At 41.0% G+C, this 140,824-nt stretch overlaps 4 protein-coding genes across 5 annotated transcripts; 1 reads left to right on the top strand and 3 right to left on the bottom strand.

The window, feature by feature from the left end:
- Positions 1-10,051: 10,051 nt before the first annotated feature.
- Positions 10,052-19,191, bottom strand: DNASE2B (deoxyribonuclease 2 beta; the record flags this gene model as incomplete). The annotated part of the gene is made up of 6 exons (XM_084266576.1): positions 10,052-11,057; positions 11,602-11,799; positions 13,287-13,448; positions 13,972-14,053; positions 15,258-15,435; positions 19,079-19,191. 6 exons carry the CDS (start codon positions 19,189-19,191, stop codon positions 10,702-10,704), a joined length of 1,089 nt encoding a protein of 362 aa, XP_084122702.1. The 3' UTR covers positions 10,052-10,701.
- A 238-nt stretch (positions 19,192-19,429) lies between these two features.
- LOC311193153 (uricase-like) lies at positions 19,430-27,745 on the top strand (the record flags this gene model as incomplete). Its single annotated transcript, XM_084265878.1, has 8 exons — positions 19,430-19,435; positions 20,912-21,130; positions 21,900-22,016; positions 22,142-22,220; positions 25,298-25,484; positions 25,954-26,077; positions 26,572-26,655; positions 27,608-27,745. The coding sequence occupies 8 exons, from the start codon at positions 19,430-19,432 to the stop codon at positions 27,743-27,745; spliced, it is 954 nt and encodes a 317-aa protein (XP_084122004.1).
- Positions 27,746-36,886: 9,141 nt separating this feature from the next.
- SAMD13 (sterile alpha motif domain containing 13) lies at positions 36,887-46,975 on the bottom strand. Its single transcript, XM_084266224.1, has 3 exons — positions 46,891-46,975; positions 42,768-42,879; positions 36,887-37,112 (listed from the first exon to the last, which is right to left on the bottom strand). Exons 1-3 carry the CDS (start codon positions 46,941-46,943, stop codon positions 36,969-36,971), a joined length of 309 nt encoding a protein of 102 aa, XP_084122350.1. The 5' UTR covers positions 46,944-46,975; the 3' UTR covers positions 36,887-36,968.
- Positions 46,976-60,980: 14,005 nt separating this feature from the next.
- Positions 60,981-132,124, bottom strand: PRKACB (protein kinase cAMP-activated catalytic subunit beta; the record flags this gene model as incomplete). Of its 2 annotated transcripts, none has more annotated exons than XM_084266364.1 (10): positions 60,981-63,292; positions 67,264-67,428; positions 69,500-69,622; positions 71,131-71,226; positions 73,389-73,515; positions 74,025-74,107; positions 75,011-75,109; positions 78,748-78,876; positions 79,859-79,920; positions 131,901-132,124. In XM_084266364.1, 10 exons carry the CDS (start codon positions 131,944-131,946, stop codon positions 63,167-63,169), a joined length of 1,056 nt encoding a protein of 351 aa, XP_084122490.1. In that variant the 3' UTR covers positions 60,981-63,166. The 2 variants fall into 2 exon arrangements, with proteins under 2 accessions (XP_084122490.1, XP_084122489.1); XM_084266363.1 differs by lacking the exon at positions 131,901-132,124 and adding an exon at positions 96,581-96,767.
- Positions 132,125-140,824: the final 8,700 nt, after the last annotated feature.

The raw sequence follows: 140,824 nt of genomic DNA, 5'->3' as shown, positions 1-140,824 counted from the left end.
CCTTTTTGTTGTCCCCCGTTTTGGTGCCAGTTAATCTCCTGTTAGCTTCCTGAGCCACCTGGTTTTTAAATACTTCTTACATTGCCAAGAATTTTTAACAGTCACTGCGGAAAAGTTCAGTGCTAGTGGGTGCTCCAGGGTATTCTCCAACCAAGCTTCACCCACTGGAGCTTGAAAAGACCTTACACATGTATAGTACTAGCAGAGGACTGTGTGGCAGAAACCAAATTATGTGCTTAGGGTGAAAAGCATTTCAGCAGGCTTTAAGGAAAGCTTAGTTAGTATGTAAAGGCTTAGCATGAAGCCAGGATGTATTTCTGACTAATAAGACTCTAAAGTCAGAAAAATTGTTTAGGAGCCAAACTTGCAATGGCAAACCTGAAGGGAACCCACAGAAGGAAGGCAGTGAATGGTTAGAGTCTGTTAATAGTAAATACTCTTTATCCCTCCACCATTGGCATACGTCTTATTTGTACCACTACTACATATCCTGGACAGAACCTGACAACCATAACACTTTGGGGGGTTCTTCCCTGATTAAATTAGGTTCTGGGACAGAGAAGGCTAATGAGCAATAAATAAGACCGGGAGACTATACACTTAATAAAAAGGATTATACAGTACTATACATTATACTATATACACCCAATAAAAAGGATTACAACCCAGCAAACCCTGTACCCATTACCTGAGAAAGCTGTAGATACGGTGCATGGAACAAAAGATGGGCCAGTTGTAAAGGATAGCCATACACAGGTCAAAACAAAGTTACACAGGGCACAAATTGGAGTTAGGGTGAAGTATCTGGGCATCTGATCCCTGCAATGGAGGGAAATTACTTCACTGCATAGAAATCTATCGGTCTCTGGGGCATCTGCAGTGACAACCTCCTCCTGGGAGTATTCAAAACAGAAAATTCAAAGCAGTAACAGATACACAGCTGTATCAGCTGTATCAGCAATGAAAGACATATCCTGTTGTTTCTTGGGGTGTTTGTTTCTTTAAGCTCAAAAACATGAGTTCTAACTGAGACTATTGGTGAAATGTGTCTTTGTGTGAAATATTTTACAGGCTTATGCCTTTGAGTGTATTAGATCCAGTTTCCAAGGCGGTTGAGAGTTAGCCAGTTGCATAATTTTCAGTTGTAATTATGAGAGATTACTGACAGAAAAGCTGACTTTCATTTCTGAAGCCAAATCCTGAGAAGATACTGGAAAATCAGGACTCACCCTCAGTATTTCTGATCATCCTTTAGCAGTTGCCTCTGATGGAGTAATACTGGTAACACCATAGCTTTGCTAGAGAGCTTTTGAAAACTGGTCTCTCAAGCTTAGAAAATCTGTGTGAAGAAAGTAATAGTTATCATTCAAACTCGACGCCAGGCTCTAATTAGTACTTCAAACACAACAAGAACACAGCATCAACAGATTTCATTTTTTTAAAATGTCTTTGGTACACTGTGGTAGCCACACCTACATCCTCTTAGAAAAAAAAGTTTCTCTTCTCCTGAACACTTTGCACAAGTATGTATTAATCTCTGCAGTGTATTTGTAGATTTGCCCAGAGTTTAACTCTTCTAGGTTCTGACTCAGTTGTTCTTATTGTCATGCTTCCTACAATGCTACCTTTAAATTACACTGGACTTACTTCAAGTGCTATTTAGCCCTTGAAATTTCCCTCACTTAGGGAAGATGCCGTGCTTATGGTGTACGTGGTAAGGGCCACGAAACTGCTCGGTTTCACTTTGCCTTTACCACGCTGGTTTAACTAATCTCATCAAACTGGTTGTGCTCAATGTGTTGTGTTTTAAGAGTGTCACTTGATCCCACAAAGTGCTGGGCTTGTCTACCCAGAGAAGACTGGGACTGTGGAATAAAGATTAGTTCCTTATCTGCAGCTGTGTTTCACTTTTATTGGGCTATCTGTCAGCTGACAGTCATTGCAGTTGGACATCCGAGCTGAGCCCACAACCTCACACAGCATTACTATACGATTTGTCAAAGCAGCCAAACCACAGGCTTCGTTCATTTCTTAGACAGATTGTGTACAGGCTGATTGTTAAAACTGAGGGCGCTGGAAACCAAAGGACTTTTTAGCTTCAAAGAAGTACTGCTTTTTCCTGAAAAAATACTGAACCCATACATTCTCTGCTCCTGCAGGAGCACTGTGCTCACTCTGAAAAAACCTAACCCCAAAAACCTCACCTGTTTACTTTGACACACAGCATCGGTCTGACTTGCAAAAAGCAGAGGTTTTGAAATTTCCCTATAGTTTTCCAGTAGTGGCACAGGCTTCCTTAAGAAATGTATAGAAAATATGTGTGAACTTGTATTTTGTAGTCATATTTGTGGCTTTCTTAAAGGGTGTCCATAGACCTCTCTACACCCAGGGACTGAAAATCGCTGCCGTGCAGTACACAGATGCACCCTATGAGCACATGGTAAATGCATTTCTTAAAGGGGCTTTTCTGAAAATGTTTGCCATTTTTTCCTGCTGTGACCTGGAATGTAGTGGTGCTGCAGATCCCATATGAAACATAATTTGAAATTCATGAGAGTACCTTAGTTAGGGTACCACATACCATGGACTGTTTTCCTGAAATACCTGCCATTATTTATTTGGAACCTGGTTTATCTGAAGAGGTTGTGTTGTTAGTCTTACTTTGGTGACCAATAGTGAAGGACAGGGAGGGATTTTTGCCTGAAGAACTAAAAGAGGACTATGTGGATCTGTGTGTTTGTAGGGCAGATTAATTCACCCATCCAGAATGGAACAACCTCTCTTGGTTGTACATTACACGTTTTCATGGGGTGACTTGATCCTGTGTCTTACTACACCGTCACAGGGATGGAAGAAGTTGTCCAAAGGAAAGAGGGGTAAATGAATTCTGCTTTTAGCAGAAGAAAGTACCTCTGTTCCTTTTCATTTCTACTTTGCCATGTGGTGCCAGTACCAAAACAAGACCTGCAGAGATGCTGAGGAAAGAGTTCCCTCCTCTTGGCTTCCCCACGTTGGTTTTTCACAGCATTTAGTGGGCAGAGTGCACCCAGGATGTGCCCTAAGTTCTTGAGGGAGGTCTTGAATCTCCCAGGAGAAGGAAAGATTCTTTTTAACTAAACCGCTCATCTTCCTTGGTTCTAGCAACACAAGGTAGGACTGAGGAGACAGGGATTTTACTGTCTTCATTCTGCCAGAGACAGGCTTTGGAAGAATACCATAACTTACTGAGATGTAAAAAAAAAATACCTCTGGAGGTGGGAATATCACTCCTTACTGGTTTGGGCACTGACAGTCGACCCAGGAACAACAAGAGAGAGAATGGTCACCACAAGGAGGTTCATCTCTGCCCAGTTCCTTCCTGGTCCTGCCTCAGAGAGGTCCTTCTGTCAAAGAAATTGCACACATAGGTGGACCCCCCAGCATCTGCCCTAAGAGCCACCCTGGCAGTGCTGGGGACAAGGCTGTGGTCAAGCCAAGGATGTGAAACTGCTGCTGGGACATTTCCACCGTGTCGGGACTACACTGCCATCTTCTAAACATGGGTTGTGTCATAGACCACAAAAGGTTCAGATTTTATCCTTCAGGTTTTATGGGTGATTCCTGTGTCTTTGAAGTTCCATTCCCACTGAAGTAGAAGGCAAATTCCCACTGATATTAATGGGGTTAGGATGTGTCCTCCTCTCTATTTTTGCTGTTGTTTCCTTTGTTGCAGTAGACCTATTCCTTTATTAAAGCTTTTGCCTGGGGGGGGAAAGAAAAGCCACATTACTAAATAAATTATGAAATATTTACATTTGTGAAGCCAACCCCTAATGCCTAGCTCCTCCTCTGATATTAAGATGACACTTTTTAATAGGGCTGCAGCTCCTACACTGCCATTATTCCTCTGTGGGATCCAAGACCAGGAGGTGACAAAACAGCAGGCCACCATGAGCCAAGTGACAGTAAGTACTATCTTGGCATGCTTGCTGATTTTCCCTCAGTGCAGCGAGAAGCAACTGGTTTAGACCAGGGTTTATTTGGTGCTGGGAAGTGGAGTATGATGAGATGAAACCAAAGGAAATATAAAATTGGGAAGATGTCTGAGCTATGTTTGGTTTTTATGTTGTAGATATATCTGTAATAATGATCCCAAGAGTGAAGTGTTAAAGGCACCAGTTTGCTAATCGCTGTCTAGGTTCTGTTTATGTTCTTTTGCATCTGTATTTATTTTGCCTGCAGATCTCTCAGTGAATGAATGAATGAAGGTAGCTTTAGTGTCACGATCCATAATGAGGCAATCTGCAGTTACTCTTGTGAACATTTTCATCTGTTGTTTCCTTGTATTTTTTTATTTGCCTTAAACCTTAATTGTAGCTTCCTTCTTAAAAAAAACCCCGATAGTTTAGCATGTTCAAATACGTGTGGTTCAAACTGTTTAGCTTAGTTTATGAATTTCTCCCTCCTACTTTTACATCTTTAATGCTTTGACTTCACCTTGCCCCACCTCTTGTAGGTTTGGTAACAGACAGGTAGCGACTTTCTCTCCAAGTGTTGGCTTGTTTGTTGGGTTTTTTTAATCCTTGGCTAAATCACTTCAGTTTATGCCTCCCATTTTTACCCCTCTGTGGCACAGCCTATGGAGCCTGTATCAGTAAAATGAGCAAATGAAACATCCTATTAACTGGGTTCCGCCCAGTTAACTCCTCATGGTTCTCTGCCACCAAAATCAGGGTCTCTGACCTCCCTGGTGTCACCCACCACAATGTTCCTTCTGCTCTTCCTTTGCTTTTTCTCTCTTGCTCACCTTCAGTTGTCTCGTTCTCCCTTTTGAGTTTTCTTCTCTGTTTCTCTTGAAAGGTCTTTGCCTCCATTTCTCAGGCTCTTCACATCTCTGTGCAGTACAGAGGAGGGCAGATTGGTGGATAGCTGGGAACACAACGGTAGTGGCTGTCCCTATTTGCAGTGCAGAATTTCTTCCAATATCCCATGCAAAGCTGTCTGTTCCCTCACTCTCACCTTAACTTTCATGAAAGAAATATTTTGAGCACTAAGAAAGCAAGAGAGGAAAAGATGCAGACTTACTTTGTACTGTACAAGGATTGGAGCAGCTTTCAGATGAGGGAAGGAACCGGTCTGAAATGTGTACTGAGGTGGGCATTTCTAATCCTGAACACAAGTAGTGTATAGAGCGTGTGCACACCAGTGCAAAACCACATCTGTGACACTGCACGGCAGCAGGAGAAATACTGACTGCTGGCTGTCAGAATCTTAGTCCAAAAAGGAAGCCTGAAAAAAGAGAGACACAAAAAAAGCCGCGGAGCTAAATGCTCTCACACCTTAGAAAGTCAGAAGTGAGGAACCAAAAGAAAACACTTGCTGATGGGGCTGTTAGTGAGCTTTTGGCAGTCTTTAGAGTGTCACGGGGAAACCGTGTCCTGCTGTAATGCGACACGCTGATTTGCAGGCATTAATGCCTGTGAAGACAGATTTTTGCATGGCTGGATTATGATGCACAGTGTGGGGCCAACTTGCATGCAGAACTTCTATGATTAAGAAATTAGGTAACACTAGTACAAGTGTACCACAGCGAACCACTGCAGCCACCGCCAGCGCTCCGGCAGGCTACGGTACATACCATGCTCTGCTCCTGTAAAGCTTGAGTATCAGCTTGCAGTTCCCAAACTGCAAACTGATCCATGGAGTGGAAGCGTGTTCCTGACTTTTGACCCTCTCACAAGAGAATCAGAATAGTCACCAGCTACCTCCTACAGCGATGTCCAACTCCTGCAACTGAAACAATAAAATCAAGAGGATTTGCTAAGATCGCTGGAGTAAAAGTGTAACACGGGTGTTGATAAAAAGCAAGATGCATTTTTTCAAGTCCTAGTGCTTTGTATTTAACAGCTCGAGTAAAGCAACATATCAAATACTCATGGAATAGCATACTCTTAATACTGGGATAAATCAGTTTAAAACCATAAAGCTAAGCATACAATGCACCTGCATTAAAAATTATATTTTGAGCTAATTCGTGTCCGAGGCCACAACCTGAAAGTGCTAGAACTGATTTCTGAGTCTGTATGCAGCTTCTTCTGCTGCATTCATGCCAACTTCATAAGGATTATGAGGAAATTCAGCAGATTAGGCCTTTAACCGCCTATCTCCAATCTAAATAGAAAAGCGCCAGATAAGGCTAAGCCACTCAGGGCACTAGGGTATGCAGGAAATGCTGATATTAATATCCAAGCCTGAAATTTCAGGTCAGGCTCTCTGCTCTGTACTCTGAAGAATTTGTTCCTTACTACAAGGGTTCTTTTTCCACTCGTTGCCTAATGAATTTCTACTCATCTCTCTTCTCATTTTTAAATTCATGTCTTTTTAAGAAATCCCTTGTGAAATGAGAGAGGCGCGTCATATTCTTGCATCACATTCTGAGCACTGTTAGGCTGTGGCTTACACCAAGCTTTCAGAAGGCACTGCCAGCACCACTTCATCTCCTGAACATTTTACCCAGGGCATAGGCAGCTTACACGTTCTGAAGCAATTACTATACTAAATACCCAGTGATGAATCTTTCCCAGAAACCGAAAATAAAGGTATAAAAGAGAGCCACACAATAATTCATGGGCGTTAACATATGGGTGGAAGTTTCTCTGAGGATAATTATGTGACTATGCTAATAACGCCAACGAGGCTTTGATACATTAAAATAAATGCTCACAATGATGTTCTTGAGAATTTCATTACTGTCAGGAGTGAGGAGTGTATATACCTAAACGGGAGAGAGGGATCCAAGAGGCCCATATGCCTTTCACAAAAATAGCCCTTCTGCCTTCCCACCGCAGGCAGGCTGAGGAATCCCTGTTTGGCACAGGCACCTGGCTGTATTTACTGGAAACTTTCCATTTGGAGAGCAGAAAACTACACCAAGTGTGCTGGGAGGGGACCAGCGCATGTGGTTTGCAAGGGCAGCTGAAGAATGGGCATTACTGGCAGTGAAATGGTCAAAACCTCCTGCGCTTCACAGGACTTCTGCACTTCAGAGAGTGCAGTGGGGCAGCTTTGAGGCAGACATTGTTGTGGTTCAGAAATGCACCCGGGAAGCTCTGCAACAAGTCCCAGTGCTGGGCTAAACTAGCTTGCCTTGGAGAAGGGAAGTTTCCCAGCTCAGTCAGGGAAATTTCTCCTACAGCTTCCCTTGACTTGCTGGCAGACAGCTGGCATGGAGCCCCAGGCATCCCTGAGAAATCCTCCGATACATTGCTTATCTCTCCCATCATGAGAGCTCGGTCAGTATATTTGCAGTTGTGGAGACACCTGAAACGATCCCACCATAAAGGCTGCCCTCTGATGTGGGCTGAGGCTGGGATGCCTGTGCCCATTTTTTAGTGTAAATGCCCAGCTGGAATTAAACTTCACGCTATTTAAGCCTTTTTTGCCTTCATACATTTATTTATTTATTTAGGCTTTTCTTCTAGTGATGTTAACGTCTAATCCTGTGACCTCTTGCATTAAGCCTGTGTAAAACTGCGTCCTTCCAGCACAGCGAACCACTACCCTAACGATCCACAATTACCAGTGTTACAGAAGAAGCGTCCTCGGGGATACAGAGGTTTAGGGAAAAATGGTCAGGGTTTGTTTTGGAGTAGTGACAGGGTGACAGAGTTCTGCCCTCGCTCTGGTTGGCAGGGGTGGGGGTGAGGGCACATCCGTCCTGCCGGGTGAGAGCGGCAGGCGTGTACATCGAGAGGCTGTATTTGCATTTCCTGCCCTCTGCGAGCTTGTCGGGCGTGCTGGGACCGAGTCCCTGCTTGTGGAAATGATTACAAGGCAGTTTATACCAAACAATGATCCCTACTGTTGTGTTTGTTACAAACTTGGCTGCAGTACACTAATGTTTAGTGGATTAATAATGTCTGCTTTTGGCCTCTCCTACTCCCTCGGCAAACAATTTTCATGTATAATAAATGTTCTCATTTAGTGTAACTAGAACAGAGCCCAAGGGTCAGAATAGCCATACCTGCACGCTGAGAAGAGACTCTGGGCTTCCAGAAGAGAGACTGGCTTTCTCCTCTTTCCATGCCAGGGTCCAAGACTTCTGCCCTTTAGCAGAACCAGCTTTGCTGGGGTCCTGCAATCGCAGAGGGAGCAGCGCCATGCGTCCCCTTCTGCGGGGAGGTCTGTCCAGTTGAGAGGGTCACGGTGAGAGCAAAGGCAGCACAGAGTCACCCAGGGAAGGCAGATATTTGTTGAGCATTTGGCATTTTGAAAAAGAACAGCACATTTTAAAATTAACAACTCTAGGACTATATACATAAAACATGCAAAAATAAATATTTTGCCCCAATGGTAACCTGAAGGTATGCTGTGAGGGCACACGAGGTCGAGTAAGAGGTCTTGCCTCTGTGCAGGAAGCTGAGAGTTACAAACCCTTTAAAAATCTGTATGGTTTTTCTTGTTGATCATCAGTCTCTTTCAGGAAACAAAGAGTCTGCCCACGTTTCATAATGCATGTAGTGGAAATACCAGGATATGCAAATATGGAAGTTACACAATGAAAGCAAATCTGAATTAAAACTGTTTACAGCCAAAAAATGAGAGAACCAGAACTGCAGCCTTTTTATTGCTACACCACCAACATGAGCGTGTGCGCAAGCTGGCTATTTAGGTGCTTGTGATGCTGTTCAGTACAACTGCTTCTCTCCATCTTCCCACTGCTCTTTATTCCTCCACAGCAACAGCTGAAATGGAGGGTAACAGTCTTGGGTATAACGAGAGGAATGCTGGCAGCAGTCTCGTGAAGCTTTGTGACAGCTATCGACTGATCAAATAATGAAGGGTAACAATCAGTGCTTAAAGTGATGGGCAGTTGACTTCTATCCTGGAGTAGGGCTGTGGCCATGCTGTTGTGACAGCCAGTGGATGGAGACTCTTCGCTATTGAACTCTGACCCAAATGCTGCGGTTGAGCACCTACCATAAGAAATGCAGGTTGTGCCATAGGTCCAGGTGTCCTCTGATGCACAGCAGCAAACCTCACCAGCAGCGTTTTCAGCGAAGGGTTTCTCACCATTCCTGCACACCGAGGTCATGTGTATGCAGGGCTGTAGGCAAGATACAAGAATTCAGGCAGGTTAGGTTAGTGGAGAGGTGGATAAGGGAAATGACTTTTATCTTGGCTTACCAGAGTGATGCCCTACCATCCCACTGCTTGGCGTTCTCTGTCACTGGCAATTTTCTCTGCCACAAATAGGTGTTGCTTGACCACAGCTAGTTAAACAATGAAGATATGTAAAACAATTTGACAAGCATCAGAGGAAAAAAAAATTATCAAGCAAATTATTTATCAAATGTTGTTTGGTCATATGCAAGGGGGCAAAAAAGTCCTGTTTTCCATAGAATGTCCAAACTGTTTACATTATTTCCACTGTTTGCCTCCAATCCAGATCAACTAAATATAAAATCTATTCCTGGACAATTCTCCTCTTTAAGTGGGTCAGGAACATTATTTCTTCAAGAAGAACACACAAACTTTTTCCAAAATTAAATGTTTTGTACTTTGTACGCTTTGTCGGCTGGTTGGGTTTTCAGGGTGAAAAGGGAAGGAAGCCAACACCTTCCTGTGGTTGTGGGGCATTTCTTTATATCTGGTGTGGAGAATCAGCAGTGTGGATGATGGGCACAGCAAACCAGAAATATTAGCAGGGCAGCCAACTCCTCAGATTGGGTGCAATGAAAGAAAAAAAAAAAGATCCAAGTGCTATTACAGATACACTTTCAAAATCCCACGAGCGCATCAGGATTTTGCAGTGTATTTGCTCTTTCTTTAGAGCAAGCCCATGCAAAGTTCAGGTCCTGAGCCTGAGAGTGTAGGTGTTAAATTTTAACAGCCACATTTGTTGTAGTGTAAAAGTGTAGGTGAAAATACATCTGCCTTCCAGTATTTTCTTCTCTAATTTTTTTTCCTAATTGTCTCCATTTTTCCTTTGGCAGCTGTAAAACACTGTATTCAAACACAGATAACTTTAAAGATGGAAGAGGGAGACTGTAAACAGACCATTTTTGATCTTAATTTATTTTGCTTATACATATTTTAGACACATTTAATTGTTTATGAGATTGCTGTACATGAATAAAAGCACAAGAAATACTCCCAAGCTATCTGTTACAAATGATTTAAAGCTCACTGCTTCTCTAAATATTCATCATGTAGAAACGAAGCCATCCTGTCCACAGATCTACTCATCTCCCTGTCTGCAGCCAATTACATACAGTTCCTTAAGAGATTCTCCCCAAGCTGAGCAGAAATGCTGTGACTGATCTCAATAGCACCTGGAACCTGGGGTGATGTGGAAGCATTGTGGGATATTTTTCTCTTGCTAACTGCCCAGCCCCTAGCTAAGAGAGGTTTTTGTTGTTCCTCCCATCCCATGTATCACTCACAAGTTCTGCAGGGATGCCCATGCATGGTCACTCACAGTGATGTTCTTTGATTCAGCCTCATGCAGCAGCTATTGGCTGAGCAGAGCCTGTGGGTCTGGCACCCAGAGGAACACAGCTGTAATTCCCCTGAGGACCACCAGCTTTACAGCTAACAAGGTGAAGGTGCAGCACATCGGGCAACTCTCAGGACCATTTTTCAGTGCAAAATAGGTTACCAGAGACGTTTCCTATGCTTTCTATGGATGGATGGGCTGTGCTGCTTGGGAGGAATCATTTCTTACACCCTTGTGGAAGCATCAGCGCAGCTTTCGTAGTGGGTTATCAAACGCCTGAAGGCGTTGTAGATGTGTTCGTTCTGTGTGCAGATGAACCCACCACTTCTCCAGGCTTGCTCAGCAGCACGGTTTAAGTCTCCAATGCAGGCCCACTGATCTTTGTATTCCCTTGAAACAGCCCATTTGGAATGATCGTTAATGGAATGAAAGGTGGAATTCAATGGTGTCCCTATCAGGTCTATGTTGTAGACATGGTAGTCGAGAGAGCAGTTTGAGGGAAGTTTTTGGCCAGAGTGCTGCCAGGATTCAGCCAACAAATCAGTCTTCAGTTCCTGAGCCATCCAGGCCACATAGATATCTGTGGAATAACACAGGGTGTGGGAAATTAGGCTTTCATTTCCTTCATTTAAGAAGGAACTGAAAAGCATCACCTAAACTGGGCTCTTTTTGCTCCAGTGCATAAAGTAAGGCAACAGGGATTTTGTCCCTCCCCTTATTTTGCCTTTGGTTTCAGAATTCATTTCCACATTTCCTCCTTCTCCTGGAAAGCCTATTACAAACATTCAGCAGGAGAAAAAGGAAATAAAAAAGATTTTCAAGCTACCTTCTTAACAAAAAAGCCAGATAATTCAACCCCCATTTTTGTCTTTGTTGCTACTGTTGAGTAACAGGAAATGCACTTTCTGACAATCCCAGGGCCAAATGCCTTAAGGCATTTGAAGACCCAGACAGATTTCACTTTGTAGGGCCCAGAAAATACTGGGATGGGATGGCATTCCTGGCCCTGTTACATTTATTTCTGAAGCTGAACTTTTGTCCCCTTGACTAATTGTCAAGGAATACAGTAACTACTTATTTCTTCTCTGAGAAGGTGTGACAGGTAGTGCAACAGTTTCTCTTACCATCTATGAACAAGTGTGACTTTGCAAAGTGCAGAAAGGCTTCCCCGTGAGCTGACTGGAGCTTGGAGAGGTGGTACAAGGGGGCCGAGGGCAGCCGGGACTTTGCACAGAGCTTCTGCAGGTTTGGGAGGTCTGCTTGGAAGATGTTAGGAATGGAGCAGCTGTAGATTCCTGGATTAGAACTCAGCATCTGTTGGTCTGGGAAAAACCCAAAGAAACAAACACATGCAGAATTAAAATGAGATAAAGCAAAGGAATCGAGAGAGCAAAGTTCTGTCTTGGAAAGGAAACCTAAATCCTCCCTAATCTTCACAGCCTGTCTTCTGGAGGAGTTCAGTGTCAAAGTACCTTATTTTAGCAGCCAAAACCACGTTTAATTGCTTTGTTTTCTGACTGGCCTGCAGCAGGTAAACTGTCTGGGACAGTCCGCTCAGGTTTTTCCACTCACACCTCACTATTCTTAGCAGAGCTGTTAACCGGTGGTCCTGGCCCACTGCGGCTTCCACCCATGCTCATCTTCAAGCCTCCAAGCAGTCACATCGTGCTCACACAGCATGTGTGTAAGTCCAAGCCTGTCCATATTTACAGGACTAGTTTCCAGTTACATTTGCCAAGCCAAATGCAAACAGAAGGGCTGCCAAAGGGTCTGCTTGGGGTTTAGGGAGAACAGAGCTTGACTTTCAGCATCTGGATTGAATTTGCAAAAGAAATTTACTTCTCTGTACAGTGTGCAGCTTAGCTCTGTAAGTCCTCACCATGGATATCATAAAGAGCCCGGGAACAAACAGGCTCATTAGATGAGTTCATGGAAGACCAGTTCATCAGGAACTTTCCAGTCTTTCCAGCTCAGGAAATCCCTGAACCACAGATCACCAGAAGCTGGGAGGATGGAGCAGGAAAAGCATTATGAGTGCATCTCATTTTCTTGTCCTCTTTCACCAAACATATGCATCAATGTGCTTCCACAAACAGGAACCGGGTTGGATAACTCTGGGGTGCAGCCAGCCTGGCCATTTGCACAGCATATCTCTTTCATTATTGTCACTTGAGGTTTGTAATTGAGAAAAAAATGAAAAACAGTGCGAAAAGTGCTAAGGAACTTGCCAAGTGTGACTTCTTGTAATGTCTTTTGATCACTGTCACATTGTTCTGAAGCTTACAGGTAGAGATTTTGGGGGGGATTTTTTTTTGTATTGGTGTTTTATGTGGCAAAAAGTACCGGCGGAAATTCTGGGTGCTAATTATTCCATCATTCCTATTTCTGACAAGTCAAGACTACTATTCCAGCTCAAGCAGTGAAAATTTCTAAAATTGAAATTCTTTCAATTTTAGAACTGCAGAGGAATGAGCTATTACTGTTAAAAATTATTAATCATCCTAATTTATTTTTCCAAAGCATTTTGTGTGCGTGGACTGATTTCACCCTCAATATGCACTTGTGACTATTCTTATCCCAATAGTCCCCATGGGGGGATGGACATAGAGTGGAGAAGTGAATTTCCCACATTCGCACAGGAAATCATTGGATAAACATCACTGAAGCCAACAATGCTGTTTCCAGGCCCCACTTGGTTTCCTCTCTGACAGTGAAGGACAAGAAAAGCAATTTTTGAGGCAAAGCCTCAAGGAAAGCAGTCAGAGAGGTGTGGTGGGCAAAAGCTTTCATAGGGAGTAGCTTTTCATACCTATTTCTGTAAACTGGTCATATTTGAAGGTTATACAGATGGCTGTCTGTCCGTAGGACTCCCCAGTAGCTGGATACCCATAACCATCCTCAGGGATGGGAGGGAACAGGGGCACGCTGTGAATCACCCAGAAACCTTGTGATTTGTCCAAGAGCAGAAATCCTGGGGGGAACAAAAAAGAAGAGTTATTGCAATCAAATTAGGCATGAAAAAAACATGAGATGATAGAGCTGTGTCCTGCTTTGGATTTGCTGCCGCAGACATCACACCTCAGTGTTAATGGCTATAGTAAACTGGCTCTAGAGTAGATTAATGGATTATAAGAGACACTGATACTGCAATGGAATTGCATTAATTCTCTTCTGCATAACTCAACTCAAACTGTCCCCATGTTTCTTTTGAAAAAAGCTCAGGACCACATGGCCCGCAAGGAGCTGTATGAGTTTCAACTGTTGGAACAAAATGTCCATAAGCCCTTCAACACAGCACAGCACAGCTATTGCAAAGCCAAAACAGAACCTGCAATATATATAACTACACAGCACAGCAAACTATGCATCATGCAAATCATTCCCTAGCTCTGCATTAGGCAGGTATTTCAGATATGCAGATAGACAAACAGACAAGTTGATGCTATCCACAAGTTTAGAAGGGAGAAAATAATAGCTTGGGACTTTCCCTGTACCTTTGGTATGTCCTCTTTTCCACCCATCGGAGTATGATTCAGGGACCTCATCATTGTATAGCACATATGCAACGTTGTTCTTCTGCAGGAAAACACACATTTCTGAAACATAACATTCAGTGAAAGGAAGGCATTTAAGCACACATCTTCTGCTGGGAAAGAAGAAGGAATTCAGGACTTCTCTGTGTGAACAGCAGAAGCCTAATCCTTCTCCCAGTTACGCTGACTCCGCAGAAGTTACAGTAAAACAAACCTGAAGACTCAGCATTAGGCTCCTGGCTAACATGAAGTGGAAGTTCTCTCGGTGACTGCAGAGGCCCTTCCACAAGAGGCCAAATACACTTGCTAGGACAATAAACTGAGTTAACCTCCTGTTTTTGTGCCTCTGTCTGATTTGGCAACCAGATCTGGTGAAAATGTTTGCTGAGGAAAAATAGCCATGACAAGTGTTCTTATGAAGGACAAGCAGTTAATGCTTTTTTTTTTTCCAAATATTTGCATGTGGCCACACCTTATTATCCTGAATAGAAAACTTCAAAAGAGTATGAGACACTTTTGAGTTTGTAAGCAATTACAGAGACCTGAAATAGGACAATTGACCAGATTGCCAATAATTGACTGACTTCTGGGAATCTCTTCTACATATAAATTAATGACACACTACCACTAACCCACAGCAGAAATGCAAAGACACGCCCAGACTCCCAAGAATATTATGTAGATGGTAAAAGAACATAGGCAGATCTTGTGGTATTTTATAATTGCTTCACACAAATATAAATGAGATGTCTGACTGTGGAGGGGAAAAAAACCCTAACAAGCAGCATATTACTGCTGAAGCAGCTACAGTGATTTCAGGGAGGAAAGCAGAGCCTAGATCTGATCTGAGACAAAGCATGAAACACATTTACATGTGAGGGCATAGGACAAGCATCCATAATAGTCACCACTGGCAGAGTTGTTCACAGCTTCAGATGTTGCTAAACATGACTTGCAGAGGAGAAGCCAAAGGGACTGTGTACCAATGCTCATTTTTCTGATGGGTAATACTGTGTGTGAAGGGCCTGACTAGAAATTAGAAGTTCAAGGATAATTTCTGATTGTGACCAAACCCACAAATAATCTGCCCAGCTGTCAAGACACTCCCTTTTCCTTTTGACATGTTTTAGTAGATCTAGTCAGTCAGGTCCACCATACCTCTACATGCTTATTTTGCCTGTTTTCATTTCATTTGCATGAAATATCAAGTAAGTGTACTAACAAAATGATAATTAAATGTCACTTGCCTCAGATTTGTATGTCTCATATAGCTGCTCCAGTGTCTGTCCCAGAGCTCCCTGTGTCATGTTGATGAGGTATTCGCTGAGCTTCCACTGCGGGGCCAGGGCATCCATGTACATGTATTCCAGCCCCAGCATGGGAATCTCTCCTTTGGCATGTTTTGGCAACTTGTAGAGAGCAAACCTGCAACAGTGAAGAGCAGTTGTTTTTTTTACAACCATCCTGTTTGAACATGTAAATCAGTATCTGCTTCCCACCAGAGGATTGAGGAGAAGGGTGACTTGCTTAGCAAGCAAGGGAGGCTGATTTGGCACCAGACACGATGCTGTGGCCAGACTGCTGTTGGTACCCTGGAAGAACTGGAAGTAGTGCTGGTGTGGAGTCCTATTCATCCACCAAATCCCTATTGCTCCCAGTTCTGGTAGAGAACCTTTGGTCCCAAACTTAGGCTGACATTCTCATGGCTAGCCTTGACTTCTCTTACCAGGGCATTTTTATAGCATGTAAACATAAGTTTATACGAAATAGATTAAAATGTGTATTAAAATTAGAAAAATGTATAGTGTTATATTTATACCACAAAATAAGCATAAAGCCATGTGATAATGTTCCAGTCCTACTTTTCCTAACAGAGTCGCTCTCTGCTGAACAGTTGCAGACCAGATATTTGCAAACCATTAGCCAGAAACACAAATCTCCTCTAGATCACACAATACTCCATCTTGTCAGTAAATGGTTCCATTCATATTAATGTCCCTGATGAAGCAAACAGGTTTTCCCAGTGCACAAGTCCATGGGATTAATTGCAATACAATTAATCGAGCCACTTTCTTTGAGTGCTGCACTTGAGTAACTTGTTCTTTACATCAGCAGTAAGAACTGATTGACATTATTTTCAATCCTGTATTAACAAAAATGCAGCCTGACTGCTTAACCCTCCTGGTATATCAGTGGGAGCAAACCTTGCCCAGCTGATTGACTGACTCAAGTTGGTCAAAAAAAGCATCTCTGAAAGCAGGCCAGAAGTGGCAGGGCAACATTTAATCCATGGGAAATGTACAGACAGAAGAGAAACACACACCAACGGTGATCCTGGTAATCCACCTGCGCTGGCACTGAGTGAGTGATGTTCCTTAAATATCTCAGGAAAGCTTGTTGCTGATGACAGATCAGAGAGAAGAGAAGGAAGTGATTGACACAGCAAGGCTGGGGAGAGCTGTTCATGCACAAGGAGGCACATTTTTACTTGATCACACCTTTACTTGAAATGAAGGCTCGGAAAAGGGAGGAGTAGCAGTAGTTACAGTAGCATGAGTTGATCCAAGAATTAGCATACAAAGCCTTTCCACACTACATTGGAAAGTTTATGCTCTCGGCATGTTCACAGTCTGACAAGCAGGCGTTAGCAGGGACACTTACAGAACTGCTAATAGTTGAGCTGTCAGTAGATCACTTTGATCCCCAGTGGATATGTGCTTTGGCCCTTTCAGAAAGCCAGCTGAGCATATTAGCAACTAAAGCTGTATAAAAGTCTTCACTGCTGTTTGTGCACAGGAAGTTTCCCAAGAGTTTTGGCATTTGTGGGAGCAGTGACTTTTTTTCCTGAGAACCAAGGAAAAGCAAATCTGCTTATACCCAATTAGCATTGTCACATTGTTTGCTTGTGACTGTACACAAAGGTACTGCAAATAATTACATCTTTGCTTCTTAATGACATCTTTACTTCTCCCCCCTCCAAAAAAAAAAAAACCCAAACCAACCAACCAACCAAAAAAAACCCAAACAATGTGCACCCACAGCTTCAGCCCTAGACTCAACACTGCTCAGAAAGCAGAGTTTGGGTTTTGATTTGCATGAAACCCTTCCTAGAGAACACAGTGATCTTGGATGAATAAAGAAACAACTCTGCCCTCCTCAAAGAGCCAGTCCAATGGCTGCTTGCCCTGGCAGCCCCTGTGTGAGGTGCTGAGAGGATGGCAGGGCGAGCTTCCGAGTGGAATGAAACATGGGGGAGATTGTTGCCAGCCCAGATGCTGCATAGGGATAAGACCTGCAGGCACAGACAGACTGCACACATAGGATCAGCTCAGATACAGCAAGTGATCCCTCTGGTTTAGTGGCAAAGGAAAGGGTGTGTTAATACTGAGTACTTACAGAATGTTGTGGGATGCAATCACTGGGCAGTAGGAACTCACACAGAGCTCGTGCTAACTGAATATAAAACCTGCAGTGCTGTGTTTATTTGAAAGGACATTGACATCTTTTGGTTAAGAGTAAGATTTTCTCAGCAGTTTCAGTTCTGCTTCTCCCATCAGTGTTGCAGAAAACAAATCCAGATCAGGCAAAAGTTGGCTACTTCTTGTCAACAAACTGTCATGACCACCACAGAAAGGCAAGTTTGTCATTCATTTGACTGTGGCACATTGGAAAGGAACCCCCTTGAGTCCTCCCTGCTAAACTTGGCAGAAGAGAACATGGTTTTACCGGTGCAGACCCCCGCATTCCCATCTGGAATGAATCCAATTACTTCTAACCATTGCTTTCACAGAATTTCTCAGAGAATTGGGATACAAAAATTGTGTTAATTTAAGAAATGGATGGAAAATGTTTTTTTGTTTTGGTTTTTTGTTTGTTTGGGTTTTGGGCCACACACACCTTTTTTTATTTTCAGCATAGAGAGGCTCATTTTGCAAGGAATAATTGCAGCTTGCAAAGAAATGAAATTTCTTGTACCTTTATGGTGTTGAGTGGCTGCATCAACTAAGAGTCTGATTCCTGAAGAAAATCACATTATCCAGAAGGGCTTTGGCAACGGCGACAAATTAGAGGGAAGGACCAGACCCTCATATGCTTGATACAATGGCAATACAAGCAAAGTCGGCTTTATGCCCCTGCTTAAGCAGCCTGCCTTTGGTGTGAGGAACTCCTGCTTTCCCTGTAGTTAGCTCCATGTGCAAGGGACGGGGTGTGTGAGAACAGCATCTGCTTCTTTGTCTTCTAACCAAACTAGTTGTTGTGCTGTGAGAAAGATGCTTTACTTTTTAAAAATCAGTTGCTATTTGTCTCTGAGAGGCTTCCATACTCTTTACAAAGAGCACTCATTTCACTTTTTAAACCTGGGTTGGATATTATGTCATTATATTTCACGCCTTTCATCTTCAAAGCACATTAATCCAATTAATCACTTAATACCCAAACTCAGGCTCACTGCTGGCAGTGGGATGGTGCCAGCTGTAAGGTGCTGGCAGCTCCAGCAGTGGGGAATGACCTCTGCTCCACAGTCCCAAGGTGCTGACGGTGCTTCCCCATGCTGCCACCCCTGTCCCGTGCTTCCCTGCATCCCTCCTGGGGGCGGCTCAGCCTGCGTTCCCCCTGGGTGACAGCAGCAAGGGGACATGTCCCACCACAAGCAGCGGGAGCACAAGGCTAAGGGCAAGGTACAGATGTTTCCCCCACTCAGGTCCGCACCCTCTGCCAGCTGAGCCCCGTGCTGGAGCCCTGGCCGGGTGCCCCAGTGAGCACAGCCTTGGCACCCGAACACAGGTTACACTCCCTTTGATGATGAGACACAAACGCTCTGTAAAACGGTGATTATTTTGCAGTTAGTCATCATGCAGTAGGGCGGTTGGTTCAGCGAAATGCAATCGTGTTTCAATAACCTATCCCAGGCTCTCCAACGGCAAAATTCAGCTACTACTCACAGGCAAACAGGATTAAAACAGTGGCTGCCATGCATCACGTCTCAGCGATCCACCTACTCCTCGTGGTTTAATCTCAGGCATTATTTACTTACCCAGCGTTTCTGCCCTGCGTGGTATTGACTTACCAATCGACTGCCTTCCCGTCTTCATTCCTGCAGGAGATCTCAGCTGCCCACAGCGGCGCAGAGGAGAGAAGCAGTAGCAAAGCAGGCTGACACCATGCAGATCCCACGGGCATTTTGGCTTCTCGGCTGCACAGGGCGAGCACTGATTAGGCTCTGAAAGGAGAAGTTGTGTTGCATTAGCTGTCAGCTGCTGCTGTATGATGCAGTGAGTGCAGCCCAGGCAGCTGCCCGGGACAGCAGAGCCAGCAAGAAGTCGGGCTTCACAGCAGGGACAGCCACAGGCAGCAGGGCCAAGGCTCCCGGGAGCTGCTGGAAACCACACGCGATTTCTTCAGGCAATGAAATAGCAAAATGGCGGTTGTAAAGTTATGGGTCTGAGAAAACTTACCTCTGTATTTTAGGAGGCAGCATTTTGAATATTCAGAATATACAAGGAGTTCTGCTTTTTTTTTTTTAAAAAAAAAAGAAGCTGCAGATACCGGAACCCCTTTTGTTTTCTTCTTAGTGCTGCATGACTAAGTATGAAATTTTTACAAGTCTCTGAATAAAACTCTGTGTTCAGACAAGCCAAACAAAATAATTTCCAACTCACTACTTCTCCATCCAGCCCTCGACACGAGCACAGGCTGTGCAGTGCTCCTGCAAAGGGGGTTTCTGGCAAAGCACTGAGCTCTGGCAGCGGGGGCTTTCTTTGTCCGTGGGGGTCAGGCTCGCAGGGACTCACAGCCTGAGAAAATGCTCTGGGGTCTCTAAGCCACAGGAATTTATTTACAATTACTTCTTAAATCAGCTTTTAAATGCATCTGCATTTCTTTCAGGAACAAACATATCTGATTTAAGCAATTTTACATGTGCTAATGTTTGCAGCAATGCATGCATAAAGAGCTTCCATTTACATTTTGGTGTGGAAAATATTCTTTCTCCTCCCCGCTATGCTCACAGTAAAAGGTGCTGATTTCCATTAAAAGGTGTTGATACCAACTACGGGATATTTCAGGCTCAGGGAAAGCCCAGTGTGATAAGCTCTGGATATGTTAGCACACCAGAAATCCTCACAGCCTTCACAGCATTTTGCCTCCCTCCCCAGCATGGTAATAGGTGTGTCATTGGGGTGCGTTTTGCAGAAGCAGGATAGATCTGAATCGGGCTTAGCCCAAGCAAACCAAACCATTCCAGAGAGCCAGGATTTTGCAGATGTGGATCGAGACTTGAATTTTGCTCCACAGAGGTGCTTCTGATCCCTTTCTGTGGGAGATCAGCGCTGTGGCACGGTTATGACAAAATGTCAGCTCAGCGCATCACACGTGGAACCTGACAGCGGTTGCGAGAGCTGGGGCTGGAGGAGGACGTGCCAGTCTGTCCCCGGTGCCAGGCACAATCTGGAGCTGCATCTTGAGAGGCACAGTCCGGCCTTGGCAGAGCCAGGGACTGCAGAGGGCACAGGCATGAGTACCACCTGTCCTCTGCGTGGCTGCGTCTCTGGTGACTGAACGCATTGCCATGCACTGTGTTCAGAAGGAGATGGTGGAGGGAAGACGCGGTGAAGGTCTGAATAGTCAGGACTACTGGAAAAACAATGAACGAGAGAGACTACCTGTCACTCATGTTACACCATCTGCCCCCCATAAAACCATAAAATTCTGTCACAGCTGCTACAGATGTAATGATAGCCTCCAAAAGCTATCAGGAGTTCAAGATTTATAATGGAAATGCTTTCATTATCACAGGTAGCTGCAGAAATAAAGGCCATAAACGCTGTCTGGGTTTCATGGCCTGAGCATAGCTCACGCTTCTGCTGAGACCCTTTATAACTGTCATGTCTTTTCTCTGCAGATTAAAGATGTAGAAGTCCTCAACTGCGAATATGGCAAGAACACAATCAAGTTCCTTCGCCTTCATAGAGAAGGGAAGAAGCACTTTGTTAAAGAAGTGGAAGTGTGCACGCACCTCCGGCTGACTTCTGCTCACGAGTACCTGGATGGAAACAACTCTTTTGTGATACCTACAGACACCATAAAGAATATCGTCCTTGTCCTGGCCAAAAAAAATGGGGTATTTTAAAAATTTTTAACTAGCCTTGCTGTTTCTAATGACTTCATTTGGAAGTGTTTGTTATGCTAACTTTTCACTTTCAAAATGCATGTGAAGATTCTCTCCCCACACTGGCATGTCGGATCGATAGCAAAGTCCCCTTCACTGATTTAGGAGATAATTTTTCATCCTCCTGTGCTTATCCTGGGGACTCTTCCTTGGTTTTCCAAAGGTGCTTGTTTCTCACAGAGCCAGCAGTACTTTTTGTAGATTTCTCATATAAGATCTATGTTTTAAAAAAAAATAAATTAACATCACATTATACTGCATTATTCCTATACAGCACTTTTAAACAGAATATCTCAAAGTAAATGAGACCTCTTAATTCTGTTAACTGTGTTCTTACCTCCCTCAGCTGCATCTGTTGCAATGACAATCTGTAGCGCACATTCTCTGTCTCAGTAACGAAATCCCATCTTTAGCCTGCAAAGCTTCATTCAACAGGCTATCTCTACGGCTATTTCAGCAATATACCCTCAAAGCATAAGGCTTCTGTGGCAGCTTCTCTCAGTCCAAGGACTGCAGAATGGGAGATTTTAGATGTGACCCTGCTATTTGCAGTGCATGCTGTAAGTTGATCAACAAATAGGCACAGCGTGCAAAACCAGAAATGAGAGAAATTTGTATTTTTAACAACACTGATCCTTCCCAAATATTTATAACAATCAGAACAATCTACTTCTGTACACAAGGTAATTGCTTCTTTCTAACAATACTGTTTGTGCCTTAGATCCCCACTTTAGAACAATTTGCTATAGATATCTGCAAACACTTCATGACAACATTTTGCCAAGTGGCGTACGTCAAAACCTACGTTCAAGAAGTACCATGGCAACGTCTACACGAGGTATCTAAAATACTAGTACATTCAGTTTGTTTGTGCTGGAGCCATTTGGCATTCTCTTAGTTCCCGTCTGCAAGTGAACGGAGCATTTACTGCACTTTGACTCACGTGTCTGCTCTGAATTGCAGAATGGCGTTCCCCACATCCACTCCTTCATATGCGTTCCCGATGGGATCCGCTTTTGTGAAGCCGAGCAGTGCCGAAATGGTGAGCAAGGAATCTGCAACTTCTCCTGCTTCTCTGTAAACATTTCTGCTGATGAGAGATGACCATGGATTTAGAGACAGCTCAAGGTGTTCCAGGGCTTACAGCACCGCCCAACCACTCCAGGGGTCTAAGCCAAAGAATACTTCTGTAGTCTTGTTTTGCAGCACTTGACCTCAGAGGCATGGCTGAAGAACTGATGTAGCTCACCTTTCTATGTCCCAGACACCTAGCAGTTACAAAAGCACATCCAGCAGAACTGCTAAATATTGTAAAGAGATTTAATAGCCTCCTGGGAATGGCCTGCTGACTTTTTTTTTACATTATACTATATTCTGCAGCATTATCATTACCTTATAGAGAATGGGTCATGAAGCCCCACTGCCGTAGGCCAATTCCCTCATTTGCAGCTATTTTCAAAGCTCTGTCAACGTGCCTTGGTTTTATTGCTAAGAAAGATGCAGTCTCACCGTGACAAGCCAGGCTGGACTGAACGTCCTGAGCACCCAGGTCTATGTGCAATTTTCACATGACAATACTTCAAAGTGCACTTACTATTTTTACACACCGTGTGTAAGCACCATTTGGCTTCACTAAGAGTTTTGTGATACATGAAAGACACAAACTTTCAAGCTCCAATGTCTGTCCATAACTTGGCATTCCAAAAGGAGTGTGAAAATTATCTCTTCTGGCTATGACTTACAACAGGGGTGCAAGTTCAATCAGACTGTGTTGACATTTTATTTAACCCATCTCTCAGACTACTGGGAACTGAACTGAGACCACTACATCATGTCACATGGTGGGTTGAGCAGTTTCACCTACAGGCAGGACATGAGTCCGAAAAGGTGTGTTTGAGCTTTGCCCTGTGTTCTTGCTGAAAGAGAAGATAGAGCTCATGTAAGTGTCCAATGCCTCTTGGCCTAATAATTTTTAATGCTCCCAGTAACATTAACTACTGCTGCATTTGAGCAGCCTCAATAGTATTGGCTTTGGTTTCTAGAAAATGTTAAGAAACAAACTTGAATTTAAAAAAAAAAAAAGAAAAAAATGAAGGGACAAGAGTTTTTTTAAAAGTCGCTGCTCTTAATGTCCAGACCGAATTCAGTTTTCCATCACCTCAAAAATTCAGCGTGAAATTCTGCAATTTCAGGTTCTACATAAGCAAAAAGCCTTTGAGGGTTACTGAAGAAACTGCCTTTCCTTCTTAGTCTTCCTTTCATGTAGCCTTTTAGCTGTTTCTTTAGGATTCCCTGCCTAGGTGAACAATAACCAAAGTGAAGAGCTTCAAATTCCTTTTATTTTTCTTGTAAGAGAGCCTTCTCTATCTTTAGCATCCTCCTATGCACCTATCAGCCAGACACAGAAATTTATTTCTCAGTTAATCCTATCTTTTAACACTTTTCTCGTCGTTAAAAGAAACCTAGTGTGGCTTAATAGAATTATAGGCTTATTTTTTTTCCATTATATCAGCTGATAAATTGGCTCAGAGCTTTTTTGGAGCCTGAAATCATCATAAGTAACTTAACAGAGTCAACATTTGACAACTGAAAAGGCAGCACGAGCACAAGACGTACCAACAGCACAGCACAGGCTGTTCACCTCCAAAACCTTGCGTAGGCATTATGTGCTCCAGTGCGAGTTTCAGGTCGATTGCCAGCCAGGCTCTCAGTAAATCATTCAGTGCAGGAGCTCCTGCAAACAAAACTAGGTATTTGAATATGAGATAAGTTTATCTCCAGGTTCACTGATAGTATCTGTGCTACATTAATACCTAGGTATTACAATCTTGCACCCAAGCAGTGAACTCATCAAGATCTGAACAAACCCCAGAACAGCCTGTTTAAGGGCAGCATCTTCTTTAAGTTGCTGTAAAACTTCAGTAAGTAACAGGGGGATTTAGCCAAAACTGTATATACCTCCTTGGAGCCATTCAAAACCAGTAATGAACTTAAAGAAAAGAAGAAATAGGTAAGATATAGTTTTGATTATTTCCAGTGACAGCGTAGTTCAAAAACACAAACCACTGAACAATTATGTCATTTGGGAACACTCATGATGTCATTTAGGAATGTTCATTTCAGGTACAATTCTTTCCAGTACAAATTCCTGCAAAGACAGGGTTCAAAGATAAAGTCTGTCAGCATTCCCAGCCCAAGGCAGGTTTACTACGTGCCAGATGTATTCCAGGATTAATTTTGAACTGAGCACCAAAACCAGGATTAATTTTGTGAGCACCAAAAGCAGCACAGAAACAGCAGCTAGGGCTGCTGAATCTGCTGTTTTGGCAGCTCTGGTCAGTGAATTTTTTGGTTAAGGGTTTGGTGTGCTCTGAATGACTGACTGGAATTTTTTAGCTGCCCTCTAAAAAGTTTGCCAGAAGAAAAAGTTCAGGACACAACTGTTTGGTCTTTACAAGGTGAGAACCCACCCATGCAGCAATGATCTACAACAGCACCTTTTATAAACAGTGGCTAAGAGCAGAGCTGCTGTCAGTTTGAACCCGTGGGTGGCATCTGTATGGGTGCCAGTTCCTGCTACTTACCCGAACTGCAGGGATTTGCATTGGCTCCCTGCCCTCTCGCTCTTACAGATGCAAAACTCACAACGGGATGGGTACGGCAAGCGACTCTCTGACTGAGCACAGTCTGTTGTTAAAAAAGACTCACCACACCTCTCCGTAGGCTGCGGCACTAGCAGCCTATTTCGTTTCCCTTTAGAGCAATTAGCAGTCCCTGAACTGACATCAGTGGGAGACAACCCAATGCACATCCCAGCTCTGGGGAGGTGAGATAAAGGGTGTCCTTAGCAATCCTTGACTGTAGGTCACTTGATGGGATTCTTGGCTTTCTAGATTGAGCTCCGATTTCAGGATTTTCTACCTTGTTTCTTACCATTCAGCTAACATTGGTGTGCCAAAAGTCATCTTCAGAAGTAGCTAGGCATGCTAGAGGAAGCGATGAGCGTGTGCTGGAGAGCCTGCCTCGAGGCTCTGGAGCTGTCACCGCAAGTACGTACCCAGAGGTTTCTGTCTCTCGGCACAGAAGGAGCTCATATTGTCTGGTGTTTTTGGATCACAGGTCCTCTGGTTGTTTTTGCCGGAATTAAAGATCTGAAACTTATGAAGACAACACAGTCTGGATTTGAAGGCTTCTATAAGAATGAACACACCACGCTTCCTGAAAGGAACGACAGGATTTTATGTGGAGAGCTCTTCTGCAAATGGTCATACGGCGAATGCAAGGATTTTGACTTTGACTGCATATGGTATATGCCAAATCAAATAATATTTGTTACCCCCTCCATGACCCCAGAGTCCCTCTACACGATAAAGCAGACGTAAGGGCCAGATCTGCAGCTGCTGTGCACCAGCCACTCCCACAGACACATGGCAGCAGCAGTGCTGAGCACTTGTGCGGGTTAGCCCTTGGGTGAGGGGCAGGAGGGTGTGCAGACAGGTCAGTGTCCAGCACAGAGCACTTCAGGAGAACATACTGATTTGTTAAATACTTTTAGTAAAACACCTGTTTGTGAATGATAGAGCTGGGGAGGGGTGGACTGTGGAATTTGGAGGGTGATGAGACAAAGAAATTGTTTTTCCATAAAAGCCCACGTGCTTTGTATTTGTCAGAAAAAATGGAAAAAATAATGTAAAAATAAAATCCACAGTAAAACATTATGGATCTAGCTAGAGACAGCTGATTCAAGGCCATTTAAGAACCTCTGTTTCCTCTAGGAACAAAACCCGTGAATGCATCCTTGAAGCCTTTTCTGGGCCACCCGACTGTGGGGAATATTCACCATCTTACCAGAAAACTGTCAACAGTATCCAGATGCTCGTCCTTTCCAGAGTATCACAGGTATCGTCTTTCCTCCTGCTGATGTCTTTCTTAAACAGTAGTGAATGTTAATCAGACCACTGAGAAGACAAAAATGAGCCTACTATTTCCTCTGGCAGTTCTAAGTAAGACTGGAAACTCTTTGGTGGTGCAGCTGGATGGTCTGAAAAAATACAAACACACTGAGGAGTTCATATGCTGCTCCACAGCTGTGAACACAATGGGGGAAAATATCATTTGGTGCGTGGCAGGACAGGAGTAAAAAGTGAAAGGGGTGCTGCAACATTGCCTACATGTTGTGATCTTGCTCTGGCAGGGGCGTTGAACTAGATGATCTTTTGAGGTCCCTTCCAACCCCTGACATTATGTGGTTCTGTGAATAGATTTGATCGACAGTACGTAGGGCAGAGGCAGGAGGGCTACATTGATTTTCTTTACAGTGGGTGAAAAGGCTGCCAGGCTGCTGGCTGAAAAGGCACCCTAATTCATTGTCTCATCTGGGTTTGTGGTTTCAGGTACAAGTTATTGAAGTCATCTTGAACAACACTTTTTATAATGTCTTAGACATGAAGAATCTAGGATTGACCAATGACAAAGAAGTAAGTAAATGCTCCAAGCACAACTTGCCTGGACTTTTTTCTTCTAAAAACACTCAGCCTTAAAGCATAGCAGCAGTTCTGTAAGTTCTCCACCTTACCTCTAAGAGATATTTGCACTGATTACAGGAGAGTTGCCACCCTGTGTTGTTGTTAAAAACTGAAGGACCAATGAAATGCTTTGGAGATCAAAGGGATCTGTTACAGAAACTACCTCTGAAAAATCATTCCTGCTTTTTCTGATTAATTTAGCCTTTAGTTATAATGTCAACCTGTGCAGCTTTAACCCAGCAGAACACATCATGGCATCCTTTCACAGAGCCAGGCAGGGTGAAAACCTAGCCAGCTGTGGCTCTTCTCTCTGCTCCGTTGGCAGCACCACTGAGGCCAGGACTATCCTTGGTGCAGTGGGGTTACAAGTAGGTCAGCTACTCCACAGGCTGGCTCTAGGGGACAGAAGACCAGCACCCTAAGGGAACCATGAAGGGATGTTTCAGTAGCCATTTGGAGCCAAAGCAAACTGGTCCAACAGTGGACAAGGCATAAGCCTTGGCTCAGGCAGAGGGTGAGAGATGTAGACAATATTTGTTCCTCCCTGTACAGTTGCTCTAACTGACAGCAGGCTGCAGCTGAAACTGTTCTGCTACCCTCACACAAGAGAGAAACAGGGGTTTTCCATTTTGCATCGATGGTCTATGGTCTGTTTATACTCTAGAGTCCCTCCCTAAGCTCTGTGACTGCTGCCATCCGATCCCACCCTTGCCATCTTTCAGGTGGGCAGATCCACTTTCACCTGAGGTAGCAGCAACATCTGCCACTGATACTTGTAAGAGAAGGAAAAGGCTTGGGCATGATTTTTTGAGGAGGTCAATCAATAGCTACAGTTTCTGCTGTGATGGTGCTGGCACATCCCCATCTCAGAAATGACCTCTGTGTTTGTGCTCATCCCCCTCAGGTTCTGATCCCAGTGGAAACTCCCTACGGCTCCTGCGCCTGCACGCTTGGCAGGAAGAAGTTCCTAGAAGCACAAAGCCAAGCACTAAAAGACGAGAGGCAAAGTCAGTTTGGACTGGCAGCTGCCCAGGGAAACTAAACCTCTTGGCTGCACTCACACCTTCCTGATAAACTTAACAGTATGGCTTTCCTATCAACATATACTCCTTATTGGCCTCCGACTGCTGACTGCTTTTCCCTCTATAAACTCCTGAGGTTGGATTTCTGAAGGACCCTCAGGAATTCACAAATCAAAGTCTGTCCCTGAATCTCAGTGTGATTTGGAGATTGAAATCCCCTACACTCTTTTGAAAATCCCAGCTGGAAACATTATAGTCAATTAATTTTTAAACCAGCTATTCCCAGACCTCATAACAAAACAATTAATTCAATAATCTGTCACATGTTTTTGACATGTAAAATGAGCAACTCTGTGTATTCTATTTATTAACGTTCCTTCAGTAAAATGAATATACAGGCTCATAACCAGATGTTTCATTGATGTCACCTGTCATGACCCCTTGATGCCACACTGATCTACACTGCACTGAGGTTCTGACCCAGTAACTGACTGGGAATCAGCCAGACACTGAATTGTGAAGGAAATTAAAAAAGGGAAAAAACCCAGTATCTCTCATATCTCCTTTGCGGTGTGAGTAGTTACAGTTGTCAACTAGTATCTCTGCATGTACTCTGACTGCATGGCTGCTGCTACCCATCAGACTAAACAGTTACTATATAATTACTTTTATATTAATCGCTGGGGTGTTTGAGGTTTTGGGTTATCTCTATAAGTTTAATTAAATAGTTCTCTTTAGTCTAATAATCTCACCATGACTCCTGAGGCAGGAGTCAGCCTAAATAACCCTATTACTTTTGGGAGTGGTGAGAAGCAAGCTAGACAGACCAACAATGCATATCTACCTTTGGTTACCCCTGGTGTTAGCTTGGAACAGAGGAATAAAACTATACAGCCACCAATCCTCATCTCACAAAATGCAGCTACCACGTTTGCAACAGAAATTCAGTGCAGCTGCTGACAGCTCCCAGCTGCTGCTCTCATTTCTCTGAGGGCCGTTTTCACAGGCTCCATGCGACTGAGTGCAAATCCAATGGGAAGTGCCCAAAGTTACTGCTGACAATCGCAATGCAGTTGCCCTTCTGCCTTCTCAGTTTGGCAGACCTGCAGCACTTCTCTGGGGACAATCACTAAAAATTCATAGGCACAGAAAATGAGGAGTGTGTCTGGCACCGGGTGACATTTTGAGGTGAGCGGGACACAACAGATGCGAAGGGAAGACACCGTGCACAGGCCTGATACCTCTTGGAAAACAACAGGACAAGTGGCACCACAGAGAAGCTGCCCCAGATATGTTGTTCTTTGGCCACTGGCCAATTCCCAAAGTTTTACTGACACCATTTTTGGCTTTTGCCAGGGTTCATTCTTACCTTATTAGATTCTATTGTACTCCTGGGCTTACGTCTTGCTATTTCTGCTATTTCTTGGTGCTTGTAATTTATTAATGTATCTTTTAAGGGCAAATAAAGAGCAACATCAAAAAAACAAACTAGTATTTGAATATTTCCCAAATAAGTAATGAAACCATTTGCTACATAATAAATGCAAACACTGTAAGTAAAAGAAGTATGTTTTAGTTAGGCCAATTTTACTGCAAAAAGTGACCAATCTTGTTCCAAATGCCAGTTCACCAACAATAGATGGAAAAAAATAGATCAAAAAAAGAATCTTACTGAACACTTCATCATTTACCTGTTCCCAAACAAAGCAGATCTTCACTACCCACTTCCTTTCTACCTTAAGAGAAATTCATTGCATTAGGCAGAAGGTTTTATTTGTGCTTCACTTGTGGGCTTGTAAGGTACTAGTGGAGTAACCTACATGGCAGAATGAGGACACAAAGCAGCAAGCAGTTGTTTATTTAGACTCTCCTGTGGCAACAAGCACACATGTACAGTCCTGCAATGTGGTTTCTATAAACCTCCACAGACATGCAGACATTCAGCAAGTCTTTAAAGGCATCTTGGCACAGCTCCATCCAGCACTGCAAACCTGAGTCACTTACGTGGGCAGACTGCTTCTAAAGAAAGTGCTTTGGCAATCGGAAGTAGCCCACCCAAACTTTCCATAAGCCAATTAGATTCAGAGAGCAATGGCATAAACTGTTCTTGACAACAGGACTTAGCCAGACTTACTTGCACGTGAAAGCTGACCAAATTCCCATTGGCTTCATGAGATTCAGGCTCCACAATGGACTTGCATGCTTTTAATTGACAGACTTTTTTTTTTCAGTTCCCATCCTGAGGAGCTATTCAAGTTGCTTACTGTGTTTTACAGAGAGGCAGCTGTGATGATCTGCTGATGAAATCACACTTGATGAAAATGAGAAGCAGCTAGCAGATCGTAAAATTACCATTTAAAATACATCTTTTTGCTGATAACATGAACCTTGCTGGTGCTGAGCTATATCCCAGGAGTTTATAGGGCCCAGAGCCTCCTGCCAAGAAAGAGGGTATTTCAAGTGCACAGACATCTTGCTATCATTTTAACATCCGATTCTTTCACATCCCGTTTGTGTTCAATTCTGCCCGCACAGTCCAACCATAAACCTCCTCAGCTGCTGATCATGCTCCATGCACAGCCAACTTCACATAGATAAAATGCACCAGCTAAACTCACCATCAGGGTCAGTACAAGTGATCTGTCTTCACTGGCTGTATTATTCCACATATATTCAAGGCTACCTGCTTTCCAACACACACTCAAAACTGTCAGCTTTTATTAACTATTACTCTTTTTTTTTCCTTTAAAGTTGTCATCTTTTTTTCCCAATCTTGCTTTTATAAGGAGTACAGAATCCTGATTCTCAGTTGAACTGTGCTGACTTACAGTGACCTAAAAAAACCCTTCCTGGCTGGAAGTCACAATATAAATATTTCTGAAGTCAGAATCCTGCTATTTGAGTACAAAACACAGCCAGCCATCTTCTTGCTGGGAAGTGCACAGCTGTATCTAAAAAGGAAACCTATTAAATGTCTCCAGTTAAAGGATCAAAAATGTCAACTCACACCTCAGCTATAATTAGGATATAAATGGCTTTTCTGATTCTGGGATTGAACCTTACTGTTCATAGCAGGCTGAGAAGGAAAAGACAGGCACATGCACACACACTTGGCCCCATAAGTAGATATATATTTATAAAAAATTGATGTATAAATGACACTTACAAGATCAGCTGGCATGTGATCTCTCTGGCAATCAGATAAGAAACAGCACAAGCTGAGGTTAGTTGTTACCTGGTTTTACTATAGACTCACAAACTCTCAGCTGCATTGAGTCGAAGCCTGTCATGTTCCCTTCTAGATCCATCCCAAATTACACACCAGCACCACAGTTGACCTCTGCCAGACTCACAGAACAACAGCTGTGGAGAGAAGCAGGAAAGGGATGCACACACCCCACTGCTGCCTGCCAGGGAGAGCTGGAGGAGTCCTTCACAGACTTGGAGCAGAGCAAATGAAATCATTCATTCCTGTGAGCTGCCTATAGCAGGTCAGGTACTGCCACAGGTAAATGCTGCCTGTGGGGACAGGCATTTGATGGATGGCCCTGACAGATGGAGGTGCACAGGGGAGCCAGTCTGGAATGGCAGCATAAGGCAGCAGAGGCAAGACAGACTAAAGATAAGCAAGAAAGATTTGGGGGAGGGAAGCGTAGGGAGAAATAAGCCATAGTAAAAAATACCAGACAGATCAAAGAAGGGAGAGAAAATAAAATAATTAAAAAAAAAACAAACCAGTGAGGATAATCTCTCCTATCTGGCTATTTCAGAGCTGAAACTAAAAAAAAAACCCAAACAATAATGGTGGTATTCAAAATTAGAAAAATATAGGGCTTAAGAAACCTTTGGTGCAGAGAGAAATGTAACAGCAGAACCCAGAGTGCCTGAGCACTGAGGGGAGCTCTGTCACCTCTCAGGAGTAGCAGTAAGCATTCCCACATTTGCACGTACATCCAACTGGAAAAGCTCAAGCTTTAATGGCCTGGTGCTCCTGCCATGTTTCCAAATCTTCTAGATCACCCATATTTCCTGGCAGAGAAGCCCAGGCAAACTGGCATGTGGTATTTATAAAGGAGGAGGGAGTAGAAGAGGAGTATCCTTGCAAAACAGGGTTGCTACACCCAAGCACACACCAGTTGCCACACTTCTCCCTGTGGTCTGGCTACTGGCTGGGAAACAAATTCAGCTACAAGTTCCTTATTCTTTACCTTTTTCCTCCTGCTGCGATCTATCCATGCAAGACAAACCAATGTTACTCTTGAATCACAGATCGGTGCAGATGATGAGCCTTCCCTCCCTTTTTTTGATATGATTTAGCTGGTCCAAACTCAGAGGCATCTTCAACATAGCAAGTACTGCAGAATGTTTATGGAGGGGCAGCTGGATTACAGCAATCATCTGAAAAGGAGAACATCCTGAGATGAGTGCAAGCCTGCCTAAGCCAAGACATTTGATGTTGCCTTATCAGCAGATCAGCTGATGATACAGCCCTGATAACTGCTGACTGCTCCTTTAACGAAGATGCTCATGAGTGCAGCATATAAATACAACTGTGGTCTCCAGTACTCACCAGCAGCAATGAAACTGTCACGTGGAGACCAACAGCCACTTAGAGATTTCATGGTGCTCCCCTTCGGCTCTCCAGGTGTGTGAGGTGGCAGTTGCACTCTCCAAATTTACAGTATCTATCAGCTAATGTTATTCTGGAAGTAAGTTGAATGCACATCTGCGATCCAAAGAACATCACTAAATCAAAGAATTCCCTAATTATAGGGGCTAAGCAAAAAATAATTTAATAAGCTTCTTACTTACTATATTAAAAATAACACAGCCTTTCCCAACAGGAATGAAAGCTACTTATTAAATTAGCCTGTCTATTATTCCAATGGAGACTGGCCTTGCAGTTAATGGTTAATGACTGCCACTGTCCTCTGCACCTTTCCCTGGGAAAAATACTGTCAAATCTTAGCAACACAGAGGTGAAGATGTACAGAGCTCTTTGGTGTGACAGAACAGGACATGGATGGGCTCTCCTAGGTGACATCTCAACCACCGTGTCCCCTCATTCTGTTAAATGAAGAAGCCAATCCATTGCCAGCACAAATTGTCCCCGAGGTGAAGGTGACAGGGTAGAGCACACTTCTGTATACTACTTCATTCATCCTGCCACCTGCTGAGCCAGTGCCAGTTACACTGTTCGCATGCACATCTATTGCCAATTAATTTCCCACATCACATTTGGGCCAAAGCCCATTCCTGGAAGGGAAGGAAGTCCTGTTCTGACTTGGAAGTAAAGAATCAGATGAAAGTGAGATAATATTTTCCTGGTCCTGGTCCTGTTCAGACTCAGCTTTCAATTTTTAGAAAATATTGCCATTAAAAAAAACCCCACCAAACCTTCCCCCAAACTCACAGTAAGGGCCCCTACTTTCCAAATAACTGTGATTGTAATGTGTGACAGGTGACAGTGGGAAGAGGTGTGTTGAAGGTAACAGACCTGTTAAATGCTTGTTTTTGAAAAGAGGAAGAGGTAAAGGACTTGGTAGAAATTGAACATGTTCGAAAAAAGCATGGAAAAAAAGTTTATTTAGCAAGAGATCACTGACAGCAAGGGCCTAATGTGACATTTTGCACAGGCCATTTCTAACAAGGAGTGATGCATGGGTGGCTACTCCTTTTGCTACAGCTCCAGAGGCTTGTCTTACAATTGTGAGAGCAAAGAATTGATGATATGCAGCACATTAGAGCAAACTGCTTTAAAGGGAACAGTAACACCCGGGGACTGGAGATACCAGCAAGCAGATAGAACAATTTTCTCTGGGCTGAGACAGCGGCCTTGTTGGACAGGCACAGTCACAGCCTCCAGTCTGTGTCAAGCTGCCTTATACATGCTTTATGTGTGGTTTTTGGCACTACATTTGGATGCAAAGAAAACACACTACACACTGTGAACATCAGAGCTGATTAACAATACAAACACGTATTTCACAACCATCATACAAAAAACGCTTTCTAATGCTTTCAAATAATTTTTCAAAGTGCTATGAAAGGTTCGGAGGGATGTGCACTCACGGTATTTTGAAAAGGGAAAGAGGAGGGACAGGGAAGAAGATGATCTTGGCTGTAGAACATCTCTGTTCTTGTGCTGGCTGGCAGCAGGGCAGGGGAGCCGACTGTGGCTTTGCTCCTTAAAGCTGCCTGTAGGAGAAGGAGGCGACTCTAAATTGCTGCTTCGGTGTGAAAGCGAGGAGACCTGCAGCACTGAGACCCTCACAGCCAGCACCAGCTGTGCAGCTGGACACCCAGCAGCCTCACCACCACCCACAGCACAGGGACGCTCCTAGCTGCTGGCTCCTTGAGGGCATGCTACAAACTGTACTCCTGCATAGCTCTGCGACACTCAGAACTGCAGCAGTGACATGGTATCCAGTAATGCCCATCAGTCACTTCCTCATCTCAACAGCAGCTGTGTTTTCTGCAAGAGGAATGGTAGCTAAAAATAATCTGGCTTTGACTTCCTCTTTCAAACCCTCCGCTCTCTTTTGAAAAGATCTTTTTGTTCTCCCAGAAACAGCAAGGGGAAGGTAACAGACAAAAAACAGAATGGTCACCTGCACAGAGAGATCAGCAGCATTAGAAAGCTCAGAGACCAGCAGGAAACTACAGGAAAGATCAGGGATGTCAGAAAGACATTGTTACAGTTCTGAGTAACATCCTCCCTTTCACACTTGCAGCAAGCTTTCTGTTCAGCCTTTTCTTGTATACGAGCTAGTTAGCAGTGCTGATCAAAAGGGGAGTACAACCTGGTTGTTTTTGAATGCAATTAATTTGCTTACTAAACCACATTAAAAGAAAGCACAGTGCTCAGAAATCATGAAATGAGCTCTCAAGACTGTATGATGGAGATTTTACTCCCTGATGGAATAAAGGTTTCAATTCTGCGTCATCCATAGATCTACTAAACATGTCAATCCCACACCATAGAGAAAAAAGGAATATTCAATTCATCCCTGAGTAGCAAGGCATGATGTATTCTACTCCAACAATAATTCTACAAGTACAGGGCTGGTAGGCATCTCCAGGCTGCTACATGCAGCTGCTTCACATGATCTTTTCAATGAACACACCTACTTCTATATCAAAATATCAAAAAGTTGCATGTATGAGTTTTCAAATTCCAGCCTGCAATTAACCCAATACAGGCCATACCTGAAAACTCCCCAGGGCAGGGACAATGCTCGCTATTTGAATCCAGTCTTCCAGACAACCCCTGCTCCAAGTAGGTATCTCTGGATGCTACCAAACTACAAATAAATGCACATGCAGAACTCCGACTGACTGACAAACCTGCTGCTAACAGGCTCATACCTGATGCGAGCACGGCACAAGGGACTGGGAGAGACATGGTGAATACATCCCTGTCTCATATCATGCATCTCACATTCCTGATGAGTAAGTTGTACAAAAGGTTAGAATGTACACAAGGAAGGATACTGCTGTGTAGTTTATGTACTATAGTATATACCATGACCTTTGCCTACAGCACCGCTATCAATATCTCAAATCTCAACACCAGAAATGATACGCAACTCTCCGAGCACTGTGGCATCAACAGCCACCTTGCAGTTGGCCAAATCAGAAGTGAAGGCAGAGCCCCCACCTAGGCAGGAGATTACAGGAGCTTCTCCTACCTTTCCCTGACTCCTGTTCCCACTTAGTAGAAAGCACCAGTCTCCTACCTTCTCCCTTCCCAGCTGCACCCGCCCCACCACTTCCTCCCACACAATTTCCACTTTCACTACACTTTCCTGTTTATTTCCTACTTCCCAACTCCTTTGCTCAGCCTCACTGATGCAACCCCACAACCCAACTTCACAGGTCACCACAAAGCTCTCTGGGACAGAGAGGATGGTGAGCCCAGAGAGTACCCAGCACCCACTGTACCAGGGCCAGCACAAACACCTCTAGAAAGGGATAAGAGAAGCACAGATGAACTGCAATGATGAACTGTGACCAGAGCTTCTCCTTCAGCAGTACATAACACTAGATAAGAAAAAGGAGAAATAACAAAATCTTTAAATACCCTGACAAGTGGCAACAAAAGTAACAACAACATAGAATAGTAAGTCAGTTTTGGTAACTTTAATGGGAAAATGGAGAAAAATAGGAGCTCAAATATACCACAACCAATAAACAAAGTAAAGTAGATCTGTAAAGTAAATCTCTAAAGTAAATCAAATCCAAACATAAGCAATGCTTTATTGGGATATAGCAAGCAACTTATCAAATATGGAACCGGTACAAACAGATTGAACAAGACTCTCTTTTAACAGAGATGTATGGTGATGAGACAGCTTCTTTCAGTTTTTAAAACAAGTATTCAAACTGCTAAGTAAAGCATTTAAAAAAATAATCAACCATTAACACCACCAATGACAATATTAAAAATGTGTAGAATTTTACTCTTTTTACAAATTTCTGCATAATGTTAGAAACAAGTTATCATAAATTAAGAGGGAATAAAATGAAGCTTTTTTCATTTTGCAAAGCAACACAAACTTTTAAAAAACAACTATACATAGAACTACTATTAAAAATAGGTGAAAACAAGCTGCAAATTTAAAGGACAGCAAAAAATACACAACCCAGTTTCACCTGTCAGCAACACCTTCTGCTATCGAAGGGGTTATGTTAGTTGTACTTACAGCTTTAAACATTGCAGCATACCACGAGTAAACCTTAATAAGGTTAAAATAGGACCCTCTGCAAAAAAGGGTGAGTTGGCAAGTCCCATCCTAAAATTATAAGTAGTAATAATTTTAGTAGGTCTTTAGTGTAAACCAAAACCTACTCTCTCTCCCAAAGATGCATGTAATATACTTTATTTGGGTTCTGGGTGGGGTTTTTTGGTATTTAAATTTATGAAATCAAGAACATGTCTGGCTTGAAAATGAGAATGACATACCTCTCTTTTGTTCTGGACACAGTGATATAGCTATCTCAACATGCTCACTGACACTTCCTAAAAGAGAAAATCATTATGTACTATGTAAAAAATACAAACCACCTCTCTCAGTTCAGACTCAGTATATAGTATATTGCCAACTCTATCCAATAGGATATATATTGTAATTTGGTTTAAATTCTTAAAAGATATATTCTCTCTTTACAAAGTTCCATCACACGAAACCAAATTGCTTATTTATTGTTTGAGGCACAACACGACCCCAATCAGACAATTCGCTATAAAGAGTTGTTCTTTAGATGTTGTGTCTGTAGAGGTTTGACGTGATACTCATAGATTTTCAGCGCAGGCCCCAGTTTTAATGAAAGTCCAGTCAGGACATCATTTCTTGTCATCAAGAGCAATGATTTGCCATCAATTTCCTATAAGAAGAATTAAAGAGTTGATAAAGACATATGTACAAACAGATGAGAACAGTCATGAAGCAAACAGAAGACTACTACAGAGGATCAATGAGAAAAGAAATAGTAACCTTTATTGTCTTGAAACTATGTTTCTAGCTGCTAAATTCTGCTGTCTGCTTTTCAAGTGGTCACCTGTGCTGACTAAGGCATAAATACCATTTAGTATGAGCTTCATTTCAAAATTCCCTCCTTGTAAATCTGTTTCAAATTAATAGGTACATGTGCAGATTGCCTAATTATCAGTCGTTAAGGGAAGGATACTCTTAAGAAGGCAGCTTATGAAGCGCATTTCAGAAGAATTCCCATTGACAGCGACATACAAGCTTGGACTAGTCGGTATCTGCTAGGAACTTCAGATGCCTTCACTAAAGGGCTACTACCTACCCATACCTCTGAGGGGAAAGGGGAGAAAGGCATGTGGAATCAGGAACTGGGGAAGAACCTAACTCTGGAGCTCAACACACTTCCTTCACTTACAGTGGAAGAGAGTAAAAGCAGCAGCTTCCCAGAACAGATGTTGACAACCCCTATGTATGCCTGCTTAAAATCCCTATTTTCAAATAACAGGTGTCTGGAGGGTTCCTTTCAAACCTTAGTTTTGGTTTGGGTTTTGTTTTGGTTTTTTTTAAAGATTAGGAATCCTGGAGGCTTTGGGTTTTTTTCTATCTCAAAACCTTGTGTCCTGGTTTTGGTCAGGATAAAGTTAAATTCATTTGTAACAGCGGATGGAATGCTGTGTTCGGGAGTTAAAATGGGAGTAGTGCTGATAACACCCTGATGTTGTTAATTGCTGTCAGACAGTCAAGGACTTTCTCAGCTCTTCATGAGAAAGGAGGGGCAAAGCCAGGACAGGTGACTCAACTGATCAAAGAGAGTATTCCATGCCAATTTCGTCCTGCCCAGGATATCGGGGGGGCTGACGGGAGGAAGGCCTGGGGTGGCTCCGGGACACGCGGTTCTTGGGGGACAGTCGGGTTCCGGGACGGCTCTGGGTGGCACGGCCTGAGTTGTGTGGTTTGGTGAGAAACTGCATTGTGTATCAACAGCTTCATATATTTTTGCTCTAGAGTCCTGTTAGCATTGTTATATTGTATCTTTCTGTTATCTTAGTAAACTAGCCTTATCCCAACCCATGGGCCTCTTAGTTTCTTGGTTTTGGGGTTATTTGCCCCTTCCTTTTCCCTTCCCTTACTTCTCACACACACACATACACACACACACCCCTTCTCCTTAAAGGAAAAAGAGCAGGGAAAAGAGCAGGCAGCTGTGTGGATCTCGGCTCTCAGCCGGGGTGAAACCACGACACCTTGTATGTTTGAAAACTACCCATAAACAATTTTTTAAAGGTTGAAATAGAAAAGAATCCACATCTTCTCACGTCCCATCACAATTTTAGACACAGCATCATCCTTTTCTCCACACACTCCTGCAGTTCAATCTTACCACACTATCCAAGAAGCAGAAGCTACAGCTACACACACCACCGATGCACTGACCGGTGTCTCACAACACTGCCAGACCTCCCAGGGCCTGTCATACCCTGGAGAATTATACAGCCTTACACTGGACTTCATACTGTTGTTGCACTCTTTTTTTCTTTCTTTCTTTTTTTTTTTTTTTTTTAAATAAAAGAACCCCACTATTAAATGTTGAAAATGTTATCAACAGCCAACAAACAGTTCAAACGCTTTCATACATTGTTGTTGTCCATGATAATATATTCCAAACATTCTGTATATTTGTAAATATTATAAACATCACACATCAATTTGTCCCACTGTAGCATCTTCCTTAGAAATATTAAATGCTGTCTTGGAAACAGCAGAGATCCTGTCCTTTATTACAACCACCATTAAAAAAGGAAGACTTATATTAGAGTTCAGCATGAATTTGTCCAAACTGATCTCTCTTATGATTTGATAAAGTTTATAAATCAAAGATACACGAACAAACCATAACATAGTCAAAGATCAGATAACAGTGGGATTTCTTTAAAATCTCCTTAAGAAATATAACTGCTAATCCCTTAGAGGGGCACGATGTAAAAATATTTTTCTAAAAGAAAAAAGTATCTTTTTACCCAATTGCAGCAGGTGCCTCTTCCCAATTTCTGTTAAAAGTGTTAATAATTTAAATCAATTTCTATCCTCTCTTTTCCATTCATCAAAATTCTTTCTGTTGGAATTTTGACACCAATAAGTATTTTACTCATTGGTATGACTTCTTCCGTAGGGTTCCCCATGGATTCTAGAAATGTTAGTAACTAAGGCTTCCATTGAACAGAAAACTGACCCTCTAAACAGATCTCAGTAGAAATGAGTGATTATGTATTCACAATTCCAAGCTTTTTATACCTTTGTTTATATTGTAAGCTTTACCTCTTCCACTTCTTTCCAGTTTTCTACTTAAACCTGCTTCTGCAGATTTGCCATAGTCATTCCATTTTTTGGTACCAGGTAGGATTCTGTGTGCTTTGGTGACTTCTCTGAATTTCTTCTCTGCTACTTCTCCATTTTCTGGACTTTTTTCAGGACACAACTTCAATGCCAGCTTTCCAACTACCTTTATGTCATCTGCAGAGGCACCCCTCTGCACAACTATAGCTAGTAATAATTCTTCACTGCACCAGGACAACCTCAGATGGACCAGTTAAGTTTCAAGGCCTCCCAGCACGCTCTCCACACTTTCTCCAAGCGACTCAGAACAGCAAGGCTTTACAGTACAGCTCACATGAAAGCATGGCAGCCAGCATGCTCACACGCAGCTCAGCTAGAAAGCAGCAGTGGACAAAATCTACCACTGAAGCCCAGTTTCCCTTCTGATAAGGCACTACAGTGTGGCAATGGTTACCATTGTGTTACCTGGGCTGTCACAGTGCTAAGGGTTAGGAAGCCACACAGGCAACAATGAAGGTCAGGCATAGTGCTAGCATGTCTCAAGACATGGCAAACAGCTTCAGTCTTTGAGTGAGCCATAGCCCCCTGTGCTCCCAGGGCTTAGAGAAAGCTCAGCCATGTATGGGCAGGCAGCAGTTCTTTAAAGCCATTCACACCCCCATCCTGCATCTGGTCTCTGCCACTCTCTTCAGTTATCCTGTGCCCCCAAACTTCTTGGCTTGTCTGTTTTACTGTCTGATGTTATGGGATTTTTTGTTATTGAGCAACATCCTTCAGTTGAATCTGTTTTCATCAAGTGAGTTCTTTTGACTTGTTGACATCAGTGGAACTCCAAGAGGAATAACATATAATCATCACCTCTTACCAGCACTGAAAATACAGTGTTAATGAAACATCCTGCAGTCCTTGAAATGTCTTCTAATTTTCCTTAAAATGTGGTAAGAAAAATTCAGTTCTTAAACATTCTTTGAGTCACTTGCTTTGGGCAAGTCCAGATGTATTCAGATTCATCAAAAGAAACTGTAAAAGTCGAATGTAGTAACAGATCTTATTATTTCATTCTGGGTTGCGGATGCTGTAAGGAAACCAGTGAACCCCTACTGAAGCAGTTCAGTGGAAAACACTTTCCCAGTGTTGTAAGTGAAACAAAGAGTTCACCATTTACAACCTCATTCCCCTGCCAGTACATATTCAGGGCAATAGCAGATCAAATGAATTTTGGTTTCTGGGGCCTGGGGAACCAGCAGTACAAATGGCAGATTACAACAGATACGGCCAGAGCTTCAGCTGCACACCTGGTGACCCTACAAACAGAGAGAGGATGGCTAGGGGTTCCAAGTGACACTGACTGCACTGCCATACCTGGAAGGCCTGGGAGATCCTGATAACACACACCGTAAGTACACAGCGTTAAAGTTAGTGGCTAGTGTAGAAGAAACAGAACACCACCACTACTAAAGGAGTAGGGAGAGAGCCACTCCTGGTGCAGAGAGGGAATGGGCTGGCATGGAGAACTAGACGCTTATTGCTCATCGTGTTGCTAAGGGGATGAAGAGGGAAGGAAGTGGCAATGAGTTCTGCTGAACATCTCCAGCACATCTCCTGGAAGTATCCTGGTGGCAGCTGCCAGACCCTCTCTCCAAGGCTTTGGCACAAAACAAAGCTGGCAGTGGAATCACAGCTACATTTCTGCCCATGAGTATCCTAGCAGAGTCCTGGCAACACATTGCTAAAATGCAGCTTACTTCAGCTATCCTCCTGAAGCCACTTGCCCTCACTGCAGAATGCTAATAAAACCTTTACACTCTACTTCTATGCTGCTTTCCATCAGGCTGTTGCAAATTGCTTCGCCAAAACTCTTGAGCTAGCCTCACTCTGCTGCTGCAAGATCAGTAGTAATCACTGCATTATTATTGACAAGCCAGCTGAGGTGCAGAGAGGTTAAGATATTTGATGAAAGTCAGAGGTATCTGCCAGTATAAGGAAAAAACCCAGAGGCCGCAATTACTTTGCCTGTGTGTTTTTTTAAGCTCTGTTTCTAGGGCTGATAAGGAGACAGATGCTGGTACAAAGGAATGGATATACTTAAACATTTTTTTAATTCATTTTTGCCAATTTCCAAATTCTGAAAAATTAGTAGCAGCTGCAGAAAGAGCCTCTCCCCACCCTACCAGAGAATTAACCAACAGCGGGTTTTTCACCCCCAAGAACAAAGAGCAAAATTTAGATACGCTATTATACTCATCAATTACAATCAGAAGAGATTTTGCCATCTTCTGCATTTGCTGGAGGTCAGCAAGATTAACCTGCCCACAGATGCACAGCTTCCCTGCAAAGCTGCCAATAACCTGCACTAGCTCTGTGCCTTGGAAGGTCAAGCCATCTATTTTGATAACTAAATGTAAGTCTTCGTAACTAATTTCCTGTTAGTCACACACGAACCTATAGGTGTATCAGGGAGAGACGTAAATTCCTTCTCTATGGACCAGGTGGGCTATAGGCCAAGTAAGCCAACTTTCCCATTCTGCCCCACTAATACACCTTTCTGGTGTGCTGAGAGGTGAGCTACCAGGGCCATGTGACTGTTAAGCTCTTTTCTGATCAAATGTACCAAAAGCAGCCATCCATTAGCATCAGCAGTTATAAGGCCCAGAAATGAAGACACAACCTCTTTCTCAAACTGAGTCCTACAAACACGCTGCTCCTGTGCCTAAAACAATTATTCCCATTTACTGCAAACTTCTCCTTTCCCTGTTCACTTGCACTGCTAAATTCAATGCAACACAGCAGCCCCTTTTTCACCTCAGGTCTTCAAGAGCAACTACCTTCTCAGAAGCCTCATATTTTATAAATCCTCATGAGTGTATTTGCACAATACACTCCAGAGGAAGAGAATTACCATTCACATTTTAAGTAACAAGATAGTGAAACTGAGTGGGTTGTATAAGGAGACTGAGTCCAAGCCAGAAAATTTGTTTAGATTCCTCACTTTTCAGATGACTGTTTTAAACAAACTCCAACCCATTACACACACCCTGTAGAACAATGTTGTTTCTGAAAGATCACAGTCCCATGGATTGTCACCCAATAACACACTCAAATCCCCCCGTTAATGTAGGATTTTCACTCCCATGTAACAGTATATAGCCAGGTCCATGACAAAAACATGCAGTGTGAGAAACTGTTGGTGGTCAAAAGGTCTTCCTAACAGATTTACCTGCTCTTGGAAAGCATTGGCTTGTTCTTCAAATCCAGCTGTTCTGAAGTAATTCACGACATCAATAACGGCCCAGTCAGCAGGATCTGGAGGTCTCCCATTCTCTACTGAACTGCAAAGTGCAAACCCAGACAAGTAATCACTAAACGTGTGCAGAGTATCTGCTGCTTCTTTGTGCACAACCTAGTACATCCCCTCCTCCCTTGTTCCTCAAAAAAATGATCCTTTGACAGACCTCCCTCCACCCTGATACAGAACAGCCATTCTTGCTCTGTTCCATTTCAAAGACATGATGCTGGGCACAACAGAGGTACCTCTCCCCTCAGAAAAGAAGAAAGTACATGAATCTTCCCATCAGCCACAAGTAATCAGGATCTTTTCCCACAAGTGTGCTGCCTTTGCAGTTGGAGAACAAAGATTACCATGACTGAGGTACCAAATCCCTGTCTTTCAAGACTGCAGCTTGTTTTCAGTTACCAAGCACTCAAAGAACTGCAGTATGTGGTTTATTCTTTTCCCAGGTGAGACTGTGTTTCTTTGTATCATGGGTGGAAACTGCTGGAAACCATCTTTACCTTGTAAAACTAAACAAAACAAAAACAAATAAACAAAACAATCCCCCCCCCCCAAAAAAAAAAAAAGCAGCAATGATCACATTCTCAAAGAAAATTTCTCCAGACTCTTTTTGGACTCATCTTTGGGCAAATCAATGGACTTATAAAACAGCTACAAATATGAGAAAACATCTGTTAACCACAATCAAGAATGAATCTTTTCTGTGATTGATATCCAGCAACTGCTTTCCACCGTAGAAAAACATCCAGTCTACCTCTTATTATCCTTATCCTGCATTTCTTTTCTTAACCTGCCATTACCCAATCTCAGCTAACCTTTGTGTACCTGCAAACACTGGGTAAAGAGACACACAACGAGCTCAATTGCCTCTCCTGTAGCAATTTAGGGGGATGAAAAGCAAAACAGCAAAAGAACGATCTTCTCAAACTAGGTGCCAAAAATCTTCCACTGTTCTGCATGCTTAACTATAATGCTAATGAAGAAATATGGAAAATGTACAGATCTGGGCAGATGTCAGTATCCTGTCCATTTCCAGTCCTGAAACTAGACTCAGAACTTCTGTTTTTTTCAACAGCACTAGCCAGAAAAAAACCCAGAGATTATATTCTCCCTACAGCATGTTTGTTCTGTCCTTCAAATTTTTCTTCTCCAGCTGCCACCACCTCCGTCTTGCCTAGACTTGTATGTTTTTCAGCAAAACAACTGAGTGAATCAAGGGTCAACCATTTTTCCAAACAGCCATGAAGAGAAGTGAACAGAATCATGTCTAGTGCCTCCCTTCACTGTTTCTACATCATCCCAATTTCTACAACTAGCTGAGCCCTGAGAAGGAAGACTCATGAACATGGTGAGTTTTGCTTCTCCCCTAACTCTTGGAAAGTACCTATCAGCATACAAATTCTGGCTGCAAGGACTCATGCTGCAACCTCAATATCTCACTGTACGCTGCTCTCAGTCTTCTAAAAGCATCTTCTTTCCCTTATCCCATGGAATCTATCTATGCAATGAGCAAAGGGACAGAGTTTCTTACTTTTGCTCATCAAGTAATGACTCCATGAATCGCTTCACTGATTGTGATTACACAGAAAGACAACACTCAGCAAAATTGAAAAGGAGACTATTTGGCCTTATCAGAGCTGCACTTCCATTTTTTTAAATCAAAGAATATTTTTCAATTAAGACTGTTGGTGTTGTGCACATTCTGAGGCTTAAGAAGTAAAATGTGAAAAGCACCATAAAAAAATCTACACATATAAAAGCATTATTTGAAGAATCATATTTAAATCCTTGCATTTTTCCCTAAGCCACAGACTATCACTTTAAATGAATCATCTTCTAAACAACCAATCCCAAACGATTCACTATTTTAAAAAAATGCACCATAATAAATCCTAAAAGGTATTTAATTGTTTCTAAACAGCAAATCAAAGATTCAATCTGTAAAATTACCTCCTTACTGTATTTTGCTTACTTCCCCAAACACTTCAGTTTCAAGCTAAATATGGTCCCAAACCCTCCCTCCCACAACTCTGTATTTCAGCTCAGGTGTGTTAGTTCTTCATGTAACTCTCCTTTTACTGCTAGGGAGTGAGAGCTTGGTCCAGCCCCATCCCAGGCTCAACTGCAACGACTCCAGGGACTCTACCTTAGTCACTAACTAATCACAGGAAATAAGCAGAAGCTGGTACCTCAAGGAATAGCGTCATGCTGGACCTCAAGTGTAGCAGATTTCCACAGCTACAGCTGCAGAAGACTCAAAGACATGTGGCAGACTGCTGGAGGCTGGATGCATTTTAACCCATCTACCCGCACAGATGCTCATTTGGCTTCTAGACTTTAATAGTCTCCTCCTTGTCCTGCTGTTGCACATGGCTCAAGTCTTTAGACAAGAAAAAGGAATATCAAACAGCCATAGCTTAACTATACAGCAGTTTATGTCAGACACCCTGGATGCTGTAAAATCTTAAGAGGGCTGGCATTTTAGGCGTTGTAACAAGATACTAGAAGCACTGCTAATGAATAAAGATGAGGTTCATCTGCTTTTCACCACTGTCCCTGTGCCTTTATTGCCATCATGTGGCAGAAACAGCAAGGCCTGAAAGGGTATAGCTGTGAACAAACAGATTTTATTCAAGCTATTTATAACCACTTCAACGAAGTGCCAAATACTTCCTTTGTAGATATGCACACGGGCACGTTGTATACACTCGTTTAGAAACCACAGCTCCTGATCATTTTAATTGCAATCGCCATCCGTTTTAAAAAGACACCTTTGCAATTAGTAGTTGAGCCTTTATCACCTAAGCCTCAGGGGGAAATGATTAAATGTAAACTGTCCTTGCTTTGACTGCCTTCCTTCTCCTACTGGAAAAGCAAGACCGTCAACTGAAGGTGGCTTCTGAGGGACACACACGATACAATCTATTCATGGTCACTGAATACGGAAATGCATTTAGTGTTGGTGAGGTGTAACCAATGTCTCAAGTGAAGGGGGAGCATGCTGATTTCAATGGCTGCCTTCAGGTCTTCTGATGCTGTGTCATAACCAGGTGCTTTATCAGCATCCTGAAGTGACCATTATTCTTATTACTACTACTATTATTTATTCTAGTGCCTGAGAGCCTAAGCGTTATCTGGTTTCCTTGGAAGGCTGATGGAACAAGAAGAATGAGGTGCAGCTTTGCAGAAGTGTTGCAGCTTAAAAGGACAGACTAAGATCTCTCTCTAGTACTTTTTTTTTAACTGTATCTATATATGTACATATATATCTCAGCACAGCTTCTATAACCTTAAAGCTGCAAGGCTATTTTTGTCCACATAGTACTCCACTTCTCAGATCATAACTTCATTCAGAAATGTTAGCTCTAATCTAAGAATTGCTGACCTCCAAAACAGTTCCTACCCTTAGCCTACAGTCTGCCACTCTAAAGAAAACTGTAAAGCACTGCACGCCATGTCTCTGCCTTATTCCCACCCTAGGTCTGAAGTAAAAACCTGGCAATTCAGGGCTTCTCCTGCAAACAATTTAAAATATCTAGTCCAGAAGAGAACTGTTGCCAAAGACACATGGTGCCGCTACTATTTCACAGCTCTAGATGGCTGGACAGTCAGCAGAGAAGGACATATGTCTCCCTAAAAGGAAGGAGACATCCACACAGGACACTTCCGGCCACAAGGCAGCAGTTCTGCAAAAGCCACCAGCAGACAGGTGAGCAGAGGTAGAGTATTGGCTACAGTGCTACCACTTGCTTCAGTCTCTGGTTGAGAGGAGAAAACAGTGGAGAAAGGTGTCCCCCTAACTTAAGTGACTAGCTTCTACACCCTTCCATTGCTATACGGTCTTCTCACATACCATTTGTAACCAATCCAGTGCCTGAGACTCTTCTATTTCAAAGATAAAATACAATAAAGCTAACAGAGAACAGGAAGGGTTTGAGATGAGCAGAGATGGGGGTGCCCACCATTGCCAACTGCATTAAGTCAAAGGAAAACTACAATCATAATCCACGTGCTGTTTACATAAACTGAACACTACAGACTCACTTACTTTTTCACATCCAGAGAGCCATTTTCCTTGTTTTCCATGTCAACAGCTAGCATGGGGAGGATAGAGGTTTCTTTTACTTCAGCAACTGATTGATAAGGGGGGGAAAAAAAATGTGTTTAAATTAGCACAAAAAGAGCAACATAATTTAACAGAAACAAGCATTCTACAGGGACACAACCATGTTTCCACCTGAGAACAAAGTCTACTTTCCTCAGAAACCTGGAGAAGCTGATAACAGCTCATCAGCTACAAAAAGTTGACCTGTGCTTCAAACACAAGAAATATTTCACGCCTGAAAAATCAAGGAAGGTAATGTTACCTTTAATCCTTTTGGAAATTAATCAAATTTTGAACAAACTATATATTATACACCCACAGATTTACCTGAAATGATAAACAGACAGATGTACAGATAGATACCAAGAAAGCTGACTATGCCTTCAGTCCCCCTGCTATACTGAGGATCCAGACTTATGATTTTATCCCTCACAAGGTTTCTGAAGTCCATAGCCTTGTTTAACAAATGGGGAATCTGGGATACAGATGAGCACAAAGTGACTTTATACCCATGTCGCACATAAAGCTGGTAAGCAGAGTTACTACCCGAGTGCCAAACTCTTGAGGCCTAAATCACTATCTTATCCACAAGACCATCCTTCCTGCACTGTCACAGCTTCTTCTGGAGGCATGGTATACTGAACTCTGAAAAGGAAAGGAGCATACAAAGGACACAGGAGAAAATCCAGTTTCCCTCCTTGCAGCATGCTGGAGTACTTTCACCACACAGCTTTTCCCACCACTGCACAGAGCACGAAGAAATCACAGAATGACCCCAGCCTTTTATTTCTGTTCTCAAGTAAGCCTCTTCTGTGTCAGAGAGCAACGAAGAACTGGCCAAGGACTTGGGATGTTCTTGCTGTAGCATTAATGGATGCCAGCGAAATGTCAGAGCTCTGGGAAGTACGGAACAGGGAAAACATGCTCTTCAGCTAAAACTTTACAAAAATAGAGGGTAGTAACTGATACTACTGTTAAGAAAAAGGAAAACAGAAAGAAAGAATAAAGACCCTTTATTATACAACTAGCAGTACGCAAGGCACCAAGAAAAGAAAACAGTAACAAACTAATCGAAAAGATGCTTCTCCCTGCACCGCTGACCAAATAACTCAACGCATTCCCTGAAACCACTGCTCGGTTCACCCGAGGTGACTGCCGAACGACACCCGCACCAGCCTGTCCACCCAAGGTCCCCTGCCCCGGCCGCGCTGGACCCGGCAGCCGCCCCGGGCTGGAAGCAGGGCATGGCACCTTCCGCAGAGCCCGCAGCCCCGCGCAGCCACCCGGGCTTCGGGAGGGGTGTTCCCGGGGCTCCCCTTCCCCCCCGGCGGTCCAGGAGACGGCTCCGCCGGGACTGTGTGACACGCGTTCACCATTTTACAAGCATCTCCGAACCGCTCGCCAGGCAGCACTGCACCACATTGTCATTTTTGGCTGGGGGGGGTGGGGGGGTGGGAGGGGTGGGGGGAAGCAAGACAGAAAAACCTACCTACGAGCAACTAAACCAAAGCATTGCTACAGGCTGCTCCGGAGCGGCGGAGCCCCCGGCTCCCGCCCGCCCGCCCCCCCCCCCCCCGCCGGCAGCGAGGCGCTCTGGGGCGGCTCAGTTTGACACCGGGCAGCAGCCCCGCCTGGCTCCCGGCCCGCGTGACGCGGCCGCCACACACGGCCCGCACCAACCGCCGCCCGCGTCATGGCGGACGTTTTAAAGGCGCAGCGCTGCACCGCCTCCCCCCTCCCCACACCTCCTCACCCGGCGCGGTCGGGGGGCCCGGAGCGCCGCGGGGTCCTCCCGCCTGCCGCCCCGCAGCAGCATCCCTTCCTCGCAAGCGCCCGCATCGAGGAGGCTCGGGAAGGCACCGCGGGAAGTTTGTGGGGCTGGGGGCGTGAGGGGGGAGCAGGGACCGAAGCCTGTGGGGAGCGGCTTCCCTCCGGCAGCGCTTACCTGCGGGGGAGCCGCGGGCAGGGCGGCGGCGGCGCCGGAGGGCTGCTGGCACCGGCGTCCGCAAACCCGCCCGCGGCACACGGCCGGAGAGGAGCGCTCAATGCCAGATTCATGACCTGAGTTTCTTGGGACCTCCTTGTAAACATTTCTCCTCCTCCTCCCGAACGGGGTGGATGTGGTAACGGTAAGAGCTGGGGGGTGGGGGGGGGAGGGAGGGAAAAAACACGCAGAGATTTTTTTTCTTTTTTGAAAGATACAGTCCTGAGCCAAGGAGAGTTTACACTAGGTGGGAAATAGGCACAGCCAGATCTCAGAAAATTGATAAAGTTACATAAAACTCATTTCCCGAATGAGTTTGTCAACTTACAGGTGAATAGCAGGCACCTGGCTCCCCCTGGAACTGGGGCATGGCGGGCTCCGGGCGTGGGGGAAGAGGAGTGACCAAGGGCAGCGCCACTGTGCCACCGCCGGCACCGGGGAAAGAGATGAGACGGCGATTCCCCGGGACAGCCACATCTCCTCCTTCTGTAAGCGCCATGCTTGCTGCACAGTGAGACCCACAGATACCCACGGGATTTGCTGTACAGTAAAGTACAACTCAAAGTGCCTACAAATTGCTACGTCTGGCCCTCTGCCAATAAAATATCTCCTATAGAGATCAATACAAGTTTTGACAAGTTTCTCCGGCAATTGCATTTTTTTTTCCCTTTATTACACTAATTTTTAATTTGTTCTTCCAAATTTCCCTTGATTAAGGATGCTTTCTAATGGCATAGAACCATTAGGTGGATGACGCTTCAGTGCTAGGGAAATGAAGCGAGCAATACCGGCTAGCCAACCAACAGCCCCTGCCTCCCTCAGCACCAGGGCTCTGTCCCAGCCACAACTCCGATGCTCTGACCTTTTGACCATCCTTAACAGTCCGGGTTAATACAGATTTGTGGGATCTTTTACTTGCAGAATTTCCTTCCAAGTCAAACCCCTCTAAATTACACAGCCCTGCTGTTCAATGCAAGGCAAAGGGGACATTACAGAGCTACCCGTGGATTCCTACAGAACCAAGGGTGACTTCAGCCTGATTTCTGTACAGCAAGTCACAGCTCCATGACATGAGTACCCCAGCCAGCACTGACAGACGGAGTCAGCAGCACAGGCGTGCAGGGCTGTCCCAAGCACCACACATTTGCCTCCCTCCCAGGTGAAGCTTTCTGCATCCTGGCTGCACTTGGTGAACAGAGATCCAAGTAACCTTGCTGCTAACTGGGCAGAGTTACAAGCACTAAAACCATAGGAAAAGTGCACTTTTTGTGCAAAGGACTGCAGATGTGACTTCCCCAGCCATTTAATTTTGCCTGCACGTTGCCAAATAAATAACCAAAGCTCACAAATCTATGCGAGTAATAAACATGAGTGTCAATAGGAGCGTTGAGAAAGGAGAGCAGTGGGAGTCTCCACTGCTTTGGATTTTAAATAAATGCAGATAAGCATGTTAAACAGAGAATTAAACGTACTGCACCCTAAACAAAACCCTTATACTTCACATCCCAAAGCGTACTGAGAAATGTGGCATGTTTGTGTTGGACAAGTAAGTCACGCAAGGGAATTCTTTTTTGTCTCTCAAGAAATAAGCTTTCTAAATGAGGCCATAATGCGTTTTCTGCATCAGCTGGTTTCTAACTTTGGTAATGAACTGACATTTGAGGATATAAATATAACCCAGCTATTTTACTCACATTCTCCCCTTCCTTCCATCATGAACTTCAATTAATCCTTAGAGTATTCGGAGCGGGTCTCACACGGTGTGTGCGTTCCGTCTAAAAGACCTTGAACAGCAGAGAGAGGAATTTTAAGAAAATGGGCTGTGGAAAAATCCAATGTGGAATATGATCTGTGGTTTATATTTTCATTCATTGTGTAAGGTAATTTAATTAAAACAAGATTATGTCTTAAGGGAGACAAAGCAGGGAAATGAATTAGACTTTTGTTTGACTATTTGCATCCCACTTCTGGCAAGAAAACACCCCACGATTTTCAGGCCACACAGGGAATAAAGTGAGACTGATGTTGGTAAATCCAAGATAAGGGATCAACCCCCTGTGTTCCCAAACTTCTGTTGTTATGCTCAGACACACAGGCAGAAATCAGCATAGGTGTTGGACACCACTCGACCCTGTTTTCTGGGTGAAGTGCCAGTTTTCTACTGAACAAACTTTTTTCATTTTTATCCCTGGAAGTGACAGCAGCGCATGAAGACATGACGCCTCACGCGTGTGGCAAAGGAGCACGCAGCACCTTCAGCGGGGCAGTGGCTGCCGAATTCCAGCTCCCACGGAGCAAAATAACCCCCGGGAACCTTTCCCACCCCGGCGCCCGAGGGAAGGCCGGGGCTAGAGGCGTCCGGCGGGGATCTAAGCGCGAAGACAGCGAGTGGCTTCGGGGCCCCCCGGGTACAGAGCCAAGCGCCTCCGCCGGCAGCGCCCGCGGCCTGCACAGCTACCCCGGCTCTGAGGGAGCCGCGCGGGGCAATCGCCCCGGGCGCGAGGCGGCGATAACGGCCGGTGGGACCGTTAAGGCCCGCGCGCCGCCCGCCAATAGCCGCCGGCCTGGCGGGCGCGGGGCCTGCCGGGAAGCGAAGGCCCGCGGGGGCCGCCCGGCAGCGCGCCCCGGGGCCCGTCGGCCCGCCGCCGCTCCTGCCGCCCGGGGCCAGGGCCCCAGAGCAGCGGGGTGCCGTTGCTGACCGAACTCCGGCGCGGAACGGGCGCAGAAGGGACTCTGACTTTCCTCTGGGCGCTCAGGAAGGCGTTTCAGGGCCGGCGCCGGCCACCTGCGTTTCCTAGAGGGCGGGCTGGGAATACTGTCACCCCGAGGAGGGGAGCGAACCGGGGACAGCCCAGACGCCCAGAGATGGCATCCAGGCGTGACTGGGGGCAGGGGGAGCAGGCGGCGGGCACAGGCTGCTGCCAAGTCATTCCTGGTGCAGAAGTGGCAGGTTTAAGATGATCACTTGCCACCCAGTCTGAGCTAATTCATAACTAATTCCAGTCTATCAGTAACAGTAGCCTGCTGATCCCCTTTGCATCATTTCCTTCCTTAGCAACACAGGACTGAAGAGGATCGTGGAGTTTGATCCCAAGGATCAAGCTGTCACTTCCCAGGCCATGGAGTTTGATCCTCTGCCATCGCAGGCAAAGCCTCACATAACCACATCTGCACCCTGTGCCCCTTTGGAGCCCATGAGAAATCTTGCCCCACTCTGCCGGCTGGAAGGCCTGTGCCAAGCACCCCTTTACTGGTGGTTAAGAACTTTTAACTCACAAGTTTAAAAAATACATGAATAGTTTATACCTGTTTGTTCCAGTAATAACAGTATTGTTCAGAGTCTTCTCTCTTTCTCTGGTATTTACTTGCTTTACATGCTAGACTTGGCTGTCTGAACAGCCATAGCACTTTCAGACCCTCGCTGTAATACGCACTGCATTTCCAGAGCGCATTCCCCTTTCTTCTTTGTGTACCTTTGTGTTCCAGGAGCAGACATTTGGAGCTGTCCCCTGAGGTGCAGTAGGCTCTTGGCAGTACCTGCCCCTAGCTTCACACCACACTCATGGAGGTCTTTTGTCACATGCTATGGCACCGATGATATTGGTGCCCAGATATCCTGGGATTGGTAAGTACCTTGGGGCCTTTTCTATAGTTCCTGGCAATTACTGTACATCCAGAAAGGGACAAAATCCTTGTTATCGGTCCAGGTTTTACCTTTCCAACACTTCTGTCTGCTTTCAGAAATCTCTCTTTCCCCAGTGAAGGCATTTTCCACTCCAGTCCTTATTCTGGCTTAGATGATTTCCAGCCCCTACTATCCTGTGATTCTTTCTGGTTTGCTTGAACAGAATTTTGTCACTTACCTTGCTCTGCAGCATCAACAGCTTAATGCCCGTTGCTCTGCTCTCCCTTCCCTACTTTGGCATTGCACTGAGGGATGAGGGATAGTTCCCAGCAAGGTGCTCCAGCCTGTCCATGGAGTCCAGCAATCTCTCCGATTCCTGCCTTGGCCTGGAAGGTCACCCAAAAGCTATGCTGTGTCTTCTTCACAGTCTCCTTCTGACCTGCCAGGGCTTTCTGCATGGCTGAGCATTGTCACGTTGCTCTGAGGTTCTGCACAAAGCCTGGACAAAAGGCCAAAGACAGCATTGATGTAAAGCAAGTAGGAGGGAAGGCAGAAAACCTGTTGCAAGGGTACAGCAGAGTAACTTGTACCAACCTGGCCTTCATTTCTAAGGCAGTTAAACTGAAGTGTCTGTTTAAGTACACAGGAGACAGTCAGTCTTGATTTAATTTCCATACTATTACCTGTGCACATGCTTATAAGGTAAAAGTTTGGGTCCATACATGTGCGAAAAGTTCTGTAGAAGCTCTGGGCTTCAGGACCAACGCGTGGGCTCAGAGCTCTGTGGTACAGAGTGCTGAGCCAGCAGCACAGCTGCCTGCCTGCCAGCTGGGCGGGGAGGAGCGCTGCGCAGACCTGCTGACAGGGCAATAACCACCAGGATGGCAGGGACCCTCTGTTTTGTCCTGATGGGGAGTCCCTTAGACCTCTGCTTTGGTGTGTGAGGCCCCTTTACACGATAAGCACCATCCAGCCTTCTCTTTGCAATTATACAAGTCCCCAGTAAGATGACTCGAGTTGCACCCTCTTCACATTGGCCTAAAAATGAACGCATGCAGCAGCTGCCTGCAATGCAGGGCCAGTGTTACCTTCCTGCTTTCGCTTCCTCTGGTTTCCAAGACTGAATTGCTTAAATAAATCTTCCTGCACGTGAATTATATCCACTTCACTGAGAATTTCCTGCCCTACTTACTTTGTTGTGCTCTTTCTTGTTCTGGTAGTTGCTCATATTTAATAAAGCTACCATCCAGACTTTAACCTTTGCTATTTTAAAGCTTGTACGTAGTATTAAAACCGTCACTGATTACAACACAGCTCCTTCTTCCCATACCAGGGGTAGAACCTGCCACATACTTGCCTAGCTTGTGGTACTGTAGCAAGAAGCTTATAAAAAGTATTCCATTGTAAACGAGAAACCAGCCTAATAAAAATGTTATATAAATACAGCTCAGACATCTCAGTGAAACCACTGTTAAATCTCTGGGAAATCAGAACGGCAGTATTTTGATTGCATGAAGTGAGGCAAATGAAGAAGCACAATGTGCTGATGTACCCAAGAATGGAAAAATACAGTTATAGAGAGAATGTCCATGAAACACAAGCAGAAATCCAACTGTATTTCAAACACCACATTAAGAAGTTAGTGCTAGGTTTTCCCCCACCTCTGAAAAGCCATCAAAGCTGGATTTTGACACAAGGGTGGCTCCGCGACCCAGTGGGTGACCATTGGTGACAGCGCGATTCACAGGTGCTTTGCTGCAGGGTTGGCAGCAGCCCAGCCTCTGCCAGACAGCTCTCCCCTGCAGTAGATTCAGTGCTGTACACTTCTCCTCCTCCTCGCTCTTCAGACAATACTTACGGGGCGAGGCTACTGTCTTTTACGTCCATGGACAGTTGGCCTGGGAACTGGGCCCAGTGCAGATGAGCCTGCACACTGCTCACACAACACCTTTTCAAAAGACAGAGGAGACCTGCACCCAGACTGAGGGAACGTCCGTCGTAGGCACCTTTCCACAAGCTGGAAAATATTTTCTGCAGGGACAACCCCAAATACCTCCTGCATTTCTAAGCCCTCTAACTTGCGCATCGTTTTTACAATAGGTAAGACTAACGTCTAGTTTCCTCAGCAGCCAGCTGGCAGCAGCAATCAAAACGTTCCAGGGCTGTTGTGCTGAGCTCTCCCCTGCCGCAGTTTAACCTGGCAGGCAGCAAAAACCACTACACAGCCGTTCGCTCGCTTCCCCCAGCAGGATGGAGGGGAGAGCTGAAAAGAAAAATGTAAAACTCATGGGTTGAGATACAGACAGTGTCCTCGGGCAGAAAAGGAAGGTGGCAATGATAATGGTAATAATAATGATCATCAAAGAATATACAAAACAAAGGATACACAGGACAATTGCTTGTCACCTGAAGCTGATGGTCAGCTAGTTTCTGAGCCACACTGCCTCTGGCCCACCCCTGGTTATATATGGAGCATGACATCACATGGTATAGAATATCGCTTTGGCAAGTTTAGGTCAGCTGTCCTGGCCATGTTCTCTCCCAGCTTCTTGGGTGCCCCCAAATTCTCAATGGCAGGGCAGTATGAAAAGCTGGAAAGTCAACTGCTTGGCAACACCTAAAACATCCCTGTGTTGTCAACATTATTCTCATCCTAAATCCAAAGCACAGCTCTGTACCAGCTGCTAGGAGGAAAATTAACTTTATCCCAGCCAAAACCAGGACACCCCATTTTTCAAAGTGGGGACATTAAGAGTCTTCTCCACACCTGGCCATGGAGATTTCTGCTCAATCCTACACAGACTTTATGGGGTGCCACACATTTTCTCTAAAAGCGTGGTTTTAACATTTTTATATCACCTTCCCATCACAAGTTTTTCTTAGAAACCAAGTTCAGCAAGATTCAGGACTACGCATAGACTCAATAAAGAAAAGAAGAGCAGAAGCTTAGTCACAAACCCACCTTGGTACCTGGAGTCCAGTCAAACCAGTCTGTTCCTTTATGGTTTTCTTATAGAAAAGCATTCTGAGCATCCAGAGACTTGGATAGTGGCAGACTCGCGAAGGGTGACCACCTTTGCTAACCACAGCCCTGTGAGGGAATGACTTCATTTCAGAGGTGTCTGGGTGGATCATTCTGTGAGTTTCTAGGGCGGTGAAGGTTTCCCCACCAGCTCTCCAGTAGGCAGAGCTAGCCAGTAGCAGGCAGCTTTAGCCTGCTTTAGAAACATCCAGATTTCTAAGATTTGCAAAGCACCCATGTAAATACTGGAGTCTTATTTACACATTACAGTTCTGGTCTTACCACCAACAGGTGTGGAAGACCAGAATATGGTACTTCTTTGGTTGGTCAGCTGTGGAGAACGCTGCTCCTCAGCCCACTGAAAGAACCGTGGACACAGGGCAGGATGTTTCCTACAGTTCTCAGCCACTGGTGCCTGCTCACAGGCACCAAACTAGGAGGAAACCAAAAGAAATCATGGCAACGCTACACTGTGTGCATAAACATGAAAGATCAAAGGCCACGCATGTTGCTTGGCAGACCATGGTTGCAAGCAGGACCACTGGCTGCAAGAAAGGAACCGCTGTGACAGCAGGGTCAGTGTCCAGTCGTGCAGCCGATGACCCTGTTTCCCCTCCCTGCTCACTCTCTTGATACACAGCAGACATGCTTGGCAAGGCTTCCACCACCAGAGACACGCCGAAGAGCACGTTTGCTGTCTCTATCTCTCCAGCTGCTCTGGTGGCCATGTCATTCGTAAAAACACCAAACAACGGGTTTTTTCTGCCTGTAAACATTGTAACTGTAATTAGTGGAGACACATGTAAATTTGATCATCCTCCAACTCTCTGAAAAATGTATATCCTCTCTTCTATAAACACGATGTATGTAATGAACCAGCTTAGAAGCCCTTTTCAAGTTTGTTGGGGTTTTTTTTTGTGTCAGGTCTTTGACTGCAAGCAGCGTATTTCTGAACTTTCAACTGCACATCACACAGAAATGTGATTGGATGCTATTAAAACAGAACACCCCCAACCCCACAGTTCTAGTCTCTGATGAAAACAGGGTTTTTATCAGTCAGTATAACACTATGAAGAACATTTATAATGAGGATATAAAGGCAAAATGTAATACATAAACAACAAAATACTCATGGCTGGTATTGCATTTGTTATCTGATGTATTATTTGACTGGTAGAGCCCAAATTTCTCACTCCCTGCTGCTCTTCAACGTTTTCTAAGCCTCTCACCCTTACTGTGCTCTGCAGCTACCCGCTGTTCCACGCCACATAAATATGCCATCTACTGGCAAACGAATGCAAGCAGGGTGTCTCGGCACAGAGAAGCGAGGTGAAGGTGGAATCACGACTCCTGTTAGTTTACAGGCTTTTGTAGTAGTCTGGAACATAAAAAAAAAAAAAAGGTTGAAGAAAAGCATGAGTTGTTGGTCAACAAGCAGTTACAGATCAGTCTAATAACTTTAGACGCAGTATTATGAAAGCCCAAAAGCATAGCTTTGGGTTCTACAAATCCCAAGTAAAAAAAGCATTTGTGTTGATATTCCAAGCTTAAAAAACCCAAACCGATCAATTTATGGGTCTTCAAGGAGTTCTTTTTTCCCCCCAGCATTCACTGTGATACTTCCCTTAGAAAGGAAACGTACCTTGCAGCTGACCCAGTCCCACTCTGAAATTCCCTCCTGGAAAGCAGGAGCTCTGGGTGCTCTGGCCATGGAAGTGGCTCTCCAATGTGGGTGCCCTCCCATAGCCACGTCCCTGTGTTATGTCCTAAGCCACAGAGCAGTTACTTCTGTAGGAGAACCACACTCCTGACACAAACTAATGTGCTAACATGAACAAACTCTATCACTGCCAACATTATACCTGTGACATCATGTAGCCCTTACTCTGACTCTGGTACAAGACAACGTTTTTACTAAGGTACCTGCTCAGCTCCTCTCAGATCTTCCCACCAGTAAGCAAGCCTGCTGGATGCAGACTTCCCCACACGCATGGTGAGAGAGTAAAGGGAAACAAAGGGAACACATTTCCTGGGGATACACGTTATACCTTCTGTTTTTTTAGGGTGGCAATTGAAAAGGAGATTATTTTATAAACTGGGCATTTATGAAATAACCAGGTATTGACTGCATAGCTCCAATTAACACACCTATGAGGTAGGTGAATTCTGAAGGTGTTACCTATCATTAATGGAGTCCTGACGCCCTGATGCCCATTTTGTGCAAACAAGTGAAAGGCGATGGCAAAAGATGGAAGAAATCAAAAGGACATCCCAATCGAGCGCTCGTTTGTGGAGCTGTTACTTCAGTAACTCTATAAACACTCAAAGTCGCAATGTAGATGCACAGTAAAGAGTAATGCTGCCAGCAGAAGACAGTTCTTGTGATACTGCTGTGTAGACCACAGCATTGATACACCACTGCATGTAAATAAAAGGTGTTGGATTTTTTTTAACTTAATCAAATTATCTTGGTGGAGGAAGAATTACAGGAAGTTAAGTGAGCCCTGCCAGCACTTCAGTTTTCCCTTTATTGCCCTCATTACCAGTATTTTTCCTGGAACTGGCTGGACACACTAGTACGTGCCACACAACACACCAGGCTGCAGAGATGCTGCTCCATACCTACAGCTATGTCCTTTCCAGTCATCCACAGCATCCTGGAAGCAAAGGCAAAGGAAGAAGTCTCTGGCTTCTACCTCCCAGCAAAGGAAAACATCAGTTACTGGGGTTGACGTACATATAGGAACAGATCACTGACCTTCATCCTAAAACTCCTTGCAACTAGGAGCTTTTCACCCTAAAAAGCTTTTGTGCTGCAACCGTGTCCATGTGTTGGGCAAAGCGTTTCCTCCATCTTGTCCTTAGCAAAGATGCCTCATGCTCAGGCAGGCTGCTTCTCTCACAAAGCACGATCTGCAATCAGACACGAGACTGCGACTGTGCCATCTAGCAAACCCCAGATCTTGTACGCTGAGCACGACTAAGGAATGCGCGAGCCTGTCACGGGTCTGTCTTACACGCTTCACTGACTACGGGCCAGTGAACACCACAAATAAGTTGCTTTTAAAACTGGAAGCAGAGAGCCACATAAACAGAATTTTCAGAAATACATTTCTGCAAAAAACACTGGTGTTTGACCCCCTGAGGGAGGGAACAGGACAACCAGACTGCAAGGACTCTGAAGGAAATTTTACTCACTTCAAAAGACACTATTGGGAACTCATCCCAGTGATTTCACAGAGACCTCAAGCTGCTGTTACCCCACCGACAGAGGAGCTTTAGGTAATAGCGAATTCCAAGAACAGAATCCCTTTTCAACACGTGCAAGCTTCCCTGAGGTAGGCATCCCTTTCTGTGATATACAAAAAGGAAAAAAAAAAAGGCAACAATAAAAAGTCAAAATGTGACTAGACCTCATGTTTAATTTGAGCTTTTATCCATCATGCAATTCAAAACTTTGGAAAGGAAGCTATCTTGAGATGCTTCTTGTGGAGATACCTGTCTTACCCTTCTAAAAAACCCAACACTTCACACATGTAAACTCTCACATAAGATGACAAATATTTACTACCTGCAAGACATTTACACACCCTTGGGGAGCTCTCACCCTTTTATTGGAGGTGATCAGGTGCCCAGCCTGACATCAGACACTCATTCTATATCCCTTCTGTCAGAGGCCTCAAATCAGTCAATTCCTTAAGCTGTCAGTTAAAAACATTTTTAAAACATGTGCAAGACCCACACTTGTAGAACTATGGTGGCCATACAACCTTTTTTTTTTTTTTCTGTCAAACACATCCAAACCAGCTACACCCCCCCAACGGAGAACAGAATTGTCTTTTTACCAGTTTCTTATGGAATGGTTCTCAAATTCTTATCTGGGATAAGTCCTCCTTGCACGCAGCATATTAGAAGAACAACAGATTTGAATTGCACCTTCAAGAGGGCTGCTCGACAAGCAGTGCCTGCATGGGAGCTGTAGGAAAAGACCATCCAGTTCCTTAGCTCGGATGTAAAAAAGTACCAAGGTCTTTGAAATGTATTACAGCGTTTGTACTACGAAACCAAGACCACCACAAAGCCACAGCAGCAGAAGCAGAGGCCGCAGCTCTGCTCAGGAAGCGGGAGGAAGAGGAGCCGCGTTACAGACAGCAGGGACCGGAGCCTCTCCCAACAACACTTGCAGAAAAAGCCTCAAGACAGACAATGCCAAGACCATGAACAGTCTTTACTTCTATCAGTTGTTTCACAGCACAATGAGACACAGCACAGAGTTTGTACAGCGGATCTGCAGACAGTTTAAAACCAGGCAATTATCTTTAATAAAAAGCATCGAGTCTGAATGTGAAAATATGAAGACGACAAACAATATCGCAGCTAATGATCACCTTGCTTGCCTCTGATTGTCTAAGAAGTCCAACTCACCGACTTCTCATAGTGTCTTTAACATTCTCCACACCATCTTCTCCGAACACCCTAGTTAGTGTAAAGCTTAATGGGTCCCGACTACTGTGTGCAGTATGTGCCACAACCTTTTCCTCTTGCTTTCAAACCCTGTTTGCAGCGTGTGGGGGAGATGCAACAACTCTCATCATACAACGTTCTGATTCACAAAGAAGCAGCACAAGTGTTGTACATAATTTAATTTGCACTTCCGTATATAAATGTTTACTATATTGCACACTATTGCAGCACTTAAAAACATCTAATTATTTGCAAAAATTAGTAAAATACTTTAAAGGATTTAAAAATAAGGGTTTTAATGCAACTGACAAGATAATAAAAAAGCAATTTACTTAATGAGATACAATCCTTTATGTTGGAAATGAAAGTTACATACAACTAGAGTACAATTAAAATATACCATATAGTTCAACACTTAATTCCTCAAATGTGTAAAATTAACAAGCTTCTACTGTCATAGATATACAATTTTTCCATATCGTGAAAAGGATTTTTCAAATTAAATACAGGTAACATAATATTCTGTAGTTATATTTTATGACTGTGTTTAAATGAGAGGGTTGTATAATACTCACATTGTCAAATGTACTCACTAATGCCTTGGAAATTGCACACTTCCCCTCCTTTTCCAAAATAGAATCTCATTTCCATACTGAAGTCTATTATGCCATATTGGAAAAGTATTTTACTTGCTCACAGGATTTTCATAAAATTAAAAAATAGCATAATATCATGGCATTAAGATGACTTTTCCACTTATGCCCACGTAGAATTTAATCTGGGTATCAGACAGACATGTCAGAACCAATTTCCTAGACTTTTGTCTTATTGTACACGCAAGATGAATGATTACAGTATTTTACAAAACAGAAAAATCTCTGAACCTTACTAGAATTATAAATGTAATGATTAAAAATTAAAATCATAACAGAATCAAATTGTGATCTCCAACATTTATTAAAATCTTTTAAAGTTCATAAACGACAACAAAGTTACTGTAGAATTTATCGCATACAGCTAGCATACAGCAGCATGTCCTTGGTCTAAATGAAATACAAAAGATTTTAACATTTTCATACAAAGGATTTCTTTAAATTTATTAATGTGACGATATATCTTTGTTACATAAAATTTGCTACAGCAAAGTATCTTATACTTTTCTTGCACATATGTAAATATGGGTGGACAAAGACTGCATTCAGTGTCAGCCTCCTAATGACGTTGTGCAAAAATGCTCAACAACCTAAACATACAGAATGTTGGATGGTTTGCTTCATACTCTTCTGTAAAATGTCTCCAAAGGCTTTTCTTAAAGGAGTGTCATACAGATTGAAAGGAAGGAATGCCAGCGGGATATCTGCGCTGACATTCAAACAAATACAATGGCTATGTACCAATATAGCTAATTTTTTTTTTTTTAAAAACCCAATTAATCCTTGTATGCATGTAAATTGATCATAAAACGTGAGGCTAGTTTAAACTGTTTAGATGTGTTGTTTTAAGACAGGTCACTGAGACAGCCAGAATCAAGTGTACAAATAAAACTACTATGAGTAAGTTTAAAAGCAACCCCCCAAAAAAAGTGCTGAGCCACTGATTATTAACATTGAAATAAATGTGTAAAAGTGCCCAAAGCTAGCACATGGTAGCAATACCTTTTAAGTCAGTTGGTGAGAGTATACAAAACATAATTAAGCCCAAACACTTATATCTGTGTGACCATACATTCTGTTTGATTGAAAGAAAGTAGGTTAGAAATGAAGACACAACGCAACTAAAACAAACCCAGCTGTTGCAGTTTTTAAACTTTGTCTCTTTTCTTCGTGAATGAAGTGCTGTAATTAGAACGAAAATGATTGTAGCAGTACTCCATCCTCAGTTTACTAATATAGTATACCAGAATAAAAACTTGGCAATAACCTCTTATTCTTAACAGCTAACAAAAAAAATAACCGTGTTCATCCAGCGATGCATCTAGAACATTATTCTGCATTTGCTAAACCATTTGTTTTTCATAGCTAATGGCAGAGCGCATTTTGCCTTTTGTGGTGGGGTGGGTTTTATTTTAATGGATGCCTTTTTTAAATCAAAAAAGGCTCAAAACAAGGAATACTTTGGGAGCCCAAACATTGGCTTTAAAAAAAAAAAAAAAAAACCAAAAAAAACAAAAGAAAACAAAAGTGTGAATCAAAATGAGTCCTATTCTCTACAATACTGACCAAAACTTCCTTAAAGAGTTTAGGGTTCGTGTTCTTAAAGCCATTTCATACCTGCCAACTGAAATGCTGGTAAGTTGACTTGATTACATGTGGTCCAAAATCCAGACCAGGTGAAAAGTACTCCCTCTCATGAGACTGTAAGCTCTCCGTGGTACAGTCTGGTTATGGCAATTTACCTCCTGCCTAGGTGGGAAATACAAAGGAAGGAGGCAGTGACAAAAACTGCAGGGATGTAGAGAACCAAGGCACGGGGTCTAGCTACTGTCCCCTACCTAACCATCCAATTGATTCTACTGAATTTTGGTCAGTCTCCAGGAAGAAACGTTTTTAAGTTAATTTAGCAGACATTTATATGGCGATAAATACTACCTTCAAAAATGCTAAAAATGTTGGCTAGGTTTAGTCTGAGCTACTAAAAAATTATTATAACTTGTAGCATCAGACACAAGACAGACAAGAATTATTGGCTGGCACAGACTAGAAGCAACATTTATCTTTCACTTCAGTCTAAATCACACTAGCCGCAACACCTTCCATTTCACTCACACAAATAATACATTATTCAAAATAAAATGGAGCATTCTTGGGTAAAAAACTACTTCATTTTAAAGGGGGAAAATGAACAATACACAGAAACAAAGAACGACAGAAACCAAAGTTAAGTAGGAAAGTGGTCTATTATTCTGTGTTACTGCACAAACAGTGCTTGCTTAATTGTGCCTAGTTAGAAGGGTTGGTGCAAACTGCACACATGGAAGATGGCAATAAAGACCTCAGTCAGCTTTGTGGAATGAAGTAACTAGGTAACTGTTTTGACATATGATGGTCTCAGCTCCACCTCATCTGTTAACAGAGTGCAAAGATCCCAATGTGAGCCCTGATGTCATCTTGTCCTCTTACTCCTACTAAAAATCAGCAAATTCTTTTGCACATTTTTCTGTTAGAGACGCACGGATATCTTCTTCTTCATAGTCATCAAAGTTGCTGGTATCTCCAGGGCCTCTGCACTTTGGTATGAATGGAGCTTCTACCTGTATTTGGGGAAGGGTAAGAAAAAAGAGGCACATATGAAATGTTATCGGCTTAACACTGTGATAATGAGAACATCGATATTCTCGTTATCCCTCAAATCCTGCCAAGAAACCAGAGACAAACATCAGCAACAAATTACTTCCACTTTAAAACACAGTTTAGTTCTCTTCTTGCAGAAGAGACCCTGCTCTCAGCTCATCAGTTGTGTTGCATGGCTCCCAGTGCAGCCAGGGCTGCCTGGAACAGTTGCACTGTCATGGCAGAAGAAGAGAAGTACACTGATTGCCATAAAACTACTTGAAAAGCTCAGGGCTGTTTGGAGCCCCTCTCCTCCTACTTACCAACAGTCCTTTATTTCCAAATAAAAACTAACCTAATACACTTAAAGCAATTTGATCTGCATGTCCTAAGGTCCTCCTAGGACCTAATGGTGAGAAGCAACAGCTTTCTCAAAACTTGGCCACAACCAAGAGACTTCGCGCGATGACTTGAAGGGGTCATGAAAAGGTTCTGCACAAAGCCCATCCAGCTCTAATTAACAATGGAAAACCCCTCTGGTAAAGCTGCCTGCATATCCTCTCAAACCCACACACATACTCCATTAGCACTGCAATTCGGTGCATCTCATGTCAACTTGGGAGTAAGCCATTCACACTCAGCTACTGGAACCCTGTTCCAGGACCCTTGTAACTGCTGCTTCTTCAAGCTGAGGGAACCTGCCACTTTTTGAGGTTGACCTTAAAAATAAAGTCCTTAGGTCTGGCTACAACATAACAGCCTCAATCCTTCTGCCCCAATTAGCGCACCTCAGCCTCTACTTATCTTGGAAGTTAAACTAAAGTGGACCTTAAATGAAGATATGTCTGCACAGGGACATACCTGCAATTTTTGCTGGCTAACAGCTTATGCTGTTCCCCTACACAACTGGGGAAAAAAAGGAAGAAAAATAATAATAAGGAAGGATTTGTTCCAAACTTGCAGACATTGAGATGTTATTTTAGGGAACAGACTACTAAATTCCACCTTCACTCAGCTAATATTAATTCAAATCTTAATCCTTCTAGTCTGTCACACCTCATAAAGTTCAAAATTAAGCTTAATTACTTTTTAAAATACCCTAAATTTTAGAATCATCTGCATGCTGAAAGAAACAAGAAGTGCACTTTGGGGTGGATGGGGGGCACCAATGACGAATGGATAGTGAGGAAGGGAGAAGGAGAGATACTCTACTGAAACGAGTCTAGGACAAACTGGAGTTGGAGGCATGATTATCAGTACTGCATTCCTCTTCTTCATTTGACAGATGCCAGATATATCCACCTTTATGGTAAGCAAGATTACAGCACAATTATTGAGGTGATGCTAATATAAACCTGGAAATGCAAAGTAATGAGACGTATCTCTCTAGGGTGTCCCCAGGAGAACGCGTGCCAGAGGTAGCATGCTGGGGAGAGAGATAAGCAGGGCAAGCAGGGCAGGCAGGGCTGCAGCAGAGGCAGGAGATCCAGCCATGCTGTGCTGCCACAAACTGCTCAGTGCCTCAGGTAGAGTACTGATGGTGGGGGGAATCAGTAAGTTAAAGAGGTACAGCACAGAGTAATACAAATTAAACTGCTGACTTTGGGTAATAAGGCTACAGATCCCAAAGAAATCACACTAACTTGCTGTATTTATAGACTGCCACAATTGTCATGCGTGCATGCTTCTGTTCCTAAAACAATATACCTATTTAGGCGACTTATCCTGAGAGAATACACAGTCTGTGTACACCCCTAGCCTAGAAGACCACACATTCACCATTGCCTGATTTCTATGTGTCTTCTCAAATTGATTGTCAATTACTTCCTTACAACAAAGCTCAGAGCACAAAAAATCCCTTATTTCCTGATGGAATTTTAGAACACGTTCAAATGAGACGCTTCAGAGTTTGTCCTATTATCTTCCCTAAGGAAATTGCTAAGAAGAGATTGGAGGAGCTAACACCAGTTTATAGCAGAAAAACCTGTTTGGCCCTAAGTACAACTGTATTATCAGGAAGCATTTTAATGAACAGCTACACTAACACACAAAGAAAACAAGAATTGATCTTATCTGAAATATTAAGTAATCAACTGGTTCGTTTATGACCATAGCACAACAAATTAGTCACATTACATTAGCTGCCAAGGAACACTACACTTACTCAGGAAAGTAACAGCCACTGAGAAAAGCTGGTATAAACCCAAATTTTACTGCTGTATTTCTATTACTGCTTAAATGATATTACAATCTGTGCTGTTGTTTCAGTATTACAGTATTTATTCCTTATAATTAGAAGCTTCAAACTTAATCAGCATCAGTTTTCACAATCGTTTAAAACTAGTAATAGCTCTTCTGACTGTACTGTTAGTTCATGTTTTAAAATATTTCTTGTTCCCCTGAAACTGATGCTCTGCAGCAGTGTGCTAGCAATGCTAAGAATATTTAGCACAATATTAAAACACCTGATTTAATATTACAGGGCCTGAGTGTCCCTAAATGGCACACCAGGGAATGAAACAGTGCACATAAAACCGCCTTGTAAACAGGCATTAAGAAAGCAAAGAACAGATAATGACAATTCTGCAACGGGCAATCTTATTCTTAACACATCTAAACTTAACAGAAAGAATACAAGATGTGTTAATTGTACCCTGTCTTCTAGTAATTAATACATTAGTGAATACTACAACAACTGTACTGTCAGTTTGTGTAGCAAAACAACCAGTTTCTTTTTAGAAACTATTGTTAGTATTTAGGTTTGGCCTTTAAAATACTGCTGTTACAGCAGCATGTTCATGCCTCTAATCAAGACTGTTAGCATTTCAACAATGCAAACCAATTCCTTGAAACATTGTTGCTTGACTCTAACCTTTTTACCTATATCTAGATACAAAATTATTTCTCCACCTGAGTCTTCTGGGACACCACCAACTGAGTTATTTTAGGCTTGTATTGTTGTCTATCGGAAACCCAAGAGTACAGGTTAAATTTAAGAGAATATTTTCTTATGAATCTTGTTTCTGGTAACTCACTAATCTACAGATATTGAACTCTGACTCTACCTTAAAGGGGAGAATGAGCTTTGGAGCTAAGGCAAGACAGACCGAATCGTCATCATCCTCATCCTGTTTCCCATTCCAACTCTGCTTCTTTCATCCTGGCAGCCTCTGCTCGACCCAATATCTTAGTGGCTGCTCGTGCTCTTAAAATACTCTCAGTTGCCTTTGTTGCTTTCATTCTTACACAAGTCTGAAGTTCACACTGCAAACTGGGCAGAGACTTTCTAAAAACCACATTGCAAGTCACGTTGGCCACAAAAACCATTCCAAACCCCGCCATGAAACAGCATTCAGCAGGGCGCTCTCCATTGCTGCTGCTTATGGAACTGTAGTGTCAGAAGGCAAAAGCTCCTCAGCGTCCGCTGAGGACTGAGCAGACATCCTCTACATCTGATCCTGTCCCCATCACACATAAAGCAAGAGCAAGGAGGAGGGAGCATGTTACTTCAGCAGTGAAAGCAAAGTTCTGGCTTTGGCTAGAGCTCCTCCACACTGAAGCAGGGTCTGACTGCTAAGAGCTAGCTGGAAAGCAAAACAGATTCCTCTGCTGTGGAGGAGTATTTATAGATACCACTATAGCAGGGGTTAAATAAAAAGCAAGCGAGTGAGAGGAGATGGCTCATTCTGAGATATTCCAGAAATAGACTAAAGCACAACACCTGTTATGAGAACATGAATGCACACAGAGGTCCAGGATAAAATATCAACAAGAAATAAACATCATTCAACCAATATAAGCTTTTCACAGTGTTAAAGATTAAACTACTTCCACCTTTTCTTAGTTTAATCAAAAGCAACAAATTTAGGAATGTAAAAATACACAAAATAATTATAAATTTTACATCTACTCCTTAAAAACCTACAACAGTTTTGATGAGGAAGGGTCTTACCTTTCTCTGATAAATGGCAATCCAATCTGTAGTTGCAAACCACTTGTGATTCTTTATGTCATTTACACCATTCTTGAGATTTCCATATCGTTTGGTCAAATCTACCTGGAGTAAATTTCTTAGAAGATCCTTTAGGTCTGAGCTGAAGTGTGATGGAAACCTTACCTAAAAATACACATCCACAACATTAAAATTTGATTCTTTCCCCTGTGAAATACAACAATGTTCACAGAACAGGGAACATTAGGGCCATTTGCTATTCTCCCTCTAAAAAACAGACCAAGAAGGAATGTGTGAAAAGAAAGATTGATATTATTGTACATGTAATTCTATTTCACAGAGCCTTTATCAACAGCACTACCATGTGTATCTATACTTTTTAAACTGAAAGTTTCTAAATCTGAGTTAAGGAAAAAGAATAATTTTGTGTAATAATGATTAAAAAAGCTACATTTAACTTGGGTATCTCATCAACACACCATCATCTCAAGGAATTCTCAACTATTTTCTAGGGAATTTTTAAAAATACTGTATTTTATATATATATACACACACACACATAGAGAGGACATACAGTAAAGTATAGCATATATACAACGTATAAATAAAGAGATATGCTCCAAAGTTACTGAGCAGTCAGCAATCGTACATGAACTTTCAATCTGGAACTTCATAGTGTACTGTAATCCATCTCTGATAACTATATACACCAACACCAGAAGCCTTATGTATGTAACACAGCACTATTTGCAGACAGCATGAGTGTCTTGCCCATACAATTAAGTCAAACACAGCTAAGAAATATGTAAAGACGTATGGGATGTGTAACATAGGATTTTACTAGGAAAAGGTCTACTGACACCATCTGAGATGGGAGAGAGAAGAAAGGGGGAAATAACCAGCAAAAAAGCTGTATTTGTCATGCCTGTAGTCTCAGCATTTGACACTCCCTATATTCAGCTGATCCCTTATGACGTAAATGCAGAACATGGCATTATTTAACATAAAAACACATTGCGAAAACAACAGGTCTGATAATCTGCTTCAGTTTTCCTGTCAATATGGCTCAAGTGTTACACATGAGAAGCTCACAGGTTTTAATTAATGCAGTACCTAGGCAGGTGAGAAGTAAGAAAATATCAAATCTATACTTTAAAAATGGAGTTAAGCGCACAAGGTAGATTAAAAAAAAGACTTAAGACTGTAAAGGAAGCCTATTGCTAGCTGAGAACTGAATGTTATGAGTTTCCAGAGTTCACGTGCAGAGCTGTGGTCTGCAATCACTCATCCATGGACTCAGTAAAAAGAGGCAGTACAAATGTCAAGCAAATTAAGATACCTCTGCAATAAATGCCCTCCTTTTTTTAACTTAGAAGATCAATATTTCTTTACAAATATATCTTCATAAATGAAACCCTAAATATTCATGGATACAGATGAAGGGTCACAGTATTACAGCCTTTAGATGGCCAACCACCTTCTAGATTTAAATAAGTTCCTAGACAGGAATCAATCTCACTGCAGTGTACCCTGGCGCCTGCTGAAGCACTTCCCTTGATTAGAGTCACAGAAGTACTCAGGGTGCAGCACAGCATGTGTTTGTGTGTGGGGACAAGGAAGAGAAGAACTATAAAAAAACCCATCAAACAAGCACAGAGAAACATGAAGAGACAACACTGGCTGGCAGGAGAAAGAACAATCAGATGTTCATGCTACCTGGCACACTAAGAGATACTAATGAAATACACAAGGGAAATGTTGGCAATACTTTTTTAAAAGTGTATATAACAATGAAAGCTGAACAGAACATTAGACAGGCCTGGAACTACAGGACTGTAGGAGCAAAGAAACCTCTGAAGTATGGAAACTCTTTAGAGCTTCTTTATAGAAAAGAAAATAGCTAAGCAAATTAAGTTTGAATTTAAATAGTTGTAAATGATTGTTGGATCATTTTATCCAAGCAAAAAGGATATAATACCACAGTGTCTGTAAATTCAAATAAATTTTTAATTTGAAGGCAGAAACCGGATTTTTAGAAATTTGATTTTTAATATTACTGTGACCATGCCTGTACTTATGATGTATACATTACAAACTTTTCCTATTCTTTCTAAATGCTGTCCAGTAGTCAGTAAATTCTGTAGCCACTCCAGACAGGAGAAAAAAAACAACCCAAAACGGTTCTGCAAAGACAACACAAGTGCATGTGTGAAAAATACACAGAACCATCACTCACCTTTCCAGACACAATCTTCTCATAAATTTGAATGGGCTGATCTGCAAAGAATGGGGGATATCCAGCTGCCATTTCGTAGATTAACACCCCTAATGCCCACCAATCCACTGCCTTGTTGTAACCCTAGATGAAAGGAGAAGTACCACTGTTAGTACATTTCTCACATTGTTTAAGACTTCCATTATGTACCTGTGGAATAAAACGGCATCAAATGCATTACAGCTTGTTTAATACAGATCTTACAACTTAGCTCAAACCAAACCAAAGCTCACAGATCCCAAGAGCAATATACTTAAAACCTAATACAGTGATGACAGTGAAATGGTGATGGAAATGAAACATTTTGCATGCAGTCCCTGTGTTTATTTTCAGGGCTATCATTACACTTATAACAAAAATGAGCACACTTAGTTTATTCTCTCTATTTAGTTATTTAATAATTTGAAATCAAAATAACCTTGTTACAGAATGTTTGAAAAAAATCTTTCAAAGCCTAGGGAGATTTCATGTAACACTTTATGTATTGTGTATAATCACCTTTTCCCTATATTATCTGCATTTCATACCACTCATTATCATATTTAGTAAACCAGCTACAAGACCTTAAAAGTTGAACATTAATTAGCTGTTATAGAGTAATTTACGATCTGATCTGAAAAACCTGAACAAAATCATTAGTAAATCCTATGTAGTATTAAATAAGACAGAAAACCCCATCAATCCCACCAATTTTATGTGCTCCCTGAGATCTTTTACAAAGCTCAGGACTAAGACTCAGTTTTTCCTGAAAAACCTCCTATGGAGAATTTGTAGTAGGCACATGGCAATTTCTTCTGCTACTTTAGCTGCACAGCAGCAAAAAAACTGCAAATAAACATCTTCCCCCTCCCCAAGTATTTTTAGGTGAAGATCTGCAAATGGCATTTAATTAAACCACATATGAAATGCATAATTTAACATTATGCATTGTGATTGTTTGTATCATAAGCAGTTCCATAAGCTATAAGGATATTTTTCCTTTGCAACACAGGAAGGGTTACAGCTGACAAGCTATACGAAAAATAGTGTTTCTTTTATCTTCAAACACTTAATGCAAATACCAGACACAAACTGATTAGCAGTAAGCTTAGACTGCACGTACTTTCTGTGTAAAACCGGTGGTCTGTCACATTTGATTTCATATAAAGTGCCTTAAACCTGAAACACTCTGCAACTAGTTATTTAATGACTACTGATTCACCCAGCATGTGGTTCTTGTAACCTCTGGAGCTCCTGTGGCTGGCTGTTAACACTTCAGAGTGTAATCACTCAGAGCTGCTGTTCTGCTAAGGATGAGTTAAGTAACCTCATTACCAATTCCTTAAATCCCTTTTTGCCTCACAAGTTAAATGCAAAAGTGTCTGTAGAAGGCTCTGTGCAGTTATGTGAAAAATTCCTGCTTCAGAGTAAGTTTTAGTAGACTAAAAAACCCATTAACACCACCAAGATTGCATTTTGTGTAATTTATAAAGCGTTGACTAGCTGATATTTGATTTTTGGAAGTATCAGCAACCGTGTATCCCTCAGGATTTAATAATTGGATGACAAGCTTTCACTGCATCAAAAGCATCACTGAATAACCAGGTAAGTACCTTGCTGAGAATTATTTCAGGTGCCAGGTATTCTGGAGTCCCACATAACGTCCAAGTTCTTCCTTTTACTCTTTTTGCAAAGCCAAAGTCCGTGACCTGTTATCAGAAGAAATAAATTGACCGCAAATTCATTTCTGTAAGTACATTTAAATACTTTTAAAATACTTTGAAAAGTTATTTCATACAGAGGAAAAGTTTGTTTCTCAAATCACAGTGTCATTTTGTCAGATGTACCTTTGTTAGCCACTCCTAATTCAGGTAGATAGAATGTTTCTCATAATAAAATTAGTAAATAACACAAAACATGTATTTCCCCCTCTGACACAAGCTTAACTTAAAAAAAAATCAGTAGGAACTATGGCTTATTAATCTTCTACATGTACTGCAATTACAGTAATATTTTTTCTTATACTTTTCAGATCAGACTGTTTATACTGCTGAAAGTTTAAAGAATGTGAATATGAAGAAGATATTTATCTTCTCCTTTAGTTAACTAAGTAAACAGACCACAAAAAGGGTAAAGATATCCGCCAGTCTCGTAAATTTAGAATTCTATTGCATAAGGCTATATGTAAAATTAGTGTGGGAATAAGACAACATTAAAAAGTCTTACAGTAACTTCTGATTATCTTTGAAAGCATCACTAGAGTCAAGTTTGTTTATTTGAGGACTGGGGTGGATAAGTAGCAGTAACCATTCACAAATGGCAAGCTCTTGGCCATGACAAATTCTTCGTTCCACTTATGCTTTCTGCAGTAAGTTTTCAGAATGCTAGATGCAGTATCATCCTCTCTGTGATTTTTTCCTGGACCATATTGTGGAATACATCCAGAAGCCAGGGAGTTACACGTGAAATTCTAGGATCAGTTGCAAGCTATCAAGTCTATGCTTGCTTGGGGATCCGATTCTTTTGCTTCTTCCTTCTTGGTATCATTTTCAACCCAATCCCTGAGGAAACATACTGTACCACAATGATAATCATTGCTAATTACACAATAGCTCGTGCTGACGTTTCTGATGCACTAGTGTCACAGTTAAACAAGCCAAGCTCAAAACTATCAAGGCAGCTTTTGCTTCATTTTTGGCAGAAACAGCAGCAAGCACAGCTGGGACTGAACAGAGTGCGTGCCATGCTGACTACACAGAATCATTTCTGCGTTTGTCAAGGCACACCAATCCATGCAAGAATAAATACCCCACAGACACGGGACAAACAGTAATGGCTTTGAAATTCAAAAAGAAAGTGAACAGTTTCTAAACTAAATTTAGTTGGAGATGCTGTACCAACATACGATCAGGCACACTCCCCCCACCCTGGCCCTGTTCAGAGGTGAATCAGCCTCACTTGGGAAAGTGACTGCTGGACCCATCATCATTTGCAGTATGCCCACTGTCACAAAAATCACACTGCTGTTGCACACAGAGTCTCCCCACTTCTGGAGTAAGCTGCTCATAGCTTTACATTAATGGTGCTCTCCAACCACATTAACAGAACTTGTATTTCTCAGCCAGTGGTTGGGGCTGAACAACTACATCCCTACAGTGTTATTTTATTCTCCATGCAAAATTATTTTGCAGTTATAAACCATGTAAGAGAGAAATCCTTCCCACTTCTATCAAACATTTTTATTGTGTATTTTCTTGTTAGAGCCTGCTATAGCAAAAGGTGACACAATGAAAAAAGAAGAGCTTCTATAGTTTAAGGACCGCAAAGCATTGCTGAGTGTTTGGTGCTGTACACCACTTTCCATTTGCCATTTAGATAATCAACATGAGAGCTAAAGGGAAGATCAGGAAGTGCCAGGAGAAGCTGCTGTAAAACCCAAGCCATCATTTGTAGTGCTACAATTCTGATTTGAGCTCAACTCAGCTCTTAAGCCAGATGTGCTGCAAAGGTTGGGACTCTCCAAGGGTGGGGCTCACTTGACTAAAATTAAGTATGATAATGTTGGTGTTGACAGATGTATAAAATATAAAATAGATGAACAGAGCCATGCAATTGCCTACTTCTCACCACAGACCCCAAGGGAAACCTTGACTACTTGCTCAGTCGCAGACAGGTCCGTTGTGCATACTTTAGTCAGAGGAAGTGCAATCCATTGGTTTTATCCATTACTAAGCCACTTAAATGCTGCCTGAATGCATGCTAACATGCCAAACAACTTCAGACCATTTATTCTAAACACATCCGTTAGAATTTCCTAACCCTACACTGTACAGCAAGACTCTGCTCCCTAAATATATGAAGAATATCATACCTGGATGTATCCTTGCTGATCAATTAAAAGATTTTCAGGCTTTAGATCTCTGTAGATGAGGTCTAATGAATGGAGGTACTCAAATGTTAGCACTATCTGAGCTGCATAAAACCGTGCATGTGGTTCACTGTGAAGAATTAAAAGAATATTAAGCACCCCAATGTTACGCTAAGATACTGAAATAATCAGTAGCCGTCAGGGATAGAAAAGTTAAGTATCTTTTAGCTGGATCTTTTACTGAATGACAAGAAAAAAAACTGTAAACAAACAATTTAGAATTGATACACCCATTCCTAAAATTTCATTTAAGTCTTGCAATTAAAATACACATGCAAGTCAAGACGAATGTATCCCAGAACACAGAGCTTAGACTTAATTTTACTTTCAGAAATTATAATCAATTTCTGTGACAATATGCACAGGAATTACAAGATTCTAGCATGCAGAGATCCCTGCATTAACTAACTGAAAAATGATACACTTTTTCATTCCCTGACTAGTATAAATCCACTGAAAGAGGGTTAGTTAAGTGTAGCTGCTCCTTCAGAATTTTTTGTTCAATATTAACAAATTTTATAAACCCCTCTTTCCAAATTATCAACACAAACCTTTTTAAAGGAATAATGTCACTCTTACCTGAACCTTCCGATTCTTCTTAGATGTGAAAACATTTCACCACCAGGAACATACTCCATTACCATGTATAAATTAGAATTGTCCTAAGGAAGCAAATAGACACACACGAATACATATTAGGCATGCTATAGTATCTATGATTCCTACATACAGTATATTTAATTTTAAAAAACGAGACTCAAAAATAGCAGCCATCCAGTGACTGCAGCAAAGTTACACAGGTAGAAATTCTTAAAAAAGTTCAGGCACGTGACAAAAGCAGCATCATATACCTGAAGAAATCTATTTTAAAGTAAATCTGAATCAAGATAATTAGCAAGTTCCTCACACAGAATGGTGTATAAGTGACCTGAAGGAACAGAGGACAGGATGCCTACTGCAAGACAAGACCTTGCACTCTTAGAAGTTCAGAATTGACAGCCTGAGATATTCTCATCTCTTACAGCCTCAGCCTCAAACCTCAAAACTGTAAAGATTGAGGTAGAACATGTTTGTTCATTTTAAATGGTATTAAAAAAAAGAGATAAAAGATATAAAGGACAAATGTCACACTATAAATTAGGAAAATACTCAGTATCTTACAGACCGACTAGCACATACTGTCATGGAATTAGAGGCTAACCTCACAGTTCTTTTCTTCACAGCTCATTGTCATTAAGACCTGCCTCAAGTGTAAATATCAAGGAAAAATATCTGCAGAATAATTACAAATTTACGATGCCATATAGTGGTACAGTAATCCATCCTTTGGCTTCTCTCAGAGACAGAATCATGCCCTAAGAGCTCCCTGCTGTAAAAAGCTCAGTTTCCACCCAAAACAATGGACATCTCCAAGAGTTTAATTTATTTTACTATTTATTAATAAATTAAACATTAAAAATTTCATCTATTTATACAGAAATATATCTAAAGAATATCTGATATATCTCAAGTTTAAGCACACACTTCCCTAAAACCCAAATAAATACTTCCAAAATAATGATTACCTTAAAAGAATACTCCAGTTTTACAAGGAAAGGAAAGTTCACCGCTTGTAATATTCTCTTCTCATTCAGCGTGTGTTCTATTTGCTTCAGTTTGACAACCTAGGAGAGAAAAAACAATCTTTGGTTTAAGTATGACATTTTATACTTGCTGATAAACTTTTCAGTGTTAAACAGTTAGTTGAAAGCAAGTTTGTAACTTGACAGATAATGAAAGAACCTTAAGCATTACTAGTATAGTAACAGTGCCAAGAAAGGATAAAACAGTTTAACAGCATTTTGAAGAGTAATACTCATGCAAAACAGTTTGCAGATAACTCTAGAAATAGTGTCTCTTACTACATGCTGAGTACAGGAATCAATAAGTAAAGCATCTCTTTACATTTTCCTAAGAATTGCTTGTATTTGTAATGGAGATGCTTCTGCAGCAAGATGACAGTTCAATAAAATCCATTTGATCTTTGGACCCTTTGCTAAGAAAGGCAGGAAACTGTCAGATACATTTAATTATGAGTTTTGTTATGTGTGAACAGGAGTAACTTATTTTATATAGCTCACATTAGTGAGGAAACTAGAGAAACCAAATCCAAATTTTCCGTTCTTATGAGCAGCAGTTCCTTCTGCCAGCCCTTCCAACAGGCTCTGCTGCTCTGCTCAGCAAAAGCATTAAAAACTGAAACGCCACCTTCTTGGAATCCATTACAAGGTTAAGCCACTAACAAGGCATCAAATGGTAGATATCTGATGACTGCTCTTTCTCAGTAATTACCAATTGGTTTTCTCGTGTTAAACCCCAACATTGCATAATCAATTCTTTCTATTTTACTTAATTCCTGTTGCACAATTTATCTATATTTCATTTTGAGAATGTTTTGATTTTAAAGTAAAGTTATTTTCTCCCTGCCTGCCCCCCTCCCAGGAGACAAAGACAAAATGTACAAGGGTGATCAAAACAAGTCTGTTTTTACATATTTGGAAATCAAATCTAACTGCTGTAAGTAAGAGGTATAGACAAGATATTCCATCTGTGGCTGAAACTGTGTTTAGCTTTTAGTTGCAAAAGGTAGCACCTATTAAAAAACCCTACTGTTTTGAAATAAATGTCATACAAAAGAAACAATGAGTTCAAAATGTGAAACCTCTTTTGAATCACAGATCCTTTAGGGACCAAATAAAATTTTTGCTCAATTAGTTTGTGGAAAGCATCTCCTTCATCCCCCAAAAGCTACAGTACTGGAATTACCTTGGTGGTCAAAGCAAGCAAACCAAGGTTTTAGTTTGGTATTGTGAAGCATTCAGCTGCAACGCTACACAAGACTTAACCACCCTTCCTGCATCTTCTGCTGGTTAGATACTGGAGAGCGATGGCAGCAATACCACAGACTGAAGCTGCTGTTTAACACTTCATAATATCAAACTGGAGCTTCTGATAATAAGGCTTTGCTCACATTTAAGCTCAAGCTCAGGGCACGTCCAAGGACAGCTTCCTGTAGATCAAATGGTATCTGGCAACAGCAGATTCTCCAACAGCTTGTTTGTGCCTGAGCTTTTATTAACAATACTGTCTTTCCAAAACCAATTATGCAATGAAACTAGCCAAGCAATATTAAGTTACAGCCTTCCTAAATCAAGGCAGACAAATAAAGGACTAACAACCCTACACACAAAACTACTGCCTACATCAGCATCTATCACTTTTTTTTCCTACCCTGATAAGCGAAGGATAAGATTGGATAACAAAGGGACACACAACATGTTTTCTCTTGCCTCAAGTAAAAACCATGAGCAGCCTGACCTTGCATATTATAAAGACAAAGATGCCTGAAATAGACCAAGTGATAGAAATGTGTTGTCCCTAAATCATCTATTTTTTATCAATTAATAGAAATTACTAATATATTTCTAATAGAACACATGAATATGAAATTATACACGTTACATTGAGTTAAAAAAGGGTGTATTTCATAAAGGAGCACTTCAGACTTCTGGTTACAGACAAAAATAACTTCAGTTTCTTATAGGTAAGAATGATACCTGGATGCAAGCATCTTTGAAGCTGCAAATCTTTTACTACAAGTCCACTACAGTCATCAAAATGTGAACTTTTACCAGATAACTTTGTATCTATAGCTTTCCAATTTATTTTAGTCTGAACAGCAGGAATGAGTTTATTTCATTTCTTTTTTAAAAATCCTCAGACTATTTTTATGTCAGCTTTCTGAAGCAAGATGTAATTTCCTAAATTGCTTGAGTGACATGGACTCAGCCATTCAAAAAAACCCCAGCTCAAAATCTGAAATCTGATGACAGGCTCTCCATGCAGCAGTAGGACACTCATCACACTTCGTGTTACAGCAACACTCTCTGCAGGATGCCACGAGCCATACTGAGCTAATGATGAGGTAAATTTCCACACAGGTGGAAATGATCTGGGTTGCCTTTCAGTTGTACTACAGTGGAATATCTTTTTCATTTCATTGGATAATTTTTTTGAAAATAAAAGTTAGAAATCACTGTCACTGGAGAATCCCAAGTCGCAAAAAATTGAGCATTTCCAAGTAAAAAAACATAATGCCAGTATTGACACTATAAGGTAAGTTTACTTTAGTTTCTTCCTGCCTGACCACTATAAAGCAGTCTTTAATTAAACAACACATTATTCATGGTCTGGGATCCCAAATCACAGAATACTGGAACTGTAATACAGGGAAAATGGTTTGATTATGTCATTGCCATAGTTCCATTATATAAAATTACTCAGGAATATAATAACACTGAAGTGCAAGTGTCTGCACTGAAGCAATGCTGACTTTCATTTTGTCACTTGCTGACTGTTAAATTCTCTTTGCCAGATTAATACTTTTTCAGTATGACTTCTGCTATGCAGCAGCAAAGTTATGCATAGTGCCTTGCAAACTAAGACGGGCTCTTACACCAAGGACCTTAGAATCTACTAATCTAAATAATGTACTTCTGAAAACCTTCTCTAAACCATTAAAAACTGATTGTATTGATAAATTTATTTAAAATACTTCCTAGCATTCTGGAATTCTATTTTATTGAAAATTGAAACTTTAACAAATGACACCACTTAATCTAAGAGCAAAAAACTGTTAAAAACCCCAGGCTGGAGTAAACATAGAGATTCAGGCTACAGCACTCGAGTTCTCAATACAGACTGTCTATTGTGCAACAGGTGTTCTGAGAGGGAGGCTACTGTTCTATCTGTGCAGCAACTCTACACACAGCAGGGTTACTACATTATTATGCATGCTAAAATAATACCTCAAGAATAGAAAAGAAGTTATTTGTGCAGTTTGATAAATCATGGTTCACAAATTAAAATGCTGAGAATTTCTGATCCAAAGAGCTACCCTGCAAAAGCGTATTATTTATTTATTTTAAGTACAGCACCATATTTTGCTTTTACCAAAGAAATCTTAGGCCACCTTACAAAAGCTAAGCAAAGAATTTAACTGATAAGATTTTATTAATGCCTAGGAAATGACTTAGAGCCCCTTCAACCTGCCATTAATGTTATTGGCTGTTGTAAGAATTCAACACAATCCCAACAACTGAATCTGCAGGCTAAAAAAGAAAAGTCAATTGTTTTAAGTATCACCAGTATTCAAGTGATAAGCAAAAGCACAGTAAATGAAATAAAATTTAGCTGCTGTCACCAGAAATTTGTCTACATCAAACTCTTTTGTACCACAAAGAATGCTATAAATTACACCAACCTTCTGTTTGTCCAGTATCTTCATAGCATAATACTGTTCTGTGGATTTATGTTTCACCATCATAACTCTCCCGAATGATCCTGTTCCAAGGGTTTTTTGCCTCTCAAAATCATCTAGGCCAGCGGTATTCTATGTGCACAAGGATGCAATGATGTTATTTACAATGTAATAGCTAAAGACAATTTTAACTGTATTAATGGAATTAGTTTATGAAAATGAAGTAAACAAATTTATCAAACTACAGCCAAGTAACCATTTTATAACTGCTAAATTTTTAGAAGAGATTTTTACATTGCACTCACTAAAACAGAAAAAACCTTATCTGAATTATATCAACAACTCTGAAAGCTGTCCTCACAGATGACATGTGCTTAGTGAGAAATATTTAGCAGTAAACAATTTAGCATGTGGATTAATAAACCCCTCATGCTGCACATCAAGAATATTAGAACCTCAAGCTCTAGAGGCAGTTTTACACGAGACTTGCCTGGAGAGCATGTTACTGAGGAGATTTTCTCAGATACTCATTACCATAGCATCCCAAATGCTGTTTTAAAACAGTGACCCTTCCCCAAACTCCCAAGCTCAACTTTTGAAGGGTTTCTCTTTAGCAAGATCCTTAACCTGCCCCCAAACCCCATGCTGTACCCTTAATTCCCCTTAATACCATGGGTGACCTTATACACAGAGTAAATTACAGATGTGCCAACACTTCGTGTTATAAGCTGAAAAGTCCTTGATTTAGTGTAGACACAACAACTACCTTGCAACAACTAAAACTATCAGTACACTACCAATATTACTCTCATTCTAAATCCAGAAGACAGCACTACAGCTATCAGAAAGCAAAAGCAAATTTCTTGTCGTGTTGATGGTGAACTTCCTTCTTGGTAAGAGAAGGCTGTTGCTCAGTACGAGCACTTCATCAGCTCAGGTCTGGAGAAGACCCAAGAGTCTTCAATGACAAAACTGACATTAAAAATTGATACTCCTTTACAAATTGCATTGAACTTATTTCTGATTTTCTGCAGTGCTCATTACAGACTGATAACACACTGAAAATATTACCTAAAATATGCAATAGGGAAAAATATTGAAAAGTGACTGATACCTGAGGGGGGCTTTCCCATTTTCTTAAAAAGTCTTCTTTGGCTTTGGCTAGGAACTCTTTCACTGAAAACACACAAAAAAAAGAGTACATTTTAATTAATGTAAATCATCATGGATGTAATGCAGATGCTCTGTTAACAAAGTATGTAAACTTCATTATGAGCTTCTCTCTTCAACTTGTAATATGCTATTTCCACCACGCATGAAAGCAAGCACCAATGCCTCTAGAACATCTACAATACCTCCAGGTGATCTCTAAGCTTTCTGGAGTAACTACATCATTCTACATAAATTATTTAAACTACATCAGCTTTAATAACTCACAATACTGTACATGCAAGCAGGCTTTAAGGTGATGCAAGAGGCAATTCAACTGGGAAAAAACCAGAAACACCTGACATTTATAAATAGCCACTTCACAAAGATGGACTTTTTAATCCATTTTTGTTCAATAGAAGTAACATTTTCTTTCAACTGCTTGAGTGTAATGTCAATCTCATTGCTTTTTCCCTGTTATCACCTTTACTTAAAGGCTGTTTGCAAGCTCAAGTACCAAAAGGACAGCATTATTGCAAGCAAAAACAAAGCACAGGGCTACAACAACACTGCACATTAGGCATGCCCACAGTCAGAGAATAGATAATTAATAGAATTTAATACTGATTTTCCATTGAAATTGGAGGAATGTATAATAGCAAAATTCTGGATGACTATTTAAAATGTGCACCAACATATTTTGTTCAGATCCTCTTTAAGCTGTTCTACTTTTTAGACTATCAATTATCAGGCAGATCAAGGTGGAGTACTTAATACACAGCCAAGAACGGGAAGCGTTTCAGGTTGCTGTGGTTCTGAAAGAGTCACAGAATCAAGAAGAAAATATCATACTGTTTTTGTGTTCTCTGAATCACTTCACATAATATAATGTTAATAATAGTGGATTTTTTGTACTGTGGTGTTCTGCCACAAGCAATTTCTAAAAATACTCAGCAATGTGCCAAGATTATTCTGGCCAGTATCTGGAAAGACATGTTTTAGCAACCATATTTTACCTTCTGATGGTCATAAAAAAAACAGGTTTATAAGGGGTTGTAAACAATTAGCTGATGAATCGGAACTTTTTTGTATTTTTCAGAGAATACTTGTATCTACACAATTTCTCAAAAATGATTGCTCTTCTATTGCCGTTACAGCAGCAGTAAAAACAACAGCAGCCCTGGAGAAGGCTGGCTGAGAATTCTTTTTTTTGTTTTGCCTTTCTTCCCCCTCTCACACGCACTGTGGGACTCAACTGTTGCAAAATACTCAAGGGAGGTTCATGGCTCCCTCCCTTGCTGATGGAGCAGCATCGATATAATGGAAATCCGAGAAAAATTGTCAAAAGTTTTGGCAAACCCCATGCTTAGAAAAGTGTTCAAAGCATGATATTCACCCAGTAATTTTCTTTTAAGACAAGCAAGAAATGCGAGAGAGGAGGGACATATTTATTACCCTAAACTTACAGTTAAGTAGAGTAAAAAAATATAGTTTATATCAAAGGAACTATTTTTAGCTGGCATTAAAATTCACTGAGTTAAAAATATTTTAGTGGGTAATCAGTAAAATGTTTGACATATCTGTCCCATGTGGGAGAAATATTTCCATTGTTTTTAAATTATGGGGGTTGCTCATGTAATGACTTTTAATGATCCTAAATTGAGAAAAGGACAGGATTTCCTGTGGCATGGAATAATTTCTCAACACAAAAAAGGAAGTGAACAGTGTCCATATTCATGCCTGATGATCTGTCTTCCATTAGGAGAACAGAGATGACTTGATAAAGTGATGTCTACTGATACAGTTTTTTAAACATTGAAGTAGCTTGAACATTATTTTCTCTTAATAACAACAAAAAGCCTAAGATGATCATTAAGATCACCAAAAACCTGAGCTATCAAACTTATGTGGCTGTAGCTTAGGAATGAATGTTAACATTATCACTATACAGCACTATATAACACAACCAAAACATGAAATAATCCATCTCACTGCGTTTGTTTACAGTATGTCTTAAATACCCCTCATGCTATCTCCATTGTTCATATAAATATTTTACATTTCCACATATTTTGCACTGAGATATAGTTATCCAATATTTATACAAATGCTATTTACATGTAGTCATCTTTGTTCTACTTATGGAAATAAAAAAGTTTATGAAAAAATTGTGATCCAGCTGGTAATATTCAAATTGTGGAAACAGGAGAAAAATCTCTCACTGCTATAATATCAATAAGCTTCAACAAAGTACTACTTTATTCTACTTCACTTCTGCTCTCATCTTTTGGAGAGCAGCACTGAGCACCTATTTTCAGAATAAAGCTAACTAATGACACTCATTTATCTTAAAATTGCTTTTTTAAAAGCGATTTCATATTCTGTGTTATGTTTTATTAGAATTACATTTACTTCCTAATACGAAAGTGGGTCAAATTGTACCCGATTCTCATTTTCAGAGATCACCTGGGCTCCTACACCACAACACAATTCAGGAGGTGATTTCAAACAGAACATAGGCACCCTTAGTGCATACCATTCAGTCATTCCTGAGAACAGAACTTGGAATTTGAAACAGGGTAGGTACTTCAGAAAATTCCCTCTCCATCACAGAACATTAGTTCCTTGTACAGGAGAACACATTTCATTTTTACTTTTCACATGCAGAATCAAAATTTACGCCAACTGGAGAGTAGTGGCCACTGGTGTTCTTGTGATGAGGCAGTAAAATAGCTTGATTAGATGATGCCTTAGACATTTTCCTCAAGTGCACATTTTTAGCCACTATACATTGTTACAACATGACTCTCGTTTGCTTTTCTAGTCTTTAAACTGTTCCTATCATCTATGACTTTGGGCACTAATGAAGGAATGAGCATACCAAAAGTCTCTATAGGTTCCCCAAGGGGTTGCAGGAACATTCACCCACACAGATGAGATGATGAAGAGAGGAAAGAAAGAGAAGAAAAATAAAAGTTTTATGCATTTCCACAACAAACACATAGAAAACACAAATACATTCCACCCTTTCCCCTCCCCACTCAAGAACAGACCCTGTAATAATTCAGCCCTTTCCCACACAGACAGAGTGACTCATGCTAAATCACAGAATGTTTGAGCAAAGAAAAGAGGAAAAAAAAAAAAAAAACCAAAGGCAGCTAAATTCAGTATGAAAAAAGATGATGCATCACAGAAATAAGCACAGCTTACAAAACTTCAGGAGATCAGGTTGGCATCTTTAATAATTAATCTATTCCAAGACACACACATCCAAGGAACTGTTGCTAACAAAAGTGTATCTATCTTCATGGCAGCATGCTGGATCACAATAAAACCTGTAATCGGGTGATCTTCCCACTACTTAGCACTTTGTTCCAAAAGACAGCAGGTGTGAATTGCATGGCATGTGGTGGATTGCACAGAAATGGCAAGCAGTCTCAGAAAAAAAATTCACAACCAAATTTCAGTCCCGTTACCAAACAACAGCAACAACCCCCCTGGAGAAGTCTAAACGACGAGGCTGAAGTTGCTGTATGCAAGCTGGAACGCACACAGGAACCTATATGGTTGCCATACAAGTATGACTTCATTTTGTAAGACTGCAAAAAAAGCCCAAACCAGCAAAAAACAACCCAGGAAGGAGATGTCGATATCCAGGTTGCCGTAAGCACTGAAGAGCAAGGATCACCGATACGTGGCTGAGCAAAACAAAGATGAGGATGCAAAGCATATATGTTCAAGACCAGCAAAAAGCCCCTATTCAGACTGGTTTCATTGGTACAGCAGAAGCTGGAGCAAAGGAAGCTGAAAAAAGGAGGAAAAGCTGTTGCTCAAGAAAGAAAGATGTTAGAAGGTGAGAGCAAAGCAAGGGTAAAAGCAGCAGCACAATGGGGGCCATTGCAGTGGTCAAAACAACTGGAAACATCAGAGCTGGAATGGGAGCTGATGCACAAGTAGTCCAGAGAGCAGGTAAGCACAAAGCACAAACTCAGCTCTTTGTGACCAGCAAAAGCCGTCGTTGGCAGAAGCAGCAAGTTGTATGCAATGCAAAGACCCAAAGTAGATCATAAGAAATCTGGGGAGATTCAGAAGGCAGCAGTAAGAAACAGGGTACTGGCTGAGGAGTCCATCTGCTTCAGTCCAAATTCTGGTAAGAAGCAGCACTACAGGTGCTCACAGAGCTGGACAAGAGATAAACTGAGCCCTCCTGTATCAGTGATGGCAGGAGACTGGGCTTGCAGCTCTACTCAGAACCAAGGCAGCATGGTGATAAGCAGAAAAGCCTGCTGGAAGAGATTTCTATGGGAAGGGGAAATCAAGATGCAGAGGTTCCTATGTAATATTGGCATAAAAGGAGGTATTAAAAAACCCCACGAAACAAAAAAACTCCAAACAAATGAAAAAACCCTACCACACACAAACCCAATAAACCCCTGAATCCCCCCACAACCACCAGCAGCAGATGTTATCTAACAATATATTCACACAATGTGTATTTCTGTCTGTTTCAGTGATTAGCTTTCCACACAAAACATAGCAAGCCTATAAAAAAATTGTTGACAAATGGTCTATAGGTGCCATAAATCGTACTCTGGACTAAACCACAGTTTAAGAGCAAGTGAATCAGAGGAAATCTTCAGAAAAAACCCGGAGATGTTTAGGACCTCTCAATTGTAGAGGTGCAATGACAGCAGAGAGAAAGGGGTCACAGATGGAACAGTCCTCAAGAGGTACCATGAATTACTTTGCCTTTCTCCCACCTCCCACGTGCACGGTATTTGTTATTCTCAAGCACATCTCCCACAAGAGCCAGCAAGCCAGGAATTTTTTTGGGGGGTAGGGAAAAAGAAAGTATTTGGATAGGATTCATGGCAAAAAAGCAAGAACTAAACTGATTAAGACTAAACATTGGGCATCACTACAAACCCCCATCTGCTGTGCTAAATGCCAATCTCTGCTTGGTATTTAAAATGCCCTTTATCAAAATACAATTCAATTTCTGTTCCAAAACTGTAATATAATCACTTCAAGTCTGGAATCAGAGAAACAGAGAGTAGAATTAAATAGGCTATTTAATTAAATCTCCAAATTTCATTTAATGGAAAAATAAATATGTATGAAGAGATTCTGGTAAATATATGTGTATATTTTTTTATAAAAACATATTTATAGCCTTAAACATCGAGATGTCTACAGATACCTCTGGTACCACATCCACTGGATTCACAGATTCCAGAAGTGAGATGAAAAGTGTGTGATCCAAGTTCTAAGTCCCACTCTTAAACCATAAACCTCTAGTCTTAAATATCTTTGAATTTCTCTTTCAATTAGCAGGAAAAATATCACATGGCTTACAGCAAGACATTTCTGCCCCAGAAAGTCTTTGAAAATAAACACAACTCAGTGTTGGTACACTCAAAAGAAGTAGAGTGAGCACCAGTTAACATTTTAATAGCTGGAAACTGCAACATACAAACTAAAATGGTATCACTGACATAGACTGTCATAAGGAGCAAAATACTTTGTTTCGCTCAACAGGAAAGCAGTGGGGGGGAAAAAGTCCTTCCTGCTAAAAGCCTGGTGGAGGACAAATCAGTCTTGCCTGACAGTGGTGAGCCATGGGTACTGGCTCTCTTGTGAAAAACTGACTGGCAAGGATTTTGTCTTGCTTCTGCTCTAAGAGATGCAAAGTCACAAAGGCTAAATTAATAAAATCCTCATCAATTTACTATCTCATTTATCCCATTTTTTACTTTGAGAGCAAGGTTTTGATCCTATATTTCTGTTTAAATGTTAATTCTATTACAAACTGGTGATGCAGAGCAAAGAAACTTACCCAGCACTTATCCAGCTATAATGGATAAGAAGTTTCAGTTAAAAAAAAACCCAAAACCAAACCATAGGGAGCAGTTCTGCAGGAGTTCATATGCTAGAAAATAAAACCTAAAAGTTCTTAGTAAATGAAGGATCACTTAATTATTAACTAAGTTGGCTATTAAAATGGAAGTTTTAATCTAACTGCCGCTATAAACACTTTGGTGGAATATTGGGAAGGACTGGTAAGAAGTGGAGAAGAGAAATGCATGTAAAAGCCAAAGAGAAAAAGGGAAAGCATCAGGAGAAACAGTAAATTAAAAGTGATTACAGCTGCAGTGCCTAAAGACTGAAAGAGAGCACTAGGCTGAGATTTTGGGGGAGTGCATTCAGGAATTAATTTACAAAGTGCAGCGACTGTAAAACACAAATTGTTCTCATACATTACAACTCAAAATTTGATATGCAGGCAAAAATTGTATTTTAACCCTGTCTATGATTTTGAAGTCTTAAGCTAGACAGTGTTTTGTTAGTCTTACAAAAGCAAATCTGCAACAGTTTTTTCCTTCTTAATATTCAGTGCTACAGGCTATAACTTTAAGCTGTTAATTAAACAAATCTTAAGTCTTACTTTTCACCCCTTTACTTGGCTGAGTAGACAGCAACAGCCTGCATAAGAGATGCGACAGATTTAGACAAACCAAAACAGGAGCTGGGTTTTCAGCTATCAGAGATAATACCTATCTTCGTTGAACTTTAAGCAACAGATATTCTAGTGCACACAACTGCCAGAGTTGGACTGACACTGTTCTTCCTTCTTCTATTTTTATTACAGATAAAATCTTTTTTTTTTTTTTTTTAATTGAGCCTTTCCCCCTAATTCTTTGTCTTAAATCATAACATACTGGTCCAGAGGCAGTGAACCCTGCTAATGCCAAAAGTACAACAAAGACAGACCACTCCAAGGAGACAGGACCACCTAACACCAGGTAACTTCAAACACGACTCCTTGAAATCTTGTTTTTTTTAAAAAAAACCCAAAACACAAATGTATGATGTAAATCAGTAAATGTATTCAGTCACAAACACAATGGCTCTTGGACTAGCTCTGGTCATGAGAGTTGTACGTGCACATGTCCCGATTCAATCGTTTTCCACCAAAAAAAACCCCAACAGCCTCATGAGAAAGCTCTAAAAGAAATCCAGATCCAATGCACAAAATTTAGCAACAAATATAATTAATTAAAAAAGCGACTCCTCCCTCAGAACACACACAGATAAATGCTATGTTTCCCAGTTACACCAAAAGACTCTCTTCTCTGCCAAAAAACCCCAAACAACCAAACCCTACCAACCATGTTGGGATTTGTTATTCAAATCCTAATTACTGATTATATAGAAGACTTCCTCGATGCAGACAAGCAAAATACCCTATTTAACATCCAAGCATAGGACATCACCTAAAGTCTCTCACAGATTCCTGGTGTGCAAGAGCTGTTCCATCCCTTTGGGTCTTTTGGTCCTTCAGGGTGGCACCTCTCTCTCTTGCCCAAGTTTTCCTGTCAAATTAAAGCTTTATTAGGAACCTTTTGCTGATTGATTAGAGGTCTTTTTTTTTTTTTTCTTCCAGTTCTCTGAAACGACCAATTAGAACTGGCATCCAGTTGGCTCTAGACTATCTTAAAGCTAAGCTTTGGAAGAAGGGAAGGAATCTCTCTCATACCTTCTTCTAGCCCTTGAAGTGCTCATTCAAGTGAATTATTCCAGACAGAGACGACATATTTGTAAATCCGCTTCCTCTTCTGCAACAAGCCCCATGCTTTGAGGCTCAGAAGTCCAAGAACTAGCAGTTTGGTTTGTTCGGCTGCAGTTCAGTGCTCAGTATGGTTTGTTCAGCTGCAGTTCAGTGCTCAGTAGGGGCTGGTATAAATACAACCCCCCGAGCCTGTCCTTTCACAGCCCCCCTCATTCCTGTATCTCTATCATGACCTTCCTTGAAAGAGCACGAGCATCCTTGGGGCTGACTGCCAAGCCAGGTCAGGGAATTAGGCCAGATTAAAAAGTAATGGACAGAAGGCAGGGGAGGACGAGGGAAACTAATTTTAATCAAAAGCAGCTCCCTGTTCTTTTTATCACATGGATTCTCCTCCTGGGGTGAAGGAGAGGATGAGTGGGGTAGAAATGGGCAAATATGTGCACTAGACAGGACTGTTTCTTTTCTGAAGCAATACTGGTTTGGGCTAGTGTAACGTGACCATGGAAGCACGTATTGCACTACTGAAAATGGTTCTGAGCAGTAATTCTAACTAAGTTATTAATCTTCAATTATTCTATTAGATTAACTCTATTAAAGTTTTAAATTAATACATACAAGTTTAATACAATTACTTTCAAATGCAGTACTTAACGCTCCCTACATATAAATTCAGTTCACACATAAAAGGTTACATGAAGTAGTGTTAACATGTAAAATCCTCAATTATCATACACTGATGTGCTTTGTGAGCAATTAGGAATTAAGCTTCATCCATGCTCTATCACCCTCTGTAGCTGTTGCTGAACTTCATCCAGCAAGTAATCTAAAATGGTGCAACTACCTCAGGTCCTAGAGTGTAAAAGAGCACCTTCCTGTGTGAAACACAACAGGTACTACTTTACAAAGAAAATTGAAAACTGCAAAAATTTTGAAAACTCAAATGCTTCTGTTTCTGCAGTACATATATTTCCATGGTTACCACACAGGGAAAAATAAAAGAAAAAAGGTTATATATTTTAAGAATGAGTTCTAAGAACTAAATTTTCTAGAGCACTACTATAAAATATATCACAAATGTATCAGTCTTGAGTAAAGTTTGTTAGCAAACTGTAGTAGTTAAATACAAACACAGAAAATAATCAGATTGCCCTCTTATAGTCAAAACCACATACCAAGCAAAATGTTTACAGCATCTGCTGCTATTCTCTGGTTAAGGTATCCACCCCTCTGCACTGTCTGATGCTGGCTGACTGGCTAGTGCCAGTGTTCCTCCCTGTGTCACTGCCCCACCTTCGGTCTTGGTAAAAGTTCAGTGACTAAAGAGGATAACAAGTTACTGGGCAGCTCTGAGAGTATGTTTTACAGTTTGAATATTCAAAATAGTAAGCAAAACCTGCAGGTCGTGGATCACACTGACTAATGAATTAATTCTCTGCAAGCAGGCAGAGCATCTCGTAACACTAGGTACATGCATGCACAAACACCCTTCTCTTTAGAAGTAACCCAAGATGCATTCTACAAGCTACTTGAAAAAAGCAACTCTTGTGTTCCTTTTTCTTTTTTCAAATACTTGATATAAGGCACCAAAAAACCCAGTAGATAATAGCAATCTGTTTAACTGCACGCATGCCTCAGTCTGCTTCCCACAAAGCTACTTTGCCCCAGCCCTCACGCTAACACAACTACTCCAGTTCTCAGATAGAGGGGCTGGGATCAGCCAGACACATCTTCACAGCTGTCCCGGTAAACCAGCAAGATAACTCTTCGTCTCTCTGCAAGACTGGAGGTTCTGACACATCGCGGTGCTGACCTATCTCCCGCAGAGCACACTTTCAATATTTACAGGAAAGGGGTGCCTGCAGTAACTAGCCAAGCAAGAGAAGTTAATTTATAACCTTAAATAGCAGAGAGACCGACTTCCTGAATAAGGAAGTCTTATGTAAACAAACACATTTCACAATGCAACGCGCCAAGTGAACAACAAGGTTTTGTTTGCCTCAGGATTTGGGCAGGCAAAAAGTAGGTAAGAGTGTTTACTCTCCATCCTGATAAAGAATGGGAATTCAGAGAGAAACTGGTTGAAGTCAGTGCTTACAGGGAGAAAAGGCAGGCATAAAACTTGCACAGAACTGAGTTGCAAACACTAAAAAAAAAAAAATTAAATTAAAAAGCCTTAAACCACATAAATTCTTAATGAGCTGGAGTATCCATCAGCAACTGCAATGAATAGAGGAAAACACCAAAACCATTATTCAAGTTACAAAACTGCCCATAAAACCCTCAATAATTGAAGCTGGGAAACTCCTGTTGCAAACTTTGGCCAGCAACATCAGTACCAGCAGCATCTCTCAGAGGAACAGGCAACAAACATAATTCCATAAACAGTTGGAAATGTAAACTAAAAACCAAGGAGAGGACTACAGTAAGTCACATTAAAGAGATGCAAGATTACAACATATCAAATACTCTTTCCTTTGGAAGAAACTTTGGTTCTGTTACAGTAATTCTCTGCTGATACCCTAAACCAAGCCCCCTGAGGGACTGGTAACTGGGTGGACGCATTTTGAGAACTACGTCAACTCAGCAACTCATGTGTTGCCTTTTTTCAAAAATTCCGTACAAGAATCATAACAAAATATAAACCCAGGTCAACACTTGGGAAATTATCCTAGTTTGCAGTCACAGCAGAAAGGAGAAACCATTAGTCGCAGGAGATGCGTGTAGGAAGATGTATAGTTCTGGCACCTGGAAATTCCATGGCATCCTTCCATTTTCTATAGTCTTTCATCAGTGGAAATAATTAGTTGCTACCTGTTGTCCCTTGCCCCTAGAAGATGTTTCCAATACACGTAACTAAGATATTTACACCATGTCCTTTCATCCTCACTCCTGAAACATTCCCATTCCCCAGTGTACACAAAGCCGGACAATAACTCAGCAGTCTATCAGCATCACTCACGCTCTTCCTCACACTGTTTCATCCATTTCCACACACATTTGATAACTATGATTTTGTGAGGGGGAATTTCTGCTCCAGCAATCACTTCTATTTGCAGTATTGGAAAGCACTAGCCCTGCCATGTACTTGGTGACACTTGGGAGCATTAAGCCTGTTCCTGGTGGAACAGAAGATCTACCAGAGAAGCACCTTTCATTACTGAGAGCTGGGGCCATAAAAGCTGCTTGGCCTTCCAGTTTTATCTGTTCAAGAATGTTCTGTTGTTAAAAAAAACCCACAACCCACCCTAGACCAAATAAATAGAAAACCAGATTTTCTACTTTCAAGCCCTTCCGTTGAGGGTGGGGGTGGGGCAAAAGTAAGCTAATTGTACTTGCAATTGGAGGGAGGGTGGGTGGGAAATCACTTTTCAATCAAGGTTTCACTTGCATCTTGGCAATCTTTCACAAGGACAGCATCTGATTTTATCCAGTGGCAGCGTGTGCAGTAACACTGCTGCAGTGAAGACAACCAGAAAAGTGCACTGAAAAGCAGAAGTGGTTTAAATGGGACAATGTTAACAGTGAAGACTTAATCTAATCCTCACTTGATGAAGCACAATATAGTCACCTTTCCCTTGGAAAAATTAGACTACTCATTTACAGATCTACTTGATTGGGAACTGACACTGGGTAGAAGCTGCAGATATTTATATAAATTTTTAATGGAACTGGGAGCCTGGATGTCAAGATAATGAAATCTACAGACGCAAACTGCAGAATAAAGCTCCGGGGGAAAGCAAAGAAAACACACCCACCCCCAAGAAGCCCCCGACAAAACTGAACACCTGCAACCTCTTTTTCACCTAGTTTGTAAGAAATTTATTCTCTTGAATGACTCAAGCATTAGAGAATACAGAAAGAAAACAAAAAAACCCCACCCAAGCAGCAAAATTCAAAATTCATAGAGCTGATTGCCACAAACCTTAATTCCTGCAGAAGCTACAAACTCACTGTAAGAGAAACAGAAAAAGGTGATGGAAAGCCCGGCCTGGTGAGAAGCAGAGACTCTCTGACCCAAGGAGAGACCTCTCCCTCCATCAGCAGACGAAGGCAGATGCATGCCGCCGAGGAAGTGCAGTGATGCCGGAGTTTCACCCACACTTGCCAAGACAGGCTGAAGCCGGGGCTGGTGCCTGCGGGGAGGTCAGGATGCCACTGTGGAGTGGCTCGAGCACAGGCTGGCTGAGGTCCCGCAAGGCCCCACCAGGTCCCCAGCGACTCTCCGCAGGGCTACCACCTGCCAGCATCCCCACAGGGCTGCAGGGAGCACACAGGGGAGGCTGGGCCACCTCTTTCAGGGACAGCCCGCATTTGGGTTTACTTGAACAGTCATGATGCTGTAACATAGATCTCCATAACGTATATACAAAGTTCTGAAACCTCGTCCTATGCCAGTTTTGACATCTGTATATGGTACTCTGCATGCCAAGAAACAACAGCCAGGCTTTTCATTTCAGGCAAGATGACCTCAACATATTTGCATGAGATAGGTATATATAAGCTGATATTAGATAAGGCAGTGGGATGACTCCTCCCACTCTATCTCATGCCATGCACAAAAGCAAAGCCTTCAAAAAATGGTCCTTTAAATTTGCAAGATAAAGCAAAGCTGCACAGACACACACAAAGACACACACAACCCCTGTATACATGATTGCTTGAAAAGGAAAACCAGTTAATTGCTAAACATCTTCAGATAATTTTTACAGAGCTCCAGGCTATCTGCCCGAAACAAAAAGGCATCTTTTCAGAAACTAATATTCCGGCTTTTTGCATACCATTTTCAAAGGATATCTATTTCTAAGGAAAAAAAAAATGTAGAGAGCTTATATATATTTAGATACAACTTTCAATAATATTCCAAGTAAGAATAAAGTACTTCATAATTCCATCAAATTCAAAGTACCTTACAATAAGTCACAGTGTTTTTGGAAAGCAAATACCTGTCTGGTAAGTCCACTGGATCTATCATATCATCACATTTTAAATTAGACTCCCCTCCCCTACTTCCATGAATGACCTCAACTATTCTGCTATCCCATCATTTAGAAAGAATAAAGATCATAGAAGAATAAGCTGGTTCAGATGAAAAACAACAAAAGCCAGTTCAAAAATTTTAGGTGATGACTGCAATAATTTCAGAAGGCCTATTTCTATCAATTCAGATAAAATAATTAATTTTCTGTGCCACTCGTAATAAAGTGAACTGACATATACATCATTCAATTGTGAATCTTTCCAAATCAGATCCTGTGCCTTATTTAATGATTTGGAATATTTATTTCTAAAAGAAAACCTTAAAATAGAATTTCAAATACTAAATACCAGTTAGGCAAACCAAAATGTTTAATAAAAGCTGCACATCTTTAATAATTTTTCATAGAAACCCACAGTGAGTCGATTTCAAAAACAAAGAGATCGGTAGTCGATGCAGCTATGCAGACAAGAAAGGGAAACCTGGTAGATTTTTCCCGATTATGAAGACGGCACAAGAAAATACTGTCAAAGGTAAAAGAAAAGACTTACCATTCATGCTGAAAAGCTAGTTTTCAGAAACATATTGCTCCTGATATTAATCCAACAATTGATGAAGTATGTTAATCTCTACAAAATCAGCGCTTCAATCTCTAAACACACTTATACACTAACTGGAAAGAGAGAGCACACAGAATCCAGAGAGCTGCTCTTCCTTACGAGCTCCTTGTGATGCAAAAACTATGAAGCACAAGATACCAGTAGTAAACCAAAATCAATATTCAGGACACGGATATTTGGGTTTGCTCATTAACTACTTCTGTTCTGACCAATGCTACCTATTCATGTCTACAGCAACTCAAAATGGCAGGGGGAAAAAAGCATGCAAACACCAGGAGGTTTTAAGATGTTCTCACAATTATATCAAGCACTGGTTGTTTCCATGGCAACCTTAGACCAGAATTATCTGTTGACTTGTACCCAACTAGTAGTTATTCTAAAGGTTTAATCAATTCACACAATGTACTCTGTACATTATTTCATATTTCATGTGTATTTTTCTCTACACACACACACAAACACACACACATTAATTATTCAGCTAAATCTCTTAAAATGTTCCTTGGTACGTGAAAATACATTGAGATTATTTTGCATCAGTTGGAGACTAAATAATATTCCTTTGACTATTCATCACCCACCAATTTACAATTTAGAGACAATGAAGATGCAATGGCAGTGACTCTCCTGACCAGTTACCAAAGTTGTTTCCGCAGATTTAGAAAATATTTCTATCAGTTCAGGAATAAGAGATTCACACCGATCTTATTTGCTCTACATTCAAAACCAAGCAGCCTCATTCTTCTTTCCTTTCCTATTTCAGTCTTCCAAAGACAAACAAGCAACTGAAAAATAAAAATCAGAATGTAGGTTCCATGTAGTTGCAAATGGCCACAGAGAAGACGCCTAAAGCAAGAATGAAGCACATCCACCTGAGGGCTACCATCTTACCCCATCCTTTGGCTGTGCAGCAGAACTGACCTGGGTTCAGGCTGTACAATCGCACGAGTGCTCAGTCAGCTTTTTACAACCGATCCCGAGGCCCACGGAGCCCTGAGCCACCTCTGCCCCACTCCATTCTGAGGGTTGTACAAAACACACTAACGTCTCATGTACCATTCAAGAATCCAAGACATCTTAGAAAAAACATATGTTTTACATATAAAAATAAAAAAAGCAAAGATGTTAAATGTCAAAATCAACTGCTGAAAGAACCCTATGGCCAGAGACCATGTGGCAAATTCCTCAGACCCACATTACAGACAGCTAACAACAGAAACAAAAAGTCCACCCAGCAAGCAGCAGCTCCTTCCCCTTCAGCAAACCCACAGCTTCAGAAGTAATTGCTTGTAAAAGGGCATAGAAACAGAGACGTCACAGCATTTCATTGCAGCAGAAGACACAAATACACTAACTTTCTTTTCAAATTAATTCTACCCCAAACCTAGAAGAAGAGAAATTCTGAGAAGTTACCTTCCAAATTTTTTCAGGAATTAATATAATCACTTTTGCCTCAAACTTTAAGAGTAATTCACTGCCTGCTAGATAGCTTCACCTAAAACTTCACACCAACATTGTACTGCAGTGATACGGGCAGAATAATTGAGAATGTCCAAATATCCTTACAAGTCAAACACCAGCACGTTTCCAAAACGCTACTTATTCACTAAACTTTCTGTGAAATTAATCTGTCACCCGAATTTGGTGACCCTCATCGAAAAACAGGTAAAAAGAAAAACTACCAAACCAGCAAATCAGGAAAACGAAACTGTTTCTCTTTCATTTTTCACAAAGAATTTTTTTTTGTATTTTTTCTGAAGTTATAATTAGGAGTGAGTAGTAGAGAGAGATACTCCCTCCACTACACTCCTTACCTTCTCCATCACTCCTTTGGCTACAGTGGTAGTGAAATGAGACACAGACTTAGTCCGTGTGTACCTGCAGTATTTTTTTAAAAAATAAATAAACTACAGGTTGAGGATGAAGATTCACAATTTCACCCTGAAACCGAACTACATCAACCACCACTCAGCTACCAGCTCAGTAACTTCAGCTCAGAAAAACTGCATGCAACCACTGTGTTTAATTACGACTTAAAATAGCATTCGCAGAACAGCCATTTTCACCATGTTTATCGTCAAGAGGCACGACAGTCCATTTCCTCATCAAGCATGTCATACAAGGAAGCCTGCCTTAAATAGAGGGGGGAAAAAAATAGAAGAGCCTTGTACACAAACAGGTCACAATTTGTAAGTGTCAGTAGGTCAATACCAGTTTTTTCTTCATCTTATATAAACAAAAATGCCTCAGTGTTATTTTTTCAAATAGGTTATTTAGATAAAAAAGAGCTTCTACATAAACACAAGTAAGCATCTATTTTTACCAAGCTGAAAATATTTTGGAGAAGTGGAAGCTCAGAATTTATGCACTTTCATCATTTCTCTTCCCAACAAAACCAGTCGATCCTTTTCCATCTCATCTGGGAGACCTAGATTTAATCTATTTTAGGCCAATGCATTAACACCTTTTTGTTTCCATGTTTACTGCTTATCCTCTGAGAGCAGATTCACTCCCTACTCATGTAATATTTTAAATTGCAAACGGGGCGATGTATAAACACTGATTTTCTTCATGGTAACACTGGGATGCTAAGCATTTCCAATAAGGCCTATTTGCAATTGAAATAATTGTGCTATCTCAAATCCATCAATGAATCTGAAATCTGGAACAAAATTATCATCAATTACCATATTGTAACATTTTAAAATGAGTATTTAACCACAGAGACAATAATTGCTTTGCAAAATAACGCATGGCTTTAAAAGAAAAAATGAAAATCAAATGTCAATTTACTTAGATTGTGATATTTTTGAAATCTCACTTTTACTACACAAAATGCAATCATGAGAAGTTTTAATCCATACAAATGATACTGAAAATTGTTCACTAATTAAGAAATTAAAGCTAATGACAGTCAGCCTCCCCACACTAAATTAATACGTAACAGTTGAAACCAAACACAACTCTATATTGTTTACCACTGTATAGAGCATTCTGATGTATATAACCTTTAAAATAAAAACAATGAATGACAAAGGACCTTATAGTGAGAAGTTGGATCTGTGCAGCAATGTCTGCCTATGCCAAACTTTAAACACTACAATCTTTAATGAGTTTTTTAAAAACTCACTAAAGATAAAACTTGAGATAGCACAATTTTTTAAAAACTCATTAAAGATTGTAGTTTTCTGCTGAACTAGCTGATTTAATTGGAAAATAAAGGAACTAATTTAGAAGTAAAAATCAGGGTAGATGTTTGCCAAAGAAAGTCACCTGGGTGTGAAGAGAAGGGACGAGGGGAAAATTCTCCTGCCAGCCACCAGTCCATGAACCAGTCCCCCTCCTCCCCCACCCGATGCAATACGCTAGTCTTCAACTGTGTACCTTTAGGTAATGAGTTGTAACATCACCCCAGAACGCGTCACACATCCGTGCTCACACTTGATTACAAATAGGCAAGTTCTTCACTTGCTTAGGAGGCTGAATAGCGAGTATCTATAAAACAAACAAAACCCTACTTACTTGATTTGTCCCATAGGACAGCAAGTTCTGAGCAGTGCTGGCTCTCATTTTCCAGAGCTGCTCTCTGTTCATGTGCACCACTCTTAGAATGCCTATGGAAAAGGCGGTTAGCAAAACCTTCCAGTCTCTGCAGCGCGGTGGCTGTCCCTGTGCACTGGTTGCAAGGTACCTCCTTCGGAGCTGCCATCTAGACACACCGGCGACTTTTACAAAAGCAAAAGAGAAAATATCTGGACAACCCGGACAACCCAGAGCCAGTAAGAGCTAGGCATGTGTCAAGCTTCCTGTACGCAGTGTTTTCTAACCACTACTCTCTTCTACTTCCTGTTAAGAAAAGCTCTACAATGTACTGGTTTATAGTGTTAAAGTCTCTTTTTCATTACAATCAAAAAGCGTTTGGGTTTGTTGTTTTTTTTTTAATGCAATACTTGCTCTAGCAGGTATTTTCAGAGATATTCAATGCATCCCATTCTATATTTAAATATACATTTGATATTAAAATACTACGAACAACTTCTGAAGAAGATCAGAAGGCAGACTGTTTTTTAATTTACCACAACCATGAGTGAAAAAAGTGACTATTCTGCAGTTCTTCCCGTTCTCAAAATGGTGTACTACCATCATCACAGCAAACATAACCACTGTAACCCAATCATTAGTACCCTCATGTTTTCAACCAAACAGCTTTATAAGCAAGCAGGTTACTTGCAAAAACTACTAAAGAAACTATTTCATTATTGGTGGGGAAAAAAAAAAAAATTTCCTCCTTTGAGTAAAACCAGACTGAAGTTGTATTCAAACGTACATATAAACATGACTGCATTACACTTGCCCAAACTAGTCTCTCTTTACTCCAAGAACGAACCAAATGCATTTAACATTTTCAGGAATAAAACACAAGAACAACCAGCGTTGGCAGACCCTTGTCTGGCAGCACGCTCACTCTCTCAGCCCCAAAGGCTGCTGGAAGGAGTCACAAAGTCAGGGTCACCAGCCCCGGACACGGCTTATGTAAAAGCTTTGCGTGCAAGTCCAAGAGTTTTTTCATTTACAAGAAATTCAAGTATTTTCAACTGCAGAGTAAGGCTAGAAAGCATAATTTTAAATGGTGCAAAACATAGGGAAAATAAATTGAAAGCTGTATTTGTACTAAATCACAAGTTATGTAATTTTGCGTGCTTACAATGGGTAGCACTAATTATTCATTTCTGTGAAAATGAATACACATACATTAGGCAGGTTTCCCATTATATCCTCTGCACATGTAAGATGTGGCTTCCTAAAAAGTTAGGCTATTCTTGAGAAAGACTGAAATAACTTTCCTGCAATCTGTTTCTTGTCGTAGTCAACACGTGTTTAAGACATACCTCTCATTTTTCACCACCATACTTCTCACTGAATAGTTTTCAAATGTCAGCAGATATCCATCCTTGGGCATTACATAACTATTTCATAACAGCTCTGTGCATCAGAAAAACACCCCTGATGACAAACTGCCTATGATAATGATAAAACAATAAAAATGCGGAGGGACAGACATTACTGATTTGGCTACATTCCTCCTAACGGGCACTTCCAGAGCTGTGGGAATTGGCCTCAGTCAACCCAACAGTTCAAATTTCTACACTCCACACAAAGCACAGAAAACACCCTTTGCTTTCAGGCTCCAGATACGCTTCAGAAAAGTAATTTATTTCTCCAGCACCTGTTCAACATTTGAAACCAAACATCTAAATGCTTACATTTACACACCGGTCTCCAAATCTGGATGAGCACCTGCTACCTAGTTGGTGACCAGGCTGCTCTCCCTGGCAAGGGCCAGGTGCTGCAACCTGCCCTGGATCCCGTTTCCAGGCCTTTTTCCACTTTACACCTTCCAGCCTTTTACCTGCTTTGTTGCAGTATCAATGCTGACTGCCATGACACTCTCTCAAGTTCAAGTCTCTGCTGCCAGAAACAAGAGCTTGTGAAGACCATGGGGATCTGTTTGCTTTATCAGGGATCACAATAGGTAGAGGGGAGACATTACGTGCCATATGTAACCAAACACCTTCCTCTGACCTGGGCTGTTTTCTCCAGAAAAAAGTGCCCCCTGGTACAATTGGATGCTCATCTCATCCCTCTCCTCTCCTATAGTTCGGAGCCTTTAAACTACTGTCCCCTTATTGTCCACAGAAGTCTTCAGCTAAACCACTTTGTTTCCCTGATCTCAAAGAGTGTAAATCACAAAATCCACATCACGTTACGTAACAGAGTCTGCCAACCCATCAGAGTCAATGGGGAGATGTAGAAACTGTGAGAGAGCACCTCTGCCCACCACAATTCAGAGCTCTAAACACACCCAAGTCACGTACTTGAGGTTATCTTACTCATGCTCCAACCTGGAAGAAGAACCCAGGCCAGCTCTCACCTGAAGCTGTGACATGATGTGGTTAAACTTGCAAGCCCTCACAAAAGAGTGAAAGCTGGCTATGCTCTATCCACACCATGACAATCCAGACGTTCTACCTACTCAGCGTAACCAAAGTCAGATCAGCTGCGTGCCAACCTTTGTGCACAGGTATGACCCACAGAGTATCAGGCTTGATTAAGATGCATTTAATTTTCATTGAATATGTTTTACTCTGCGGATTGTCTCTGTGGACTAGGAAACCTTTCTGTTACAACAGAAATGGCTTACTTCAGATCAGTTATTTAAAATGCAATTAATGTTTGAGGTCATTAAGATTCACTAGTTGGCATTCAGTTCTGCTCTTTAGTTGCCACAGCTGGGCAGTGTTGAAACCCACCTTTTTATTCTTATTTATTGCAAAACAAACCCGAGCTGCCCAAGCTACAGAGCGTATGCAGTACCTGGTGTATGCCAGGGAGCTCAACACCCCGGCACCCGACCAAGCAAAGTCAGTGCAGGGGCTCAGTGCTGGCATGGTGGTTCCCTTTGCCTGCAGAGCTCCACTTCTTCCAAAGCTTTCCCAAAAACAGTTCACAATGGCTAGGTGTACAACTTAAATGTCAGTTACATAGAAAAATGTAAGACAGTTGCTTCAAAGCCTCTAACCAGTTTCTAAAATTTCTGTTCTATGAGAGATAATGAAGCTCCAACTTCTCCTTGAAGCCAAAAATCAATAGGGAAACGTTAAGAATTTCCTTTAGGCAGAAACTGTATTTTCACTAAGTTCTAAATTCACTAAGTCTTGGCAATATTTTAAACCACCCAGAGACGTGGGTAAGAGATTCAGCTATGAAAGTGCACGTTACATGTCCAAATGATAGCAATCTGACAAATTCTATTTCAGTAAAAATTATTAAGGTACTCTCTCACAAATTTATGAGAAACAACATAACAATGACAGCCACAGAAAGGGCTAACACTGTGGCCCCCTGACCTGATAAAGGCAACAAAGCCTTTTATACTTTCCCTGACGGCCAACCCATAATCCCAGGAGCATTCCACAGCAGCTGATGCCCAGCGTGTGCATCTCATCCGTAAGCAGCGACACACAGCACTATGCGCCAGCCACAGACTCTCAGCTTATGGCTGAAAAAGAACCAGGAAATAATACAGCTATGTGGGCAATTTATTTTTAAAAATCTCTGCTGAAAGATCATTTCTCAATTCCTAAGAGGCAATTCTACCCTACCAGTCAAGCCTTCAAATTTAAGGATTAAGAAAGCACCTTTCTTTCCTCAAAGAGCCTAGATGGTTGAGTAATGGCATGATCTGGACATGCACACATTACAATTTTATGATATTTAAGATGTTTCCCAAGGAAAGTTACCATGAAATTCCTGAATTTTAAAGAAGTAAAAAGTAGAGAAACATTAAAAGTGACAGCACATCCGTATCTTTGACAGGCATTTATTTTACTCCTAGGATCTAATGCCATAGTATGGAACTGAAACCCCTCATCCTATGTCAAAATTGGGTGTGTCTTTTCTAGTGTTTAATGAAGGTTAACCATTAATATCTCTTAATCAAAAAACCATAGGAGATTTTAAGACAAATAACTATTTCTTGACAGAACATTGAAAATGGATCCATGATACAAAACAAATTACAGAAAACCTATGGTTAACAAAAATTTAGGTCTTAATTGCTAATATTTTCTGGTTACCTACAAAACTGAGTCTCCATCAGTCTGTTCTACTTCATTTTTAAGGGCTAACTTAAAAATATTATTTTCTATCTTTTTATTTTAAATATTTAAAATTAGCATTTCTCTGTTTTGGCACTGGTCTTCATTGACAAAAGACATGCTGTGAAATTTTCTGCATATTTATTTTGCTTGTAATCTATGGAAAAACAACTTAAAAATGTTTTTCCTTCTAGAGGGGAAAAAAAGAGTTTATTTGTTTGCTTTAAAAAATTGATGGCTTGATAAAACACATCTTTTCCTTTATGCATCAGTTATTTCAACAGTGAAAGTCCAACTTCAGTATTTATTATTTATTACAAAAGGAGTGAGCAATTATTTGATACAAAGTGTCAGTGAAGGTTCCTCCATTTTTTAAGAGCCTGAGGATCTTGCTTATTTTAGCAGGTCTCTTTGACCAATAAAATAAGTTGAAAAATGCAGCCAACACATTTAAGGAAAAGAAAATAATTGTCTAATTTTCAATTAGAAAACACAAAAGCTTTTAAGGATTTAGTAAAACTGGTTAAATAATATACTAAAGAACCTAGAGTGTTCTGTGCTATAAGCCTGAGGAAATATATATGGTCTTTTTCTAGTTGTTATATAAAGCTTGAGAGAAAAGGATGTAAAAAACTATACAGATAGCCATTTCATAACTAAAAAAAAAATGAATGAGCATTTTAATCAGAAATTATGTAATTAAACACAATCCATTTTGAGGCTTGCCAAGCATGCATATTTCAGAAAGAATTATGGGTAGAAACAGAGGCAGAAAAAGGCTCCTTGAAAAAGCAGATGTATTTTGATTTCTACTGTACATCCAGCACTATGCCACTAGCTTGCATTTCTTTTTAAGCACACAGAAGAGCAGCATTTCCTAGCATCTTACACATTTAGTGGCTTTCCATTTTGAAACAAAGATTTTTTTTTTTTAAAAAAGCATATAAACAAAATAAACACAACCAGTAACTTCCCTCCTTAATAAAACGTGAGACAGTAAACCCCTGCACTCCTGCTGTACCTTGTACATTTTTCTGAAAAGGTTAACCCTTAGTGGAGAGCCCCTCTGAGAATAGCACTAAGGCTGGGACTGCAGCACTTCTATAAATAGGACTGCCAAGAGGAAGTTGTTGCTATGGAAATGCTGGTCATATTTCTATTTTGACTCAGTAGTCCTCTACTGGCATCTACTGTACACAAGCTTAATTGCAGCAGACATCTAATACCTTAATCTCTCATCAGGAAGCATAAATTAAGGCTTGCACGGCCTAACAGCATCATTTATTCTTTACCCATGTTGACATAAAAGCAAAAAGAAAACCCCTAAGAACTTGGGAGAAAAAAAACCAAGTCAAATTCAGCATCTGATTTTTCATATGCAAGCTAAAAGCTCTCATTCTTCTCTTCATTTGTCAAAATTTGACAAATTCATCATCAAAGATAATGTGATTTTCCACATACAATGGCAGCAGATCAAGTTTCCTCATTTTTATCAACATATTATCTGGTTATTCTGAAGTCAAACAGCTTGTGGCCATAGTCACAAATCCAGTGTTGAGAAGAAGGGGGCAGAGAACTCTTTCATTACAAGCCAGACCTTGAACAACACTGTCCAACTTGCCAAGAGCTGCTGCATCCCTCTGCTTTCTAACACAGCTTCTTCCTCCTTATTTTCCCCAGTTTCCTTCAAGATGATGTGCTCACTGGTCTGAATTGTCATACTGCAAGATAAGAGCTTTTCAGAACATGAATAAGGATTACACAATAGCTCCATAATAATACAAAGCTCAGTGAAGATCCATCTTTGAAATAGCTGCCTTCACCCAAGTACAAGAAATCATCTGAAAGTACTAGCAGAAATCTGCTTGATCCATGCCCTTCCAGATCACAGGCTACTGAAGTAGCCCTTCATCGTTACTTCATAGCACTATTTAAGATAGTTTGACATACAGTCAGAAGTTTTGTACAAACCCTGATACTTTTTAGCAAAAGAGAAAGTACCCTAACACTTATGTAAGTGGCTTTTGTCATACTTGAATAAAATAGTTGTCTGCCGAGACTAAGATGCCCTGGCTTTTGGACAAATATAAAGACCAGGTCAGTATATGGACTTATTTAAATTAAATCCAAGGCTAAAGTTTGAAGAAATTTAGCATGTGGCTACAGTAACTGTCTCTGAAAAATGAGCAGCAGACAAAGGTTTTGATCCATTTATCTATTTACAATAAAATATACAGTTGATGAAAAATAAGATTATAGATCAAAATGAATAAAATGAAGATCCTGAACTATAAGAAACACTAAAAACATGGACATTTTGCTCAGTACCTGCCCAGGTTGAAGGAGAAAAGACCTGGTCAAATTCTGGCTGATCTATCAGACCAATGATGCTGAAGATCTGTGCGCCTCACAGAAATGGTAAGCAGCTGCTGTGGAGGACATCTTGGCTACAGAAAGCTTCAGGCTGACGTGCTCTACTTTCTCTAAGGCCTGCAGGTTTGCTCTATCCTTCCTCAGTTTAGCCACTTTGCTATAGTAAGGACCTGCTCTGTGAGAGGCACATTCATGTTTGAACCCCCCTGGTTCACAACAAATTAGGCGTTACACGTCCTGAGTTAAGAGTGCCTCATATAACAAATGATAATTGGACCTAAGAGGTCTGGGGATCATATTCGGACCTACTTCATGATAATGGGAGCAAGCAAAAGAAGGGACAGTAAAAAGATGCTGAAAACCACTAAAGTCTTATAGATAAAAATTCTTTACTACAGTAATAGCTACACTCTCCTATCAGATCCTGTGTTGTATGGTGAAGGACCAGAATGATACATACTAGAGTAACTAGAAATAATCTAGTACCTCCTTCAGGAATCCTGTCTGCATTATAAGACACCAGCACACTCCCTAGAGGAAAAAACAAAACAAAACACACTGACTCCACTTAGAGCTAAATATTTTAAATCAATAGTTTTGTTTTCCTCCAAAAGCGAAGTGCTCCTCAGTTATATGACATTTAGGTTCAACTAGGCAGATATCCAAATGAGAAAGAAAGCACACGCAAAGTGACTTCACCAGAAGGGATGGTGCTTTTCCACAGAGAGTACAGAATGCAAATTCCAATACAGTGGTGGCTTTCAGAACGTATGCTCTAAAACACAAAACATTTGGTCAAGTGGAGATGCAGCAACGTGGAGGTGCACACAACTCTACTCATACAAGGAACAGATCCTACATTCCTGCCAGACTGCAGACTGCCCTGGAGCCTCCCAGTCCCTCCACTCCCTACCAGCCTGATCAGCTTCCCACACTCTGAAATGTCAAAATTAGTGGAGCTCTCGTTCTATTCCCTACAGCAGCCAGAGGGGAAAGTGACATTAAATCCCTGAAAAGTAGAGTGGATTTCTGTATATATAGTGATGTTAATTACGTTGGGTTCACAGAATTTATGTTAGTCTGCACTTAAATGGAGTCACCAATGCCATCTGCTGGTTTGAGAGCAAACACAGTGTAAGGTACAAAAACTGTCATCTAGAACAGTAAATTTGAAAAGCACTCAGTCATTCGACTGTAGTGTACTGCATAAACACAACTACAGATCTCAGATTTTTGGAGGGGAAATAATTCACACTCCAACTTCCTAATTACTGGCTATTTTCTTAGGAAGGTAGCAGCAAAGTGCACAGATCTTATTTTTTTCCCCACCACGTGATGGATTTTCATTTATAAATTATAGTTTACATCCAGTTCATTTCATGTGAGGAGATCTTATTTATTAGCAGTGTGGATATATTCTTAAATAGCGTTTGTATTTGGATACAACAGATATAATTTATTATGTCAAACATACTTAAAAACTTTCCCTTTCGTCATTTATGAACGTGTTTTCCAACTATGTTACTTCTCAGTCCATAGTATCCTTTGGCACTCCCAAGCACTACTTTACAATAAAAGCCAGAACAACTAAAGCTCAGATAGGTTGAAACTGAGAAAAGTTTTAACTGCAAGGTGTAATCAGCAGTAGGCAGAATGGTCAGATCTATCCCTCACTCTTACACCTACTTAGAGAAATACACAACTGCAAATAAATTAAATTTATTCTAATATTTGTTTAAAGCACTGGAAACCAGAAAACACTTTCCAGGATAGAATCATTACCTGAGTAGATGGATAGAATGCATAGTGTTCTTTTTCTTCTGTTTTCTTAATGTAAACTTGCCAAGATGATGTTTCACTTGATGTTTATTAGTACAAGTAAAGACATTTTTAAGAATAATTAAGGATTTGTTAAACAAAATTAGAGAGTGCTATATAAATCTCTTTATTCACAAGTCTTGAGAAAAGCTTTAGAAGCAAATATGGATAAAATACACCATTACTTGTAATTCTCTGAACGAAATCAAACAATTCACACGGTGTGTCAGCTCAGCATGCAGTATGAAGGACAGCAGAAAAAAGATGCAATTCCTTAATACTGTTATCTTCAAGCAGCCACAACCTTGCAATTGTATTTTCACTCTCAAAGCAAAATGATCAAAGATTTTTTTTTCTAATAAGATCAAGGGAAACTAGTGGTGTCCTTCATCAGCTTACAGAGAGTAAGCTACAAGCTGTGCTGAACATACAAATTTTGCTTACTTTTAGTGCAAAAATCAGTGCTTGATAATACACAGCATCTTTGCTCCAAAATGTGACAATTCTGCATTTTGTTTAAAAAATAAAGATTTTTCTTTTAGTAAGCAAGTACTCATGATGCTAGCTAGCTCTACTACAGCACATTCTGACTACACGAAGAATAAACTTTTCCACAACAACACTGAAATTGATTTTAAAGTATTTCTTTTCTTAAGTGTAATATAAACTTTTTACTAAAAGGTAAATGACAGCAAGTATTACTGAAATTATTTATTAATTAGAGACAAGAACATCCATTAGTTGTAATTGTATTTATCTTTAATTTGCTTTAAAGAGAAATAGGAGCAAACAGTCATTACAAATGCATCCTGCAAATCACTGTATTTCATGCTGTGAAATACCACTAAAAGCAGCTTCTCGCAGTAGGTCACCTCAAAGCACTGACACTCAACCTTGTATTCTCAACAAGGATACTGCAAGACTCCTCTATACCACTGTTACTCGAACTCCCCAAACTCATACTCAAGCAGAATCTGACCACACAGTTATCTTTCCCTTTGCCTATGAAGCTCACGAACCCTCTAACAAGTAAAGAAAATTGTGGCATAGACCCAATGCATTTGATACAGAACAATATTAACTATCAAAGTTCACTCTTCAATTTTCTTTCTACTCCTTTCTATTTCTGGTAACTATAGAAATGAAATGTTCATGACAATGTAAGTTGTTTCAACATATATACATCTTCAACCCCATCCTCACCTGAGTCTCAAAAGCCAAAAACTACATGATAAGAAACGGCTGTCGCAGACCCAGGAACTAATAATTCCCAGGCAAAGAACTTTCAGAATCTTAGTCTGACCTTCCACAGATGAATTATAAATTGCTTACGTTAAGTATGTGATGACTGTATGTATGAAAACAAGCCAAGAAAAACAAGTAACTGTTCAAAAACAGGGGGCTTTGTTTTTGAGAGATGCTACTGGTATTTCTTTTGACTTGTCCCTATCAGCAGAACTCTTGCAAAGAAATTCAACCCCAAACCGCACACAGGAAGCCTACACAGGTCAGAATTCAAAAACTGTGACAAATGACAAACGTCCAAATATTTTCATCCTTAAAAGAGATCTCTGCCAAAAAGTCTGGAGTTGCAAAAATGTGCATGTCTGAAATAACTGACAGGTCCCCTGCACACCTCCAGTGCAGACTGTGCACAGGGAAAACACAGGATTTGCCTACACAGGCCTTCACCATTTGGAGGGATTCCTGCAAGTGTCTGGGAATATTATCCTTAATCTTGCAGTGACACAGGTATCCTATTCACAATTACTACAAAAAAAAAGTTTTGAATATTCCTGTTTTGAATAAGTCTCCCTTATGATAGCACTGTGCAGCCCTTCTAACTTTCAGGAAGCAAAAAGCCCTCTAATTTGCCAGAGCTAGAAGAAATGTTATCTTTTGAATTTATTACTCTAATTCACTGCACCACCACCTTGAGAAAAATACCTAAAATTCTGTAACTAGCCAGAGGCTTCTTTTCTTCCTCCCGGAAGAACAAGCATGTTTCACTTAGAGCTGCTCTCAGATCCTCATAACTTTTCCTTACAACCTCAATATAGAGTTGTTATTTCTGGAGTCACGTGGCATGTGGGAAGATTCTGGTTTTCTTCCAATTCCTCTCAAGTTAAAACGCAACCCAAGAAAACTGCCAAAATGAGGTACCAGTTGCAATACATTGGGTGAATTTTTAAACGGATTCCCACTATAAGATCCACCTTTCTCTACTCCTGGGAGGAGCAGGAGGAAGCACATGGCATCCTATTAAAGTGAAATATCAAAATGATGTCCTTAATTGCAGTTACAGATCCTTCTCCTCACTTTTCCTATATGACAGAAAAACCAGAATGCTTAAATTACACAGTAATGAAAGCCTAAATGAATACTTACCTGAAGTGAAAAGGACTGTTTATGTATTATTAGGTAATCTACTTTGACATTTCCATTCCTTTGTCTCTGTAAAGCTGACACTTTCAGAAGAAAATATCAAATGATTTATCATCCAAATAGGGAAAATGATGTATTATTCTAATTTTTGAAGTCACCGTTGGTACCTAATCTTTCTGAAAAGTTGTGAAAGGTTAACAATGCTATTATGCTGTCTAATACAACTCAATGTTTCCTGGAGGGTTTCTTAAACATTCAGGATGTCTAACATGGCCAAGTTCTGAAGATGAATGGCTTTTGGGACTCCATGTTGAATACATGCTGCTCTTTCCTTAGTTAAAACAAAAGCAGCACTACATTACTTATCTGACTTTACTAACACTTTATAACTTGCTCACTTATTGTTCTTTCTGGAGATTCACTTGTCACAATGGATTAACTGTAACTCTGTACCCTCATCTTCAGGTGTATGTTCACTAAGATCTCTGTCCATGAGCTAATTAAGACCAGGTTAAACAAACAGTAGTCCATAGTCCATTAACAATGACTTCTTCAGTGACCCTAAATTACATCCACCAGCTGGTCTGTGTACAGCATCTGCCCCTATGGAGAACAATATTCCAAACCCAGTAAAAATCTAACATATGTATGTCAAGCTTTGAAGGTATCTCATCTCCTCGTTTTGTGTAGGATAACCCAAACCAAACTCTAGGAACAGAGCAGCATACTCTACCCTTGTAACTGAAAAGCTACACCCCTAGTTCGACTTCAAGAAAAGTCTCTAATTCAAGCACCTCATCAATGTTCATCACCTCCCTCCACCAAGACTATAGCATTTAAAATTGTATAAACTTCATCAATCTTATTTTTTAGAATTTACAAAGCAGATTTGGTACAATGTCCAAAAGGCAATCCAGGATAGCAAATGTATTTCTACCTTCTCTTATGCTTGCTTCACAGGCATTCACTTGAATGAAGCTTGAGTTCCTTGCTAACACTCTACCCAGCACGCAGAAAAGATTTATAAATCTAACCTAAAATCATTGTTTCACTAACTCCTTAATTATAAACACTTCAGCTAGATGATCAAAGTTTCATACTTTGCTGGAAAACCTGCAGCCTCATAGCCATTCATACTGAAAGCCGTTTATCTTCCTTCCTTCCTCCAAGGAAAAACGGGTATGTATATACTCACCCTAAGAAAAAAAGATAAAAAAAGAAAAGCTGATATCCTGGGTATAAATTTTATTCTACTTAAAGCAACCAGCTCAAAGAATACAGATAAGAAAAGCATACTTTCAGTAGAGCTCCAAACGAAACCACAACTAACAACCCTGATAAGAAAATGCTGGCAGTCACCTAGAGTAGATATGAAAATAGCAGGGCAACAAACGCTGCACGAACCTTTACAGTTTCTCGTCTACAAAAGCAGATTCTTCTCAACACTATAAAAAAGCACAACCCATGTTTCTTGGTAAATAGGTTCCTTTTGAACATCACATATGATCCTCATTGTATGAATATATAGTTATGCAGTGTTTTGAACAATAGAATCTCTCTCTCTCCCCCCCCCCCCCCCCCCCCTCATGGGACAGCTTTTACTGAAATTATTTGTTTCACTCCTTTAAAGGGGTGAATCCCCATCCCAAAACACAAGTGCAGAGACACCTGACTGGGACACAGCCCAGAGAAGCGGACAAGAGGACACATACTCACATCCTATACAGCATACAGCAGGGCCAAGCTTGGACGCTCTTCCTGCCTTTCTTCAAAGCATCCTTTTGCACCCTCGATTTTGCAATCAGATCGCTTTGAGATAACTTTGTCCCACATATTATACATTCAAGTATTTTTCACTTCAGCCTGACTGCTCAATATGCCAACATTTCTAATCATACATTCCATCTGTCTTCATTAATTTCTCAGTGTAGTCTAAAAATAATTTGTAGCCTGAAATTTAATATAAAACTAAGGCTTAAATATGGAAACAATTTCAAATTAAATTGACTGGTTTTTGTTTAAATTTAAAATAAGACTTCAGTGCTTCATATGCTAATGGTATCCTCAAGTTCAAACGCTGTTAAATGTTTTCTTGCTTCAGCTAAGAAAATGGATTAACATCAGACTTCTGACAGTACACAATCTAAACTGACTGACGTATTACAGTTTAGGAGAATAAAAATTCTACAGACACAAAATCCACATTTATTAAGGTTTGATTTTTGTCCTACGTCTAATAAACCCCAAATATGGGCATCCTAAGAAAACAGGAGAGAAACAGATCTTTCAAAGATATGATAGCAATATTTACACCAGCAATCCTGAGTTTAATTATCAATGCAACAGGCTGAAATACAAAACATGAAGGAAACTATGCTTTCTTTGCTTACAAGAGATTAGGGAGCTGTTAATACACAGCTTACAAGCGAAATATTTTCCCTATTTTCTACCATTATCTGCCCACCTCAGGAATAACTATGATAAAACATGGGTAACATACGATACTAGAAATCACCAGAATGTCTCAGACGCAGTAAAAAAATACTGATTTTGCAAAAGAACTGGGGTGAATGAGAACAAAAAAAGAAACAAAAGCTGAGGAAGGGCTGGCAGGCAAGGAAACCAGTCCTGGCACAAAGCTGTTCGGGAGTTGAGACATGACAGAGGTAAAACTGAAGTACAGAGCTAAGGGCAGGATACAGGTTCTGCATCTGAAACAATCCTGTGCAGAGGCAAAACCTGAATTTGAGTGCAAGGTATAGAACAATAGAAAGCATCATCACCAGTATTTTCCCAAACAATCCTAAGTATTTTTTAAACCATGAGAGAATAAAAAGAAAACAAACAAAACCACCCCCAAAACAGGTGCCAACTATGGCCTCATTAAAAACCAGTCAGACAGAAGGTGAGACACGTACAATGCAAGTCCTCAAGAACACAAGCAAATTTTTCTAGATGAACAGAGGTCTGCATCCTGTCACTGTTCATGAAGAAGAAGGAAAGAGCCTAACCCACTCAGTGCCCTTATTTTTCAGCCATTTAAACTTAAAGGACAACACTCCATGTCTATATACAATTCCACCCCTAATTCTGTTTTGGACATTAATTTTAGAAGGTCAAAGGCCAAAAAGTGATTCAACACAATTATCTCAACTCTTTTCATTTTATTTCTCAAGCTGGAGTGAAAACTGAATTTAGTTACTGACTGCCAACTGTGCATAAATGAAAGACAGAACACCCACTTCTTTAATATTAATATTTTAGCAACTTCTGACTTAGCGATAGCTGATGCAGGACATGAATACCAAACTACTGCTACACTTGGGGCACACTGAGAAAAAAGAATGCCTCAAACACAACTGTTTTGTTAAATTTATTTTGCTATCCCCCTCCACTTGTATTTAATGTTACTACAGATCCTGAGATGTTTAAGTTGTAAACTTTGTGGCTGCAGCATCACTAACATGCTGATGTCTTTATATTAAATCAAAGAAAAAAATTAAAACCTGACAGTGTGGTGCTTTCTTCAGCCAGAGACAAGACTGCAGCATGAAGAGTGACTTCAGAAAACCCACAGAGCACTACTGCCATTTGGCCACAGACTAAGGAATGAAAATATCCAGAGTCTGTTGTGGACTGTGTTTGTCAAAGTTTGTCACCTAAGGGTACTCCCTTGGATCCCAAATTATGATGCAATTCATATTGCAAAGATAATCATGTTCTGTTAAATACTGACATCATCTTGGTGATGCTGCTTGTCACTGGTATTTTTGTCTTTGTAACTCTCAGACTGAATTACGACTACAAATGGCAATTACACAGATTTACACTCAAAGGCCAAACTACAATCAGCTTACAACACAACTCGGATGCAACCATGGAACCATCATTACAGCAACATTTTTTCTGCTCTCCTTAGATTTACCTTCCTTACTTTACAGCTGCCTTCAAAAAGAAAATAAAAATCTTCACTGCCTTGGAGATTCTCTCTTACTTTCACTCATTTTCATGACCATAATTATCTGGTGAGATCCTGCTAGAAAAGTCCTAATGTTTAACTTGGACCACGTGCAGCAGGGACAGAGATCCCAACTGATCATTACAAAAGAAATATTAACTTATGCATAACTTTTGAGCCATGTCTTCATGATTACAGACTAAGAAAGGTGAAGTCTGTTTGCTTTCCATTAGTCAATATACGAGACCTTGAACACATTTTGAAAAGCTTACAAATACACACAGAGAAACAATCATTATTTCTCTGGTGTTGAAGGGAAGTTCAGAGAGACAACATTTACAAAACAAAATACCACAATGCAATTCTGAGCTCATGACTTACAGCATACATCTAATTTTCCTGTACAATATCAGGACTGAAATGAAGAACATGGAGTCTCCGTCAGTTGTTCATTTTGAAATAGTATTTACAAAACCCACCTGAGTTTTATTTCAGTTTTTTTTGCAATTAATAAACATAAAAGCCTTCAAACATAGCCAGAAAGACCAAGGGATAATACAGGCTCCCATTAGGAGGCACTTCACCCAGAAATACAGAGGTAACCTGCTTTGCAATAGAAGCCAAAAGTTTGCAAAGTACTTTCCCAGAGTCCATTTAGATTTAAAAATAGATAAGTAGTATTATGATACAGCAGTCACATGTGGTACATTTGATCTATTTTGAGCTAAAATTAATAAGCACTTCGAGAACGTGAAGTAAATTGATATACTAATTGCCATAAAATACAGTTTTCTCTCTGCAACACATTTGCCAATTTAAATGCATGACTGGCAAAAAATGAAGATATGCATTATTTTAAGTTACTACAAGTGCTACTATAAGCCTATGTTAATTACAAGAAGTTGCTTCACTGTATTGCTCTATGCCTAAATCTTCTAAAAAAAAAGTTTAATAAATATTTGCAGTTAGTTGCCAGTTTTCAGATAAAGGTGCTTAATAGTGCCAACTGATTTAAAAAAGCTAGTAATTTTCTTAAAAGGTATACTTTCCCAACAGAAATTCAGAAACAGTTAAAAGCAATAGGACTGTTAAGCCTGATTGCATTGCCTCTGCCTTGTTTTTCTGGAACATCGTGACTGAGAAGTAAGGATTTAGACAATCATATGACTCCCAAGTTTAACAGCCCAGATTTTCAGTGCATCAAGCCTAAGTAGAAAGGTCAACAAATACTGTGGTTTGACCTCGGATAAGAGCCAAGTCCTTACCTACAATTTTCATACTGTGATACCTTAGTCTGACACATTTCAGCTATTTCTATGAAACACAGACAGGTGAGCTTTTAATGGGGTTTTTAAGAGTATTTCTCTTAAAAAGAGAGTTCTTTTGCTTACTTTGCAAAAGAACTTCCTGATAACTCTGGTGAGCAAAGGCTTATCACCAGTTCCTCTTCCCTTCTCACGATCCCAAGTTTTCTTTTTTAAACCTGAGTTAATATACCTATACAAATTGATGTACTCTCAATTTTTAAAATAAATTCCTCTGACTTGAGCATAAAAATATATCTGTATTACTCCTTAGCTTTACTGCACATTTGATCTATAGTAAGCAAAAATTCAACTGACATTGGACAGTCAGTTGAACTAATCAGCTATTAACCTACTGTTGTATTAATTCTGACTATTTATGCATAAAGACAATGACTAGTAAAAGTTGCTGCATTTTTATAGGAACACATTTACAAATCAAACTGTAGAAACAAGTACGTAACTTAATCCAAATAGAAAAATCTTGGATTTGTATTTTACATTTTGGTATTCAACAACGTTTTTTTAAAAGTCAGAATTATGTTCATGTTAGCAACCTCAGCATAGCCCTCTTACACATGCTTTGTAAGAACAGATACAGTCATGTATTCCTTTTTCCATGGACTGACACCTCCCGCAGTACAGTGTACGGAACTGCTCTGGCAGTCATTCAGGTGGAGGAAGTGCATCTGTAGGGCTCCTTTGTGCAGGGTGGAAAGATCTACACAACTCTGGGAAGCAGCAGGACACACTGATGAAGGCTACTGAATGCCATCCTTGAGGAGTGGCCACTGCCCCTGCAGTTCCTTAAACTGCACTACTTTCAGCTGCATGTACTGATGCTTTTCTATCCCCCACGGTGATCAATTGGTATTTGGGTGCCTGTTTCACAAAGAAGAAACAATTGTAACTGGCACAGAAATCTATATAAACAGCAGCTGAATACTTCAGAGGATTTTACCTGCTATATGCCTCAAGAAATAAAGCCTTTATCACAGCAAACGGGGATCCCCAAATACGGGATTTTACCTTAGTTCCCTATTTGAAAAATGGGAATAGGGAAACCTCTCATTTAGCAGGATGCTCTAAAGGTAAATTCAATGTTAGCAAAACAGTTGTACACCAAGATAATGGTTTCTGTAAAAAGCTCCCAAGGAAAAGAATAACGTGCAGCAAATAAGGCATACATACATGGACTGAAAACAATAAACCATAAATAAAACTTGCTTAATGAGTACTGTTCAATGTCCTGTGCAATGAAAGGAGCAAGATCCTTTGGGGTGGGGGGAAGGAGGAGCATATCATCATGCAGTTCTCTCTCTTACAACAGATAGGTGTAAGGTGATTTTAATTCTGCATTTCCTGCCTGTTAAAATTTGATTTTGCAATATTACTGTTTTTTCTTTCTTACTCATTTTGATTATAGAAACTTAAGAGGGTTTTTTAAAATGAAACTTGAAAGCCAATGTGTCACCTTGTGGCATCATCTAGATTAAGAGATGGCTCACCAGCAGCCCTCCCATAAACTTACGACATCAGCTATGAAACTCCCAGAAAAGATTTCAAACAGGAGAATGGCAAATTTTGCTAATACTGGGTTCCCCTCCTATTTCTGATGACAAACAGTTCTATTGAACTCTCTGCCTTATTTTCAGATTTCTTCCTAATCCTCACACTTATTTTACCTGCAGTTTGGTTCTGAACGGTACCCAGTACATCTACAGACATGGAATCTTGTGATTCCCTAACTCAGAACAAACACAGGAACAAAACAAATTGTAGCATACCAGCCTATGAGCTCTGCAATGTCAAAATTGCTACAATTTCAAGGCTACTTGAACATTTCACTTTATAATACAATGGAGAAAGTTGGTCCAATACTGTACTGAATAATTATTTTTTGTTCCACAAAGTGATTAGAATGGTATGAACATAAGCAGGGGGGAAATTATGGTTTCATTTTATTCTCTATCCGCTGTATTGTTAAACTTTTTGTAACATGTCAAATAACTTTCACACAATTTCAACAGAAAATAGTTTGAAGTGATGCATGTATGTACTATTGTATAAATTTCAAATGTAACAGAGGCATATTCTGGCCAAAACAGACCCAGAAAGACAGCTCAAAAACAAGGTACAAGGAAAAAATGGTGGTGGGGGAATGTGTGTGTCTGCTAATGACATCTGAAAGAAATTTAGAAAGAATTTTAAGAAGAATAAATAGGAATAAAGAGAAAGAAGTTCAATTCCTAATACAAACCTTTCCCCTGCCCCTATGATACCAATTTAAATTTGCCCAAGCAAGGAATACTCCAATTGTTAGCAGAGCTCTATAACTGTAAAAGTTCATTTTTAAGCTGAGTCTTTGTTCATGGGCAATAAAGCTCTGACAGAACTGGAAGAGCTGCACGAGCATTTTTTTAAAGCTTATGAATTTATTTAAGACTTGCAGACTTCCTTAGAAGCAAAAAAGCATTCGTTTGGTAAAGTAAACTATGCACTGTAGATCTGGTGGCATGTGATCACAAACTCTGAGAAGCTGTTTCTATAGAGAAAGCACATATTGGTGTTTAACTGCCCAGGAAAGGAAACTGATCTATCCACTAAAAATTTGTGGTTTAGCCTGTTGACATTAACAATAAGCTATAAATCAAAAGCAAATAAATATAATTATGTAGTACAGCAAAATAATCTTCAGGACAGCACATCTCATTACAGCTGTTAAGTCAAAAGAGAGACACCCGCCCCCCCCGCCACCCCCCCACTGCTTACACAAATGCACTTGATCTGAGCTGGTTACCTGCTTCTATCATCCACTCACCACGTGAACAGAAATAGGTGAGATGCTGCTCTCTGCAGATTATGTGGATTTGATCTTGGGTACTTGCAGAGAACATACAAAAGCCTACCTCTACAAAGAAGGAAGGAACCCAACAATTCCATAATAAGGCTTCTTCAGCTGTGCTCAGCCAAAAAATACCTTGCTACATTTTTCAGAGGCCATGTTCCACTGTTTGCTCAAACTCTATTTGGGGCTTTCTTGCTGCGTCTTTTGATTCCTCTCTTAGAAACACACATCTTTACCAAACAATATCCAGGTACATTCTGCAAGTGCTACCGCTCTCCTCCTTCGAATGCTTCACCAGTGTGCGGTCTAATTTTTTTATTTGTTCATTTGAACACATTCGAGTGGTTTGAGTTTTGGTGGATTCTTTTGTTTTATTTACCAAGAACAGGAAAGCTGCATTTCTATCCTTCACTTTCATTAAAGATGTATCCAACCCATAATACCACAAATGTGATAGCAAGAAGAGGCAGTAAAAGAAACATTATCTCCAAAGGCTTTGAATAATCTTACTCTTATCAGGCAACGTAAGATACCAAAAACAACACTGAAAGAATGTAATCTTTAGGCAAAGCAAATTTTAACTAACATCTATTAGTGACAAATACTAAAATACAAAGATTTTAATCTGAAATAGACACCAGTGTTTACTATTTAGAACACCCCTGTCATCCTGAAATACGAGGTAACAATATCCCTCTTGAAATACAAAGAGTTAAGAAGTACCCTATGACAACCTCATTTCAGCAAGATCCACATGCCTGCCTTTTCAAATACTGGAAATGCCTTCCCAGTTAGAATCACAGAATTCCCTGACTTGGAAGGGACCCGTAAGGATCATCAAGTCCAACCCCGGCTACACACAGGGCCTGCCAAGCCAGAGCATGGGACTGAGGGCATCATCCAGACGCTTCTTGAACTCAGTCACACTCGGTGCTGTGACCACTTCCCTGGGGAGCCTGTTCCAGTGCCCGGCCACCCTCTAAGTAAAGAACCTCCTTGTAATATCCAACCTAAGCTCCCTGTCACAGTACCGATCCCTCGGGTTCTATGTGCAGGATTTGAGAGTTAAAACTCAGTAAGAATTACAACCTTGGCAGCCTGTGGTAACTTCTCTATGAGATTTCAGAAGACAAAGGACAAAACAGACAGACACATGGTGTATAAACACCTGCTGGCAGCAAAGATACGCCCCAAATTCAACGTCTTTGGTTTTAGTGAGGATACTAGAAGTGCCCATCATTAAAATGAAGCAATTTTTGATGTTGCTATGTGTATTAAAATAGAAACACTGGATTAAAACAGTCTCAATACTAATATTTTTTCTTAAGCTAGGTTCCCTTTATTAAGTCTCCAGAAATACTGCATCATGCAACTTGAAGTAATGAAAAAGTTGTACTTACATTGTCTAACAGAACACCAGAATATCTGATTTCACTGTAAAAGCTTTTCAGTTTCCTTGTGTGGAAACAACTTCTTAAAAATACTTTTGTTAAGAGGCTAAAGAATTCATTGAGTAAAGGAAAAAGTTTAATTGTAGTATACAAGTGTGGACAAGTGCCAACAGAAGAGAAACAGATCCCTCACAAATTAAACAACTGAAAAAATTCAAATCTGAACATAAATGTCCATTTTTTTCTACCCTTAACCAGACACCCATCTTACATGTAACTACCTCACCACCACCACCACCAGACTGCCAGTGACAAAACATTATCTTCTGATCTGAATTACTGCTGTTTGGAATAGCAATATCATCCACACGTTCTGAGATTTGAATGTAAATGTAGGTATTTCAAATACACTTTATTTCCTTTGAGATAAATTAATAAATATATCAAATTAAAAAAAAAAAACAAAACAAAACAAAAACAAAAACACTCCACAACACAAAGACCCTCCATTGAAAGAGGCTTATTTTGGTCAAACTGGCAAAAATCATGACAAAAATGCAAATGGAACAATAACTGACCATCACCTTCACTATTCTGTGCATTTACTTTAAAAAGTTAAACTGACCTCCAATTTCCTGTAGTATCTCACATAATACTACATGTATGTAACAGGATTTTAAATTAACAACCATTCCTTCCAATTTCTCACACTCAAATGTATCATTCACCAACAGATTTGTCAACACACAATAAAATATTTACAAACATCTCACCTAGAGTGTAATGATGTTTGCTGTAATGAAACTGTTACCCTTCTCATTTTCTCTAACCTAAAAAATCACTAATGGGGGGTTGGGGGTGGGGGGAGAATTTCCTCTTCCCCTTGTTTTGGAGAGGTTCCTTTAGTTATTAAATTCATTCCATCTATACACGCAATATATGTGTATTTCAGTATAAAGAAGCTATTGATATTAGGAACTGCTATGACTACATTTTTGCCTTCTTAAATTGTAACAACTCGAAGGAGCAGATTTATATTTGCTTCTAGGTCATCTTTCAAAACTGTTCTAATTTTGCTATCTCTTCTCAAACACTATCACCACTGAAGAAGTGCTTGAGAAGAACAATTAGCTGGAAGTACTTTTTAAACAGCTTCTAATTCTAAGCACAATATTTTAGTATTTCACATAACAGTCCTCTAAGTTCAGTTCCAAATTATCCAGTGCTGTGACAATTAAGCTGTGTTTAGACCACAAAACCACACCAGTAAGAACAGACATCTATAAAAATGAAGTATTGTTTTCGTTTGTGGTTCCAGATTGTCTCCTATCAAAGGATACTGCAAAGTTCTTGCTGCTGCAGCAGACAAGTAATTATGATTCAGATAACCCTCCTCCAAACACACAAAGAAACAAGAACCTCCTAAACTGTAACATTATAAGCAGCATCTGCAAGTTAATCTTTTATGAGAGAATACATTTTATCATATGACCAAACATCAGGAAAAAATTGCTACCTTTTATTCAACAGCTCTTGATGTAATCATAGATAGGGAGATTTACTGTTTCATCATCTTCACAGAGCCCCAGTAAAGGTCTAATGGCCTTTTGTCAGCAGGCGTCCCAAAGAAGAGTAACATCAAGAGATTTATGTAACAGAGGATAAACAGACCTTTGCTCTATCACATGAAGAAGCTAATGCTCTTGATTACATGTGCCAACAGTTTTGTTTTGGTGGGTTGGTTTGAGTTTTTTGTTGTTTTTAAATTTACACCACCACCCCACTAGTGTACTTCCATATTTTAGAAGAGAAGTATTCCTCATGCTATAACACTATTGCTGCTACCTATATCATTAGCAAACAATAGGGACCAATTTCTGTATTCTCTTATATCTTCCTTCAGCATTTGCTACTACTTTGACTCTCAGCAAACTGCCAAAGTTGTGCCTCCTGCCCATAAGAATGAACATATTCAGTCTTTTGCACCTGCAGCATGTTTCTCCAAGCTCACTAATATCTTGCTTTTTTTCATGATTAAAGTACATTCAACAAGAAAGCAAAACTGTTTTTTCATTGAGGTCTCACCCTCTTCAGGCTATCCAGCCACCACCACTCCGTTTGAGAGAAATCCACATTCTCTCCACTGCTCTATTTCTCATAAATGGGCCTGATCTCTAGTCTCTGCTCCCCACCCTGCAGTCACTTTTCAGAAACCCCTCTCGAGTTCTGCACAATCTCAAATTCAACAGACTTGCTTTGCTATCTAGCTTCTCCATAATATGTCACAAAATCACTGAATCCCAGCTTGGAAGGGACCTCAAGGATCATCTGGTCCAACCTTTCTTGGCAAAAGTGTGAGCTAGACAAGATGGCCCCGCACCCTGTCCAGCCAAATCCTACAAGTGTCCAGTGTCAGGGAATCCACCACTTCCCTCGCGAGGTTATTCCAATGGCTGATTGTTCTCACTGTGAATTTTTTTCTTGTGTCCAAGTCCAAAGGCACGGTGTGTGAAAGGCTTGCATTTACACACTTTCCTTAGTATCTACTACTCTGTTTTCCCAGCCAACATGTTTTGGGCTAGTCCTCTTAACAAGACAACTGGCAGCAGAATAAGTAAGTTTGTAAATGAATGAGTCAATTTAGTTAGTGGAGAAAATTACAATGTTCTGAATAGAACTGTGGAAAACCAGCCAACTACTATTTTCTGTTTGGGATTATTTTCACACAAAGGAACGCAGAACTACCACAAGTTATCTTTAGGGGAAAAAAAAAAAAAAAGCAGTAAGGCTACAAACTTTATTTTCCCTTTAAACGGAAAATACAACCTGTAGAAAATTTATGTCCTCACTATTAAGTGGAAAATTCAATTCAAGTGCAGAAAAGGTAAATGCAAGAGATGCATTCATTTTTCTCGTCAAAGACTATTAGATTTGCAGTGCTCACACTTCTAGCCCTACTGTATCACTCAGGCTAGCTTCCATACCTGGGGTTTTTACACCTCTCATTGTGCTATTGAACAGATCTGCATGTCTCTTCTTCCTCCAGTTACTCCTTACTCACATGTTGTACCTAAAATGAGTTTGTACATATTAGTCATCTTCCAGTTTTATTTGTCCTGAAAAATCCTTGAATACATTCTTGAGTAATTAAAAATATGAAGAGGAAGGCTGGTGATCCTTACTATAACTTTGTCAAAATTAATTTTGCTCTGATAAGGGCAATCACATTTAACAGAACTAAAATGTTGCAAGCACTATTTCAGTCTCAGTAGTAAGTAAAAATGGGACAACTTTTGCAGATAGTATTTGAAAATGGCACGGTGATGCATATCACTACAAAAGTCAGCAGCAACTCTTGCTGAAGTGAAAGCTTCAAAGAGCTCCTCAAAAACCATCTCACATCAACATACCAAAAAGCTTAGATCAACACTGTGCAACACATCCCTTCAGTAAGATGCTCTGCAGTTTTTCTGGTGGCAAAATCCACTTGTAACCATGTTTCACCCTTTCCTTCATATCGCCTCTTTGTGTCAATAGAACAGAGGTGGGGCAGTATTTTAAGAGAGGTCCATGAAATGAAGGGACCAGAACAGAGCTGGGTGGGAGCAAGGCATTTAATCACATCAGCAACACTTTCAGGCAGTCCTCAAACAGCTATACTGGCACAGGAGCAGCAGCAAATTGTAGCAGAGCCGCAGGGGCGATCAGGGCAGGAATTTTTCAAGTAAGCTTTACTGCCAAAGAAAACTAGTCACGTAACTACTCCATAAGCAGCAAGTTGAAGAATGCTTCATAATTATAGCCTCAAGCTGGAGGCAATACAAACATGTTTTGTTTCAGGGGGTTATTTTGAAAAAAAAAACTCCCCATCATACCAGCAAAATTCAGGTTCTACTCTGGAAACACACTCTTGCCCACCAGGAACTATAAAACGGCTTCTAAGAGAGATTCTGAAAACCATTCTAAATAATACCAGCAAGTAATTGTGGCTATAACTGATTTATAAACCCAACCAAATCATCATGCAACACTGTCCTATGGTTGAAAAGCACAATAGTTATTTAGTCAAATCATGTTCTACATTCCTGTTGTCTATTACTTAGCAAATGTTTTTCTTTGATAAAAGGTGAAGTTTCAAGCAACTGCTTACAAAAGAGCAAACAAAATAAAAAGCAAAGCCCACCATAGCCAAAAAAGCCCAACTCTTACGAAGGGAACAACTTTAAAGCATCAGTTTAGCTCCTGAAAATAGCAACGTTCTAGAGAAATGTCCACTAAGAAAACCCCAAAACAAAACCACCCCTCTTTGATAGTATATAAGTAGCACCAATGATTACCATAAAAAGATCAGACAAAAAGTACCACTTTGGTACAGAAAACAATTGACTGCACAATGTAAAACTGTCTTACATCAGACTACAGGAAAACATAGGTGAGGACTGCTAGGAATGCAATTAAGCACACAAAAGAAGATTAGGACTGTAGGTAAATGAAGGACTCACTGTAACTGTTTCAAAGGAAAATGCTAAAAAAAGGCTGAAACTATACCACACAAGTATACCTGGCATCTGTGGCTGAATAAACTTTGGGTTCCTGGCATGAAGCTAGTCATCCAGATACCCTGACCTGCAACAGCACTCTCCTCCTATAGCAACCATGTAACTCGGGGTTACAAGATTAAGAGAACTATAAACACCAGCCAAAGATTGCCTGCTGTCCCTGTGATACACACATGCTTCCCCCCACAGTATTTCAGTAAGCTTCATGACACCCAGTTCATGTTCGCCCCTCATCTCAGAAAATTCCTCTATGCACTCATACTTCACTTCCTCACCTTTGGCCCTGCCCAGACAGCAAGAGACAAGATCTCCTACCATCGACAGAGGCAGGTTGCCAGATGGACCAGCTTCTACTATGGGCTACATCCAGAGCAAGGCAGGAAAAATACTTGAAAGAGATGGACGCATTCACACTGCTGTTCATGGGGTCCCAATAATTTAGCTCCCTCTGAGATAAGGTGGAACACACACACGTGTCATGTCCTGATTGGGACAAGTGGCAACTCCTTCTCTAGCTTCTCTAAAACCTTTTTTTAAGATGCTACATTTATACACTTCCCCTCTAAGGCTCTACAGGATGCAGGTTCTTCTCATCAACTCCACTGGCTCCCATCAAGCTGCAACTAGGAGGAAGAAACTTCACAGAATGATCCTGTTGCCTCCTCAGATAGACCATTTCTGGTCAGCCTTCATGAGCTCCCTCTTCCAGGGCAGGAGAACACCAACAAGACAAAACCAGCAGTGCTCCCTTTGTTTCCCTGTTTAACACTTCTTGACCCACACTTCTCCTCCTTCTACCAGCTGTTGCCTGGTTTCTCTCCATTCTCTTTTTCTATAGTTTCTCACTCTTAAGGAGGGTTCTTATGTTTTATTAGGTGTAAATTGGTATCTACCCCTAAGGAAAAAGCCAATAGGACCAGTGACTCAAGATGACTACTTAAAAAAAAACCAAACAACCAAACAACCAAAAAAAACCCACAACAAAGCAGCAAGCAGAGGACACTTCTCACTTCCCACAATTTTACAGAGCATATCTGCTATCTATTCTAGGTAGAAGAGATATCACTTACACAGTAATTCCTCATATGGAAATTATTCAGTATCCTTTACCATCCTTGCCAACCTGTCCCTGAATCTAAATACCTTAGATACAAAGTTTGATATGTTTGTTACCCACAAATGGTAACAAATGTTACTAAGAAGAAAAAAAAAAAAAAAAGAGAAAAAACCCCCTGAACACATTCATTTAAAGTTCCAAGAATGCTCTGCCTTGAAGTTAAATACAAAAAAAAAAAAACCTGGATGTGCAAGTAAAATAAATTCTGCATTTGGACACTAAATGAGCAGTTGGATAATGATGTAGGTGAATTTAAAGAGCGGCAGAAAACATATCATAGAGACAGATAAAAAATAAAACCTTAGAAATTGAACTGTTCTTATGTATTAGAGCAATCTGCAGAAAAAAAAAAACCAAGGCTAATTTATTTATTTTTTTTATTCAGTTTTCTCAAGAAATTCAAAGAAAAAAAAGAAAAAAAGAAGTCTGCCAATTTACAAAAGAACCAGCAGATGCAGAACCACTGCAAAGCACTACGCATCCCAAGCCTCCCAGGAGATTCCTCATTCCATGAAGCTGCTGTAGGCTTACACTATAATGACCTATTCATATAGGCCGTTAAATTAAGCTAAATGATTTAGCTCGTTCTTTCAAACTCAAGTTCAGTTCACATAAACCACTAAAATGTAGATTTTTTAAGCCAACAGAGAGAAACCAGTTTAATCACAGGAACTGTTGTTGCAATCTACTGCTTTGGGATGTTTAACCTGTAATTCTCACAGCACGGCACCGGTGCTGGGATCCGCAGTGTTCTGGATTTCAACAAGACTCCCCTGCTCATTGCACAAGTTTTCACAAGGACAAAATGCATGACTGAAGCACTGACTTTTCAAAAACTGCCTGATAAAGCACAGCCCTTAAGTTAATGAAAACGTATCTTCTTTCATCATCCTGACACCTGTTAGAAGTAAATACCATGATCTTTTAAATTGGTTTGGTATGATTTTAGTGATGTAATACTTTCTGCCTCCCTCACCACCTACCTGTTTTTCAGCTAGAAACTCTTATTAAAAGCTCCAGGTTCCATATTAATCTATGGATCAGTTAATAAAATGCTTGAATACAGGTAATTTGCATTAAAAACTTCACCTTAATGATAGACTTTGGTGCAGTGAAGTCACATTTTTCCCCCCTGTGCAAAGTAAGGCTAGATTATCACATGCTTAACAATTAAAATTTAAATATACAATAAACCTATTACTATTACCTGCTACATGACAAACAAAGAATTTGAAACAGCCTAATATCACAGTAATCAAAACTAACCTTAATTACTATTACAATGCACCTGCTGCTGTATCTGAGTACATACACCCTTAATTATGTCATCTCATGAGAGGAAGAGCAAACGGATTCTAGGCACAGGCAAAATAACAATCTTCTCTATCTTGAAAGCTCCCTTCTTTGTGCCAGAAATGTAGTTTCCTTTGTTTTAGTTTCTCAAACCACACTGCAGCTGGGGAAGCCTGCAGGTTTACAGACAAGTGCTAACAGCAAGTGCAGTAGGTTAACAAGTACGTACTTGCTGGAAGCAGTTTAACTTGAATGAAATAAACAAAAAGTTCCTGCTGTCCTCTGTTTAAACATCACAGTATTTTAACAAAAGGATAAACGTTAACAAGAGGCAGATGGATAACAAAACTAACACTTACCTTTCCAAATCACCCAGCTGATTGGCTATTTGTTCATCTAGTAATGTATTGGAGGAGAATTTTCTATGCCTCTTGTTTTAACATCACAGGTGAGCTACCTTACCACTCTAGTGCTAGTCTGTCAATGGATACCATATCTCTCAGAAGAAACGGTCAGTGCAAGGTAGAACAGTAATTCTCTGTTCTTCCTATGCTGCTATCTTGGTGAGATCAAAATGCTCATCAGGCTGTCTGCTAGAGAACAGCCAAGTCACGGAAAAGATTTTTGCTTCCTCAGAGCCTGGAGTCCCATTTATCTCTAATACACAGAGTGCTTTTTGTATACTTCTATAATTTTCTGATTTTCTAACCCCCTCAAAATTATACGTAGATGATATCTTAATATAAAGAAACACCAAAAACAAACTGGTTGTTTAGTCTGAAGTCATAAAAATTGTGGCTTTTTAAGAACAAATAAACCAACAAGGTGCTTCCATGCAACCCACACAATTAGACTAACCTTGGGTATCTAGGAATATACACTTGAACACAAGCTACCAAGCTTTCTATGATTACAGGTGAACCCTTCTGGCCAGGGAATAGTAGAAAATAGTTTAATGACTGATAAAAATGAACAAAATAAAAACTTTGGTACATTTTTTAGTTTGAATATCAAATTGGCAAAACCAAAACTGAAACTAATATACAATACAAAATTAAAAAAAATTAAAAACAACCAACAAAAACCTCTTCTAAAATATTATGGTCTTATTAAGATCTACATGATATGTGCGGAAACGGAAAGAAACAATGTTTTGCTGCATTTTCTCTATATCAATACAACTCCAAAACCTTGAAAGAGCAAAGTCCAACTCCTAGGTGCCACCATCTCTCATTAAAAGCTTCAAGCCTTGAAGCAAGGCAAACAGAAAATGGGTACTTTGGAGAAATCAGTTAGTAGGGCGAGGTATTAGGAAACTGTTGAGTTAATCTAAGAGCTCAACACTAAGAAATGAGACTCGTTTTTCCTGCCACCTCACCATTTCATTGCCAACAGTGCTTTCATTGCTTCCTTTGAATCTGTTTCTTGCCATCTGACACCTCAGTGAATCGATTTGGCGTGCAAAATAATTATAGATAACCCAAAGAGATAAAAGCCACATAGTTTTCCACCTATGTAAAACATATGGATCGGAAAAACACTAGAATTGTGACTCATGAAGGGTCTAGGAATAAAAATGTGTTTTCAACAGTACAAGTCACCAGATGGGCTCAGCTGTTTTGTGAAACCTTACTCTTAGTGGATGTTATTCTGCTGTGACGCTGAGGAAACAGCAAGCAGGATGCCAGAGAGACAGGCTCAACCAAGCACTGAAGAGACTGTTGTTTACCAGTGCTGATCCCAAACACCACAGGCAGGGCTACCCCAGTATCTTTCTTCCAGCTCCCTGCATAGCAACATCTCCAAATGTACCCTCAAATTGCTTTATCCCGATTCTCCCGCAACACAGACTGATCTTTTATTTCACATCTCTCTGTATTTACCTTATTATTCAGAATAGAACACATAGGCTTTGGAGACTAAATCTTCTGGTTTGCATTTGTAAAAACAAAATGGGGTCCTGATTCACAATTAGCCCTCCTGAACACCAGGATAAAACAAATAAATAAAATTACACTGAAGAATGTGTTTAATCCTTCCCCAAGCAATGGGGGGAAGGGAGGGGGGCTGGCTGGGCAGGCAGTCATTTTATCTTTTAGTTTTGCAGCTTGTAAGACAACACATTTCTCACTCACCTCCTCACAGCTCCACTGCTACTTTGTTCTATGTCCCGTTATTCTCCAGGAAGCATTTCTACCTCAGTGTAGAAACCGTATGTGGTAGGAAGAGACTTGCAGTACAGCTTAAGATCACAGGACTACAGCTCTCCTTTCTGCAACAGCAGCAGGTCAGGCAGCCCCTGTTCTGTGCCTGTTATCCAGTCCCATCTCTGTGCCGTATCCCACCTGCGCTGGTACAACTGTTAGTGTAGCTGCAGTGAACTGGATCAGGAAGCTGATCCAGGTTAACTGAAGTGCCTTCTGCTTTCCCTTTTCTGCAGGGTTATTTTTAACCTAGATCAATCTCAAATTCAGTTCACCTTGTTGTCTCATAAATAGCTGCTCCGGCACACTTGAGGGCACAGAGGCAGGAAAAAAGTGGCAGGGACAGAAAAGCAGACCTGCAACTGAAAGAAATGCTTATGAAATAACATCTTGCACTTGTAACAAAGACAAAGCTTGAGAGCAGCACTGCAAGGCAGATTCTTTGCCAAGCTCCAGCCCTAAGTTTCACAAGTTTACAGGAAAATTCCCCAGTGATTCAAGGTTCCAAGCACTGCAAACTCTGAGAGCTTAAATGACCAGAAGCACTGATCAAAAAAATACAGTCTACTTGGATCTGATCCGGAACCCACCTGCTGTGAAGCAGAGCCAGTATCCTTTATTCTGTAGCTTAAAAAAAACCAACACCCTAACGGTTCTGGGCAAACAAGCCCTTCACAATGTGTATAGTAAGGACGCAGGCAAATCACACAAGATCTGACAGCCGTCCAACAGCCTTTCCACAGCTCTGTCTAAAGGAGAGATGTGTCCGCTGCGGAAGAAGTTAACTAACTGGAGAAGACTGCCCAAAGCCTGACACACAGCAGGGAGCGCAGCCTTCCTTCCACTGGGGCAGGGCAGCCTGCAACACCCTAACTTCCAGTTTTCCACTTGCTCCTCTGTCCACATTCTGCTCATTCTACCAATGAGGCAGTTATTTTTTGCGGCACAGACGTAGCCTTAATCACACTACGGAACAACGTGACTGTTGCCAAAACCATGAGAACTCTGAGTATTTTTCAAGATATTACTTTTGATTGTGTAATTTCGACAGCTGTGGGGGTATATGGGTAACTGAACGAACACTAAAGAAACTCAGTTACTCAGAATGTCAAGTAATTAAAAATACTGTCTTTAGAGCAAACTGAACCTGTAGCAAATTAGTAAATTTAGTTATGCTACCAGGGGGCTACCACTTGCTGAATGATACCCTCTCTCTTTGCTAGTCCAAGCTGTGAATATGCATATTGTTTTAAATGGTGCATACTGGTAGTCTTACACTGGTGATTTTCAGATGATGGAGTTCCGTATTACTGAAACCTAACTGATCAATGGTGAGACAACAGAAGCCCAAAAATACAGGGAAAGAGGCTTCAAATACATTGTCTAGAGGCGTTAACCATACAGCCCATTCCACAGTATCACCAGAATGTATATTGTTAATTACTCTTTGTACAATAAATAACATAGCTGATGTTCTAAAATCTGTAAACAAGACTCCAAAAGCTATCCATTTCAAAATCAGAATCACTGTTTCTGAATGGTCAAAAAACAAAAAGGAAAAGCTGTTGAAGAAAACTTCACTCAGAACAAAAAACACTGAAACAAGGGTCTCTGAATAGTGGCAGAGAGTTAGCAGGCTCAGAATGGTAATGGACAGTAGAGCTTTTCACCTCTACTTCACTGATTTTAATCTAATCAAGGTCAGCAGTGACAGAGCTTTGCCTCATCCAGCCTTACAAGAAACAAACCTGTGGTGTCTTTCAGTCCTCACTGAGTAAATACAGCAGAATGACCTAGCACTGGATACACATAAAAAGGAAGGAAGAAGCCTCAGTTCTAAGAAATGTCCCCTGAGGAGGTTAAAATCTACTGGCAAAAGAAAATTAAGAAGGCTGCATCTTCCTGTCAAGCACATTTGAAAGGAGCACTACTTACAGAATAGTTATGAGAGTTAAAAAGGGATGAATTGACTATAATAGGAACTCTGTCATACTGAAGATACTGTAGTGGGAACACTTTGAGGAGGAGGAGGAGGAGTGAATGAACTTAAAACTCACATGGAGAATACACATCACACACGTTGTACTTGGCTATTTAAAGACCATAGAAGTTGAAGTTAGTAAAGTCATGTTAGATTAATAAATTCCTCATGCACTGGAAGCTGGAGATCCAGCTGCCAGGTAAGAAGAAATGTGTAGAGAGAACTGTTTTGAAAGCCATATACAATTTAACTTTAAACATACATTATAAGAACAATTTACTACCAGAGCAAGGACCACCTGAATCCCAGCTAACATCACTCAGAAGCCAAACCTTTGTGGTTTCAGGATCTACTGGAAATAAAATATACAAACCTTCCAGTAACCAAAGAGTGTATTCTAATCACCTGGTCTCTAATACAGCTCGGTGATTAAAAACAAAGAAACAGACAAAAACACAACTAAGTATTCTTGCATCTAGAAGAAACCCAAAACCCACAAACAACACACCAAGTGAGACTACTACTTATTTTTAAACAAATTTCTTGCTATCATATATGGCATAACCTTGCATGTCTCAAGGGGCAAATAATTCAAAGCTATAGATAGTAATTACTTCCAAAATCTGTATTATTAAATTATCTGAAGAAAAAAAGAAAAAAACCACATAAAATCTTCTGCAAAGTTACAATGTGCAAGGCTGACATTCATTCCTGTTTAGATAATAGTCCTAGGAAAGTTATGTTGTGGTTTAACCCCAGAGGGTAACATTCCTGCTTCATACAAAATCAATAATGATCTTGAAAGAAACAGATCCACTCGCAGATTAAAGACCCAGCAATGTGGCCTTTTTTAAACTTAGAGATGTGTTGCAGTTATGTTTCATTTATGTTGTGTGCTACTTTAACAAATAATATTGATAAAGCCAACATTTTCCTACATTAATTGTAACAAGGTAGACTCCTTGTGGTCTTGTCTTTTTCCTAAATACAATGTACCACATGTTGACATTTTTAACTCACTGGCCGTAAAGGAAGTTTTCTCAACTGCTGTAAAGTGAGCAGCCAAAAAAAACAGCCCAAACAATGAATAATTAAATTAATATATAGGATGAGGGTCAAAGAAAGAGAAAATTTTAAGACAACTGACAATTGTCTCTCTTCAGATTTCAAATGAAAAATACTTAACATTGTTTTTCTAAAATACCTTAGAATTTGTAGGCTGCCATGCCCAGTGGAAAACCATGAACCCATTTAAAACAGGGACAGAATTTAAAATGCAGACAAAATCCTTAAGCTTCTCTTTAGTAAAGGATCGCTTTTAATTTTGATCCTCCAAATTGAAATGCAACTGTACATTTGGAGAACCTGAAACAGAAGGGCATAGAATGAAAACCTTAAACTACACTGAAGCTTTCAATCTTCTGTATATACACACACATCTTGCCCTCCCTGCTATGCATGCCTGATTCACTGTTTTGGTGGCCAGGCTTAAGAAACTGAACCAGCATATGCAGATTTCCTTCACCTGCAACTTCTGCCTAGAACACCGAAACATTTGCACTGTTCTATACTGGTGTTCACATGAAACTGGTTTTATTTCTCTTGGTGGCCTGAGTGAAGTAACAAGTACTGAAGATACCCGAATATACATGGAAAGCCAAAATAAACAAGAAGAATCTAAGGTCCACTGTTAGGTGAACAGCATTTACTGTGCTGACCGCAGATAGAGAAAGAGGTCTCAAATTACACTCTGTGAACCATAAGTATAGTTATCAGTGGAAGCTGCGTTACCCTTCATTGTTCTTTCAGAGACCTTAGCATGTCCTTGATCCACACAATACCATACGCTCCACACATGGATCAAGGGCATAACATCACTTTTACAAGTCAAACCTGAACATTTTTTCTGTTAACACTTCAAACAACTCAAGTTTCATGTCCTGAAGTTTGGAATATGTGCCACTAAAGATACTTAACACACAAAACAGGAAAGCTGGCTCAACAGTGCAAATTTGTACCAGAAATATTAAAGCTCCATCACATTTTACAGGTTTATTTTTACTTTTTAGTTACTCTGTATCACATGAACAGATTAGACAAACTTTCACTGCCAATAAATAATATATTGCTTCTAATAATTTAGTATGTGCATAGTATACATGTATTGTTGATCCTCCATAGTAAGTGAATCCTGATCTTTCCTATCAGTACGTCAATGATGATCAATTTCTTCTCCTAGTTACAGAATTTGTATTATTACAGAGCTGTTTGCTGCTAAATACACTAAGTGCAAGGCTGAGCTTTGTGTCTGTAGCAGCATTTAGTTATTAAACTCTAACAAATGGAGAAAGAAGTTGTGAAGGAAGCCCCTAAAACTTAAAAATCACTGTATTTTGTAATATGAGAAAAGAATTTGTTAAGTAAGCACAGTGCAATATGACACTATTCAACTGCACAGACTAACAACAATATAGCTACTACAGAGTCCAAAATGTGGTGTTTTGTTGACTGAAGTACTTCAAACAGTCCACCCTGTCTCTCATTCCACGTGTATCTTGATAGGAAGTATTTTAGCCTGCCTATAAAAAATTAATGAGCTCCGTTAAATACATAAAAAAATAAAACCACTAAACAATAATGGTCAAATACTCCTAAAACATCTGGATCGTGAAATCTATAATAATAATAATGAGAGAAGATGCAAGAACTGAAAAGCAAAACCACACAGCACGACTGGGTAGGTCAAGCTGAGCCCCTTGTCCCACAGCTGGAGACACCCATGCAGACCCCGGGGAAGCCAGAGGAATGATGCATGGGCACATGCAAGCCCTACATCAACCGGGTTATCCACTTCTACCCAAGAGCTCAGTAGTAAACACACAAAAAGTAAACAAACTGCCAAAAAAAAACCCAAACCCCACCCCCAAAAAGTAACTTTGATGTTTAAACTTCTCCCCATTTTAATAGCGCCCATGGAATTTCCAGTAACAAAGGGTATTGTTATAGGAACACTGAGCTTGCACAACTGGCTGTTTTCTACGTCTTGTCTTTTCTCTTATTCATCACTAACATACTCAAAGTTGTCCACTAGAAGTAAGGAAGTCAGCTTACTAAAAATAAAGCCCTTTTTTTGTTGTTGTTGGGTTTCTTTCTGCTTTATATTATTTAAAGATTATGACGAAATACACAGAGAGAAAAAAAAACAGCAAAAAGCACCCTGCGATGTCAAGTTCGGATCAATGCTTTTGTCTTCCATTTTACCCACGGCTCGGAACGGGAGAGCAACGTTCGCACCGAGCGTTCTCCCAGCCGCTCCCGAACGATGTAAACACGCCGCAGGGCTGGGAATGTGCCGCGGGGAGCGGGAAGGGCCGGCGGGGTCACCGGGGCTGCACGATCCGGGCAGGCTTAGGAGTTTCTGACCTACATTCCCCGCAGCGGGATGAAAACCCTCCCGCCGCAGACGGAGCGCGGCGCGGCGGGCGGCCTCCCCCGCCGGCAAGGGTGTGTTCAGGGGTGGGGAAAGCCAGCCGGACGGGGTGAGGATGGAGGCTGGAGGAGGCGCTGACACCTGCCCGCCGCCACCCCGGCCCCGCAGCGGCTCCTCCTTCGCTGGGGACGGACACCTGCTGCGGGACAGCCGGACGAGCGGCCCAGCGGCGTCCTCGGCCTGGCGGCCGCAGGCGCGTTCATGCCGCCGATTTCCCGAGACGCTAGACCCCGAGGCGGGCGGGAGGGCGGGTGGCTCGGCGGCGGGCCGGGCAGGGCTTCCCACGGCGACGAGCAGGCCGCGCAGAGCCAGGGGCCGGCCGGGCCTACGCGGGGCGGGGGGCTCGGCGCCTCAGCCGCTAGGCCGCGGGGCCTGCGGCGCGGGGCGGGCGCGCAGGGCCCGACCCGCCGGCGATCGCTCGGGGAGCGGAGCTGGGCGGAGGCGGCGGATCCCCCTCACTCACCGCTCTCGATCTCGTTGCCCTTCTTGGCGGTGGCTGCGTTCCCCATGGCCGGGCCGGGGCGGCGCGGGGCGGGGGACGGGATGGATGCCGGGCGGCTGCGGCGGGCGGGGGCAGGGCTCGGCTGGCGGGGCGGCGCGGCCCGCGGGCGCGGCGGCGGCGGCGGCTGAGCTCCCCTCGCCCCGCGCTGGGTCTCTGTGTCTCCGGCCGCCGCGGAGGAGGAGGCGAGCGCTCTGCCCCCCTCCCCCACCCCGACACACGGCGGAAATGACGGCCGGGGCGGCGCCTCCTCCCTGCTACGCCGCCCGCCGGGGGCGCGCGGGGCGCGGGACGACGCCGCCGTCCACGGCCTCGGCCGCTGCGGCCGCCGCCGCCGCCTGAGGGGTGGTGTGGGGGGGGGCGCCGCTCCGGCCGTTCGGTCTGAGGGAGGGGGCTGCGGGAGCCGCGGCCGGCGTCCGCCCGCCCGCGCTACCAGCGGCTCCCAGGGGGCAGGGGTGGGCGGGCTGCCCTCGGCCTCCGCGCTGGCTTCTGTGACGGGGGCGCGGCCGCCCCCTCGCACCCCCGATCGGCGCCCGACCTTGCAGGGCCGCAGCTGGGGAGCGCCCCCCGCTCCCGGCGCCGCGCCCGCCGTCCAGGAGGCTGCCCCGCCGGTGGAGCGCGGGGGGCGAGGCGCGCCGTGCCCAAGGTGACCCCAGGAGGCCGAGCGCGCCGCGGCCCTGCGGCTGCGCCCGCCCGGCGCCGGGGGCTCGGCCGCCTCCGCCTCAGCATCCCTGGCGGCCCGCGGACACCGGGCCCGCGGCCGTCGGCCGGGCCGTCACGCCCGGGCCCGCTCCCCGGCAGCGTACACGAGGAAACTCTCACTTGCCGCCTGTTCACAGACTGTATTTACATGGCTCAACAGACTATAGAAAAAAAAAAATAGTAAGTGAGCTGCCAGGAATGATTATTTTTTTTCCTCCCCCCCTTTTGCTGCCACTCATGTCATAAATAGCTACAGCTACGCATTTTCAAACGGTATTGTGACTTTCAAGTTGGTGATAGCTCTCTTTACATATATATATTTACCACGTGAAATGCTTTGAGTGTTTTAGCTCTGGAAGGAAATGCTTATCAAAAAGAAAGCTCTATTTTATGTGCCTCAAAGTGGTGAGAGCGGAGAGCAGAAGTGCTAATCTTATGGATCACAAACCGTATATATCCTGCCAGGACAATTTATGCGATACCCAGCTTCTTCTGGCAGCAGTCTCTACCCAAGGCTGCGGGCTGCATGAATCGCTCTGGCGGCAGCCATCCTGGCTACCATCTTTCACAGGGACTATCAAAATCCTCCTGACACTGTGGGCTGCCTGCTGGTGCCAAGCACGCTGCCACGGCCTAATACTGGATTGCTGTGCACTCTCTAGGACAGGATTTTATACATACACATTAATGCACAATAAAGCAGATACCTTTGGGAAATTTCCAATATCCTGAGACTCTACAGTGGAATAATGTTCCTTGTGAACCTTGACCAGATCTAGCCAGCACATGGCTCTACCTTGAGAGTGGTGCAAGCCACCTGGATTGTCCAGCTGCACAGTTTTGGGAACATTTACCTGAATTATCTTGACGTTTTGTGGGTTGAAATTCTATCAATGAACACTTTAGTTAAGGGACTTTCCCTTGATTTCCACCTTTTCACTTACATTACCCTGATCTGCGTGATACTGCTTGCTTCAGAGGAGTACCTGTGGTTTTATGATTAAAGAAGCAGTCTCTGGGGAAGCCAGGCCTTTATTGCTTTGAAGATCAGAAACAAGACTTAGACATAGTGAGGAAATAACCTGTAAAGTGTTGGGGGTGGTAAAGCTGCTACTGTTGGAGAGGGCTGTCTCATTTTGCCAGAGCTGGAGTCTGCAGTCTTTATGTGCTTACCCAGAGGTGCAGTGAGCTACTGCCAGGGAAGGGCATCTAGGCTGCGATGTTTAAATGTCTAGATAAATGTCTAGAGACGCTGTCACAGATAGGTAAAGATGTTACCATGGTTTTAAACATATTCCCCACTCCAGCCATCATCATTTTCATTTTGGCCAGATTGAATCTGAGTCAGCTGATTTGCATCCAGGTGCTGACAGGCATTTTGATATCCTTGAGAAGACAGCAGCAGCAGCATCACTAACAAATGAGATAGGCTGCAGCATCTTTAGCATATTCTTGGCGTTACAGTCCATCCCTTCACTAGTAAATAATAAATATATGTATAGGCTCCAGATGTGAGGACCCACCAAGGTCCAATAGCCATTCCTTCCCTTTGGGATTTGCTGAACAAGGATCGGCTGGTCATTGTGCGGACTCCAGCAAAATCCTATGTATACACTCCTAGCACTGCATACACCTGTGCAGCAGTGCATGACAGTAGCTCTCAAATAAGCACATGCTCTGAATACACATGCAGCATGGATAGATTTGCATAAACGTTTATATCCAAACAGCCTCATAATCAAAAACATAAAAAATGTAAGTCAACAGTGCTGTGAAACATTAAATGAACCACTTCCATGATCCTAGCATTACATGTCTAAGCAAAGATAACAAAAACAAGGACTTAGGGCTGGGCATTTGCATTCTCATTCACACCACATATACAACTTAGCCTATATTAACAAGCTAATACTAATTAATTGCAGAACATAGCAATGTAGTATAGATCATATATGTTATGTGTGTATATTTAGCATTCAGAGCATTGAGTCTTATTCTATCCCTAATGTTCATTTTGCCTTAATTTTTTTATATAAAATCCTGTGATGGTGAAATGCCTAGTCTCACTGCTCATACAAAAGTATTTTGTTGTCCCTCCTTCAACACAACTGGTTAAAAGATCAGATCGTGCAAATATGAACAGTAGTGTTTGGCTATGCTAGAATATTTCAGTAATGGCACAATCTGAAACATTCAGATTTCATTTGCTTTGCTGATCTGTATAAGATTTTAGAGAATAGCTGTACTCTTAAGAAAGCCAGCTCAGCAGTTTTAGAACTATAGACATTGAATGATGTAGTTTTAGTGACTCACAGTGCGTTTAAATCCATTTTTCTACATTTTTTTGGGGAACTATTGATTAGGAATATCCTACAAAGACCAGTCTTTTCCTTGGTTAAAACTCTGTAGCAGATGTACAGTTCCCTCATGAAACTTGTATATTCCATTCTACACAGACTCAGAACTAAAAATGAGAGGGTCATTTCAGGACAGAAAAGATAAATTTCTCTTAGATCAAAGGCTTTCACGTGCTTTTAATGGAAATCGCTTTTTCATACAGCAATTACTTGTGGAGCCACATATCATTTCACTCCATAATCATTACAATTTCTAGATGAGATAGCAGCATTTCTGTAGTGACTACAGCAGTTGCTTTCAATACACATTTAAAACAAGTCACTAAATTTAAATCATTGTGCATCTTCATTTTCTTCCCTTGCACTTAAGGTGTGCCTGCATTATGAGGGCCATGGCAGATATAGATGGATGGTTTTGCCCATGCATACAAATGGTTCTTACCCCGAGGATGTAGGCTCTGCTCAGGCTGTATGTACCTGCCTTAGCTGTAACTCTCTTTACATGGCCAGCCTGCCTTACTGTTGCAGCAGTGCCTGGAAATTGCAGGGTTTGTGTGCTGCATTTGATTGCTGTTCTCCAAATCCTACATTCCTGCATCTTTGCATACCCCAGCAGCCTCTTTCTGTGCTCCTAAACAGACTGATATATTTGGCATTTAACTCTTTGTTATCGTTTCAGGTTGTTCCAGACTACTGGCACATTTCCTGCTCTCAGCTAACCCCTGCTCTGCCAGCGTGGGATGTTTTTCTAGCAGGCTGCTAACGTGCCAAGAAGCATATGTATCTCTTGGTGAGTATGGAAGCTATTTTCCAAATTTTACAGCTTCTGACCTAGAAACAGGAATATTCATCACTGCAGCATAATTTCAGACCTGCCAAGAATATATCAGTTATGTCATGTAGATGTGCTGAGGGAAGGGGTGGAAAGCAGGAATACGGCAATTCTTGCTCCCTTCACTAGCTATACAGCAAGTGATGAAGTACATCCTTGTGCAGGGAAGATCAAATCCAGTAATGCCCAACTCATTCCTGTTGGAGACCCATCCTCACAGGGAGAAGTAAGAGGTCTTATATTGTGTTTCTACAATATCTGAGACTGCCAGCCCATGAATCCACAATGAAACTAGTGCAACTTGGCCAAAAACTTGCTCTGCCAGGTCTTCTGGAAAATGTTCTTCGATGCCCTCTGACTGTGAATCCTGGAGTCAGGAACCTCAGGAAGGTGTGCTATACACTGTGACTGTTACAGTTTTGAGGGACATTTCGGTTCAATGAAGGAGGGATTTTTATTTAAGGGTAACTTGGGCTTCCTTCAACATGACTATTTGTATGGAGCAAGGTGCTAGGTACTCTGGAGGAAGAAGCTCCAGAGGAAGTTTACACCAGCAGTCAATGCTGCACCACTGTTGCCCTTCCCTTCTTGGTATTAGATGTTTCCCAAGATAGACACCAGTCAAAAACTCCATGTAAACATAGAAGCAAAGGGTTTATATATTCCCTTATTGATTTTTAACTATGCTTATTTCACCACAAACCTCTCAAGAGCCATAAAGTTGGAAGGTGGTTTTTTTCCTGATGTTTTAACATAATTTAAAGAAACAAGTAAGTTTGGGCTTTTGCCATCAGCATTGCCTTTTGACAAGATAACATTTGTCACATTTTCTATGGATAGCGGCTATATATTCACTCATAGGAGGTGGCAGGTGCTGGTTTGTGATCAATGTCTTGCTGAGTAGACATGTTTTTCACAGAGATAAATTACAGGCTTGCTTAATGGCCAAGTCCAGCTGCTCAGTTCTTGGCCTTATCTCTTATGATCATTCAGGACAGGGGGTGTAGTCTCTTGCTATCAGCCAAGCAGCACTTTTTTCAGATGGTTCCATATTTGTCGACAATACTGCCTGCAAATGTGTGATTCAGAAGAGTTTTCTAATTACCGTTAAGGAAAATTCTTGCTGACCTGTCCCTGTAACTGACTTTGTGATCCTTTTGTGGGTGTTTGGTTGCCACCAGGCTCATTTTAAAAGTTTCTTTATCCACATCAAGGGAAGGCCTTGCTTTTCTAAACCGGTGTTCCAGGGTTTTTCGAGTCCATGACAGATTGCTCAGCCCTAGAAAAGCAAGATATTTTATATTATGTTGATTTCCTGCACTTTTGATTGTTTGCAAAAATCAAGTAGAGAAAAAACAAAACCCAATTTGATTGCACATTTTGTCCTTGTATTTTTAGTAGTTCATCAACATATTTGGATCGCCACACATGAACTATAGAAAGATATGAAAATTATTCAAGTGCATAGTTGTTTTAAAAAATATATAGTAAAAACTATATAGTGAAAAACTATATAGTAAACCACTTTCAGGGTAGTTGACCTAATTATCTGCATGCTTACCGTAACTGAGAGGTGATCAATATTATACTGTCGTTTAGTTGTTCTGACTGTATATTGAGAATCTGAATCACAGTTTACAGAACAAAGAAGATTGAAAACAAAAATAGGAGTATTTTTTAATTTCCCTTTTTAGGTCTTTTCTTCAGAGATATCCAAATTAATTACAGCTGTTAATTTAAAGTAGACTAAGCTATATTAAATTCCTCGGCATGTATTTTCCTTCAGAATTAAAAATGACCTTAATTCAATTTAGCCTAACTTATTTTGGAAGTGAAATGGGGTATGGTAAATGAAGGTCACTTTAATTCTATGTAAGAGAGTTCACATACAGAGTTCACCAGGCTTTTGTACATAGTCCACACCCAATAAACTAGGAATGGTGAGTGAGGGCTAATAGTCACACATCTGAATCTAAGCTTCACTGTATTCTGCTCCAGTGCATGTCCTGTAAATTGAGCTCTGCTGTTACATAGCACTGTATTGGGTAAAGGAGTCTAGCTAAAAAGCTTTTTAATACATAATCAGCTCTTCAGCTGTAATATCTTTAGTAGTGCCATCTAAAAATAGAAAAAGTCTAAGATGTTTTTCCTGGTTTATTATTTATATCTAGAAGCATATTTTTACACAGAAACAAAACCACTTTCCTAAACCTGGAATTTTACCTATTTATCTTTCTACAACCTGTTGGTTTTCCTTTAGAGTTCTTAGAAATTTCTTAGAAATATTAGGAGCTGTGCACATATGACTAATTAAAGGCAGTACATATCTCATTTGCTGTCATGGTTATTATTTATTCTGCACATGCCATCCTTTTCTTCAAGTCTCCTTTGTTCTTAAGAAAACAGTCATCCAAGGCAGAGGTGTCAGCAGTTTGTTTATGGTACAGACCCCTGGTGCTTGCAGTTGAATTAATACAAGTTTTTGCCTAATGTCCAGCTTCTCTCAGCTGCTTTATTTGTGGTGTTATTCGTTGCTTAGGATTTCAAGCTCTGCAAGCTTTTATGCCACTGTCATCTTTGTCTTATGCTATTTTGAGCTCTTGGTCATATCTAAGGTGTCAGAGCACTGTCCAGTCCAACATTTGCTCAAGTACCAGTTTCTTGGCCTCATCTCGAGACTGCAGGAGTCTATTTGTGTTTTATTTTCTCCCCTTTCTGTTGAAAACCAATAACTTTTAAAAATTGGAAGCTTGGGCTTTTTTAATATAGAAATCTTCATTAGCTATTACCATGATGCAGGCTAATTCCATGCTTTATTGTAACACCTGTAGCATGTAAAATTCTCTCCACAGTCTTATGAACTACAGGATACTTGAAAACCTTCATGTTCAAAGCATGTAACTTTCATATCCTTTGTTTTTATTTAGAACACAATACTCCTCAATTTTTGTAACAGCTTCATGAATATGCTCCTTTGCTTGGATTGCTGAGAACTGTTAAATATGCCAAATGCATCAGCACTTGCTATTTTCAGAAGGAAAACCTCCTTCTGGTTGACTTGCTTTTAAATAACACTTACTGCTTCCAGATGTCCATTGAAGTGTTCTTCCCTTCTTTTCCAGTAGTTTCTGGAATTTCCAGAATCTGGTCCTTTAAATACTCCAATTTTTTCTCAGTGTCTTTCTTTGATTTCTTCTTACTGCTGGTGCAATGAATGAAGAGTTGTTCCAGGCTCAGGGGATTACAGCAGACATACTTTAATCATGTGTGTCTGCTGTAATCATGTCTTTTCCTCATGCTTATAAGCCAGAAAGCTAAACCTCTAAAAGAACATTTAGACCACTAACTTTTCATTAGGAGAAATAACAAGCAGAAAAATTTATAGTGTCATATTTGTAGGTATGAATCTATTGGGAAAAAAATCCATGCAAGAAACAAACAGTAAAAGCCATTTTGCATTTGAAAATGAAAAAGCGGCCAAGAAAACAACTTAGAAAGTTTATTTAATATTTGTAGATCTATTTTTGGTTTGTATTTGACTGACAAAGCTGGAAGGAGAAATATCTGTGGTGCTAGCCAAGAAGAGCATATTAATCCTCAGCAGCACAAAGAAGTGGCTATTTCAAGTGGTTGTAATGCAAATGGCAATGTAAAAGCTTTTTCCTCTCAACTCCAGAATCTGAGAAACCATTGGCAGAATGTGCTTTGATACCAGTAGATGTTCTGTGTGTTTGATAGATGCATGACTGATCCACCAAGAGAGAGAAATTGAATGTCCTCAAGCATTTTTTTAATCTCATGAAACAGGGATCTTTGACTTCTACTCACATTTCGTCCAAGCTGGATTTACTTTAAACTCAGTTTCACATTGGAAATGTTGAGTTCATTTTCTAATAGTAGTTGAAATAAATATAGTACTTCCAGTGAAAGTTTTTTTTTTAAATCCATGTTAAAAGATGGTAACCATGTGAAATAGTTTTTTTCACAGGAATGTGAAAGACAGGGCTTTTTAATTTATATGAGGTATTATCATTTTAATCATCACATTTACATGAAAGAACTTCCTTCATTCTACTTTGTGCAAAGGGCACATCCATTCCCAACTAACATATTAACCAATAAATGTCTGTGTATCAAAATTACTTTCAAGCATTTCTTGTTTCCAATGCTGTAACTCCTTTAAAATAATTTCTGGTAAAGACAATTAATCAAGGTCTGTAACAGAGGATGTATAGAAGTCTGACTGTATTAGGGATAAAGTCTTCACTTATGTCCAGGTGCAACATTTTAACTGTTGGGATTTTATGTGTAGGTTTCTCAAGATAGCTGCTGTTTATACTTTGATATCTCTCCTTAGAAATATTCCCCTCTGTCTACTTAATTTTTATCACAATAAAAAAGTATTCTCGGATTTAAACATAATTTTATCTTGTTTCCCCTAGTTTTACTTCTTTATCCTGCTAAATAAAAAAAAAAGAGAGAGTTCACAAAGCTAATGACATTTAGCAGCACACTTCAGTGTATCCATTGCTTCATCCACATAACTGGGACATTAGACCTTATTTTCCTTACTGGGGTTGAACATAAAGACACAGGCATGTCTAAATCAGCTGGGGCCCTATCTGGTCATTGCTGAAAAGGCAAACCACAGCTGAGATTTCCAGTTCCCTTAGCACACACACACAGGGGGGAAGCTTATAAAAGAGGAAAAAAGAATTTTTGTGAAGCTTTGAATGAAATCATGCTTTCTTCATACTCAATCGAAGTTCTACCATCAGTGACATCAGGATGTTACCTGAAACATTGGGCCTGTGTTGGTTTTCTATCTTTGTGGCTCTTCTCTTAAATTACCTAAAAGAAAATACTTTGCTTACCTGCCCTCTTTCATTTCTGCCTTAACATTCCTTTATTCTTGTTTATTGCAGAAACAAGAGTGTAACTAGCCATACCCATTCCCTCAAGGTTAGCATAGGACAGTATACTGAACGGGCATGAAA

Source organism: Gallinula chloropus (genome assembly GCF_964237585.1).
Source record: "Gallinula chloropus genome assembly, chromosome: 6".
In the NCBI taxonomy this organism is placed as follows: Eukaryota; Metazoa; Chordata; class Aves; order Gruiformes; family Rallidae; genus Gallinula; species Gallinula chloropus.
This window is presented reverse-complemented; position numbering and strand designations above follow the sequence as displayed.

Excerpts from the sequence above, each read along its gene's own strand:
- SAMD13 (XM_084266224.1), bottom strand. The coding sequence starts at position 46,943 with ATGCTAGCTGTTGACATGGAAAACAAGGAAAATGGCTCTCTGGATGTG. Across the intron at positions 42,880-46,890 it reads GGCTCTCTGGATGTGAAAAA|TTCAGTAGAGAATGGGAGAC; the intron begins GTAAGTGAGTCT and ends TGCACTTTGCAG. Across the intron at positions 37,113-42,767 it reads CCAATGCTTTCCAAGAGCAG|GAAATTGATGGCAAATCATT; the intron begins GTAAATCTGTTA and ends TTCTTCTTATAG.